This window comes from Neoarius graeffei, chromosome 8 (genome assembly GCF_027579695.1).
Source record: "Neoarius graeffei isolate fNeoGra1 chromosome 8, fNeoGra1.pri, whole genome shotgun sequence".
Lineage (NCBI taxonomy): Eukaryota > Metazoa > Chordata > Actinopteri > Siluriformes > Ariidae > Neoarius > Neoarius graeffei.
In genome coordinates this window covers 35,199,906-35,340,759 of record NC_083576.1, presented here as the reverse complement: position 1 = coordinate 35,340,759, position 140,854 = coordinate 35,199,906, and the positions used below count along the sequence as shown (strand labels likewise).

The 140,854-nt window shown below is 42.7% G+C and overlaps 1 protein-coding gene across 3 annotated transcripts; it reads right to left on the bottom strand.

Annotated features, from left to right (window-relative positions):
* Positions 1-39,865: 39,865 nt before the first annotated feature.
* si:ch211-153b23.7 (TNFAIP3-interacting protein 1) lies at positions 39,866-92,793 on the bottom strand. 3 transcript variants are annotated; one of them, XM_060926889.1, is made up of 8 exons: positions 92,682-92,793; positions 92,389-92,520; positions 73,236-73,386; positions 58,084-58,227; positions 48,326-48,460; positions 48,029-48,229; positions 47,054-47,179; positions 39,866-40,619 (listed from the first exon to the last, which is right to left on the bottom strand). In XM_060926889.1, the coding sequence occupies exons 2-8, from the start codon at positions 92,487-92,489 to the stop codon at positions 40,389-40,391; spliced, it is 1,089 nt and encodes a 362-aa protein (XP_060782872.1). In that variant the 5' UTR covers positions 92,490-92,520; positions 92,682-92,793; the 3' UTR covers positions 39,866-40,388. The 3 variants fall into 3 exon arrangements, with proteins under 3 accessions (XP_060782872.1, XP_060782874.1, XP_060782875.1); XM_060926891.1 differs by having other exon boundaries at positions 92,389-92,793; XM_060926892.1 differs by lacking the exon at positions 58,084-58,227.
* Between the last annotated feature and the right edge of the window lie 48,061 nt (positions 92,794-140,854).

Here is a 140,854-nt window from a genome sequence, read left to right as displayed (position 1 = left end):
CCGATACAGAAGAAGAAAATGGCCCACAAGTAGAGATTTTGACAGCTGAATGTCCTGGTGGTATCCAGCCTTACAGATTTGAACCTGAGCGCTCATCTTCAGAAGAAAATGAGGACAGTTCTGACGACGACAGAAACGAAGATGAGAATGAAGACCGGCGACTTGAAGACTTGTTTTGGTTGGTTTCTCTGACTAAATCACTACTTGTGTGTATTTTTAAAGACCATTTCACTTGAATTAGAATGCTGTGTGATTAATCTATGATTTATGTGTAATACTGATAGCTGTAGGGGGTGAAATATAGCTAGAAAGATTGAATTCTAGCAACTTGACAGCTTGCGATCTCGCGAAATGCAGTGGGCCTTCTGATACAGTAGACCCCTTGATATTCCAGTTTATCATTTTCCTTTTATTGCGGTTGATTTTAACTTGATATTCAGTATGTTATAGGCTGGGAGTATTGAGCTTTGTATTGTATTGTTTAGTAAACGTACAATCGTCAGTAATAAGTGATAATTATTAGTTAAAGGCAGCTCTGTGGCATAAATCTTTCAATTAATCTTCTGTCATCCATTTGCTAAAATTATGTGCCACATATGTTATCAAGACAACACTTCATGTGACAAAGAAAGATATGACAAATACATAAATGTATGAAAATCATTTTGTACAATTAATGATTGATACATAGAAACACTTAAAACATGTGTGTGGCAGCGGGGGCGTGGTCAAGCGCCGGTCTGTGACAGGAGGGCGGAGCCAGGGAAGGCGAGTGGCAGAAATCACTACACCTGATGGTAATTAACCTGTGTTTTGTGTGTTTTCCCAGTAACCGCGCCCTATTTAAGGAGGCAGAGCTCATCCCGGGACAAGAACAGTGTGTGTTTCGCTATCAGATTAAAACTGGCGGTTATACTGAAAAGTCTGGCAATAAAAAGTCTATTTGCATCTGAAGCGTTGTCCTGCCGTCCTCTGTGCTCCACCCACACTTCAGAGAGCTCTACAGTGGTGCCAAAACCCGGGACAAGGTGGAGCACCAACCTCGCAGCCCCATGGAATCCTCCCCGTTCGCGGACCTGGTCCACGCCCTCGCCACGGCTCAGCAAAGCCAGCACCAGGCGCTCGTCACGCTCCGAAAGGAGCAAGAGCGGCGCTTCGAAGCCCTGGTGCTGGCCCAGCAGGAAGATCGCGAGGCGCTCCGGCATCTCCTCGCGTCGGCGGGGTCCACCAGCGCCCCGGCCTCGGGCCCGTCTCCCCTCACCGTGACCAAGATGGGCCCGCAGGACGACCCCGAGGCGTTTCTCACATTGTTCGAGCAGGTCGCCGAAGCCTCGGGGTGGCCGATGGAGCAGCGCGCGGCGCGCCTCCTCCCCCTCCTGACGGGAGAGGCGCAGCTGGCCGCACTATAACTCCCCGCCAACCGCCGGCTGGCCTACGCGGACCTTCACCGGGCCGTCCTCCGCGGCGGTTGGCGGGGAGTTATAGCGCGGCCAGCTGCGCCTCTCCCGTCAGGAGGGGGAGGAGGCGCGCCGCGCGCTGCTCCATCGGCCACCCCGAGGCTTCGGCGACCTGCTCGAACAATGTGAGAAACGCCTCGGGGTCGTCCTGCGGGCCCATCTTGGTCACGGTGAGGGGAGACGGGCCCGTGGCCGGGGCGCTGGTGGACCCCGCCGACGCGAGGAGATGCCGGAGCGCCTCGCGATCTTCCTGCTGGGCCAGCACCAGGGCTTCGAAGCACCGCTCTTGCTCCTTTCGGAGCGTGACGAGCGCCTGGTGCTGGCTTTGCTGAGCCGTGGCGAGGGCGTGGACCAGGTCCGCGAACGGGGAGGATTCCATGGGGCTGCGAGGTTGGTGCTCCACCTTGTCCCGGGTTTTGGCACCACTGTAGAGCTCTCTGAAGTGTGGGTGGAGCACAGAGGACGGCAGGACAACGCTTCAGATGCAAATAGGCTTTTTATTGCCAGACTTTTCAGTATAACCGCCAGTTTTAATCTGATAGCGAAACACACACTGTTCTTGTCCCGGGATGAGCTCTGCCTCCTTAAATAGGGCGCGGTTACTGGGAAAACACACAAAACACAGGTTAATTACCGTCAGGTGTAGTGATTTCTGCCACTCGCCTTCCCTGGCTCCGCCCTCCTGTCACAGACCGGCGCTTGACCACGCCCCCGCTGCCACAATGTGTTTTAAAAAAAATAATTTTTTTTCTATCAGTACCTAGCCATGACCTTGAAATCAGATCCATTGATAACAAAAGTCACAAATAGTGTTCAGTGTTCGTTGTTACAGCCAAACACAATACACCGATTAGGCATTTTGTATCACAGAATATTAATACATCATTTCATAGTGTTTTGAGTGTTCAAAACTATCCACAAACTGAATAAATCCACAAAATCCGCAATGTAAACAACTCTGGTAAACGCACGCTATAGAGAAAACACGGTGACAGGCCAGCATCACCCAAGGGAGGTTACTGGTATGACGTCACACACAAGTTGACCTAGTTAAGGGCTGGCTGCCTAAATTTGGCTGTGCGCATCAACTTTAAATGCTTATAGCAGGCGCATCGTGTGACTGAGATCGCGGGAAACAGAGGGGCTTGAATAAACCACCAAACCCGACATTTTGACACATGATATAGCCTGATTGCTGAAATTACCGCACGATGCCTTTAAGACTTGTGTGAAAATCTGATGATGTTTTAGGTCATATTTATGCAGAAGTAGAGAAAATTCTAAAGGGTTCACAAACTTTCAAGCACCACTGTAGATAACGAGTAAATTTGCATGACTGAGGAGGATTGCTATTTTTTTCCCCCATTTTTCTCAATTCTCAAGAGATGCCTCATCTGTGCACAAAATAATCCCTCTAAAGCAGGCGCGGAACATGAGTGTTTACCCATACCTACATCTCCGTTCCTAGAATGGCAAATTGACTTCACACACATGCCTCCCTGCGGGATGTTTAAATATCTCCTGGTGATTGTGGACAAATTCTCTAAATGGGTAGAAGCCTTTCCCTGTTCTTGAGAAAACATGAAGGTAGTTACTTGTATTCTGGCAAAAGAAATACTCATTATGGGGTTCCAGACGCCATAGACTCAGACAAAGGTACCCCTTTTACCTCAAAAGTCACAAAACTTTTGTAAGTATCTCTCACCAAACTGGCGTTTTCACATTTTGTACCACCCTCAATCCTCTGGTATCATAGAACGTACTAATCGAACATTGAAAGACAAACTAACTAAGGCCATGCAGGCCACAGGTTCAAAAGATTGGGTAGACTTATTGCCAGCCACTCTGGCTGAAATTCGTATGACACCAAGACCTAGCCTAGGGGGATACTCCCCCTACTAAATTATTTTTGGAAGACCTTTCCCTCTCCCCTGGAAGAAGGGAACTCCATCTTTGGGTACCTCTGATTTGAAAACGCATATGAATGAGTATTCTGCAGCCCTTATAGATAAGTTGCATAAAATTTGTGCCAAGATCAATAGTACAATATCGTCTCCACCAGCAGCACCCACACACCCCTTTCACGTGGGAGACAAGGTGCTGGTGCAACTTTTTAAACGATTTGGACAACTGGGAGAACCTAGATATAGTGGGCCTGCAGAAATAGTCACCATTACTCGTACTGCTGTTCTAACTGATCTTTTTCCACAGTGGATCCATGCCACGCGATTGAAGAAGGCTCTATAACAAAGCCGTGTCAGAATGATATGTTTGCCACTAACGTTTTCTCTCTTTAGTCTCTCTTTAGCCGTGTCCCTCTTTAGTCTCTCCCTCCTCTCTAAACTCTGTACAGGGACTAAGTAGGAGCTGAGGATCTTCAGATCACTTCCTGCAAGAAGCCGTGAACAAAGAGGGGAAGAGATCTCGCGCCCCGTCTGGGACCAATCATCCTCACTACAACCATGAAAATCCTCATCACGAGTATCGTGACCACTCTACTGCTGCTCGGAGCAGGGTTACCTGCTCAAGCTGGACCTTGAGACAACTTCTATTGGCAATTCACTAACTGGACTGCACACGAATGAAATTTGCTATGTCTCTCATCTGATGCCGTCTTCTACTATTATTACACGTCCACCTTTGCCTCTATGCTCTGAAGATCTGTATTATGCAATGTTAAACCAGACTTCTTCAGTATCTAGCACGGAAACCCCTGCCATTGTCTTACAGGACTCTGTTCGCACTACTCTGCAGGTCGATATGCCCTCTAATTTCATTTTTCCTCACTGTTTTAGAACAAATTACTCTGAAGGAAGTAGCATGTATTTGGGACAAATTAAGAGGTTTTGAGTTTCTCTAAGCTCCGGTGAGGTGGGACGAGGGCTGATAGGGCATGCCCACCCTCTGAGCACCAATACACGTCAAGAAGAGCAAGGATTAACTCAAGCATACATCTAATCCTAATTCTCGATGTAATCACATATATGATCAGAATATGGGGGTGTAATACTAGTCTAATCTAGTATCAAAGTCTAATCTGATACTATAGTACTGATACAATAGTATCAAAGAGGGGGAATTGTTAAGAATTTATTATTTTAATATTTTAGCTTTTCATCCTTTAGCTTTTAGATCCTTTACTATTTTAAACTATTTCTGTTTAACTGGACCAAGAAGGCATTAATTCCTAATTCATGTGACCTTCTTTGCAGACTAGACATAGTATCTTTGTTTAAAAATTCCATTACTGTCATAAGAACATCTTGATCTGTGTTGTGCATAAATGTTGATATCTGTCAGAACATCTGCTGATATGAAATGTGTAAGAACATTATGCTCATGATTGATCCAAGGTTTCACTCACACACACACACACACACACACACACACACACACACACACATATTGATGTAATTAAGATGTGACCTGCTCAGACCAAGGTTTCACTACAGTCTCTGAAGCATACAATGATGTCACACTCACACAGACATCAAACAATGATGTCACACTCACTCACACACACACAGATATCAAACAATGATGTCACACTCACTCACCCCCCCCCCATATACACACACACAGACATATAAAAGATCTCTGTACCCTTTTGTCTTTGGGGACTTGTGAATAAAGATTGTGAACTTTATGGGGTTCCTGTCTTTCTTCGCGACTCACCCCCAGAGCTCTGGGTGACATGGGGGGACTGATCTTGAGATGGTAATCGCTCCAGCTGAGGCTGAGGGCAAGAGGTGAAGAAACCTAACACTGAATAAATATTTCTGAAATTATACATCCAGATCAAACTGGATTTATTCCAGGACACTACTCAGGGAATAATGTGTGCAGACTGCTAAATGTCATGTCCTGTGCAACCACCCAGACTTCTGAAGCCATGGTCTTATCCCTAGATGCAGAGAAAGCATTTGACTGTGTGTCATATATTTATTTCAAACCTTGGTGCGATTTGGATTTGGTAAGAAGTTTGTTACCTGGATCCGCATCCTCTATTCTAAACCTAGGGCTGCAGTTAGGATCAATGGACATTTATCAGAACCTTTCAATCTTGAAAGAGGTACGTGCCAAGGTTGCCCTCTCTCACCTGCGTTCTTTGCCCTTTGTATTGAGCCATTTGCCCAAATGATTAGAGAGAGATAGCAGAAATATAGCTGGATTAATGGCAGGAGAAGAAGAACACAACATCTCATTGTATGCTGATGTTCTTTTGTACCTATCAAACTTGGCATGTTCCAGACCTGCGTTGATGGATACTATTAGACTTTTTGGACATTACTCTGGCTATAAGATCAATGTTAACAAAACAGAGGCATTAGATATAAATAAATGTATTTCAAGACAAATTAAGGATAATAGTGATTTTTGTTGGCCTGCTGAAGGTATTAAATATCTTGGCATTGTAATTACACCAACGCAAGTTATACAGTGCCACACTTTTTAGAGACTTACCTCTGGTTCCAGCTCCACCCTCTCTGGAACATCTGTCATCAGAGCCACAGGAACCTCCTCTCTCCATGTTATCAGGAGATTGAGGTGGTAAATTTGATGTGTTGCCTCTGGACATTTGACCTCATAGTCAACTTCTGTTAGGGTTTTGCTGGGATTCGAACCCAGGTCACTGGTGTGATAATCCAGCAAACCCCCACTAGAGTCATCCCCCTGGTGGCCAAGTGCAGAGGTGTGAGGCGAAAGTAGAGTATCAAAAAACAGTTTATTTACACTATACATAATCCAATGGAAAAAACAAAAAGAAAATCCAAAAGCTCAGAAGATAAACCAAAATAAAAATATCCAAAGGTTAAATGTCCAAAAACAAAAGGAAAGGCAAAATGCTGAACACTCAGAAGATCAAAAAGGCACAAAGTCCAAAGAAAGCAAAAAAATATCAAAAACACAAGGGCACAGGCAAGATACGTGAGACAGAGGAAACTAGCACAAGACAGCATAGCATAAAGACTCTGACAAGGGAACAAACAGAGGGGTATTTATACACAAACTAATTAAGGAACAGGGCGGGGCAGGAAACAGGCAATCAAGACAAACACAAAACACAGTGGCGGCCTCTAGAGGCCAAAACAAACATAACAAGATAAACATAACAGCGGCCTCTAGAGGCCAAAACAGTCCCAGTCCTAACAACTTCCCTGATTTGCCATGTGACCTCAAAGGGCCCTTGCCACTTGGCGAGTAATTCTGAACTTGAAGTGGGCAGTAAAATGAGGGCTTTATCTCCTGGTGTAAATTCCCTTAGCTGTGTCCCTCTGTTATACAGGCAAGATTAATGTTCTTGAGCCTGTAGCAAATTCTCCTGGGTTATGTGACTCAGTGCATGGAGTTTTGCTCTCAACTCAAGAACATATTGAATTTTTTTTATTGCTTTGAGAAGGCTCCTTCTCCCAGTTTTCTCTAATGATGTCTAAAACACCATGGGGCTTGCGCCCATACAACAGTTCAAACAGGGAAAACCCATTGGAGGCTTGTGGGACCTCATGCACTGCAAATAATGGAGGGTCTAGTCACCTGTCCCAGGTTTTAGCATCCCCATGAACAAACTTACAAATCATGTTCTTAATAAACACTAGTACGAATCGATTTAATCCCCAATAATTCTTACAATTCATGCAGTGTGCATGACATAAAACTCGTGCTTTGATCAGTCAGGATTTCTTTTGGAATCCCAATTCAGAAGAAAATGTGGAAGAGTGTCTCCGCAACACTGCATGCTGAGATATTGTGGAGAGGCACTGCTTCCGGATATTGCACTGCATAATCCACTATGACTAACACAAAGCAGATCACGTGCAGATCAATCTAATGGCCTGATGAGATCCATGCCAATTCTGAAGGGGATTCAATTAATGGTAGTGTGCGCAATGACACTTTTGGTGTGGCCGTTGGGTTTACCAGCTGATATTCGTGACATGCTGCACACCACCTGTGGACATTGGCGCAAATCCTTGGCCAATAGAAATGGGCCATGAGACAATTTAGTGTTTTCTCCTGCCCCAAATCCCCAGCCATAAGATTATGATGAGCCACATGGAATACAAATTCTGATGGCTCTTCGGGACCAACAACTGTGTCATCTTTTCTTTAGTTTGAGTGTCCTGTGCCACTCGATATAGCCTATCCTTAATAATACAAAAGTATAGGAAGGAAGGCACAATGTTAGGCTCGAGGATTTGGCCATCAGTTACTTTCACTTGGTCAAAAGCATATCTCGGAGACTCATCACACACGTGCTCCAATGGGAAATCCCCTAAGGGATTCCCCAGAGATGGAGGAGGGCTCTCCCCAGTCTCTGTGTCATCATGATGTGGAGCTGACGCGGATGGCCATGGGACCACCTCCCCAGCCAAGATCACGGCAGGATTCCCCTGTGATGGTCTACTGCATGACCCACCCACCCACAACTATCTGTTTCATTACGGTTCCCAAGATCAGAAGGTGGATGAGGCTTGGACTAACCATTGCCTCCACATTATACTTTTCTCCCCAGAAATGAATAGTGACAGGCATTAGTATATATATATATATATATATATATATATATATATATATATATATATATATATATAAAATCTCACCATGCATACATTTAACCTTCATCAAACATGCATTTTCCCAGTGCCTCACATTGAATCAGGCTTTGATGTATGGAGGTTTGATTACAACCCAAATCCACTAAAGCCTGATGTGTACCCCCTTGAATACTCACCAGTATGCAGTATGTTCCAGCTCGATCAGGAACATCTTCTGGTGTGTCTGGGATCCGGATTATTACCCCCAACTTCATTGCCTGCTACTGGTCCTGGAAGTGCCCAGGCTCCCCGCAGTGTCAGCACACCAGCACAGGCCTCAGCTCTGCACTGCTGGGGCTAAGACCACTTGCCTGCAGGGAAGACACAGAAACATAAGGAGAAGAGGGGGATGGGGAACCATGGGCTCAGGCAGCTGGCTGCAGGGGAATCGGCCCCCGCTTCTGTGGTATGGGGCACTGATGGGAGGGAAGGGAGGAACAAGGGGGGGGAGGTCAGAATGAGAGAGAAGAAGAAGAAACTGGATGTCCACCTGCCACTGGAACTACTGCCAGATGGTCCTCTGCCAGCTCAATGGCCCGATCAAGCAATGCCAGGCAGTGGCACTGGACCCATTCCATTGTCCCCTCAGCAACTGCATGATGAATTTCTCCAGTGCCACAGTGTCTGACTCCCTCATTGTAGCAATCCTCATCCCTCAACCACTGCCGGCAGGTGTCCCGCAGCTGCTGGCCATAGGCAAAGGGCCAGCTGACCTCCTCCAGCATCAGTGCCTAGAAGCGCCACCGGTGTTGATCTGGGGAGCGGCTGACTTGATGGATAATTGTGTGCTTCAGGTTCACATTCACCAGCCAGTTCTCTGTGGGCAGTTGCTGTGCCACAAGTTGCGCTTTGCCAGCCAGGAGTGGTAACAGGCGGGCCACTCTTTGCTGGTCCAGCTATCCCCATGCCTCCGTGGTTCACTCGAAGAGTTCCAGGAATGTCTCCTGGTCATTGTCATGCAGCCCCATTTTTGTGAGGGTGACATGGGGGAATCCTGCAGACTCCGGGGCTGGTGTACCTGCTGGGGTGATGAGGCACAGGAGTACCTGGTGGTCATCTTGCTGGGCCTGCAGCAGAGCCTTGAAGCACCGCTCCTGCTCCATCCTCATCACTACCAGCACCTGGTGCTGGTTCTGTTGGATTGCGACAAGGGCATGGACCAGCTCTTTAAATGGGGAGGACTCCATGATGACAGTTCTCTTTCAGTGTCCCAGGATTCAGCACAAGTGTAATGTTTCCCTGATAGTGGTGGACACTAAAAAACAGGGAGGTGGGATCAGGTTCACTTTTTTGGTTTTATTTAACCACAACTCAAGCAAAACAAACATGCTTTTCAGTAGACTTTAAATAAAATATCATATGCCAATGTACAGGTGTGATTTCAGACAGGGAAGACCAACCACTCTCTGCTCCTCTCCTCCTTTTATCTTCTCCCTGTCACTGCACACAGACACAGCACAATAATTCACCACAGGTGCTTCCACTTTGCCACTCACCTTCCCTAGCGTCACTCTCCATTCACAAACTGGCCCTTGACCATGCCCCTGCTGCCACAGTGGTGTCAGTCCAGGGTGGTCTCAACCAGCATGTGGGGGTTGATCCATATGCTTAAATAATGTTACAACTTTTGATGGACAGCTTCTGTGTGCACATATATATTGTGGCAGCGGGGGCATGGTCAAGTGTCAGTTTGTGAATGGTGGGTGGGGCCAGGGAAGGTGAGAGGCAAAGTGAGTACACCTGTTATCAATTAATGTTGTGCCTGTGGGTGTTTTGTAGTGAGGATGGAAGGTAGAAAAGGAGGGAGAGAGCAATGAGAGAAAATCTCTCCTGACTGGAACACGTGTGTGTGTGTGTGTGTGTGTGTGTAAATAAGCAAAGTAGAGCTGAAAAGCTACAAAAAAATAAAGTTGTGTGTTAACATCATCTCCTGCCTGCCGCACTTCAGTATTCCACCCACATCAGGGACTTCCAGTGTCTTGCAGAAGTATTTTGTCACACGACAAGCTGGAATTAAAATGGGATTTTGGGGTGTAAACACCATTTTATTGACACAACATGCCGACCACTTTAAAGGGGAAAATTGTTGTTTTATTGTAACACAAACAATAATTAAGATGAAAAAACAGAAATCTGGAGTGTGCATAGGTATTCACTCCCTTTCGTATGAAACCCCTAAATAAGAACTGGTCCAACCAGTTCACTTCACAAGTCACATAATTAGTTGATTAAGATCCACCTGTGTGCAATCAAAGTGTCACATGATCTGTCACACAGTGTCTGTATAAATCAACCTGTTCGGGAAGAACCCTGACTCTGCAACACTACTAAGCAAAAAATATGAAAACCAAGCAGCACTCCAAACAGGTCAGAGACAAAGTTGTGTAGAAGTATAGCTCAGGGTTGGGTTATAAAAAAAAATCCCAAACTTTGAATATCCCAGGGAGCACCATTAAATCCATTATAGCAAAATGGAAAGAATATGTCACCACTACAAACCTGACAAGAGAAGGCCGCCTACCAAAACTCACAGACCAGACAAGGAGGGCATTAATCAGAGATGCAACAAAAACACCAAAAATAACTGCAAAAATCCACAGTGGAGATGGGAGTATCTGTTCATAGGACCACTTTAAGCTGTATACTCCACAGAGTGGGGCTTTATGGAAGGGTGGCAAGAAAAAAAGCCATTGCTTAAGAAAACACATTTGGAGTTTGCATGTGGCAGACTCCCCGAACACATGGAAGAAGATTTTCTGGTCAAATGAGACAGACTTTGGCCATCATGGGAAATGCCATGTGTAGTGTAAACCCAATACCCTGAGAACACCATTCCTACAGTGAAGTGTGGTGGTAGCAGCATCATGCTGTGGGGATATTTTCATCTGCAGGGACAGGAAAGCTGGTCAGGACTGAAGGAAAGATGGATGACACTAAATACAGGGCAATTCTGGAGGAAAACCTGTTTGAGCCGGCCAGATGTTTGAGACTGAGACAAAGGTTCACATTCCCAAAGGACAATGACCCTAAACATACTGCTAAAGCTACACTGGAGTGGTTTAAAGGGAAACATTTAAATGTCTTGGGATGGCCTAATCAAAGCCCAGACCTCAATCCAATTGAGAATCTATGGCTTAACTTGAAGATTGCTGTACACCAATGCAACCCATCTAACTTGAAAGAGTTGGAGCAGTTTTGCCTTGAGGAATGGGCAAAAATCCCAGTGGCTAGATGTGCTAAGTTAATCCTTGACTTGCAAGTGATGTCAAAGCAAAATAGAAACCACGTTGGTGGAAATACAAATGCGGGGTCAAGCGACAGTCCATACAAAACATAGTCATGTGTGTACAACTCTTTGTTTTTCCACTGCTTTAAGCATTCTTTTAGCTATGCCATATCTTTGTGCTTTATATGGTCGTGGTGACAACAGTACTCATGATTGTGGCATGTTCTGATTTTTTAGAATTCTGTCTGTGATTCGGAAAGTTAGCAAGGAAACTCTGAGGCTTAGTACAGAGAGGAGATGAGCACAGCTGAACAACATCAGCAGGGCTGATCTGACAGAGGCTAAAACCAAAACAGCTCATGTTTGCAGTAATCATTTTACCTCAGGTGAGATTCAAAAGCTTTCTCAATAATATCATGGAAGAATGTTATTTCGTGTTGCTAGAATTTTGTTATAAAATGAGCGTTCTCTTGTCATGGTTTACTCAGTCATTATTACAATTTTAACACGTGTATTACCATTTTGCTTCTAGGAGTGCCAGCAAAATTATATGATAGAAACAATTCAGACTGGGCACCCACTCAGAAAATGGGCTGTTTTGTCCAAGGTCGGATTTGATTCTTTGGCAGCCAAACCAGATAGAACGTGATATCTGGGTACTTGATGGTTGGTAGAAGTGTCTTATCTTCAGAAAAGTCTGACTTTTTAAAATAATATGGGTCAAAACCACACATATCTATCTTCTCTTTGTATTGAATCTTCACTCGACCATTCAAATCATGGTAATACTGAGAAAATTCAACATTGTTTACAGACACGCTTTCAGCGGCTGCCATCCTAGTTGCTTTGTATATCCACCATCATGGCGGACGCTCATGACATAGCACATTTTGATCACGTGGTTGTAAGTCATCTATAGAGACATACCCCAAGAGACTTACAGCTGTAATTGCAGCAAAAGGTGGCTCTACATAGTATTGTCTTTGGGGGGTGACTACCTATGCACACTCCAGATTTCTGTTTTTTCACCTTAATTACTGTTTGTGTCACAGTAAAACAACAGTTTATACCTTTAAAGTGGTAGGCATGTTGTGTAAATCAAATAATGCTCACTCCCCAAAATCCATTTTAATTCCAGCTTGTAATGCGACAAAACAGGACAAACACCAAGGGGGATGAATACTTTTGCAAGACATCATGCTACACATATATATGTGTAGTAAGTCTCTGATGTGGGTGGAATACTAAAGTACGGCAGGCAGGAGATGATATTAACACACAACTTTATTTTTACTTTTTTTGTAGCTTTCTAGCTCTACTTTGCTCCTAAAAAAGTCAGGGTTTCCTCTCAATAAACTGGAAATAAACCCTGAGCGTAGTGAGGTGCAAAGAGTACACCACCACTGTAAACTAGGGGGGTCCGGGGGCATGCCCCCCAGAAAATTTTGAAATATAAGGGTTCATTTCGTGGCTTCTGGTGACATCTAGAGCTGATTTTTACCAGTTCAACATGTTATGGAAAAGGCTATATTTTACTTATAATTTTACTGATTTCCCACCCTAAAAACATAAAAATAACCCGAAATCATTACAATACCCACCTGTATCTCACAAGCAGTGTACTCTTACAAAGGAGGCTGTGGTTTATTTCACACTAGACAAAGTGAATGGTGATGCAACATGACACAAGTTGTTCAAAATACTCATCTCATCTCATCTCATTATCTCTAGCTGCTTTATCCTTCTACAGGGTCGCAGGCAAGCTGGAGCCTATCCCAGCTGACTACGGGCGAAAGGCGGGGTACACCCTGGACAAGTCGCCAGGTCATCACAGGGCTGACACATAGACACAGACAACCATTCACACTCACATTCACACCTACGGTCAATTTAGAGTCACCAGTTAACCTAACCTGCATGTCTTTGGACTGTGGGGGAAACCGGAGCACCCGGAGGAAACCCACGTGGGCACGGGGAGAACATGCAAACTCCACACAGAAAGGCCCTCGCTGGCCCCAGGGCTCGAACCCAGGACCTTCTTGCTGTGAGGCGACAGCACTAACCACTACACCACCGTGCCGCCCTGTCATGATTGTACTTAAAAAAAAAAAAAACAGATAAATGAAGATGTCATAAAAAGCAGTTTTAGAACTGTGTTGGAATCTGTGAAAAAAAACATGACCTTACCCATTCTGTCAAACCATTTTGGTCACTTGAGGTGATTCTGTTCAGTCTGAGGAATGTGTCAAGCACAAAAACTTAAATCTGCTCCATTTATTTGGACAATTAACTGGCCATCAAAAAAAATTATGTCCTGTTATTTTGGGATAAAGGATTGGTAGTGGGAGGGGTATTCAATGAGAAGGGTAAAAAATTTCCATTCCATTCCAATGAGAAGAGGGAAAACCCCTCCCACTGCCATCTCTTAATTCCATCAGATTAACTCTTACTCCCATCAGGTCAAGTCACAATGGGTAAGGTAATGGTTTTTCACACATTCTAACACAGTTCTAACTTTTATATTTTTTTATTTTATTTTTTTAACAACAGCTTCATTTATCTCGTATTTGACTTTATTTAGGTATTTGACTCTATTCAGTGTGTCTTGAAATTAACTCTTGTACTATGTTATTCAGTTCAGAGCCACAACCAACTCTGTTACTCTGTTACACAATTACTCTGTAATTTTGCTCCCACTCCAACTCCAAATTTTACTCTCTAAACTTACAATCGAGCAAAATTAACTATTTTGAGGAAAATACTTTTTAACTCTGGAAAAAAATTGCTCAGTCATTTTTCCTGTATATGCACTACAGTGCAGGCATATCAACCGATCTGATCATAATAAAGAGAAGAAATATTTAGACTTATTCAAGTTGATCTTTGGCTGGATCGAGTTGAAGTAAAAAAAAGAAAAAAGGCACTGTTCATCAGTGTCACAGTTCTCAAGATTGAACTGAATCGCTGTCCTGAATCATGAACTGAATCATGAATTGATTCGCCGTCCTGAAATTGAATTGCTGTCCTCAATCATGAAATGAATCATCTGAAGTGCATAAAATCTGCATGCCATCTCGCAACAAGTTTTACCTCCAAATAGCCTGAGCTATGTCTGACAGATTTTATCCTGTTTATGGTGGGCATTCCCACCATGAAAAAGAAACTAATCGAAACCGAAAGGCTGAAAGTGATTATCATTCCATGACCATGTGAATAGTCTTTTATGAATGCGTAATTGCGTGCTCAGTGCTCCGACTCCAGTGTGACTGAATAAGGTGGCAAGTTTTATGTTTAATCTAATTTAGGGAATTTAAAATCTATAATATTGTTTGGCAGTGGGCACATCGTGTAAAATATAAAGTTTCTGTCAATATGTTTATCATGCTTGTATGACAAAAAACTCCCAAAGATATTTATCTCAATACATGACCTACTCATTCTAAACCTGCTGAGCTTTGCCGGCGAAGCTCTCAACCCCAAAGGATTAAGCTGCAACTCATCTGTGTTTTGCTCACTCTTACCTGGCTTGAAAGCACCACCATTATTGCATAAGTTACCTATGAATTTTAATTATGCACCGCTCATCCAATCAATGTGGGATACCTCACACGCTCAACCGATCAGCGCAGCATACCCTTCTCTGATATCAGCTGGAAACTTGGGTCAAGTTCAGGGTCATGGGCTTGCATGGACTGTATTGATTACCTGCTCCAAGGCTCCAAAACACATGCATACTTATTCTAGCTTTGTACTGTAGGCAGGGATGGTGCTAGGATCTTTCATTCTGGGTTCCACATGACTGGCCAAATTGGGGTCCCTGGCATTTTTCTGTGGGTCCCAAATAAGTAAGTAAGTAAGTAAGTAAGTAAGTAAGTAAGTAAGTAAGTAAGTAGAGAGAGAGAGAGAGAGAGAGAGAGAGAGAGACATACAGTTGCATTGTGTGACCATGATCTTGTCATTTTTTCCACTGACGATCCATGGAGTTAAAAGTTTTTTGGTCATTCTTTGCAAGTGTTTAACTTGGAATAGAATACAGAGGACTTTCAGTGACATCACAGACTTTTTGTTCATCATGCAGCATCTGTCATATTGCCGGGTAAACAAAGAACTAGCCACAACAGTTAAGTATGAAAATTGAAATGACTTCAGTCAGTACAATCTCTCTGAAATGATTAAAAGTTTATTTTATACCAGCAGATCTCATTACATTCAAAAGCTAAAACAGATCCATATAATTTACCCACAAATGTATTTATTTATTTATTCTGCCCTGTGTGTGTGCCTGTGTGTGTGTGTGTGTGTGTGTGTGTGTGTGTGTGTGTGCGCGTGCGTGCCTGTGTGTGCATGTATGCGTGCACCTGCACATTCACCGCTTCAGGTGGGTTAAATGCTGTGGTGGAAAAAAGAATTAACATGTTGAAACCCGAAGCCACAGAAGAAATAGTTTTTATTCAATCTTACAAGATAGCGCTCTCTCCTTCAGTAAAGAACACATCTCTTTTGTGCTTCCTTTATAGCCTAGATATGTGAAAACCTTGAAACTGGGTATGTGCAAACATTATCGCACCAGATATTGAAAGAATCCAAAACAATCATGCACACACACACACACACACACACACACACACACACACACACACACACACACAAGGACAAGAATCTTTCTGTTTCAGTGGTAGAAATTACATATTTAAACTTAGACATTTAAAATCTTATTAAACACTTAAAATTTTCCATTACACTTTCCCCCTTTTATCAATTCTTTGATAACATAATTTGATTTTGCATACCAAGCTAATCATGTCAACAACCAAGCTAACAACAAAACTTCTCTGAACCACATCTATCTCTACCCTTTCCTTTAGGTTTTAGATAGACATTTCACTTATAGGAGAATGAAAACTAAGTATATTGTAATTTAAGTGAGACATAGACGTCTTTAAAACATGGCATTCTTTAGATAGGAAAGCAATGCATGGTACTGCTAAACTTAAATATTATCCTACAATATTTCCTTCAGGTCCTCATCATCCTCATCCCTGAAAGGAGGATCATAGGTCCCGTGAGGTGATGAAGGCCAGTCTGGAAGCTCATCTGAGTCTATTTTAACCAGTTGGTAACCACGTAGATATGCTGACATTACTCTATTTATCAGAGCAGTGAGACATTGCATCAAACATGGTGCATAGAAACAAATCAATAATAATATCAGAACAACAGGAATAAGCATAGAAACATATGCTGTCCATTTCCCGAAAATTCCATACAACCATCCCTAGTTATTGTCTCCATGCTCGACCAAGCGCAACTGGTGCACTGTATCTCTCATTCGGCTGATGGCTTGAGTGATGTTGCCATGCTCCCCGTTGTTGGCCAGAATGTATGTGCAGCACTCATCTCCTATCATTGCACATACACCTCCCTCTTTGGCCAGGAGAATGTCCAGGGCTGGTCTGTTATGGACCAGCGGGTTCTTCATGCGGTGGTTGCCAGGGAGAGGTTCAGATTGGGTGAACGTTCATCCTTTTTGATGTTTATTGGTGCTCTGAGTGCAGACATGCCCTTTTGCACACTTCCCACCTCACCGAGACTCAGGGACATCCTATTCCATCACCAACTCCTTCCTTCACTCACTGTTTTCCTTGTCCTCTTCTTTCTCTTCAGGTTCAGACATCGGCGCTTGCTTACAGTGGCTGGCACATATCCACATGGCTCTCTCACTGACCTTAACAGCTGTCTGTGTCATCAGGAGAATCTGGTATGGACCAAGCCATCTGGGGTGTCTCCAGCTCTTCAATTGGAAGTTCTTCACCACTATCCAGTTGCCAGGCTTCAGATCGTGAAGTGTACCCATGGCAGGCTATGGAAGAGCATCTTTCACCTGCTTGTGGGTGGCACACAAAACAGAAGATAGTTCTGCACAATAACACACCATTTCATCTTCACACAAATTTGCTATTAGACATGGAACTGACTTTGGCCCTATTCCTGTGTTCGCTGGTCTGCCAAACAGTACCTCAAATGGGCTAAGTTTGTTTTTTGGTCTTACCCACATGCACATTTGGAAAAGAACTATAGGGATGGCTTTTACCCAATTTAGTCCTGTTTCTGCACAGCATTTAGCCAGTTTGTTTTTTAAAGTGCCATGCTGTCTTTCTACTGTGCCCCACTCACAGGATGGTATACACAGTGCTGTGGGTTTGAGACTTGGTGTGCAGCCTCAGGGGCTGCCTGCCCATGGCCTATTTTGTGTGTGGCACAGATAGAACATTTTTGGCAAAGTTTTTGAGAAAATACTGCAAAGCCTTTCATGAACCAGTGCTTAGCCATTGTACTCCTCATTCCCACTTTTGATACATGGGCTCACCCATGTATCAACTTAGCAAAATGTTGAAAGTACCCCTGCGACAGACACAGCTTACTGGAATCTGGACCATACCAAACACCATTGCACTTTTCACAGCTCGCTTTCTTCCACTGCCAAATTTCCTGCAGTGTAGCTCATTTTTGCAGGTCCTGCAAATCAAGTGTAGGTGCTAATGCTGTGGAAGAAACAGAGGTTAGCACATGTGCATGAGGAGAGCCCTTGGATGCTGCATGCTTTACAGCAGCATCTGCAGCAGCATTACCTAAGGAAACAGGGTCAGAGGCATTAATGTGGACATCACATTTACAAGTTGTTACTTGTAAGCAAGACAGCATCAAGAAGCTGTTGAAAAAGTATGTAATGTATAATAGGCTTCCCTGTGGAAGTAAAAAAGCCTCTATACTTCCACAGGGTGCCAAAGTTGTGGACAACATCAAAAGCATACCTACTGTCTGTAGAGATAGTTGCTGACTTACCTTCAGCTAATCTGCGTACTTCTGTGAGGGCCAAATGCTCTGCTGCCTGCATGGAATAATGCTTAGGGAGTGACCCTGCAGAGAGAACAGAGTGTTCTGAAACAACTGCAAAATCAATCTGACTTGTGCCTGACTCAGGGTCGTGCAAGGCAGACCCATCCACAAAAAGGATCAGGTCTGGATTGTTTACTGAGACCTCAGTGAGGTCTGGACATGGACTCCAGACCTGAGAAATTGTTGTGACACAGCAATGGGGCTCTCCATCTTCCTCTGTTGGAAGGAGACTCACAGGATTCAAGACTGTGTAACATTTTACTGTGATATTAAGCCTTTCCAAGAGAAATGCAGGACACCTGAGCCAGTGTGCTGCTGACAAATGAGACATCTTTTGTTCAAGTAAGAGCATTGAAATCACATGCGGGACTAAAAGTGTTAGGCCCGCATATCCCACAATATCCCTGGATGTGACCACTGCCTTTTCAGCTGCAGTGGTTATTCTAAGGCAGAGTGGAAGCCCTGTAGCCACAGGATCCATTTTGGCCAAATAATAAGTGACTGGTCATAACTTACCTCCATGCTCTTGCAGGAGTAGTGAAGTCATACACCTGTTTCCCTCATCTACTGTCTGAGTAAATGGACGTGTCAGCTCTGGAATACCCAGTGTGGGTGTACATTAAAGAGCTGTTTTTATTCAAACGAATGCCTCCTCCACCTCAGGGGTCCAGATAAGTGTCATGTTCCCAGAGTCCCTTTCCGTGGATCAGACAGCTGAGGGGAGACTCAAGAATACCATAATTAGGTATGAAAGAATGACAATCAGAGCAAATCCCTAGGAATGGCATCATTTGTTTCTTTGTAACGGGCTTGGGAATGTTTTGAATGGCAGCAACTCTGTCCTCACTAAGTGATCTACCCAAGTGAGAGATATTATGTCCTAAGAACTTAACAAGCATCTGGACAAACTGAAGCTTATGGAGATTTGCCTTATGTCCTTCTGCAGTAAGATACTTCAGAAGTTTTACGGTGTCTCTTCTACACTGCTCTTCAGAGGGCAAAGCTAGCAGAAGATCATCCACATATGGGAGAAGGACAGATCCTTCAGTCAGACAAAGAGAACTAAGGCTCTGCCTCAGGGCTTTGTTATAAATGTCTGTTATGCAATATCTGTTACAGGTGGTGAGATGTGGTGAGTAGGATCCAAGAGCAGAACACAGACCAGTATGTTTTTTCACATATTCCAACATAGTTCTTAAACTGATTTTTACAACAGCTTCATTTATCTGGTGTTTGACTTTATTTTGGTATTTGACTATATTCAGTGTGTCTTGAAATTAATTCTTGTACTATTTTATTCAGTTTAGAGCCACAACCAACTCTGTTACTCTGTTACACAATTACTCTGCAATTTTGCTCCCATTCCAACTCCAAATTTTACTCTCTAAACTCAAAATAGAGCAAAACTAACTATTTTTGATTAAAATACTTTTAACTCTGGAAAAATTACTCAGTGACCTTTCCTGTGCATGCACTACATTGCATGCATATCAACTGATATGCTCATCAGAAATTGAAGAAATACTTACACTTACTCGAGTTGATCTTTGGCTGGATTGAGTCGAAGCAAAAAAAAGGCACTGCTCATCATCAGTGTTGCAGTTCTCAATATTGAATTGAATCACTGTCCTGAATCATGAATTGATTTGCTGTCCTGAATCATCCAAAGCACAGAAAATCTGCGTGCCATCTCACAAGTTTTACCTCCAAATAGGCTAAAACTATGTCTGACTGATTTTCTCCTATTTATGGTGAATGTTCCCATGGCAAAAGAGAAACCAATCAAAACTGAAAGAGTGAAAGTGATTATCATGCTGTTACCATGTGAATAGTCTTTTATGAATGTGTAAGTGGGCGCTCAGAGTTGACTCTGGTGTGACTGAGTAAAGGCCAATTTATGCTGACAACCCAGTTGTCAGTCCTCACAGATAGCGTCGCAGATAGTGTCTGTGTAGCCCCTCCCACCTTCGCAGATGCTCTGCGCGCACCTCCCCAAAATTGTGACCACCGCAGAAGCCTCGCAGACAGTGCCGCAGATAAGAGGGCTCTGATTGGTCCACTCTACATCCGCTGTACATGCACTTCCACTTCCCTACTTTCCCGGTTTGGTTTGTTTTCACGACCGGCATTTTTAAAAACACGAGCGAAGATGGAGCAGCATGAAGAGCGGTTGATCGAGGAAGTGAGGAAGTACGTACATCTATACGACTCCAGTTCTAGTCATTATAATAAAAAAAAAGTTCTAGTCATTATAAGTAACCAGAGGATAAACACTCCACTAACCACACCCACCAACTACTCCTAGCGACTTCACGCCCCCTTGCATTGTGCCAGTGAATAACATCGCGCACGCCTATTAACTCCCCGCTCAACGATAAATTACAACTGTCTGCGAAAAGCTATCTGTGAAAGCCTTGTCGCAAGAGCATGCAGAGGCCTTAAGCTGACAAGTTTTATGTTTCATCTAATTTAGGTAATTGAAAAACTATAATATTATTTAGCAGTGGGTACATAGGAAAGTGTAAAGTATAAAATTTGTCAATATGTTTATCATGCTTGTATGATGAAAAACTCATGAAGGTATTTAACCAAAATACATTACCTACTCATTCTAAACCTGTCGAACTTTGCCAGTGAAGCTCTCAACCCCAGAGAGTTAACAGGATAGGAGTGTGCACAGGGGAGTTTGGACAATGTACAACGACTCCTGCTGCTTTTAGGGAGTTGAACACAGGCCTAATGCCTTCTATGGCCTTAGGTTTTAGTGGATATTAGCTTTTACATGGCCTGAAATCTGATTTTGGGGTCATCACCACTGGTTCTATGCCTTTTCTGAGGCCTACATTGTATTTACCTGTCGCCCAGAGAAGTTTAGGCATTTCTGCGAGACATGGAGAATCTTTTGGAAACTGCCCATCAGCTCATTTGCCCCCTGGTGTCTTTTCCTGCCAAAACAATTTCTCTCACTGTAGGAACAACACAATTTAGGCTCATCTGATAAGCAGTTAAGGTTTTGCTGTACAATACCATCAGATCTTTGCACCAGTCACACTCACTCACACATTCACACACCCACGGGCCCAAATCTTTCTAGTGATCCCACTTTTCTTTCACCAATGACACATGCGGAACTGTGCAAGAGTCAAACACAAAGCTCTGGCCTGACTCTCCCTAAGGAGGACCAACATACACTGCACATCTGTGCGTTGCCCAAAACATCTTTCTGAGAATAATCTTCTCATACTTCTTGTCATCTCTACACCATTCTTGCTCAAACTTTAATCTCTGCCATATCACGGCTCACCCGGGCTGTGCAATGGAGTTCAGTGGGCAACATATATTCTGTGTTGTGGGGAATAATATTTGTTTTTGCCATTTCAACCAGTTTGCAGTTCTTAGATAAGATATTTGAGAGCGCTGGTATCCATTTATACACACAGAACCAGCGAGTGGCCTAGTGGTTAGCATGTCCACCTCTCGATCAGGAGACCACTCTCCATTTATACACATAGAGAGGAGCTGTAGGGTCTAACCTTACCATAATCTAGCTAGGGTTATCCTCCATTGAGGGCCTTACCACTTTAATCCCTTCGGGGTGCTGATGAGACTTGTATTAAGTTTGTTCATTAGTTCTCTAACTAACAGGTTTACTGGACAGCAGTGGGACAGCAAAAATGAGAATTTGAAAGTTTCAGACTCACCCAGGCTGCATGAGAGGGGAACAGTGAATTTCTCCAAAACCTGTTGCCCTGAAGCACCCATAGTTATCTGGAACCATCCACTGATCTTAGGCAGAGTGGAAAAATCTGAATCCTTAATTACAGAATGCCCTGCTCCTAAGTCTTCTAGAAAGCTGAGAGATTTACCAGAGACAGATAGAGCAAGGATAGGCATTTTTTGGCACATCTCATTTGTATAAAGAGTGTATGTTCCTACATAGTGGACTCTTTCCCTATCTTCTAAATATGTGATATAGCAGCATGCAAAAGCAAAGCAGAGTCTTCATTGCATACAAGGTCTTTGTTATTAACAGGATCTGAGGGGAGTTGATCAAGCTCTCTGTCTGCATTCTCAGTGGTCGACCCTTGACTTTCCTTTTTTTTCCTTTTTTGGGCAGTCATGGGTCCAATGATCTTGTGCTCCCCAGATGAAACAACCTGTGTTTTCAGAATGGCCTCTTTTCCCATATCCATGGCCTCAACCTCAGCCTGCTCCCCTGGCTTTGTGTCCATCCCCCACTACTTGTACCATTGTGAGCATGGCTTTGTGCATGGTGTCATCTCTGGCTTTCTGTTTTCACCCTGCCTTTTCATTCAGCCTCTTCTCTGCATGTACAGCATGCCTCTTGAGGTTGGAGAGCTTGCAGACTTTCCATGTACCACATCCGCCTTTAACCATTTTTGCAATTTTGGGTTTCAGGCCATTCAGGAGGGCATTCTTCAGATGAGCCTCATAAGGCATGACCTGGTTACTGATGGCCATGCCATGTGGTCTTTCCAAGCCAGAATGTGTATCATGGACAATCATGAGGCATTGTAAATATTGCGAGATGGTTTCACCCTCCTTCTGTTTGCAGGTTGTGACTTGTGTGACATCCATGTGCACTGGGAATTGTTCAATCAGGTGGGTTTGCATCACTGTAATAAAGTCTCAGTATGCCATGCTAGCATTACAGTGCCTTGCAAACGTATTCATACCCCTTGAACTTTTTCACATTTTTTCACCTTACAACCACAAACTTAAAAGTTTTTTATTGAGATTTTATGTGATAGACCAACACAGAGTAGCACATAATTGTGAAGTGAAACGAAAATGATAAATGGTCTTCAAAATTTTAAACAAATAAAAATCTGAAAAATGTGGTGTGCATTAGTATTCAGCCCCCTGTACTCTGATACCTCTAAATACAATCCATTGCAATCAGTATCTCTGTGGTTTTGGTACTCTGTGATGGGGGTTAATTTAATTAGTTATAATGTAAACTCAGGGGCAGAGGGTAACTTCATCAGTCTCAAGATCGTCCAGAAGTACAACCTGCCCATGGAAGAACTCCAGCAACCAGTGAACCTTAAGGCCATTGATGGGGGCCCCATTGGTGATGGCCTTGTTACAACATGCATGTCATCTCTTGAAATCCAGGTTGGGGCTCTTCATGTAGAACTCATTACCTTATTGATCACTCACACAGCTCAGCGTGCTCTTGTCTTGGGGTTCTCATGGCTCCAGCTTCACAATCCCCTAATATTCTGGCCACACAGAGAAATTCTGCAGTGGTCCCCATCCTGCTTCCAGAACTGCTTGAAACTTCCACAAGTTACTCTTTCATCCAACTTTGTGGAGAGCCCACTGCCAGGTAACATTGACAATGTTCCTCCCTGTTATCATGACCTCAATGAAGTTTTCAGCAAGGGTAAGGCCTACCTCCTCACTGAACCTATGACTGTGCAGAGTCCTTCTCCCAGGTATGACTCCCCCTCGCAACTGCATATATTTTCTGTCTATTACCAAACAAGCTGCCATGGAGGAGTATGTACAGGAAGCACTACAACAGGGGTACATTTGACCATCCATGTCTCCAGCTTCAGCCAGTTTTTTCTTTGTGGAAAAGAAAGGAGGGGGCCTTCATCCATGCATCAACTACCAAGGTTTAAACCAGATCACAATTAAATATCCTTGTCCGTTTCCCCTGGTGCCATTGGCCTTGGAACAGCTAAGGTCAGATATTCACCAAGTTGGACCTTCAAAGCACTTACAACCTGGTCAGAATTCAGGAAAGTGATGAATGGAAGACCACCTGCAGCACAATGTCCAGGCACTTTGAATATTTGGTCATGCCTTATGGATTTTCTTGCACTCCGAGCAGTTTCCAATGCTTGATCAATGATGTCCTCAGAGACATGCTGGGATGCTTCATCATTGCTTACATAGGCGATATTCTAATCTACTCCCCCGAGGATGGCTCACTCCACAAACATGTAAGGTCAGTACTCGTCCAGTTTTTAGAGAATCACCTCTATGTTAAAGCTGAGAAGTGTGAGTTTCATGTTCACCAGATCTCATTCCTTGGGTACATTATCAATGCAGAAGGAATAAGCATGGACCATAGCAAAGTCTCAGCAGTCACCTCCTGGCCCACACCCACTACCGTGAAGGAACTGCAATGCTTCCTGGGGTTTTCACATTTTTATTGTTGCTTCATCCATAGGTTCAGCACAATCACTGCTCCTCTCACCACCCTACTAAAGAAGGGGCTGCGCCATCTCCAGTGGAACCCAGCCGCCAAGGAACACTTCAATCAGCTCAAGACCACTTTCATGTCCGTTTCCCTTCTTCAGCACCCGGACCCTACTAAACCTTTCACCATAGAGGTAGATGCCTCTGAGACAGGAGTGGGAGGAGCACTATCTCAGCATTTTGGGGATAAACCTTAGTTACATCCTGTGGCCTTCTACTCAAAGAAACTCATCCTAGCCAATCAGAATTATGACGCTGGCAATCAAGAACTCCTAGCAATTAAACTAGCCCTTGAAGAGTGGAGACACTAGCTGGCGGGCACCTTTCTCACTGATCACAAGAATCTCAAATATCTAAAAACAGCTAAACACCTAAACCCACACCAATCCAGATGGGCACTTTTCTTCACCCAGTTTTGATTCATGATCTCCTACCACCCAGGTCTCAGAAACATGAAAGTGGATGCTCTCTCTAGAATCCACATCACATCCAAGCATGCTTCTGAGCCCATGAAGGTGATAGGTGGTCCTATCACCTGAGTGCTTTTTGCATGCCATTTCATGGGATGTAGATAGGGAAATCGCACAAGCACAACTTCCAAATCCATCTGAGAACTGTCCTCCTGGACTCATGTATGTACCACCCCGATTTTGAGGTCAACTCATCACCTGGGCCCACTCTTCTCTGGCCACAGGGCACTCCAGCAGTCACAGAACTTATCAACTCCTCTGGAATAAGTATTGGTGGGAGAGGATGGTTTCTGAAATTAACCACTTTGTTTCATCCTGCTCCACCTGTGCCTAAGATCTGCTCCTCCTACTCAAGCGAGTAGGACGCTTCTTTGCTTTGCTCCTGCTTTGCTCCTGCTTGATCTTTATTTTACTTTACTTTCTCATTTAATTTCCACTACTTTTTCATTTTATTTTTCATCTTTATAAGCTTTTAATTTTAATTTAATTTCCACTATTTCTTCATTTTATTTTTTATTTTTAAAAGATAAGTTAGCTTTTAAAACAAAATGCCAGGGGACAAAAAATCCAGGAGATCCTGCAGAAAATGCACAGAACTAGAACAGAGGATTTCTATCCTGGAATCAAAGACTGATGCTCTGCCAAAGACTGACGAATTAAGAGCAATATCTCAGGAAAGGAGTACAGAAACAGTGGCTGAGAATGCAGAGAATGTACCCCGACAAGCCGATGACATTGCAGATCGAGTGGATGAATTCATCGATCTAACAGGGCAAAATGTGAGTACAGATGAAAATAAAAACAGAAGACTTATTACCTCAACACCAGCTTGTTCTGATACTGTGCGACCCATGCTCCACAGCCATGCTATCAGAAATAGAGCTAGGTCTACAAATTACAATAGGATTTACAATCCTATGGAAAATCCACAGCCCATAAGGCTTCAGAACAAATTTGAATGCCTCAGGGATGTGGAAGCGGAATTTTCAGGCGGACAAACACATCGAACACATCACAACCGAAGAGCTGTGGGAAGAGGCAAAAAGCAGCTCAAAACACCACCTGATCCCACAACCCTTGTTCTTGGTGATTCCACTGTAAGACATTTAAAAGGACATGGAATGATTATTTGCTGCCTTCCAAATGCATCCATCTCTGACACCAAAGACAGCATTTTGAAACTCATGTCCGAGCATAAAACTATCAAACGTATTGTTGTGCATGTGGGAGCAAATGATGTTTTCAGAGAACAGCTGTTTGTCCAAGAGGACTTCAAAAAACTCTTTTCTCATCTCTATAAGACCGGAATACAATCTTTTATCAGTGGCCCACTTCCTGCAAGGGGAAGTTTTGCATTTAGTCGACTTTTCAGTCTTAACACCTGGCTTGGAAAAACTTGTTTTTCATCTGGTATGAACTTTATAGACAATTTTAACCTTTTCTGGAATCACAGAGAATTTTTCAAGCCAAACAGCACTGAACTTAGCTGGATTGGGACCAAAGTTTTAGCAGATCATTATAGACTTGCAATTTTCTCTCAGTCAACACTGAAGAGAACAGCTGATAAGATGTCGCAGACTGACCTAGTTATAAACAAACAATTCCTCTGCAATGCCAAAACAATCATCTATGCAAGTCTTCACCAAGGACACACAGCCATCTGGAGCAGACTGCCAAGAACCATCTGGGGCAGACTGCCAAGGACAACAACAATCACACGGAGAATGTGAGCATGCGATTTTATCATGCGATTCCATCCAGATTAAGGACCTGACTAAAGATAACCATGTCAAGGTTGATTCGTCCACTTCTCGACCCCATGCAACTATCACAGAGACAATCAGTGAGACAGTCACCACAGAGACAGTCATGGAGACACTTACAAAGGCCTCACCAAAGTCTCGCTCTTCTGATTTTATCGTACCATCTCCGTCTCCCCCTTGCATGGATTTCCCAAATAGTATGCAAAGACTGATGCAAATGGCTACACTCTCTTTTTCCAGCCCAAATCTGTCGCGACAAGCTGTGTACCCAGTTCATCAAAAATCAACCAACAGACTGAACTGTGTTCGCCCAGGACTTTCAGCTGGCTACCAATCTTTTTCACCATCTAAAAGATGCATGACATCTCCAATCCTCTCAATCTCAAACAAAATGGAACATAAAGAAAGTCTAGTATGATGTGCTGGGGGTCCCTGCATTGGGTGTAGTTTTGAAAACAAGCTGGGACCCAGTATGCCTATGCCATTCTCTATTCCTGTGTTGATAAGAAATAGAAAACATAGAGCATATTTAACCCAGGGGGTAAACCAGTCTAGTCTCCTTCCTGTTTCAAAACAACATCAGAGTGCCCAAGCGGATATTACTTCTAGACTTTCTGTAAAGCTAGCTCTTCTGAATGTTAGATCACTTTCAAACAAGTCATTTTTAATTAATGATCTTATCTGCAAACATAATCTTGATTTTTTGCTTCTAACTGAAAATTGTCTGGATCAAGCAAATAGTGCTACCACCCTTATTGAAGCAACTCCCCCAAATTTTAATTTTATGAATGTTACCCGACAGGGGAAAGGTGGAGGGATCGCAAATATATTCAAATTCTCTTTTCAATGTAAACAATCCTCACTTGGTGATTTTACATCCTTTGAACACTTATGTGCAATTGTTACATGCTTTCCTAACATATTATTATTAACTATTTACAGGCCTCCGAGACATTCAGCCAAAGTTTTTCTGGAAGAGTTTGGTGAACTGTTGTCAGTCATTTACTTAGAGTTTGACTGTCTTATTATATCTGGGGATTTTAACTTGCATGTAGATAATCCTGAAAACACCTATGCCAATGAACTACTTGCACTTATTGACAACTTCAACCTTGTACAACATGTACAGGGGCCGACCCACTCTCGTGGTCATACCCTTGACCTCGTCATCACAAAGGGTCTTACTGTTTCTACTACTGTTGTTGACCTGGCCTTATCTGATCATTTTTGTGTTTTCTCTGATGTTTCTATGTCTCCTCACATTCAGAACAGCTCAATGACTATGGGTAGGAGAGTCATAAATGACAACACATGTGTTCTCTTTGAGCAAGCTCTCTCTCAGATCTCAACCAAAATGTCAGACTCTGTAGATGATTTACTGGAAATGTTTTATTTAAATATGACCCAAATTATGGATGATATTGCTCCATTCAAAATCAAAAGAGTCAATGATAAGCAGAAAGCACCATGGAAGCAATACCCAGCTGTTAAACTGTTAAAGAGAGAATGTAGAAAGACTGAAAGAAAATGGCACAAAACTAAACTTCACATCCATTATCAAATCCATAAAGAGATGCTTTGTAAATATAATTATGAAATTCGTAAAGCAAGACAGTCTTTCTTCTCCAACATCATCAACAGGAATATGAACAATACCCGTGTGCTATTTTCAACAGTAGAGAAGCTAACAAATCCCCCACCACAATTAGCACCTGAACTTCTCTCAGTTAATAAATGCAATGAGTTTGCATCCTTCTTTAAAGGTAAAATTGATAAAATACGACAAAATATTGCTCATAATATATCTCAGTTGCAAATAATTGAAAAACTGCAATCACCAGTGACACAGACAGATAACTTCAACACAATGTCAGAATTTTGTTTAATTGATTATGAGACTCTTGAAAAAACTGTACAAAATCTCATTTCCTCAACATCTGAATTGGACATTCTGCCCACCAACTTTTTTAAGTCTGTTCTACATCTTATAATTACAGATGTGCTTCAAATCATAAATACATCCCTAGAGACTGGCATTGTTCCTGTGTCCTTGAAAAAAGCTGTTGTAAAGCCCCTACTTAAAAAGAATAATCTGGATACTTCAGTATTAAATAACTACAGGCCAATATCAAATCTACCATTCATCAGGAAAATCCTTGAAAAAATTGTCTTCAATCAATTAACTGCCTTCTTGATATCAAACAGCTGTTTTGATAACTTTCAATCAGGATTTCGTGCCAATCATAGCACTGAAACAGTGCTGATTAAAGTTATAAATGACATAGGTCTTAATACTGATGCAGGCAAAACATTGGTCCTGGTATTACTGGACCTCAGTGCAGCTTTTGATGCTGTTGATCACAACATACTGCTATATTGACTTGAACATTGGGTTGGGTTGACTGGTAAAGTTATCAATTGGTTAAAATCATACTTAAAAGATAGAAGCTTCTTTGTTACCCTGGGAAATTGTACCTCAGCGTCAATGTCCTTGACCTGTGGTGTCCCCCAGGGGCCGATTCTTGGACCATTACTATTCAACCTTTATATGCTCCCACTTGGGCAAATTATCAAGAACAATTCAATTTTATATCACTGCTATGCAGATGATACCCAAATTTATCTTGCTCTATCACCCAATGATTATGCCCCCCTTGAATGTCTCTACCAGTGTATCGATCAAATCAACAACTGGATGTCACAAAATTTTCTTCAGCTGAACACAGATAAAACAGAAGTAATTCTATTTGGAAAAAAAGATGAAAGACTCAGGATTACCACTATTCTTGACACAAAGGGGATTAAAACAAAATAATTGGTTAAAAATCTTGGTGTTTTCATTGACAGCGAGCTAAACTTTGAGAGGCATATGAAAGCAATCACTAAAATGGCATTTTATCACCTAAAAAACATTTCCAAACTAAGAGGACTTGTGTCAAAAAATGATCTGGAAAAACTTATACATGCCTTCATCTCTAGTAGGGTTGATTACTGCAATGGCCTGCCAAAAAAAAAAAAACGTCAAACGACTTCAGCTGGTTCAAAATGCAGCAGCTAGGGTTCTCACACGAACAAAAAGAACAGAACACATTACTCCAATTCTAAGGTCCCTTCACTGGCTTCCAGTAAGCTACAGAATTGACTTTAAAGCATTGCTGCTGGTGTACAAATCTCTAAATGGTACAGGGCCGAATTACCTCTCTGATATGTTGCAGCGGCCTAACCCAATCAGATCTACCAGATCGCAGCAGAAAAATTTACTGTTAAAACCTGTTGTTAAAACAAAGTGTGGTGAAGCAGCTTTTAGCTACTATGCAGTACAGCTATGGAACCAACTGCCAGAGGACATCAAAAATGCTCCTGCTGTTGGCAGCTTCAAATCTAGGTTAAAGACCAAGCTGTTTTCAGATGCTTTCTGCTAAATTATTAATATTGCCATCTCTACATGTTTTAAACTCTTTACCTTTACAGTCTCTCCATGTTTTAAATTTTACTTAACTTTTATTCTATTTTATTCTGCTCTTTTTTTAATTGAACTTTTATCTCATTTTATTATTTTATTTCTACTATTGTTTAATTCTTATTAATTTTCTTCCCCATTTATTTTATGTAATTTTATTTTCTATTGTTTACTGTTTTGCTTTTACTTCTGTAAAGCACATTGAACTGCCACTGTGTATGAAATGTGCTATATAAATAAACTTGCCTTGCCTTGCCTTAAGAGAAAGTGCCACGGACCCCACCTGCTGGGAAGTTCTGTCCACCCCCAGTGCCTGAATGACCCTGGTCACAGATATCCATTGACTTCATTACTGACCTACCTCAATCCCAAAGTAACACAGTCATCCTAGTGGTCATAGATTACTCTTCCAAAGCCCTCAAGCTCATTCCTCTGTCCAGCCTACCCACTGTATTTGAAACCACAGAACTCCTGTTCAATCACGTTTTCTGATATTATGGTATCCCCAAAGACACCATCAGTGACCAGGGTCTCCAGTTCATCTCCAGGTTATGGACCAAGTTTATGGACATATTAGGGGTATCCATGAGCTTAACCTTAGGGTACCACCCACAATCCAATGGCCAGGTGGAGCATGCTAAACAGGAGGTCAGGTGCTTCCAAAGGATATTCTGTATGAGGAATCAGAAGGCTTGGGCACAGTTCCTTCCTTGGGCAGAGTACACCCAGAACTCTTTAAAACACTCTACCACACAGCTGATGCCATTTCAGTGCATCCTTGGGAACCAACCACCACTCTTCCCCTGGGATGATTCCACAACACAAATCCTGGCAGTGGACTCCTAGTTTAAGAGGAGTGAGCAGGTGTGGGAGGAGGTCCATGAGAGGCTGGAACAGGTCAACAGCAAGTAGAAACAATATGCAAACAAACATTGAGGAGAGACTCCTCAGTATGTTCCAGACGATTGAGTGTGGGTGTCCACTAGAGATCTATAATAGGCAAACATTTGCTGGAAGCTCCAAGCCCAATACATTAGTCCATATAAAGTAATCTGTAAAATTAATGAAGTCTTCTACAAGTTGGAACTCCCACCTCACTGCAGAATGGCTCCCACATTCCATGTGTAATGCCTGAAACCCACCAGCCAAGGCCCCCTAGCCACTAACACACTCATCCGAGAACCTGCCCCATCCCTGGAATGAGAAGGAGACCCAATATACCAGGGACACAAAATCCTCAATTCTCAGCACAGACAGGGCAACTAGAATACTTGGTGGACTGGGAAGGGTACAGCCCAGAGGAACACAGCTGGGTAAATGCTCCAGACATCTTGGACCCACTTCTCACTTAGGAATTCCATACTGAACACCCAGACAAGCCAGCACCAAGAAAAAGAGACCATCCCAGAAAGGAGATTGCTTCCAGAATGAGTGCCTCAGGGGGGTTCTGTCAGTAATAGCACTGAAAACCTGAGGTTGCAGCAGCCTATAAACATGGCCACTCCGGGCTACACTTCCCAAGCACCACAGCACCCCTCATCTCTGGAATTTTAGGAAGTACACTTGTTTCCCATTTCAAAGATTCAAAGATTCTTTATTGTCAATTCACTATATATCCAGGATATATAGGAGAATCTAAATGCTGTTTCTCTCTCACCTTATTTGTAAAAAACAGATAAAGATTACACACACAAAAAAACCCTATATATAAATATTTATAAATATAGATAATATTGATTAAAAAATAAGAAAAACAATATATATAAATATAGATAATATAGATAAAAAATACACTCAAATCAAACATTGTACAAAATAGCAGTAGTGCAATACAATGCAATAACAGAGAAGGTGCTAGAAGAGCAGCTTATGAGGTGTATATGAAAGTAGTGCAAATGAGCAATAGCAGCAGATACAGCAGTAATGCTAATGATTGTGGTGTGATGTGCAAATGGATGAGGTAGTTTTCTTGTGTGAATGAATGTGTTACAGACCAGGGGTAGGGGGTAGGTAGTGGACAGAGTTCAGCATCCTGACAGCCTGGTGAATGAAGCTGTTTAGCAGTCTTGTAGAGCGGGCCTGGAGACTCCAGTATCTTTTTCCCTGAGGGCAGGAGGCTGAAGAGTGAGTGTGAAGGGTGGGAGGTGTCACTAGTGATGCTGATGGCTCTGTGGGTGAGACGGGAGTGATAGATGTCCGTAAGGGAGGGCTGAGGGGTACTGATGATCTTGCTGGCTGTGTTCACTATGCGTTGCAGAGTCTTCTGGCAGGAGGCACGTGCGGGTCAGCAGTAACACCTCCAAGACCATCATGCTGAGCACAGGGGCCCAACAAGGGTGTGTGCTCAGCCTGCTGCTCTTCGCCCTGCTAACCCATGACTGTGTACCAATCTACAGCACCAACCACATCATCAAGTTTGTGGATGACACGACTGTGGTGGGCCTCATCACTAATAACGATGAAGCCAACAACAGGAATGAGGTGAGCCAACTGGTCGAGTGGAGTAAAGACAATAATCTCTTCCTGAATGTGGAGAAGACCAAAGAGATTGTAGTCAACTTCAGGAGAGGTCACTCACAGCATCCCCCTCTGACCATCGATGGTGCTGCAGTGGAGAGGGTGAGCAGCACCAAATTCCTAGGGGTGCACATTGCTGAGGACCTCTCCTGGTCCAACAACATTGCATCGCTGGCCAAGAAAGCTCAAACTCACCTCTACTTCCTCCGCAAACTGAGGAGTGCATGAATCCCACCCCCCATCATGTGCTCATTCTACAGGGGCACCATTGAAAGTGTCCTCACTGGCTGCATCACTGCTCTATGGCATCCCTGTAAGAAAGTCCAGCACCCAGTTACAAAGAGAGGTGTTGAGTCCCAAATGTCCGAGTTTTTGTATTAGCTGCTGGGGAATGATTGCGTTGAATGCCAAACTGTAATCCAAGAACAGCATCCGCACAGAGGTGTTCTTTGAGTCCAGGTGAGTGAGGGCTGGGTGGAGAGCAGCGGAGATAGCATCCTCAATGGACCTGTTTGACCTATATGCAAACTGGAATGGGTCATGAGAGGGAGGGAGAATGGACTTGATGTTCTGCATGACCAGTCGCTCAAAGCACTTCATGATGATGGAAGTCAGTGCTATGGGCCCATAGTCATTATAGTTAGATGTCCCATCTTTGGCACTGGTATTATGGTTGTAGCTTTGAAACACGTGGGGACAACAGCATGGTTCAGGGAGATGTTAAAGATGTCAGTGAGGACATCCCTGAGCTTCATGGCACAGTCCTTCAGAATACGACCAGGTATGTTGTCTGGTCCAGCTGCCTTACATGGGTTGATCCTGGAGAGGGTCCTCTCCATGCTGGCTGAATCCAGACATACAGCCTGTTCATCCGGGGGAGGAGTGGTCTTCTGTGCTGGTGTGTTGTTTTGTGTTTCAAAGTGTCCAAAGAAGTCATTTAGGCAGTTTAGCAATGTGATGTCACTCTCACAGGTTTGTGGTGGAGGCTTGTAGTTTGTGAGGGTTTGAATGCCATGCCAGAGAGACTGTGCATCTCTGGTGTTGCTGAAGTATCCAGATATTTTATTGCTGTACTGATGTTTTGCCTCCCTGATGCCATGGGTCAGGCTGGCTCTGGCTGTTGTTAGACCTGCAGTGCCACCGGCCCTAAAGGCTGCATCTCGAGCCCACAGGAGCCTGTTAACCTCTCCTGTCAGCCAAGGCTTCTGGTTAGCATGAACAGTGATGGTTTTGCAGTGAGTGACATCATCAGTGCATTTATGGATGTATGATGTAATGGCCTCAGTGTATTCCTCTAAGTCTATGTGGTCATTGTAAGTGGCTGCTTCTTTGAAAATGTCCCAGTGTGTAGTGCTAAAACAGTCTTTCAGAGCATAGGAGGCCCCCTCTGGCCACACATGTACCACCTTTTGTGTTGCTCTGATGGCTCTCACTCTGGGTCTCAGCATGATGGTGATGTGATCAGAGAGACTCAGGTGGGGGAGGAGGGAGGCCTTGTAAGCTCCTTTGTGAGTTGTTTACACCAAGTCCAGTAAGTTGTCACCTCTTGTTGGAAAGTCCACATGCTGATGTAATTTGGGCAGTAAAAGCTTTAAATCTGCATGATTGAAGTCACCTGCTGTGATGAGGAATCCGTCTGGGTACGCTGTCTGTTGTTTACTAATGGCCTGGTAAAGTTCATTGAGTGCCTCGCTCCTAACGGTGTTAGAAGTGGGAGGGATGTAAACAGCAATGAGCAGAATCGATGTAAACTGCCTCGGTAGGTAGAAGGGTCAGCACTTGATGATGATAAACTCCGCCAGTGGAGAACAGTGTTTGTGCACAACAGTAGCATTCCAGCACCAAGCATCACTGATGTAAAAACACACTCCCCCGCCGCGAGTCTTCCTTCCTTCCATAAAGGCTCGGTCAGTGCGATAGCATGTTAGCCCAGCTAGCTGGATAGCAGAGTCCGGGATATTGTTATTCAGCCAGGATTCCGTAAAGATAAAAACACAGCAATCCCTCACATCACGTAGCGCAGATCACATGAGTTCTATGTGATCTATTTTGTTGTCTAGTGAGCGCACATTGGCCAGAATGAAGGATGGTATTGCGGGTCTGTGCGGGCTAGTGGCTAGCCTAGCGCGGACACCTCCGTGCTTGCCACACTTCTGTTTCCTCTCACACCGCTTCCAGCGCCTCCTCTCTGGGTGAGACACAGCAGGCGAGTCCGGTGATGATGTAGTCCAGCGGAGAAGACCCAGGCCTTGAAGTTCCTCAATGACTTTCTGGTCCAAGATGAGATGTTTGGTCATATTTCCTATACCTAGAAGGCAGTGGCAACAATATCTTGTGACCGACATTGTCAGTGCACTACTCGCACATGTATGTAGACATAAAGCACACAGACATACACTAGAACACGCACTTTTAGACACTAAACGTGGAGAGAGAGGGGCAACTGCGTCCGTACGTGCCGCCATCTTGAACTAACTTTCCCCATAATTACTTCCCTATATAAGCCCAGCATTCACACACGCTCACACACACACACACACACACACACACACACACACACAATATATATATATATATATATATATATATATATATATATATAATGGTGCCTCGCAAAAGTATTCATCCCCCTTCGTATTTGTCCTGTTTTGTTGCATTACAAGCTGGAATTAAAATGGATTTTTGGGGGGTTAGCACCATTTGATTTACACAACATGCCTTGCCTACCACTTTAAAGGTGCACATTGTTTTTTTATTGTGACCAAAACAATAATTAAGATGAAAAAACAGAAACCTGGAGTGTGCATAAGTATTCACCCCATTTCATATGAAACCCCTAAATAAGAGCTGGTTCAACCAAGACACTTCATAAATTACATAATTAGTTGATTAAGATCCACCTGTGATCAATCAAAGTGTCACATGATCTGTCCCATGATATCTGTATAAATCAACCTGTTCTGGAAGGACCCTGACTCTGCAACACTACTAAGCAAGCAACATGAAAACCAAGGAGCACTCCAAACAGGTCAGAGACAAAGTTGTGAAGAAGTATAGATCAGGGTTGGGTCATAAAAAATATCCCAAACTTTGAATATCCCAGGGAGCACCATTAAATCCATTCTAGCAAAATGGAAAGAATATGGCACCCCTTCAAACCTGAAAAGAGAAGGCCACCCACCAAAACTCACAGACTGGGCAAGGAGGACATCAATCAGAAATGCAACAAAGACACCAATGATAGCACTGAGGGAGCTGCAAAGATCCACAGTGGAGATGGGAGTATCTGCTCATAGGACCACTTTAAGCTGTACACTCCACAGAGTGGGGCTTTATGGAAGGGTGGCCAGAAAAAAGCCATTGCTTAAGAAAACACATTTGGAGTTTGCATGTGGCAGACTCCCCAAACATATGGAAGAAGATTATCTGGTCAAATGAGACAAAAATTGAACATTTTGGCCATCATGGGAAATGCCATGTGTGGCGCAAACCCAACACCCTGAGAACATGAAGCATGGTGGTGGCAGCATCATGTTGTGGGAATGTTTTTCATCTGCAGGGACAGGAAAGCTGGTCAGGACTGAAGGAAAGATGGATGGCACCAAATACAGGGCAATTCTGGAGGAAAACCTGCTTGAGTCGGCCAGAAGTTTGAGACTGGGACCAAGGTTCATGGTCTAGCAGGACAATGACCCTAAACATACTGCTAAAGCTACACTGGAGTGGATTAAAGGGAAACATTTAAATGTCTTGGAATGACCTAGTCAAAGCCCAGACCTCAATCCAATTAAGAATCTATGGAATAACTTGAAGATTGCTGTACACCAACGCAACCCATCTAACTTGAAGGAGTTGGAGTAGTTTTGCCTTGAGGAATGGGCAAAAATTCCAGTGGCTAGATGTGCTAAGCTAATAGAGACATATCCCAAGAGACTTGCAGCTGTAACTGTAGCAAAAGGTAGCTCTATAAAATATTGATTTTTGAGGTGGGTCCAGATTTCTGTTTTTTCATCTTAATTATTGTGTCACAATAAAAAAAGTGCACCTTTAAAGTAGTAGGCATGTTATGTAAATCAAATGGTGCGACCCCCCCCCCCCCCCCCCAAAAAAAAAAAAAAAATCCATTTTAATTCCAGCTTGTAATGTGACAAAACAGGACAAACACCAAGGGAGATGAATACTTTTGCAAGGCACTCTGTGTGTGTATACACACAGAGTGCTCAGTGTAAATGAGTACACCCCCTTTGAAAAGTAACATTTTAAACAATATTTCAATGAACACAAACAATTTCCAAAATGTTGACAAGACAAAGTTTAAAATAACATCTGTTTAACTTATAACATGAAAGTAAGGTTAATAATATAACTTAGATTACACATTTTTTCAGTCTTACTCAAATTAGGGTGGTGCAAAAATGAGTACAGCCCACAACAAAAACTACTGCATCTAGTACTTTGTATGGCCTTCATGATTTTTAATGACAGCGCCAAGTCTTCTAGGCATGGAATGAAAAAGTTGGCGACATTTTGCAGCATCAATCTTTTTCCATTCTTCAACAATGATCTCTTTTAGTGACTGGATGCTGGATGGAGAGTGATGCTCAACTTGTCTCTTGAGAATTCCCCAAAGAAAATAATTTCTTTACACCACAAATGTGAAGGCTACAAGAAGATCAGCAAAACTTTACTTATCAGTCAGAATACTGTAGCAAAAGTGGTACAAAAATTTAAGAAAGATGGAACTGCAACCATCTCACAGAGATGTCCAGGTCGTCCAAGGAAGTTAACACCTCGACAGGAGCATCTTCTGATGAGAAGGGTTGAAGAAAATCAGCATGCAAGTTCACTGCAGTTATCTAAAGAAGTAGAAAGCCAAACTGAGGTGATTATTTCCCGTGACACAATATGGTGTACACTGCAGAGGAATGGCATGCATGGAAGAAGCCATCCATGAAAGAAGCCTCTCCTAAAGCACAGGCACAAAAAAGCCCGCCTAGAGTTTGCCAGGGCCCATGCTGACAAAGATGAAGACTACTGGGACTCTATACTCTGGAGTGATGAGTCCAAGATAAATGTTTTTGGAACTGATGGCTTCAAAACTGCATGGCGTCGCAAAGGTGAGGAATACAAAGAAAAATGCATGGTGCCTACAGTGAAACATGGTGGTGGCAGTGTCCTTATGTGGGACTGCATGAGTGCTGCTGGTGTCAGGGAGCTGCATTTCATTGATGGCATCATGAATTCACAGATGTATTGCTCTATACTGAAAGAGAAGATGCTACAATCACTCTGTGCCCTTGGTCACTGTGCACTTTTCCAACATGATAATGAATCTAAACACACATCTAAGGGCACTGTTGGATTTCTGAAGAAGAACAGGGTGAAAGTGATTCAGTGGCCAAGTATGTCTCCTGATCTGAACCCAATCGAACACCTATAGGGAATTCTGAAGAGACAAGTTGAGCATCACTCTCCATCCAGCATCCAGTCACTAAAAGAGGTCATTGTTGAATGAAAAAAGATGGATGTTGCAAAATGTCGCCAACTTGTTCATTCCATGCCTAGAAGACTTGGTGCTGTCATTAAAAATCATGGAGGCCATACAAAGTACTAGATGTAGTAGTTTTTGTTGTGGGGTGTACTCATTTTTGCATCACCCTAATTTGAGTAAAACTGAAAAATGTGTAATCCAAGTTTATTAACCTTACTTTCATGTTATAAGTTAAACAGATGTTATATTAAACTTTGTCTTTTCAACATTTTGGAAATTGTGTTCATTGAGAGATTGTTTAAAATGTTACTTTTCAAAGGGGGTGTACTCATTTACGCTGAACACTATTTTATATATATATATATATATATATATATATATATATATATATATATATATAATCTCTCTCATTATCTGTAGCCGCTTTATCCTGTTCTACAGGGTCGCAGGCAAGCTGGAGCCTATCCCAGCTGACTACGGACGAAAGGTGGGGTACACCCTGGACAAGTCGCCAGGTCATCACAGGGCTGACACATCGACACAGACAACCATTCACACCTACGGTCAATTTAGAGTCACCAGTTAACCTAACCTGCATGTCTTTGGAGTGTGGGGGAAACCGGAGCACCCGGAGGAAACCCACGCGGACACGGGGAGAACATGCAAACTCCGCACAGAAAGGCCCTCGAACCCAGGACCTTCTTGCTGTGAGGCGACAGCGCTAACCACTACACCACCGTGCCGCCATATATATATATAAAATCAAATATATAAAGTATTTATTTATTATTCACATTTTTAATGAATGAGACAGTGATATTTACTAAATCAGGGGTTTTCAAAGTGTGGGAGAGTCAGCCCCCCCTCAGAGAGCAAATAAACAACAGCGGCCCCCCACCACAAATTTTCTTGTTGCTATACTTAATGTTCCATTCGTATTTAAAAAAAAATGGTTGTTGTACACATTAATTTTTTTTTCTTTTACACATTTTAAACATCTGTGCTTTTTGAAAACCTTTTTTACACATTTTAAACATCTGTGCTTTTTGAAACCTCTTTTTTTTTACACATTTTAAACATCTGGGCTTTTTTTTTTAAACATCTTGTTTTACACATTTTAAACATCTCATAGCATCGCTGCTTTTTTAAAACCTTTATTACACATTTTAAACATCTGTGCTTTTTAAAACCTCTTTTTTTTTTACACATTTTAAACATCTGTGCTTTTTTTTTTTAAACATCTTGTTTTACACATTTTAAACATCTCATAGCATCGTTAGCTAGCACCTCTTGGCAGACAACACACTGTGGCAGTGAAGCATCTTCAGATCCAGTCCATGAAAATCCAAACTTTAAATAATCGTTGTCATACTTCCTTCTTTTTTTGCTTGGCCCAGACTTTGTCTCCTCACTCACTGTAGCTTTCGGTACTAAAAATCGATCCATTTTGTCTTTGGCAAAGGCTAGCTGAAGTTCGCTAAATGTCCGCAATAGTAACTTATTCTGGTTTATTTTTCCTCACATTGCGCCCCCCCTGAAGAACTCTGGTGTCCCCTAGGGGAGGCGCGCCCCACACTTTGAAAAGCCCTGTACTAAATTATTATTTTTAGGAACATACACAATTATTTATAGACTTAATCAATGCCACAGTTAAATTGATGAATACTGAAATAGTGGTAATATATTAAATGTAAATGAAACTTAATATGCTTGTTCAAAAAAGAGCACCTGTTTTGAAAAACACATTGCACATATAGCAAGAAATGTACCACATTTAATGCAGTATTAAAATATCGTGTCATCATTTCAGATTTTCTCATCATGGTATATACTGCAGCACTTGTGTGTGGCAATCTCCATATTGATAACCAGTATTGCATTCTTTGGCAAGTTAAAAAAAAAAAAGCATTTAAACTCTGCAATATTTTTATACAGAAATGATATTCAATAGCATCCCTCTTATAATAAAGAAAAGAGAGAAATTGAAATTTCATGCATAGCAAAAGTCACACAAAACTAAATGTAAACTTCAGATAAATACATTTTCAAATCTAAATATTATTGCTCAAAATGTTGTGTGTACTGTAACTTTAGATACAAACAATACTTCTTTGCTGAAGCTGGCAACATATTTACTTGTGCATATGTGTGCATATTTTCGTTTCAAGAAAAAAGTTAAAGACTCTAATAAATACATAATAACAATTTAAAAAATAGTAACAATTTTAGCATTGAGCCTTAGAAACAACCACATTTAGAGCTGAACCTGTGTGTGTCTCAGGGGCACTCTAAGTGCCCGCGGTTCTCACAGTGTCTTGGACACATGAAAGCTGTTCCACTATGTTCCTCTCTTATCCTTCTTCTCTCTCCTCTTGGTTTCTCCTGGTCATTATTACAGCGGTGGATTAGTGCCGCCTCCTGCCCCACTGGAGCTTTCTTCATCAGAAGCCGCTGCAGGAGCTGCTTATCTGAGCGCTCCTTCTGGAAGTCATCCTCATACACTTTTAGCTGGATAGAAGCAAAACATAAGGATCCTGTTCAGATCATCATTTATGATGTATTTTTTCACAAGCAATGCAGTATACGCATGATTCAATGATTGGGGTGCCATTTGTGTCCTAGTGAAATTCCATTTAAAATAATGTGCATAAAGAAAGGTTAAAAAATAATTAATTCTAGGAAATATGTCCTTCACAGATAACCTATCTGTATGATTCAGATAAGTAACAAACCTCTCTACAGCACTTAGAAAACATTATTGCCGGTCCCAGGCCACCACAACTACACTTTACCTTGAAATGAAAACTAATATGATATTTAAAATTAATAATTTGTTAATTAGTAGTTACTATCTAGTTATTTAATGAACCTTAAAGGGTTTGTTTATATTATTTCACTTTGTATGGTTCAAAATGAATTAGATGTGAATATTACTATTTCTCTCAGTAAATATAAAAACATACCATTTGATTTGTTGACAAAAAGAAGTCAACAAAATTGTATTAGTTTTTCATATGAATAAATTCATAGTAGTGGAATCATGAGTCATATTGGTCTTTATGACTGGACTTTTAAAGTTATTGCCATGCTCAGGGTAGACTGGACAATTGCATGTGCTTTATGAACTTGAATTATTATTATTTTTTTAAATCATAGACTGAAATTGGTAGACTGGAAGTTTAGATTTCATGACTGGCAATAAGAATGGACCTTCTCTTGGGGGAATAAAGACACGTTGAAGTGCTTATCAATTTACCACCAACTATGCGCTCCCTTTTATTTTCACTGGGGCAAAATTCCAAGATGTAATAGAACTTCTTTTGTCTTTAAAGATAGAGTTTGTGGAGATTGGGTATGAAACAGTTCTCTACCACAAAAAACATCATGTTAAAGTTGTATACACAGACAACAAAACTGCAGTGTACTTCAGTAATAAATCCTGTAACTCAGTACATAATATATAGTAGGTACACTTGCCTTTAGCTGCCATATACAGTAGTGCTTGAAAGTTTGTGAACCCTTTAGAATTTTCTATATTTCTGCATAAATATGACCTAAAACATCATCGGATTTTCACACAAGTCCTAAAGGTAGATAAAGAGAACCCAGTTAAACAAATGAGACAAAAATATTATACTTGCTCATTTATTTATTGAGGAAAATGATCCAATATTACATATCTGTGAGTGGCAAAAGTATGTGAACCTCTAGGATTAGCAGTTAATTTGAAGGTGAAATTAGAGTCAGGTGTTTTCAATCAATGGGATGACAATCAGGTGAGAGTGGGCACCCTGTTTTATTTAAAGAACAAGGATCTATCAAAGTCTGATCTTCACAACACATGTTTGTGGAAGTGTATCATGCCACGAACAAAGGAGATTTCTGAGGACCTCAGAAAAAGTGTTGCTGATGCTCATCAGGCTGGAAAACATTACAAAACCATCTCTAAAGAGTTTGGACTCCACCAATCCACAGACAGACAGACTGTGTACAAATGGAGGAAACTCAAGACCATTGTTACCCTCCCCAGGAGTGGTCGACCAACAAAGATCACTCCAAGAGCAAGGCATGTAATAGTCGGCGAGGTCACAAAGGACCCCAGGGTAACTTCTAAGCAACTGAAGGCCTCTCTCACATTGTCTAATGTTAATGTTCATGAGTCCACCATCAGGAGAACACTGAACAACAATGGTGTGCATGGCAGGGTTGCAAGGAGAAAGCCACTGCTCTCCAAAAAGAACATTGCTGCTTGTCTACAGTCTGCTAAAGATCATGTGGACAAGCCAGAAGGCTATTGGACAAATGTTTTGTGGACAGATGAGACCAAAATAGAACATTTTGGTTTAAATGAGAAGTGTTATGTTTGGAGAAAGGAAAACCCTGCATTGCAGCATAAGAACCTTATCTCATCTGTGAAACATGGTGGTGGTAGTATCATGGTTTGGGCCTGTTTTGCTGCATCTGGGCCAGGATGGCTTGCCATCATTGATGGAACAATGAATTCTGAATTATACCAGCAAATTCTAAAGGAAAATGTCAGGGCATCTGTCCATGAACTGAATCTCAAGAGAAGGTGGGCCATGCAGCAAGACAACGGCCCTAAGCACACAAGTCGTTCTACCAAAGAATGGTTAAAGAAGAATAAAGTGAATGTTTTGGAATGGCCAAGTCAAAGTCCTGACTTTAATCCAATCAAAATGTTGTGGAAGGACCTGAAGTGAGTAGTTCATGTGAGGAAACCCACCAACATCCCAGGGTTGAAGCTGTTCTGTATGGAGGAATGGGCTAAAATTCCTCCAAGCCGGTGTGCAGAACTGATCAACAGTTACCGCAAACATTTAGTTGCAGTTATCGCTGCACAAGGGGGTCACACCAGATACTGAAAGCAAAGGTTCACATACTTTTGCCACTCACAGATATGTAATATTGAATCATTTTCTTCAATAAATAAATGAGCAAGTATAATATTTCTGTCTCATTTGTTTAACTGGGTTCTCTTTCTCTACTTTTAGGACTTGTGTGAAAATCCGATGATGTTTTAGGTCATATTTATGCAGAAATATAGAAAATTCTAAAGGGTTCACAAACTTTCAAGCACCACTGTAGATGCACTTTTTAGCTATATACTTACAGACTGTTGCCCATCTATTGTTCAGTGGGAACCCTATCAATGCTATTGCTCGCTCATACCAGTGTGGCATGCTGACATAGCACTATCATGCCAGTAACACTGCTGTGGTAAGAATATTCTTCTACTCTTAATAATATCTGGTCAGTGTTGGTACTATGGATGTATGTTGTTGGAACAGACCGGTTACAGTACGTAACTATGCACCTATAGAATGTATACATTAACCTGATAAATAGGCTACAGTGTGGATATTTTGACATGCTGTTCAGTGCGCTGATTTAATATGCTGCTTTGGATAGAAGATAGTGTTGCACTACCCCCTACTGTCAGAACGCTGTTACTGGAACAGCTTAAAGCACACAAAAAAGTTTATTTATAAGGGTTTTAACTAAATCAAAATACCAGCATAGCAGCACCAGTCATAATGGCCAGGGGTTCGCCCCCAACAGCTCATGGGTTCTACATACTCGGAGATGCATTCTAGTGCATTTCTTGGCACTTGCAGGCCTCCCTGAAAGTCACTCTTTTTTGGTAATATTAATGAGTTTTTTTCCCAAAAGTTGCTGTGATTGTTTTTGACTGAAGACTTATTATAATTTATATTCAACTATATTGGTGGCATATTTATGGAATAAGAATAAAATAACCAGTTGATGTTCACCAAGGGCGGCATGGTGGTGTAGTGGTTAGTGCTGTCGCCTCACAGCAAGAAGGTCCGGGTTCGAGCCCTGTGGCCGGTGAGGGTCTTTCTGTGCGGAATTTTCATGTTCTCCCCGTGTCCGTGTGGGTTTCCTCCAGGTGCTCCGGTTTCCCCCCCAGTCCAAAGACATGCAGGTTAGGTTAACTGGTGACTCTAAATTGACCGTAAATGTGAGTGTGAATGGTTGTCTGTGTCTGTGTCAGCCCTGTGATGACCTGGCGACTTGTCTAGGGTGTACCCCGCCTCTCGCCCGTAGTCAGCTGGGATAGGGTCCAGCTTGCCTGTGACCCTGTAGAACAGGATAAAGCGGCTAGAGATAATGAAATGAGATGTTCACCAAGTGTCAGCTTTATTTTCAGCTTCAGCCATTCAATTACAATAGATGACTATCCAGATCTAACTTGGGGACCGGCATGTATTACGTGCATGGCGCGTAAGCACCTCTTAACATGGATGGCACTTTACCACGAACACAACATAAGGAAGGAGGTAAACCAGACTAGCATGATCAGTGACAATCTCCACATGTAACTACTCAGGCAGCTATGCACTGGGTGCTTACGTGGGCGGGGAGTGGAGTATGTCCAAATGTAGAACATTTGCATGGTGGCGCCCTGTCACCTCCACGTGGGGCGATAAGAGAAAATTAAACAAAATACCACATTTTCAAGATTGATAAGTTTTTTTATTAGATGTATTAGGTAAAAATTTAAATTTAGTCCAAATTGCTTGAAACTAGTCTCATTGAATTCAGAATTGAATGCTAAACAACACTTTTGACAGATTTAAAATATGTTTATCCATTCTTGAGATATTACAAATCAAAGATTGAAGGAACAGCTTCATTTTTAGAAAGCTGATGTAATATTAGTAACAGGATAACATGGTCAAAAATAGGCCTAATTAACAAATGAAATCAAATGTTTTTTCTTAATAACTTTTTTAAAAATTATTTTTCAAGATATTTACATGGAAATTGGCAGGCACATAGATGATTGTATACTAAATACAAAATTTGAAAAATTGATAAAGACCAATTATGCAAAGTAGTATTTAGCATTAATTATGCAAATTAGGTAAAACGTTAAATCAGTACACTCAATAAAAAAAGTAATAAAAGATTTATAATACCCTCTTTGTGCTCTGTAGGGCTTTGTATTTGTAAAAAGTAGGGCCTACTAGTGTTTATTAGAGTTGAGCTGGATACTTGGCTGAAACGAGTATCCGGTAAGGATAAAGCACTTTTGCTGAGTACAAGTATTATACGAGCAATATGAGTCAATATCTGTGCTTGGACTGAATGAAAATCCTCACACAGCGTCACAGCGCCCCTCCCCTACACACACCGCTCTGCTCACTCACACAGAGAACAGCTCTCTGTCTCTCCCTCAGTCACTCAGGTTCGTGGGTCTTTTCCGTTAACGTTTTGGGTTTCTTCAGCTTCAAGTTTGTTTTTATTTCAGTTTGTACTAACTTATAACCAGTAGAGTTCTGGTAAATGTGGGTTCGTTCAGACGTGGTGCTTGGTAGAAAGCAACTCGCGTTGCGTCTCTGCCGGTCAGATTTTTTTTCTTTTTTTAACCGTCCATTAAAAACAGGTTTTTTTTACTTCACGCATTGAGTGACACTTTCTTGCTGTAATTCGTGTAAAAATAAAGGTAGTAGTGGTATAAGTATTACAAATTAAGCTACACACACACACACACACACTCTGCCAGTCATCTTTTAAACCGTCAGTTGGCTTTAACCAGTTTTATTTTACTTCACGCACTGAGTGTCTGACGCTTTATAGGTAGTAGTGGTATAAATAATATTACAAATTAAGGTACACACAGAGTTTGGAAATAAAAAAAATAAAGAACCAAAAAAAAAAAACCCACACTGATCATAAAAAAAGTAAAAAAAAAGAAAGTTATGTTGAGTATAAAAACTCTTGTTCATTACATTTCATTAAATAATTGCAACCGCATGTGTTGTAATCATTGTTGCAAAACTTGTTCTGTAAATAGTTCGTTTGCTATCGTGATCAAAACCATTGATCTGAAGCTCAATGCTGATGCTGTCCTGTAAATAGTTTTCTAATCAGCAATAAATATAACAATTTCTGATCAACCCATATCAATTGCATGCTTAAAATAACATACTGGTTAAAGCCCCACCCATTTCAAGACAACCAGACCCACTTCCGGGTTAAATCCCGCCCACTTCCGGGTTAGGCACCGCCTACTCCGTGTACGGATACGGATACAGATAATTCATACGGTTAACAGATACAGCTGTATTTGCTCATCCCTAGTTTAGAAATTAATAGCTTTTTAATGCTAGTATTCACGATAGAAAAATATTCAAGAGTTAAGCAATAACAGATTTGGAAACTTAGATGAACGTCTGCATGCACAGTTTTCATAGCATGGTCAGTGAGCGTCTGATATGCCTATTTTTTATTTGTGTAGTGGCAACTTTTACAGGCATTTTGGCAATATTGTGAGTGTAGTGGTAAGGAAACACATTGCATATTGATCCAATACGCCAAAAAGTCCTAGTTAGAACCCTGATATATGTGTGTAATATATTATGCGCAGGGCGGCACGGTGGTATGTGGTTAGCGCTGTCATCTCACAGCAAGAAGGTCCGGGTTCGAGCCCCGTGGCCGGCGAGGGCCTGTCTGTGCGGAGTTTGCATGTTCTCCCCGTGTCCGCGTGGGTTTCCTCCGGGTGCTCCGGTTTCCCCCACAGTCCAAAGACATGCAGGTTAGGTTAACTGGTGAGTCTAAATTGACCGTAGGTGTGAATGTGAGTGTGAATGGTTGTCTGTGTCTATGTGTCAGCCCTGTGATGACCTGGCGACTTGTCTAGGGTGTACCCCGCCTCTCGCCCATAGTCAACTGGGATAGGCTCCAGCTTGCCTGCGACCCTATAGAACAGGATAAAACAGCTAGAGATAATGAGATGAGATATTATGCGCATGCTCGACTATTGAAAATTAATAGCCATGAAATGCTAAGGAAACAATGACTGCAGAACATCTCATTACCTTGAGAAAGTGCATTACAAGCCAAAACACAGCTGAAACTCTCTAAAGTCACAGTTAAGTATCTGCTTTTCAACTCACCTGTTCTTGCAACAGTACCATCTGCTGCCGCATCTCTCCTTCACGACGCCGGAGCCTCTTGTTCTCTTGGAGCATGCGTTCATGGTCCTTGTGCTCAATTTTATAGTCTGCTTCATAGATTTTAGTCTGAAAAACAAAAACCAACAAACAAATAAAAAACAAGAATAAAACACCTTTTTAGTGAGTTCTGCAACAAAGTGTGCTTCAAGTAAATCAGGAATGTAGCCCTAATGTAGCTCTCCATGTGCAGATATATGAATGTATTACATATAAACTACAAAATACAACAGCTGAGTAAAATAATGTCAAAGTAAAACAATACTTTTCTAAACATTTTTTTAATATAATGTGGTGATAATGGTATTGCTGAAGTTTTGGTGCATAATAAATAATATCAGTAAGTGTACTTCAGAAATCACACTGGGGTTCTTCACTACAGAAACTTTGGCATCTCTGTGGTTTTTTAACATTACCATCTCTCAGATCTTAACTTCATATTATTTTTATCTCCTGTGCACTGGCAAAAACAAACAAACAAAAAAACCTTAAAATAGCAACCCCTAGATTTTAGTAAATTTACTGCCTGCATTTAAGGCTAAAATGCTATGAATTAGTTTCAGAAAAAAAGGCTCCTAGAAGAATAGAATAGGAGAAAATGAGAATTTTAAGAAGAAACCAGTTTAGAAGAAACTCTTGAAAATGGCCATGTTAATCTTAAAATTAAGACTCCATTTTTGTCATTCATAAGGGAGCACTAAAAGCAAGTTTGGATACTGTGAATACAGACCCTGATGATCAAATCCATTGGGTGGTGCTGTTTGTCCACTCAAATTAGAACTGAGACTTGCAGGGTGGTTTGCAGTTTCATTTGGGAACAGGCTTCCATCTGATCTTTTAGATACTTATCCTTCAGACAGCCCTATCTGTCCATAAACTTATCTCCAAATTGCACTCTGGTGAAAGACATTCGCTCACCTGGCACCTCAAGGCTTCCAGTTGATCTTTAAGGTCCTGAACTTCTTTAATGGCATCATTCTGCTTCTTGTGACTCTCTGAATGTGCTTGGATGGATCTAGTCCTGTGATGGAGCTCCAAAGATGGAGCAGTGGAAGTGGTAGATTTGGGACTTCGCTCCAAGATATGCACCTCTGGTGGACTGATAACAGCTGACATGTTCTAGAAAGGGAGAAAATAGCAAAGATGTGAAAATGATGAGCCATGCTCACAAATGTAAACATGCATGATTACACAACCACCAAAACAACTACTGACCTGGGTCCCTAAAGCCCAGTCTTTCAGGGTATCAGTGTGCTGAAGACGGCTCTCCAGGAGGCAGATGTACTCTTGAAGATGCTGATTTTTCTTTAGCTCTTGCATCAGTGTGTGTTCAAAGTAGTTACTTTTATTCTGCACACAAACACAGGTTTTAATAACAGAAAATACATGCAACCAGTGTTGGGCACGTTACTTTCAAAAAGTAATTAGTTATAGTTACTAGTTACTTTTCCCAAAAAGTAACTGAGTTAGTAACGGAGTTACTTTGTCATAAAAGTAACTAATTACCAGGGAAAGTAATTATTCCGTTACATTTTGTTCCCCCTCAAAAAAAAAAAAAAAAATCAAATTCAGTTAGTGTAATCATAATAAAAGTGAATGTTAAATGTGTTTAATGACTGAAATGGACACTTAACAGAACCAATTAGTAACGTTATCTACACTATATTAATATTTTGTGGGACAATGTGAGATAAGACATCTATCAAATGTAATATATTTTTGTAGTTATTAAAATTATGTTACTAATTACTGGCCACTGACGAGGACAAACGCTTTGTCCCTCGACATAGTGTGCATTGCACGTAAACACTCTTGCCTTTTATTTCAAGTAATGAAAAGTCCTGGCTGTATTTCCAGTGTGAAAGCGCAGTGCTGGGCTGACCGCTCGCCGCTGTCTTCCGATTGAAAGAGCGCGCAGTAGTGCAGTAGGCGTGGCCTACCTACGTATGTTGTCCAAATCTACTCTGATTGGCTTACTGTGCCATTGTCTCGTGTCTCCCCGCCCCACACGAAAGCAGAGTAAAGAAAGGCTGAACGAGCAGCGTGCCAGATGAGAACAGCTTTAATAAAGTAACGCATAGTATTTTATTGTAAGTAACGGGAACGGCGTTATAACGATGTAAAAAGTAATTAGTTAGATTACTCGTTACTAAAAAAAGTAACGCCGTTTATTTCTAACGCCGTTATTCCCATCACTGCATGCAACAGTAGAATAGTCTAATAGTGTCAGCATTTACAAACTGCAAGGGAATATGGAATCTGATGATATTCAACAGCAGGGGCATTTATTTTTCCTGAGCATCTGGTGATTTCCATTTAATTATGTAAACAAATCTGAAGCTGCAGCACCTATATCATGTAATGCTTACTGCAAGTGCTCAGTCTTGCAAGCAATATTTATAAGTATTTCTTTCAAACTTTTTACAGCACATGATTTCACCAATGGCTCCACTCCATAATGCAAAGACGAAACTTCATTAGTGAAATCAAAATGTTGGTGTGCCTGACTGAAGGGAAACCTGTACACAAGGACTGAGTGCAATACCACTGGTCAACTGACTGCACTTCATAAGCCCTGACACTCTGCAAAAACCCATAATACTTGGCACTTATATTTATAGCAATTTACCTTTTCTCAGTCAAGGAAATTTAAAATGCTGGAATGGTGGGTCAACAACCTTTGAAATACAACAACTCTACATAATTCCTTAAATTCCTTTATACTAAAATTACTCACTGCAGTTGGCCAAGGTGGGCATGTATCTATATGGTTAAAGACATGCAGTTAGGTTAACATGGGATGGCCTTGGGCTGAAATGCCCAAGAGTGGTGGCGCGCACGTATGCAGCGGCTTTGCTCTCCTATGATTAACTACATTTCGTTGTACATTTGTGCAATGGGGCAGCACGGTGGTGTAGTGGTTAGCACTGTCACCTCACAGCAAGAAGTTCCTGGGTTCGAGCCCAGCGGCCAACAAGGGCCTTTCTGTGTGGAGTTTGTATGTTCTCCCCGTGCCTGCGCGGGTTTCCTCCAGGTGCTCCGGTTTCCCCCACAGTCCAAAGATATGCAGGTTAGGCTCTAAATTAGGTGTGAATGCGAGTGTGAATGGTTGTTTGTCTCTATGTGTTAGCCCTGTGATGACCTAGTGACTTGTCCAGGGTGTACCCTGCCTCTCGCCCATAGTCAGCTGGGGTAGGCTCCAGCTTGCCTGCGACCCTGTACAGGATAAGCAGCCACAGATAATGGATGGATGGATGGATGGATGGATTTGTGCAATTACAATAAAGGCATTCTATTCTAAAAATATCTTTACAGTCACTCAAGATGCCCACTAAAATAGGTATCCAAATGCAGAGAGGTGATGGCCATGTATCCTTACTTGCATTCTGATATAGTCTGGATATACTAAATGCTAAACAGGAAAGCTATTTCTCATATAAACACAACTGTTTGGTATTTGATAATTTAGCATCTTAATGTATGAAATTTAATACAAACTCTACCTACTTGTGACTACTTAGAAATACATTATGGACTAGAGAAAACATAATTCATATTTTTTTCATATTTGCATAACATTTGATTTTTAAAATATCTTTTAGTTTTAAGTTTTTTTTTTTTTTTGGGGGGGGGGGTCTTAGGGAAGGGGCCACAGAATTAACAGTCTGAGGAAATGTGTTTCCCCCCGTAAAGTCACATTGAGATTTGTGATATCAGCTATGGTCAGTGACAAATAGACCAGAGGCTCTCAGAGCATGATAATATCATGAACCAAAAGTGAGATGCTTAGGCAGTAATCATAGGCTGATGTAATTCTTAATTTATGAATGGATTCAAATCTGTAATGTCACTTTAGGGAAATGGCTGTCAAAATAGGATTTGGGGAACCCTAGGATTTTGTGACAAAGCCAGGTGCCCATGATTATTTACAGTTTATTACAATAGTGGAAATCACAACAAACAGTACCAAAGTTAGTATATTTATTATTGAGTTCTTATAAATATTAGGCTGTTTGACTGGTCATTCAATTGGTTTAACCCAAGCCTCATTAACTCAAAAATAGTTTAACAATATAAACACTGCCAACTCTGACCTAACGTGCTTTGTCTATGGAAAGTTGAGGGATTAAAACAAACAAACAAACAAACAAAACTAACTAACTAACATTTGAGCAGTTGGATTAGGGAATAGCTTTCATATACAGTGTTTAGCAATGAGGAAACTGGACAATGTAGTTTAAAAACTGACTGCTGATACAGTTAGGTCCATAAATATTTGGACAGAGATAACATTTTTCTAATTTTGGTTCTGTACATAACCACAATGAATTTTGAACAAAACAATTCAGATGCAGTTGAAGTTCAGACTTTCAGCTTTAATTCAGTGGGTTGAACAAAATGATTGCAAAAAAATGTGAGGAACTAAAGCATTTTTGAAACACAATCCCTTCATTTCAGGGGCTCAAAAGTAATTGGACAAATTAAATAATTGTAAATAAAATGTTCATTTTTAATACTTGGTTGAAAACCCTCTGTTGGCAATGACTGCCTGAAGTCTTGAACTCATGGACATCACCAGACGCTGTGTTTCCTCCTTTTTAATGCTGTGCCAGGCCTTTACTGCAGTGGTTTTCAGTTGCTGTCTGTTTGTGGGCCTTTCTGTCTGAAGTTTAGTCTTTAACAAGTGAAATGCATGCTCAATTGGGTTGAGATCAGGTGACTGACTTGGCCATTCAAGAATATTCCACTTCTTTGCTTTTATAAACTCCTGGGTTGCTTTGGCTTTATGTTTTGAAATGCCGACCAATCAGTTTGGCTGGATTTGAGCACACAGTATGTCTCTGAATACCTCAGAATTCATCCAGCTGCTTCTGTCCTGTGTCACATCATCAATAAACACCAGTGACCCAGTGCCACTGGCAGCCATGCATGCCCAAGCCATCACACTGCCTCTGCCGTGTTTTACAGATGATGTGGTATGCTTTGGGTCATGAGCTGTACCACGCCTTCACCATACTTTTTTCTTTCCATCATTCTGGTAGAGGTTGATCTTGGTTTCATCTGTCCAAAGAATGTTCTTCCAGAACTGTGCTGGCTTTTTTTAGATGTTTTTTAGCAAAGTCCAATCTAGCCTTTTTATTCTTGAGGCTTATGAGTGTCTTGCACTGTGCAGTGAACCCTCTGTATTTACTTTTATACAGTCTTCTCTTGATGGTAGATTTGGATATTGATAGGCCTACCTCCTGGAGAGTGTTGTTCACTTGGTTGGCTGTTGTGAAGGGGTTTCTTTTTACCATGGAAATTATTCTGCGATCATCCACCACTGTTGTCTTCTGTGGGCGTCCAGGTCTTTTTGCATTGATGAGTTCACCAGTGCTTTCTTTCTTTCTCAGGATGTACCACACTGTAGATTTTGCCACTCCTAATATTGTAGCAATTTCTTGGATGGGTTTTTTCTGTTTTCACAGCTTAAGGATGGCTTGTTTCACCTGCATGGAGAGCTCCTTGGACCGCATGTTTTCTTCACAGCAAAATCTTCCAAATGTAAGCACCACACCTCAAATCAACTCCAGGCCTTTTATCTGCTTAATTGAGTGACATAACAAAGGAATTGCCCACACCTGCCCATGAAATAGCCTTTGAATCAATTGTCCAATTACTTTTGGTCCCTTTAAAAACAGGGTGGCACATGTTAAGGAGCTGAAACTCCTAAACCCTTCATCCAATTTTAATGTGGATACCCTCAAATGAAAGCTGAAAGTCTGGACTTTATGTCCATGTCTATTATATAACTATAACCTGAATATGTTTCAGTAAACAGGTAAAAAAACAATTTGTCAGTGTCCAAATATATATGGACCTAATTGTATTTCTCATTTAGCCAAATATAAATACATAATTCCTTAAATTCCTTTACACTAAAATTACTCAATGCAGTTGGCCAAGGTGGGCATGTACAGTGGCATGCAAAGGTTTCGGCACCCTTATTGAAAATGTCTGTTACTGTGAATAGTTAAGTGAGCAGAAGATGAACTGATCACCAAAAGGCATAAAGGTAAAGACGACATTTCTTTTCAGCGTTTTTTGCAAGATTTGTGTATTACTTTTATTTTGTACAATTGGAGTGAAAAAAGAAAAGGAATACCATGCAAAAGTTTGGACACCCCAATACATTTGAGTTCTCAGGTAACTTTTACCAAGGTTCTAGACCTTAATTAGCTTATTGAGCTGTGGCTTGTTCAAATTCTTCATTAGGAAAGGTCAGATGATACAGCTTTGAAATCTGTATAAATTCTCTGACTCCTCAAACTTGTCCCTAAAATCAACAGCCATGGGCTCCTCTAAGCAACTCCCTCGCATTCTGAATAATAAAATAATTGATGCTCACAAAGCAGGAGAAGGCTACAAGAACGTAGCAAAGTGTTTTCAGGTACTGTAGCAGTTTCCTCAAATTATAATGTTAAGAAATGGCATTTAACAGAAACAGTGGAGATCAAGGTGAGGTCTGGAAGATGAAGAAAACTTTCTGAAAGAACTGCTCATTGGATTGCTAGAAAGGCAAATAAAAAACCCTGTTTGACTGCAAAAGACCTTCAGAAAGATTTAGCAGACCCTGGAGTGGTGGTGCACTGTTCTACTATGCAGCGGCACCTGAACAAATATGACCTTCATGGGAGAGTCATCAGAAGAAAACTTTTCCTGCACCCTAGCCACAAAATTCAGCGTCTGAAGTTTGCAAATGAACATTTAAATAAGCCTGATGCATTTTGGAAACAAGTCCTGTGGACTGATGAAATCAAAATAGAACTTTTTGGCCACAATGTGCAAAGGTATGTTTGGAGAAAAAAGGGTGCCAAATTCCAGGAAAAGAACACCTCTCCAACTCTGAAGCATGGGTGTGGATCGATCATGCTTTGGGGTTGTGTTGCAGCCAGTGGCACAGGGCACATTTCATTGGTCGAGGGAAGCATGGATTCGAATAAATACCAGCAAATTCTGGAAGCAAACATCACACCATCTGTAAAAAAGTTGAAGTTAAAAAGAGGATGGGTCCTACAATAAGACGATGATCCAAAACACACCTCAAAATCTACAATGGAATACCTCAGGAGACACAAGCTGAAGGTTTTGCCATGGCCCTGACAGTCCCCTGACCTAAACATCATTGAAAATGTGTGGATAAATCTCAAAAGAGCAGTGCATGCAAGACAGCCCAAGAAACTTGTAGAACTGGAAGCCTTTTGCAAGGACGAGTGTGTGAAAATCCCCCAGGTAAGAACTGAAAGATTATTAGCTGGCTACAAAAAGTGTTTACAAGCTGTGATACTTGCCAAAGGGGGTGTTACTAGGTACTAACCATGCAGGGTGCCCAAACTTTTGCTTTGGGCCCTTTTCCTTTTTTGTTATTTTGAAAATGTAAAAGATGAAAATAAAAAAATATATATTTTTGCTTAAAATATAAAGGGAATGAGTCGTCTTTAACTTTATGCCTTTTGGAGATCATTTCATCTTCAACTTGCTTAACTGTTCACAGTAACAGCAATTTTGACTGGGATGCCCAAACTTTTGCATACCACTGCAGCTATAGGTTGTTTCTGTGTTTAAAATATGTTTGAGTTTTTAGTCTACCATAAATAGACCCATATTATTCAGAATGCATCACTGAAGACTATTAAAATAAGTCAATGATTTTATGCCACCCTTTTACTTCTTAGAAAAAATAATTTACTATAAACCAGTTGTTTTTGGCAGCCATTTTTGATTTAGTTTTAGTCTTAGTCTTTTGGATGAAATGCTTATTAGTTTTAGTCACATTTTAGTCAATTCCATCCTTGATAGTTTTGGTCTAGTTTTAGTCGACGAAAACTAAAAAGGGTTTTAGTCCAGTTTCAGTCATTCATTTTAGTTGAAAAAATAATTTAATCAAGGTTGACAGGTTGTGCAGAACATACTCTCAAAACAGTGTCTCAAAACAAACTTGTTGTTTCACTTGAATGTAAAAAGTATGTCAAACATTTGGGTTTAATAATCGATGACAATCTTTCTTGGAAGCCTCATATTGATTTTATTTGCAACAAAATAAGCAAGGTTGTCAGCCTTTTGGCCAAGCTTAGACATTTTATTCCACTACATACCCTTATGGCATTATATCGCTCTCTGATTCAACCTTATTTAACATATGGTCTTAGTTCTTGGGGACAGGCTTGTAAAACTCATAAATAAAAGTATTAATCCTACAAAAACGAGCTTTAAGATTAATCTATTTTGTTGATAATAAAGTGCCCTTCCATTGTTTTCCAAAACCAATATTTTACTAGTAAATCTTTTCTATGAATGTATTTCTAAATTAATGTATGACGATGTTAATCAAAGTGCACCCTCAAACATTTGTAAATTATTTTCTTCCATTTCTAGTATCCATTCTTATAACACTAGGTCATCTTACTCCAAGAACTTATATACGGTACTCAGTATTCTCGTACAAATTTACAAAAGAACTAATTTTCCCGTATTGGTGTTAGGGTATGGAACCAGATTCCAACTTCTATAAGATCTTCATCTAAATTGTCATTCAAGAAGAAAGTCAGACACCACCTTTTTTCCTGATTTAAGTAGATATGGATATGATGTTGACATCTCCAAACTCTTTTTCTACATAACTTCATTTCTATATATAATTAAGAGCTATATATCATCTTAGTTTTAACTTGAAATATTATTTAATACCATGCATGAATTATTATCAGTATGACAAGTATACTGTACCTCCTTCTCTCATATTATATATAAAAAAAAATTCTCAATGTTATTAAATGATATATTACTGTACCTTTATATCAAACAACAAGTATTGTCTCCTCTTTTTCTTTTTGTTACTAAATAGTTGTTAATTTGTCAAGTATGTTTTATCTTTTTCATACATATTTAAGTATTATATTAATTCACCTAAAATTTTTTCTTTGTAAACACGAGTCTGCTTTGATTAGCAGTGCACTATTTGCAGACACGTGTAGTCTATTATATGTAATTGAAATAAAAGATTGATTGAAGTGTGTATGCGCTCTACATAAACTCTGAGTGCAGACATCAAGTCTCCCGGAAGTTCCGGGAGTCTCCCGTATATTGATAGTGGTTCCCTGAGGCCTGCAAATTGGATAATATCTCCCGGAATCTAGAGCAAAAGCGTGCACGCGAAACAATGTCTGCATCGCGCATATGACGGAGTGCGCGAGGGAGAGTGAGAGAGAGTCTGCGTGTGCCTGTTCATGTAGTGCATGCTAGACAAAGAGCATCCTGATTGGTTTACAGACATCCAAACTCATTTCAGGGAGGTGTCGTGACACCCCTCCACTGATGGGGAAAAAAGTCATGCGTCACAACACCTTCCTGAAATGAGTTTGGATGTCTGTAAACCAATCAGGATGCTCTTTGTCTAGCATGCACTACATGAACAGGCACACACGCAGACTCACGCTCTCCCTCACGCACTCTGTCATATGCGCGATGCAGACATTAATGTTTCGCGTGCACGCTCTTGCTTGCGCATGCGCTGTTGCAGGAAACGGCATGCATTTTGATAGTCCTATAGCCAACCCACTAACATTTTCACCTCGTCAATGAAAACAGATACGTCTCGTCATATTTTTGTGATCAAAGAGTTATGTTTAGCTCGTCACTGTCTCGTTTTAGTCATGAAAAAAGGTGCGTTGACAATCATTTCGTCATTGTTAATGAAAACAACACTGCTATAAACCATGCGAAATGTAATGCATAACTTTAAAGAATAGTATAGTGTTAATTCCATGTTTTAGACACTAATAAAGTAAAGGTAATCATTAGAGTTGAGCCGGATACTCGGCTGAAACGAGTATCCGGTACGGATAAAGCACTTTTGCCGAGTACGAGTATTATACGAGTAATACGAGTCAATATCTGTGCTTGGACTGAATGAAAATCCTCACACAGCATCACAGCACCCCTCCCCTAAACACACCGCTCTGCTCACTCACACAGAGAACAGCTCTCTGTCTCTCCCTCAGTCACTCAGTTTCGCGGGTCTTTTCCGTTAACGTTTCGGGTTTCTTCAGCTTCAAGTTTGTTTTTATTTCAGCTTGTACTTACTTATAACCAATAGAGTTCTGGTAAACATGGGGTCGTTCAGACATGGTGCTTGGTAGAAAGTGATTTGCATTGTGTCTCTGCCTGTTGGAGATTTTTTTTTCTTTTTTAACCATCGGTTAAAAACAGTTTTTTTGACTTCACACATTGAGTGTGACACTTTCTTGCTGTAATTCATGTAAAAAAATAAAGGTAGTAGTGGTATAAGTATTGCAAATTAAGCCACACACACACACACACACACACACACACACACACACACACACACACACACACTCTCTGCCGGTCATCGGAGTTTGTTTTTTTTTTTAAACCGTCAGTTGGCTCTAACCAGTTTTATTTTACTTCGCGCACTGAGTGTCTGACACTTTCTAGGTAGTAGTGGTATAATATTACAAATTAAGGTACACACACACACACACACACACACACACAGAGTGTGGAAAAAAAAAACAAAAAAACACCACACTGATCATAAAAAAAAGAAAATTATGTTGAGTATGAAGACTCTTGTTCATTACATTTCATAATTGCAACCGCATGTGTTGTATTCATTGTTGCAAAACTTGTTCTGTAAATAGTTCGTTTGCTATCGTGATCAAAACCATTGATCTGAAGCTCAATGCTGATGCTGTCCTGTAAATAGTTTTCTAATCAGCAATAAATAATTTCTGATCAACCCATATCAATTGCATGCTTAAAATAACATACTAGTTAAAGCCCCGCCCATTTCAAGACAACCAGACCCACTTCCGGGTTAAATCCTGCCCACTTCTGGGTTAGGCACCGTCCGCTCCGAGTATGGATACAGATAATTCATAGTTGATGCTGGACACTGTGCTGTTAATGTGTACCTGTACATGTTCCACTTTGATCAGGAGTCTGCTGTTGAGTTGCTTGAGGGCCGAACTTTCTTGCTCTAGAATTGCCACCTGCTGCTGCAGGCTTGCACTCGTGCTGCGGTAGATGTGGTCCCAGTCCTCATTTAGCTTCATAAGCTGTGATGTCACACACACACACACAAGAGAATCAATGTAATTCAGAAGGTCATATATCACAATCTCATTCAGACCTCCTGCTCAACTCTTTTCTGTATCTCCTCAGGCCAAACTGTATTCATTTGTGATGCCATAAAATGGAAGAAAAATTGGAGGCAGACAACACAATATATTATATATGTGATATCACGAGAGGCTGGCCGGCTCTCGGCAGGACCCTTCAATCAGTGCAAGGACACAAAGGTTAAAATAAATCAAGGTTTTTAATGTTATGCCAGGAAATTAAACAGAAAAGGTAACTCAAAGTCCAATGTTCAAACGAAGATGGATTCCCAAAAGTCAAACTCAAACAATGTCTCTGGCTTTAGAACAACAAAATTATAGGCAGGTTTCCTTCAGTCCAATACCCCATTCTCAGAACAAACAAAATCTTCTGCCTTACTTTGAGTCCAGTCAACAATCCCTGTAGTCTTTAGCCTGGTGGCAGCCCAGTAGCAGGCATTCATAACACAGGTAAGTCCTTCAGTGAAAAATCCTTCAGGTAAGAATCCCAGATGAGCTTTTCAACAAATACTCCGCCCAGCAGGTTCCACTCAGCAACAGGAGTCCATGAACCTCTCTCCTCCCCCTCCACACTGGGAGTTTTGAGCCCTCACAAAGCCCTCTTACTCATTAGGCCCTCATTGGCCACAGGTGTGTTGTCATGTTGGGTGCTGAGGGTGAAGTTCCCAACTCCACCACCAGATGGAGTTATAGCTGCCAGAAGTTGGATCCATCTGTGTGTGACATAGCGCCCCTCGATGACGCAGCCTCTTGGGATATCACACATCCCCCCCCTCGGGACCGACGTCCTCGTCAGGCTGAAGGTTGCAAAGAGGGCATCTCGCTGGGACAAGGCATCCGCATTGCCATGGCGCCTGCCAGCCCTGTGAACAACAGAGAAGTTAAACACTTGCAAGCTTAAAAACCATCTGGTAACCCTACTGTTTGTCTCCTTGTTCTTGGCCATCCACTGCAGAGGGGCATGGTCAGAGATCACCATGAAACGCTGGCCCAGGAGGTAATATCGCAGGGATTCCAGGGCCCAGGTAATGGCGAGACACTCTTTATCAACCGTTGAATAGTTCTTCTCTCTAGGGAGTAGTTTTCTGCTTAGATATAGGATGGGATGTTCTTCACCTTCATGTACTTGTGCGAGTACAGCCCCCAGCCCCACCTCTGAAGCGTCTGTCTGCACCATGAACTCCCACTTGAAGTCTGGTGCCACCAGAACCGGACTGGAACAGAGGGCCTGCTTCAGGTTGATGAAGGCTGCCTCCGCCGCGGGATTCCACTTCACCATCCTTGAGTGCTGTTTAGTTGTCAGATCTGTCAGGAGTGCAGCAATGGAGGCAAAATCGGCAATAAACCGCTGGTAGTAGCCGGCTAGGCCCAAGAACAACCTCACCTGCTTCTTGGTGAGGGGTTTCAGCCAGTCCTGTATGGCCTGCAGCTTCACCTCCTGGGGCTTGACTAGTCCCCGGCCAACAGTGTACCCCAGGTAATTGGTTTCACTGAAGGCCAGTCTGCATTTTTTCGGATTTGCCGTCAGACCTGCATCCCTGAGGGAATCAAGCACAGCTTGTACATGGGGTAAATGACTGTCCCAATCCGGACTTTGAATGACCACATCATCTAAAAATGCAGCTGCATACCTCTTGTGGGGAGCCAGGACCCGTTCCATTAAGCACTGGAACGTGGCCGGCGCTCCATGCAGACCAAATGGGAGCTGTGTGTACTGGTAGAGACCCTCTGGTGTGGCAAAGGCCATCTTCTCCTTTGACGCCTGGGTCAGGGGCACCTGCCAGTATCCTTTTGTCAGGTCCAGAGTGGTGAGGAACCGTGCATGTCCTAAGGAGTCTACTAAGTCGTCAACACGGGGCATAGGGTATGAATCAAACCCTGACGCCTCATTCAATTTGCGATAATCGTTGCAGAATCTCACCGACCCATCTGGTTTGGGAACCAGGACGATGGGGCTTGCCCAGGCACTTTTGGACTATTCGATGACTCCCAGCTCTAGCATCTTTCTCACCTCCTCCTGGATGGCCACCTTGTGAGCCTCCGGCACCTGATAGGGACGCTGGGTCACTGTTCGGTCCAGGACGGTGCAGATCTCGTGTTGGACCACCTCTGTGTGCCCGGGGAGTGAGGAGAAGACATCTCAGTTGCGGTCCACCAGCTCTAGGGTCATCTGCCGCTGGTGTGGGGATAGGCCTGGCCCCACCTGAACCTCCTCTTGGGCGGGTTCTTTGGACTCTGTCGGGGGTAAACAACTGAACAACGCCTCCCTGGCGTGCCATTTTTTCAAGAGGTTAACGTGATATATTTGCTCAGGTTTTCTTTTATCAGGCTGTTTCACCTTATAATTCACTTCTTCTACCTGCTCTGACCTCATACGGTCCTTGCCAGGTTGCCAGGAACTTACACTCCATGGTCGGCACCAGGACCAGCACTCTGTCCCCCGGCTTAAACTCTCTCGGCTGGGCAGGTTGGTTGTAGGAGGCCTGCTGTTGCCATTGAGCAGTCTCCATGTGTTCACGCACTATTGGATAGATGGCCCTCATTCTCTCCTTTATGGCCCTGACATGCTCGATCAGGGTCCGCTGTCTGCAGGGTTGCTCCTCCCAAGCCTCCTTGGCAATGTCCAGCAGCCCTCGGGGTCTGTAAGAAAGCAACAGTTCAAAAGGTGAAAAGCCAGTAGAAGATTGGGGTACCTCTCGTACTGCAACAGCAGGTATGGCAGCAGCTGGTCCCAATTCCACCCATCCTCTTCAGTCGCCTTCCTCAGCATGGACTTCAGAGTCCTGTTGAACCATTTGACCAACCCGTCTGTCTGGGGGTGGTAGACAGATGTTCACAACTGTTTGATTGTCAACAGGACACAGTTCTTTCATCACCTGGGACATGAATGGAGTGCCTTGGTCCATCAATATTTCCTTTGGAATCCCCAGACTGGTGGAAAGGAGGAACAGCTCCTTGGCTATCTGTTTGGAGGTAGCCTTCCTCAGGGGGATGGCCTCAGGGTACCGGGTCGCATAGTCCAGGATTACCAGAATGTACTGATGCCCCCTGGAGCTTTTTGGCAAAGGCCCAACTATATCCAGTCCAATCCTCTCAAAAGGAGTGTCGATAATTGGCAAGGGGATGAGCAGGTTATGGTATGGGGGTTTAGGCGCCACCTTCTGGCATTCCGGGCAACTACGACAGCAATTCTCCATTTCCTTCTGCACTCCCGACCAGAAGAAACGCTGCAAGATCCTTTCTTTTGTCTTCTCTACACCTAGGTGGGCCCCCAGCGGATGTGTGTGTGTGCCAGATTGAGCACAGTTGCCCGGTGGGGCTGTGGTACAAGGAGCTGTTCATGCACTTTGTCATCTTTCTTCACCACCTGATACAGTAGGCCCCATATAATTGCAAAATGGGGGTATGTAGAGCTTGCTCTACCCCCTAACAGCACACCCTCTAGCACCTGCACATTTCTTAAGGCATTTGCAAGGGTGGGATCCTGCAACTGGGCAGTACCATACTGGCCTGTGAGAGGGGGAAGCTCCTCAATGCCTGGGGCGGCTTCCTTGTCGGAGCTCGGAGAGCTTTTTGGGGCCACATTCTCTTCTCCAGTCTCCGGGCCAGTCTCTGTGTCAGCCTGGGTGCCTGTCATCCCTGTGAGGGCAAAAGTGGGGATGCGGGGTTGTGTGCGTTGCCCTGGTGTGGTTGCAGGATGAGTCTTACCTCTCTGACTGCGGGATACCCAGGCTGGCCTCTGCTGGGTCTCTCTCCACAGCAGGTGGAAGGTTGGGCAATCTCACCCAATCAGAACAGGAACAGGGAGGGAATCAACCACTCCCACCCTCATGTGTATAGTCCCCCTGGTGGTGGTCATTTTTAGTTCCGTGGTGGGGTACTCTTTGGTGTCCCCATGGACGCAGGAAACTGGGAGAACTTTGTCCGTGGTCAAACACGATGGATCCACCAGGTCCTTATGCACCAAGGTGACCCGACTACCCGAATCTAACAATGCCTCGACATCATGGCAATTCACCGTCACTGGGCAGGTGGTGGTGGTGGTGGGGGGGTCGATCCAGGGGCCCATCTGCAGCCCCGATGAGTGATGCAAACAGCTGGGCGGATGGTGAGCTGGAGGACCCTGAAATGGGCATAGGCTCGTCCACTGGTTTCCCACACTGCCAAGACATGTGTCCCTTGCCCCCACACCGGAAGCATTGTTGGGTGTCCCCATCACAGGGAATCCTAACCGGACGTGGCTGGCTTCTGGCTCCCTCTGGAGCATAGCCAGGTCCTGCTGTGGCTGGGCCGGACCCCTTGGGGTTTTTGGGGTGGCCTCCCCCTGACAGCAGTGGGGGCACAGTCCTGGGGTCCCTCCTGGAAGCACGGAGCATTTCTGTCATGGCCTGGTACTTTTCCACAGCTTCAACAGTCAGTTCAGCTGTGGTTAGGGCTTGTTGGCTGATGAAGCGCTTCGCCTCATATGGCAGGGCTCGGATGTAGTGATCCATGACAATGGCCTCCACTACTGCAGACGCCATGGTTTTCTCAGGTTCCAGCCATCTCCTCGCGATTCTGGAAAGTTCGTGCATCTGCGCATAGGGAGCCTGGTCTGCTTGAAATGTCCAGCTGTGGAAGCGTTGAGCCATCCCGAACTTGGTGAGCCCATGTCTGCTGAGGATCTCAGTCTTCAGAGCATCATAGTTTGTAGTCTTGTCAGGGGGAAGGTCTCGGACAGCGTTCAATGATTCTCCCGTTAAAAATGGCGCTAACAGTCCAACCCATTGTGCCTTGGGCCATCCTTCCCTAGTGGCTGTGGCTTCAAAGATGTGCAAGTATGCCTCAACATCATCTGTAACCTCCATTTTGGAGATAAAATAACTTGCCTTTATTGGGCCAACGCTCCAAACAGCCATCTTCTATAGCTGCAACTCCTCTGCCTTCAGTTGGTTGGCTTTCCTTTGTTCCTCCAGGAGGGCCGCGCTCACCTGCATTTGGGCCTGCTGGCCTGCGACAAGGGCCTTCAAGATTTCCTCCATCTTGTTATGCAGGGGGCCTACGGTTAACTGGGAAAATTGAGCAATCAAATGTTCAGTGTCCTCCTCATACATGCACTATTATCGATGATTGAAATGCCTGCATTCTCCACCATATGTGATATTATGAGAGGCTGGCCAGCTCTTAGCAGGACCCTTCAATCAGTGCAAGGAAACAAAGGTTAAAATAAATCAAGGTTTTTAATGTTATGCCAGGAAATTAAACAGAAAAGGTAACTCAAAGTCCAATGTTCAAACGAAGATGGATTCCCAAAAGTCAAACTCAAACAATGTCTCTGGCTTTAGAACAACAAAATTATAGGCAGGTTTCCTTCAGTCCAATATCTCGTTCTCAGAACAAGCAAAATCTTCTGCCTTACTTTGAGTCCAGTCAACAATCCCTGTAGTCTTTAGCCCGGTGGCAGCCCAGTAGCAGGCATTCATAACACAGGTAAGTCCTTCAGTGAAAAATCCTTCAGGTAAGAATTCCAGATGAGCTTTTCAACAAATACTCCACCCAGCAGGTTCCACTCAGCAACAGGAGTCCATGAACCTCTCTCCTCCCCCTCCACCTTCACACTGGGAGTTTTGAGCTCTCACAAAGCCCTCTTACTCATTAGGCCCTCATTGGCCACAGGTGTGTTGTCATGTTGGGTGCTGAGGGTGAAGTTCCCAACTCCACCACCAGATGGAGTTATAGCTGCCAGAAGTTGGAGCCATCTGCATGTGACATAGCGCCCCTCAATGACGCAGCCTCTTGGGATATCACAATATATAAAAGAATAATTTTAGCAGAACTAAACCCTGCTGCAGCATATATACACACACACAGCAAATCCTTTGCTCTTTCACCCTTTTTTTTATCATTTCACAGGGAATCCAGAATAAACTTTTTATCAGTTTCATGGTTTGTTTGATTCGGGCAGCCCAAAACAACGCAAGTGTAGGGTATTTTAATGACTAGTGAGGCACCCCAGCGATAGTAATGCTTTGTGAACAGTGAGCTTAGCTGACCACCACTTCATGCCTTGTATATCTAATGAGGTGGATGTGACATTGGCTACAACCCACCTATATGCATACAATGAGCATTACAGCTGGCTTTGCAGGATGCCTCAATAAATCAAAGAATGCTTTTAAAATTGGAATGAAGAAAAGCTGTCCTTTTTGCACTACTGTCCATTTATTAGATTGAAGCTTAAAGCTCACATTCCTTTGAGACTCCTTGTTTACTCTGAGTGTCAGCAAACATTTGTGTAATGCATTTTGCTTATTGTAATTATTAATGTTAATCTATTGTACATGCGTTAACCAAAACAATGATAAATAATTGTTTACTGGTAAACAACAATAATAATGGTTAATGATGAAAAAAATGGAATAAATATACACTTCCAAGCCAAAAAAAGTTGCCATTTGGATTTAAATAAGCAAACAAGTAAGAGCCTTTGTTTGAGTAATTACTGCAATGCTTAATATGTTTCAGCTGACAAAAAAAAAAAAAACCTTTTAACCCTAATTGATGCAGTGAGTAGCTTCCCATTTCTTAAACAACCATGTTGGGAAATGTATCCTGTGGTCATGTTACTGTGTTTCAGAATGATCAAATAATTGGCCTGCATGACGCAAAGAAAACAACTGAAGAGGATACTGAAATTACTGGAATTGGGTTAAGAACTGTCCAGCACATTATTAAAATCTGCAAGAATAGTGGTGAACCATTAACCTTTCTGAAGAAATCCATCCATCCATCCATCCATCCATCCATCCATCCATCCATCCATCCATCCATTTTCTGCCGCTTATCCAGGTCCAGGTCATGGGGGCAGCAGTTCTAGCAGAGATTCCCTGGTCAGTACCTCCAACTCTTCTGGGGGGATATTGAGGTGTTCCCAAGCCAGCTGAGAGATACAGTGCTCAGAGTAAATGAGTACACCCCCTTTGAAAAGTAACATTTTTTACAATATCTCAATGAACACAAACAATTTCCAAAATGTTGACAAGACAAAGTTTCATATAACATCTGTTTAACTTATAATGTGAAAGTAAGGTTAATAATATAACTTAGATTACGCATTTTTCAGTTTTACTCAAATTAGGGTGGTGTAAAAATGAGTACACCCCACAACAAAAACTACTACATCTAGTACTTTGTATGGCTTCCATGATTTTTAATGACAGCGCCAAGTCTTCTAGGCATGGAATTAACAAGTTGGTGACATTTTGCAACATCAATCTTTTTCCATTCTTCAACAATGACCTCTTTAAGTGACTCGATGAAGCCTTCACGTTTGTGGTGTAAATAAATTATTTTCTTTGGGGAATTCTCAAGAGACAAGTTGAGCATCACTCTCCATCCAGCATCCAGTCACTAAAAGAGATCATTGTTGAAGAATGGAAAAAGATTGATGTTGCAAAATGTTGCCAACTTGTTCATTCCATGCCTAAAAGACTTGGCGCTGTCATTAAAAATCATGGAGGCCATACAAAGTACTAGATGTAGTAGTTTTTGTTGTGGGGTGTACTCATTTTTGCACCACCTTAATTTGAGTAAAACTGAAAAATGCATAATCTAAGTTATATTATTAACCTTACTTTCACGTTATAAGTTAAACAGATGTTATATTAAACTTTGTCTTGTCAACATTTTGGAAATTGTGCTCATTGAGAGATTGTTTAAAATGTTACTTTTCAAAGGGGGTGTACTCATTTAAGCTGACCACTGTATAATCTCTTCAGTGTTCCCTGCCCCAGGGCAGCCTGTGGTCTCCTCCCTGTTGGGCATGCCCAGAACACATCACCTAGGGGGCATTCTGGAGGCATCCTAGATAGATGCCTGAACCCACCTCAGCTGGCTTCTTTCAATGTGGAGGAGCAGTAGTTCTACAATGAACCCCCCCTCCTAAACGTCTGAGTTCCTCACCCTGTCTCGAAGGTTGAGCCCAGACACCCTTTGGAGAAAGCTAATTTCCACTGCTTGTATCCATGATGTTGATCTTTTGGTCACTACCCACAGCTTGTGGCCATAGGTGAATGTAGATTGACCAGTAAATCAATAGTTTCACCCTTTGTCTCAGCTCTCATTTCACCCTTACCGACCAGTACAGCTTCCACATCAGAAGCAGAAGTTGCACTGATCTGTCTGTCAATCTCTTTCTTCATTATTCTTTCACTTGTCAACAAGACCCTGAGATACTTGAACTATTCCACTTGAGGCAAGGACTCATCTCCAACTCGGTGCAGGCAATTCACTAGCTTCACCTCCACCCATTGGCTACACCTACAGTTAGGTCCATAAATATTTGGACAGAGACAACATTTTTCTAATTTTGGTTCTGTACATTACCACAATGAATTTTGAACAAAACAATTCAGATGCATTTGAAGTTCAGACTTTCAGCTTTAATTCAGTGGGTTGAACAAAATGATTGCATAAAAATGTGAGGAACTAAAGCATTTTTGAAACACAATCCCTTCATTTCAGGGGTTCAAAAATCTCATCTCATCTCATTATCTCTAGCCGCTTTATCCTTCTACAGGGTCGCAGGCAAGCTGGAGCCTATCCCAGCTGACTACGGGCGAAAGGCAGGGTACACCCTGGACAAATCACCAGGTCATCACAGGGCTGACACATAGACACAGACAACCATTCACACTCACATTCACACCTACGGTCAATTTAGAGTCACCAGTTAACCTAACCTGCATGTCTTTGGACTGTGGGGGAAACCGGAGCACCCAGAGGAAACCCACGCGGACACGGGGAGAACATGCAAACTCCACACAGAAAGGCCCTCGCTGGCCACGGGGCTCGAACCCGGACCTTCTTGCTGTGAGGCAACAGCGCTAACCACTACACCACCGTGCCGCCGGGTTCAAAAGTAATTGGACAAATTAAATAACTGTAAATAAAATGTTCATTTCTAATACTTGGTTGAAAACCCTTTGTTGGCAATGACTGCCTGAAGTCTTGAACTCACGGACATCACCAGACGCTGTGTTTCCTCCTTTTTAATGCTCTGCCAGGCCTTTACTGCAGTGGTTTTCAGTTGCTATTTGTTTGTGGGCCTTTCTGTCTGAAGTTTAGTCTTTAACAAGTGAAATGCATGCTCAATTGGGTTGAGATCAGGTGACTGACTTGGCCATTCAAGAATATTCCACTTCTTTGCTTTTATAAACTCCTGGGTTGCTTTGGCTTTATGTTTTGGGTCATTGTCCATCTGTATTATGAAATGCCGACCAATCAGTTTGGCTGGATTTGAGCACACAGTATGTCTCTGAATACCTCAGAATTCATCCAGCTGCTTCTGTCCTGTGTCACATCATCAATAAACACTAGTGACCCAGTGCCACTGGCAGCCATGCATGCCCAAGCCATCACACTGCCTCCGCCGTGTTTTACAGATGATGTGGTATGCTTTGGATCATGAGCTGTACCACGCCTTTGCCATACTTTTTTCTTTCCATCATTCTGGTAGAGGTTGATCTTGGTTTCATCTGTCCAAAGAATGTTCTTCCAGAACTGTGCTGGCTTTTTTAGATGTTTTTTAGCAAAGTCCAATCTAGCCTTTTTATTCTTGAGGCTTATGAGTGGCTTGCACCGTGCAGTGAACCCTCTGTATTTACTTTCATGCAGTCTTCTCTTTATGGTAGATTTGGATATTGATACACCTACCTCCTGGAGAGTGTTGTTCACTTGGTTGGCTGTTGTGAAGGGGTTTCTTTTTACCATGGAAATTATTCTGCGATCATCCACCACTGTTGTCTTCTGTGGGCGTCCAGGTCTTTTTGCATTGATGAGTTCACCAGTGCTTTCTTTCTTTCTCAGGATGTACCAAACTGTAGATTTTGCCACTCCTAATATTGTAGCAATTTCTCGGATGGGTTTTTTCTGTTTTCGCAGCTTAAGGATGGCTTGTTTCACCTGCATGGAGAGCTCCTTTGACCGCATGTTTTCTTCACAGCAAAATCTTCCAAATGCAAGCACCACACCTCAAATCAACTCCAGGCCTTTTATCTGCTTAATTGAGAATGACGTAATGAAGGAATTGCCCACACCTGCCCATGAAATAGCCTTTGAGTCAATTGTCCAATTACTTTTGGTCCCTTTAAAAACAGGGTGGCACATGTTAAGGAGCTGAAACTCCTAAACCCTTCATCCAATTTTAATGTGGATACCCTCAAATGAAAGTTGAAAGTCTGGACTTTATGTCCATGTCCATTATATAACTATAACTTTAATAGGTTTCAGTAAACAGGTAAAAAACCAAAATTTGTGTCAGTGTCCAAATATATATGGACCTAACTGTATAAATTCTGTCCATAAAAGTTATGAACAGAATCAGAATCATATGAACAAAAAGGGTAGCCCTGGCAGAGACTAACACTCACCAGCATTGAATTTGACTTATTGTCAGCAATGCAAACCATGCTCTTGTTCCAGTTATACAAGGCCCATAGAAGCGGCCTTGGTACCCCGTACTCCCATAGCACCCCTACAAGACACATCAAGCAGGGATGAGAATTTTCCACGGATCCGCGGAATTCCGAGTTTTTCCCGCTGAAAATGTCATTTTTGTGAAACGTGTAAATCCGTTGAGAAAAATTTTTTTGGGGGGGGTCGGCGCGAGGCGAGGCCAGGGTTCCCGCGGATCCTTAAAAAGTCTTAAATACAACTTTCGGTTTTCAAGGCCTAAAAACGTCTTAAATTGTTTGGAATGACTGGAATTTTTGAAAGGGGGGTATTAAATTTAATATTGGACCGAACGAGTGAAATGTCTCCATCCAGTTTGGGGTATTTTTTTAACTGTAATTTTAAAAGTGACCAGAGTACCTTTTGGGGGCAGCATTGGTTCTGTGCGTTCCGTAGATCAAGAGCTAACGTTAGGAGGCTACTGGAGGAAGTGTGGTGTGGTGGTTGTGAAGAGATGCGCAGGTAGCTTACGCGGGCGCTAGAAAGCGTTGATAATTATGGGAAGCTGTTTGTTTAATGACAAGTGGTTGGGGGATGACAAATACCCCCAAAATAAGGAGAAGAATCGTTTGCGATAAAAAGCGCTGGATCGCACAAATGTGTTTAAAGACGGTAACACAGCGCTGGGGACATGGCGGACTGGGAAACTGGCTTTTCATGGACACGAGGCGCGCACGCGCGTGTGTGTGTTAGAGGTCAAGCACTCCGGAGTGAAACGCAGGGGGGTTCGCACATGCTCACAAGAGTCAGGTGGAAAATGGGGCTTATAGGAAATAATAATAATGATTAGCATCATTTTTTTACATAATTAACATTTGTTTATTGTACCAAGTTTAATATAAATATATAAACAACCTTTATTTCAAAACTCAATTAAAAAGAACTCCAGAAAATACAATAATTCTAAATATAGTATAGTATAAATAATTTGTACAAAAAGTTTAGTTTTATTACTTATCGTCTACAACAGTGTTTTTAATATAATAAGAATAATATTAACAACCACTAATAATAATTAGTAGTAATGGTAATTATTATTGATTATTAATCATTACTACTTATGAATTAGTGATTAATAAGTACTAGGGATTATTAAATGTTATAAAAGTAAGTTTATAAACGTTTTAAACCACCATTGAATTTGAAAACATTCATATATATATGTGTGTGGGAAAGTTGGCAGACATTTCAGAGTTTTTTTTTTAAATGTCCCATTCTCATCCCTGATCAAGGAACATGATTGTATGCCTTTTCCAAGTCCACAAAACACCTGTAGATTGGTTGGGCAAACTCAGTACCCTTGTAGCACTGGCGGCTCGTTAATAGGGGCGATTTGGGCGACGCACTCCCAAACAGGGAGGGAGATTTTTTTTTTATCTACTCCTACTACCACGGCAACAGTAATGTCATTGTCCAATCAGGCTAAGGTCGCGCCTGGTGTAGCCACGTCCTTTTGGGGCGATTTCTGTCAGGTTCAGATTTGCCCCCAAATCTCCCATTGACACTAATGGTACGTACGTTTTTTTCGAAAATCCTGCTCCCAATGCATTTTCTATTAAGTTTTATGTGCTCGCACAAGCAGCGTGCTTATGTCATACGCCTGTTGCGCCGCGCAAGTGTTGCCAGATTGGTTTTAAGTGCATTTTGGTGGGTTTTGAACATAATTTTGGGCTGGAAAACGCAACTTGCGCGGGAAATGTGTGAACATTCTATGAAGATGGCGGCAAGTGTTGAGTGCAACAATACGATAGCGTCTCTGAAAGAAGTTCCCTTTAGTCGTCGTACCAATGAGGAGAAAACGGCAATCAAACAGCTAGGACCTCCTAGACCGAATTTAAACATCAAGCAAGTGTCTACGAAGGGAGAGAAGACCTACTCAGGAGGTTTTAACAAGAACTGGTACCACCGGAAAACTTGGCGAGCTGGCTGTGATGTAGTCAATGCTCTTTTTTGCTACCCTTGGATTCTCTTCCACCCTGGAAGTAGCACAGCAGACGGTACAGTGATATCTGATATTTGAATTTACTAGGCAAAAGTTGTTTTTGTGTGTGTGTTTTACCAATGGCAGTTTAACATTGCCATGCTTGGAATATTTCAGTAGCCTCAAGTTCTCTCTGACTTGGTGTAAATTAAGCATATTTTCAGTTTTTATATATTGTACAGTATATCTGTGTTCATTGGAGCCAGCAGCACCTTACCTTTTTTCCAACTTGTTAAGCCAAGTTGCACTGACTACAAAACCTTGTGTAACCTTGTGTGTATATAGCTAAATAACTAAAGCCTTTTGTGTTCATTGACATGCTTGTAATACTTTAAATTTCCTTTTAAGGCATGGCTTTCTGGAGGAATTCTTGGGGAAAAAACTGCAGAATTTATTTAGAATTATTTGTTGTTAAAATGGTGCAATTCCATATTAAAAAAACACATAATTAAGCTGCACATGTTTGTTTGATGGTTATGCTTTTCTTCATCTTTTTCAAAACTTAAACACTTGTTTTGGATTTATATCCTGCCACTTTAATTGCATTCTTTAGAATTGAAGAAATTAGAATATGTTTATAATTAAGAATTTGTGTCTACTTATTATAGAATACTGGAATAATATGAGAAAATAAATGAGTAATGTAATATTAATTGATTGTGATGCCAAATGTTTTGCTTTGAAGGCTTCACAATGAATCTTCCTTAGTTTTAGCCTGGCAAGCCAGACTAAATGTGAATATTTGCCACTCGTAGGCAAAAATATTTTTGGCCGCTAGGCGGGTGGGTCTAGTTTACTAGGCTACCTTAGTTTGCCACCTTTAACTTTGTTTAGTGTTGCCACCTAGTGGAGAGAAGAGATATTGTCTATATTGATATCTGAATTTACCAGGCAAAAACAAGTTCAGCCAATTCATTTGCTACCTAGGTCAATTTACTTCAGTCCTGTGGACATTTACGGTCCGTCGACATAACGGGGGAAAATTGCCCCCCCTGAAAAAAATTCAGGAGCCGCCACTGCCTTGTAGGCTTGTGAGTGTAAAAAGTTTGTCCAATATACCATGACCAGCATGAAAACCGCATTGTTTTCAATGTTTTCTGCATTAAATCCAATGCTTTATGGATGGACTCCTCTCCACCCTGGCATAGACCTTCCCAGGGATACTGAGGAGTATGATCCCCCTAAGGTTGGAACACACCCTTTGGTGTCCCTTCTTACAAAGTGGGACCACCAGTCTGCCAAGCTAGATGCAGTGAGTGCTTTTACATGCACATAGAGAAAATCGAATTTCTGCCGTTGCTCGACTGAAATCGAAGTTCTAAATGGCATGGAAACACCTTAGCTCGGCTGAAATTGAACCAAACTTGATTTCTTGTAATCGAGCTACACGACCTAGATTATGCGATTTTTGCCGAGCTACTTAGTGCATGTATACCCTATCGAGCTACGTAGTCGAGCTACTTACTTCAGCACTGCCCCTTCCGGAAGTGACGAGTGATGAGACCACAAGCGGGAAACACAACAGCTTCGGTCGAAAAAAAAAAAAAAACAGCCTCAGTCGGCATGACACTTCACCTTAGCCGCCACTTTATTAGGAACACTTGTGTCTGGGCATGTACGCACCCATTTCCAATTAGTTGGTAAGTTATTAGCATGTTAGCAGGCTAACAGTTAATATGTTCACCATTACAGATCAACTTCAACTTAGTGGCCATTTTATTAGGAACACTTCTGTTCGTACATACAAACTATAAACACTCTTCTTGTGAACACGTAACTGATGACTTTGTTTATACTCTCGAATAGCTCTTCTTCATGATGACAACCGGAAGTGTACCAACACGATGGGGCGCGTAGCGCCACCTGTGGCTCGGGTGCACAATGTACCTCACACAATAGCTCGATTTCCTTGTGTGCATGTAGGATTGGACTTCTCTGGCACCCCTGCTGGGACCCTTTGCTCGATTACCGACAGCAGCTCGATTTGGATGTGCATGTAAACCTACTGACTGTTCCTGACCTCCATACAATGTTGAAAAATTGTGTCAACCAAAACAGCCCTACAACATCCAGAGCCTGAAGGAATTCAGGGTGGAGCTCATCCACTCCTGGGGCCCTGCCACTGAAGAGTTTAACCATCTCAATGACCTCAGCTTTAGCGATGGAAGAATCCCTCTCTGAGTCCTCATACTCTGCTTCCTCCTTAACCTTAGATCTTAAACCCCTTTGAAAGTTTTATGGTTGTGCTGAAGAAGACAGAGTGGCTTGAATCTCCCATCATCAATGCAAGATCTTGGCAAAACATTAATACAATTCTGGGCAGAAATAAATGTTGTGATGTTGCAGAAAGTTGCCACAGTGAATGTGTGCTTTAATCAAAGCTTAAGGTGGTCGAACGAAATGTTAGTGTGTGATTATTATTATTTTTTGACCAGACAGTGTATGTGATTGTTTTAATGACATTTTGTTCTACCTCTTTGTTGAGTCTGCGAAGCTCTGTGTTCTTGTTAAGGAGTTGAAGTTTCTCCTGGTCTCCAGATGTGATGGACATACTTTCTGTGATTAATGTAAACTGTTCCTCTCCAGAGATGTGTCCCTGTGTTTGGGCCAAATCCTCCACTTGTCTACAAACAAACATATCAACCCTAAGCATCATCAACCCTTCATACCACAGCAATGTTGAATTCTTGATTATGAATGGTCAGAAGCTGCTCAATGCGCTCCATCTAACACATTTAACACATTGCTTCTAGAGTAAAAACTTGGACAGCAACATGTATAGCAGACACTCCATATATACATGTTTAATAGTTGATAGTTTTTTTTTTCAAAAACATAATTATTTAACATTTTTGGGAAAATCTTGGAGTCTCCAGTGTAGGTACTTTGTAACAATCAACAGTAATGCTGTAACATTAAGTTTTTGGGTTTTTTGACAGAGGAAATTCTACAGGTTAGAGGCCTCTGCAGTTCCTCCATTACAGTATATTTTTTTGTCTGATTATCTTCAGCTGAGAGAATGTTTATAGCTGCCATAATGTAAATGATGACAGGAAGTAACTTGTTCCAAGGATATTTACCAACTGTAAAATGCATTCTAAAATACATTCAGAGATATACTTGTCAGGATAAACAGACGAGGACCCAAGAGCGCAAGTTAAATGTTGAGTTTTATTGATAGCAAGGGAAAGGGAGTTGGGAGGATGTGCATGTGTGAAGTTCAGTGGCCAGAGGGGCAGGGATGGCTGGTGGGAGCATGGTGGTGATGTCTGCTGACTCCCATCCAAGTACTAACCAGGCTCAACCCTGCTTAGCTTCTGAGATCAGACGGGATCAGGCGTTGTCAGAGTAATGTGGCTGTAAGCTGACAGCACTTGGGTTTCAGGCAGTCTCCCAGCAAGCAGTCCCTCAGCAGACAGACAGGACAGCACAACAGGCAGGAGTTAGGGAACAGGCTGGAACACAGAGTCACAGATCAGGTAGCAAGATTAGGGACAGAAATGCAGGGTCAGGTTACCAGGACAGAAGAGTTGACGGAGTCGATGCCTTGAAGACGATCTGACACTGAAGCTTGGGAGGACTGCAGTTTAAATACCCACAGAGGAAGAGCAGGTGATAGGCAACAGCCAATGACAGCTACTGAAAGTTAATAAGAGGAGGAGTATGCGGGCGTGGCAGGTAATACTGAGTGGAGAGGAGTGGAATTGTTACCTGAAGAGAGGAAAACCACAGGTAGGACCATGACAGAACCCCCCCCCCCCCCCAAGGGACGGCTCCAGAAGTCCCTAGGCGCAGACCCACCAAGACGGGCGGGAGGAGGGGGAATACCGGTGGAGGGTCAGAATTCCTCTGATCGGTCAGTGTCCATAGCCTCCACACCATCTTCACTGTCGGAAGACTCGGACGCTGGAGCAGGGGTGGCGGCAGGGTCCGGAAGTGGCTCCGTATGGTGAGAACCCCTACGTCGACCCCGTCGGATGGAGGGCTGGTCAGGGTGTAGGCGATGGAAGTCGGCGATGAGGGCCGGATCCAAAATCCTTCCAGCGGGGACCCATGCCCTCTCCTCAGCACCATAGCCCTCCCAGTCCACTAGATATTGAAGGCCCCCGCGGACCCGGCGGGAGTCCATCAGGCGGCACACGGTGAAAACAGTCTGACCCTGGAAGATGCGGGGGGGCGGGGGATTACTAGTGGCGGGCGTAGGCGAGAGCAGACAGGCAGGTGGCTTCTCCCTCCTGGCTGGCAAACAGAGGTGGTTGATAGCCATACACATGCTGGAAGGGGGAGAGTCCAATGGCAGAGCTGGTGAGGGAGTTGTGGGCATATTCCACCCAGAGCAGATGTTGAGCCCAGGCGTGGGGGTTGCGTGAAGCCACACACCTAAGTGCCTTCTCCAGTTCCTGATTCATGCGCTCTGTTTGGCCATTTGACTGTGGGTGAAACCCGGACGACAGACTGGCAGTGGCCCCGAGGAGGTGGCAGAATTCCCTCCAGAAACTGGCGGAGAACTGTGGTCCTCGGTCAGAAACGATATCCTGGGCAGGCCGTGGACCCGAAAGACGTGTTCTAAGACGACCTGGGCAGTCTCCTTTGCAGTTGGCAGTTTTGGGAGAGGCACAAAGTGGGTCATCTTACTGAAGCGGTCCACAATAGTGAGGATGACCGTATTACCTTCCGATGGAGGAAGACCAGTAACAAAGTCCAGGGAGACATGGGACCAGGGACGCATGGGTACTGGCAGGGGCTAGAGTAACCCGGCTGGGGGCTGACTGGGGGACTTGTGCTGGTTGCAAGTGGGGCAGGCTCTCACAAAGTCCTGGATGTCCTTCCTCAACGACGGCCACCAGAATCGCTGAGACAGCAGATGGAGAGAGCGTGTGACCCCGGGGTGACAGGCCAGGTGGGAGTCATGTCCCCATTGAATCACCTGAGACCTCAGGTCGGCTGGGACATAGAGACGGTTGGAGGGGCAAGCGCTGGGGCCTGGCTGGTCCCTGATGGCCTCTCGAACCTACTCGTCGATGTCCCAGGTCAGGGCAGCAACAACACAGGGGCTTGGGAGGATGGGTGTTAATTCCTCCTTGGATGCCTCATCCCTCTGAAACATCCGGGAGAGTGCATCGGGCTTGATGTTGTGGGAGCCAGGACAGTAGGAAAGGACAAAGTTGAATTGGGTGAAGAATAGTGGCCACCGGCGCTGGCGGGAGTTTAGCCTCCTGGCTGTCTGGATATATTCCAGGTTTTTGTGGTCTGTCCAGACCACAAACGGAACCTTGGACCCCTCCAACCAGTGGCGCCACTCCTCGAGGGCGAGCTTGACCGCCAGTAGCTCGCGATTGCCGATGTCGTAGTTGCTTTCTGCTGGGGACAGTCTTCGGGAGTAGAAGGCACAGGGGTGCATTTTTCCATCCTCTGCTGCTCGCTGGGAAAGCACTGCCCCGACTCCCACATCTGAAGCATCTACCTCCACCACAAACTGCCACTCGGCGTCAGGCATCCAAAGGATGGGAGCTGAAGTGAAATGGGCCTTGAGGGTTTCGAAGGCTTTGTCAGCTGCTGCAGTCCATTGGAAGGGCTGTTTGATGCTGGTCAGTGCGGTGAGTGGGGCTGCCACAGTGCTGTAGCCCCGGATGAACCTCCTATAGAAGTTGGCGAACCCCAGGAACTGCTGCAGTTTCTTACGGCTCTCTGGAACCGGCCACGACGTCACTGCCGACACCTTCGCAGGGTCCATTTGAATGCTGCCCTCGGTCACCACATATCCCAGGAATGAGACAGACTGAGCGTGGAACTCGCACTTCTCTGCTTTCACAAACAACGAATTTTCAAGCAGGCGGCGCAGGACCAACTGGACGCGGTGGGTGTGTTCAGACAGGGTTTTTGAGAAGATCAAAATATCGTCCAAGTAAACGAAAATGAACTTATTGAGTGTGTCTCTAAGGATGTCGTTTACCAGTGCCTGGAACACTGCTGGGGCATTGGTGAGACCGAATGGCATGACCAGATATTCATAATGTCCCATCGGGGTGTTGAACGCAGTCTTCCACTCGTCGCTTTCTCTCACTCGCACCAGATGGTAAGCATTCCGGAGATCTAGCTTGGTGAACACTGTGGCCCCTTGCAGCAGTTCAAAGGCGGAGGAGAGTAGTGGCAGAGGGTAGCGGTTCTTAACCGTAATGTCGTTCAAGCCCCGGTAATCTATGCATGGGTGAAGAGAACCATCCTTCTTTCCCACAAAGAAAAATCCAGCTCCGGCAGGAGAGGACGATGGATGGATTAGGCCAGCGGCCAGAGAGTCGTTTATGTAGTCCTCCATGGCCTTTCTTTCCGGGGTTGACAGGGAGTAGAGATGGCCCTTAGGGGGTGCGGTGCCTGGCAGGAGGTCGATGGCACAGTCGTATGGTCGGTGTGGGGGCAACGATGTGGCCTTGGACTTGTTGAACACCTCCCTCAGGTGGTGATAGCAGATAGGAACCTTGGATATGTCGGGGGTGGAGCTGGTGGTCTCCTGGTTGGCTGGCAGGACGGCTCCCTTCAAGCAGGTCTGATGGCAGCCCCTTCCCCACTCTCGTATGGTGCCAGTCTCCCAGTCAAGTTGGGGGTTGTGTAGACAGAGCCACGGGTACCCTAGGATGAGTGGTTGGCCGGGTGAATGTAGGAGGTGGAACTGGATGGACTCCTGGTGGTTTCCTGACAGCAGCATGGTCACGGGGGTTGTGATGTGTGTAACTGTGCCGAGACGATATCCACCCAGCGCTCGTACAGGAACGGGTGGAGTGAGGTGGTGGCGACCCACACCCAGCTGCCGTGCGAACTCTGTATCCATGATGTTGGCTTTGGCTCCAGAGTCCACCAGGGCAGTCAAGGCACAAGTGGTGTCGGGAAGCTGAAGGCGGAGCTGAAGCAGGGGTTTACGGATGGAGGTTAGGCAGCGGTGTCATTCCTCAGGGGAGAGGGAGGCATGGACGATCTCCGTGGGCTCAGACTGATTATGTCGTCTTTGGGGCGTGACAGGCGGGAACTTGGCGGTGGAAGACTCCCCCCGAGTGCAGGTGGCAGGTTGACTAGGATGCCCCTTCTCTCGTCTACGGATCTGGATACGATGATCAATGCGCACGGCAAGGGCAATGGCCTCATCGAGTGTCAGGGGTTGCTCATGGGAAATGAGCTCGTCCTTGACGTAGTCCGCCAAACTGTGGAGGAAGGCGTCCACTAGCACCGTCATGTTCCATGAACTGCGCCTCGCCAGGGTACGAAAGTCGATGGAGTAGTCCGCCACTGTCCGGTTGCCCTGACAGATACTCATCAGTGCTCGTGACGCCTCTGTTTTTGACGAGCCCAGGTCAAACACCTTTAACATCTCCTCGGCGAAGGCACAGGCTGGGGTCTACCGGTCGAATTCTGCTGTCCCCCACAGCCGAGCCCGGACGGTCAGGTGAGTGATGACGTACCCCACATTGGCTCCCTCCGTCGAGAAGGTCCTGGGCTGCAGAGAGAACTGGATACGGCAGCTGGTCAGGAATGGCTGGACCTGGTTTGGGTCACCATTGAAACGTTCCGGATTACCGATCTTCGGTTCCAGGTCACCGGGAGCCAGAGCAGGAGGAACATGAGCAGATGGTGTGGTGAGGTTGGTGAGTACTTGCAGGACCTGGGTAAGCTGCTGCTGGTTGAACTGCTGTCATTGTTGATGGTCAAGCTGGAGCAGAGATGCAATGTCGCCGGACATCCGGTTTATGTCTCCCTCTGTACGTTCCAGTCGCTGCAGGGCAGTCATTTCAGGCTCAATCACCATGATGCTGGTCGGGGAGGGTGCTGGGTCCATGATGGTCAGATCGTTCTGTCAGGATAAACAGATGAGGACCCAAGAGCGCAAGTTAAATGTTGAGTTTTATTGATAGCAGGGGAAAGGGAGTTGGGAGGATGTGCCTGTGTGAAGTTCAGTGGCCAGAGGACTGAGAGGCAGGGATGGCTGGTGGGAGCATGGTGGTGATGTCTGCTGACTCCCATCCAAGTACTAACCAGGCTCAACCCTGCTTAGCTTCTGAGATCAGACGGGATCAGGCGTTGTCAGAGTAATGTGGCTGTAAGCTGACAGCACTTGGGTTTCAGGCAGTCTCCCAGCAAGCAGTCCCTCAGCAGACAGACAGGACAGCACAACAGGCAGGAGTTAGGGAACAGGTTGGAACACAGAGTCACAGATCAGGTAGCAAGATTAGGGACAGACATGCAGGGTCAGGTTACCAGGACTGAAGAGTTGACGGAATTGATGCCTTGAAGACGATCTGACACTGAAGCTTGGGAGGACTGCAGTTTAAATACCCACAGAGGAGGAGCAGGTGATAGGCAACAGCCAATGACAGCTCCTGAAAGTTAATAAGAGGAGGAGTATGCGGGTGTGGCAGGTAATACTGAGTGGAGAGGAGTGGAATTGTTACCTGAAGAGAGGAAAACCACAGGTAGGACCATGACAATACTGCAAAAAATATTTCAGGAAATACATAATTGCAAAATACGCAGAGATTACACCTTAGTTTATGCTGTCATTGGAAAACAATCAACTGTTCATGCTGCTTCCATGAGGGAGATGCTACAGGAGCATTGCAGCCAAAACAACTAGGCTGAAAGACAGTTTTCCCCCCATGCCATCAGGCTAATGAACAAAACCCAGCCACTGCCTATACCCACAGTCCTGTAGAGTTTGCACTGAACTACCTATTTATTTGCACTGACACTTTACACACTTTGCTGCACCTTTTTTCTATTTACTGTATGTCCTTGTTTTTAATTACTTGATATCTCTTTAATTTCTTCATTTTAATTACTTTATTATTTAGCTTTAATTACTTTCTTTTTTAATGTATTTATTAATATATATATTTATTATTGTTTGAAAATAATAGCAATAAACTGTGGATGGAAAGTATTTGATGGTAAGAACGTATTGTTTTTATTTTTCAAGAATTATTATTATACCATTTTCCATAAATTGCTACTGTCATTTTGCTGATTTGTTTACATTCTCAGCGGAAATTATTTTGTCGGACATTTTGTATAAAGTTTTTATTGTTCGAATTTGCAAAAAATAAAATTAAAAATGGTCTGTTTCTCAAAATACAGTGAATGTGGATAGAATAAAACAATTATTTCACTCACTCATATCGTACATGGCTTAAATGCCAACTTGGCGCTATGTGCCTTGTCAGCTATCAGCTCATGAACGACTCAATTTCGTGGAATAACTGTTAAATATGTAAGGAAGAGCACTGCCAACTTGGCATTGTGGATAACAGTTGAAATAATCCTGACTGCATGACTGCAACAGTGAAATGAGCAGGCACTGGGAAAACATTTGCTGAATTAATTAGCTTAATATTTGTTAATTCTTTCATGTGAACATTTGCTCATTTAATTAAAAAAACATACTTGGAATAAAAAATATTATTGTTCAAAAATGTAAAATAGTTTCAATTATTAATTCCTACATTATACAGTGGTGCTTGAAAGTTTGTGAACCCTTTAGAATTTCCTATATTTCTGCATAAATATGACCTAAAACATCATCAGATTTTCACACAAGTCCTAAAAGTAGATAAAAAGAACCCAATTAAACATTTAAATGAGACAAAAATATTATACTTGGTCATTTATTTATTGAGGAAAATTATCCAATATTACATATTTGTGAGTGGCAAAAGTATGTGAACTTTTGCTTTCAGGATCTGGTGTGACCCCCTTGTGCAGCAATAACTGCAAATAAATGTTTCTGGTAACTGTTGATCAGTCCTGCACACCAGTTTGGAGGAATTTTAGCCTATTCCTTCTTACAGAACAGCTTCAACTCTGGGATGTTGGTGGGTTTCCTCACATGAACTGCTCACTTCAGGTCCTTCCACAATATTTCGATTGGATTAGGGTCAGGACTTTGACTTGGTCATTCCAAAACATTAACCTTATTCTTCTTTAACCATTCTTTGGTAGAACGACTTGTGTGCTTAGGGTCGTTGTCTTGCTGCATGACCCACCTTCTCTTGAGATTCAGTTCATGGACAGATGACCTGACATTTTCCTTTAGAATTTGCTGGTGTAATTCAGAATTCATTGTTCCATCAATGATGGCAAGCCGTCCTGGCCCAGATGCAGCAAAACAGGCTCAAACTATGATACTACCACCACCATGTTTCACAGATGGGATAAGGTTCTTATGCTGGAATGCAGTGTTTTCCTTTCTCCAAACATACCGCTTCTCATTTAAAACAAAAAGTTCAATTTTAGTCTCATCTATCCACAAAACTTTTTTTTCCAATAGCTTTCTGGCTTGTCCACGTGATCTTTAGCAAACTGCAGATGAGCAGCAATGTTCTTTTTGAAGAACAGTGGCTTTCTCCTTGCAACCTTCCCATGCACACCATTGTTGTTCAGTGTTCTCCTGATGGTGGACTCATGAACATTAACATTAGCCAATGTGAGAGAGGCCTTCAGTTGCTTAGAAGTTACACTGGGTTCCTTTGTGACCTCGCCAACTACTACACGCCTTGCTTTTGGAGTAATCTTTGTTGGTCAACCACTCCTGGGGAGGGTAATAATGGTCTTGAATTTCCTCCATTTGTACACAGTCTATCTGACTGTGGATTGGTGGAGTCCAAACTCTTTAGAGATGGTTTTGTAACTTTTACCAGCCTGATGAGCATCAACAAGACTTTTTCTGAGGTCCCCAGAAATCTCCTTTGTTTCTGCCATGATACACTTCCACAAACGTGTTGTGAAGATCAGACTTTGATAGATCCCTGTTCTTTAAATAAAACAGGGTGCCCACTCACACCTGATTGTCATCCCATTGATTGAAAACACCTGACTCTAATTTCACCTTCAAATTAACTGCCAACACTAGAGGTTCACATACTTTTGCCACTCATAGATATGTAATATTGGATCATTTTCCTCAATAAATAAATGACCAAGTATAATATTTTTCTCTCATTTGTTTAATTGTGTTCTATTTATCTACTTTTAGGAATTGTGTGAAAATCTGATGATGTTTTAGGTCATATTTATGCAGAAATATAGAAAATTCTAAAGGGTTCACAAACTTTTATACACCACTGTATATGTAATGCTTAATGATGATATATTAACATATTTTGATGCTTTATATTATTCCCTGCCCAAACAAAGTTTGGCGGGGGATATAGAAATGGATTCTGTCCGTCCGGCTGTCCGGCCGTCCAGTCACGTTTTTGTTTCCGGGCCATATCTTTAAATATACAGAAGATATCTTCAGAAAACTTTGTATAGTACATATCAAGCAACATGTGAACTGGTGCCTTTTGCTATTTTGGATTTTTGAAAAAATGTTTTTTTTTTTATTTTTACCTTAAAAAAATAGATTTTGACTTAGTTTCTAAGAGCAATGCTTGTTTCCGGAGCATATATTCAAAACTATTCATGATACAGATTTGAAACTTGGTATACATGCTAACAAGGTGATGTACCTTTTCATACTAAGAAATTCAAGAAATTTTAATTTTTCATGTTTCCATGGAAAGAATTTCAGACTTAGTCTCTCAGGTTAGTCTTAGGGGTAGGTTTTGTTTCCAGAGCAGAACTTGAAAACTATGAGTGGTATGGTCTTGAAAGTTGGTATATGTATTGATTAATGTACAGTATATGTGCCTTTTGATACTAAGAAATGTGAGAAATTTTAATTTTTAGCTCACCTGGACCAAAGGTCCGGTAGGCTTATGCCATGGGCTGCTGCGGTCAGTGTAAAGAGGTAGAGTTGGTTTCCTGTTGCAGAACTTGAAAAATGTGATAAATAATATCTTGAAACTTGGTATATAGCTGGTATATAGGGTGGGGGATATAGATGACTCTGTCTTCTTGTTACAACTGAAAAAGGAAATGGCCTGATATTTGGAGATCCTTGAATTTTAACTTTTTTAACTTTTAAGTTGAATAATGACATACTGTTGAGCTTCATAACTTACAGTGGTGCTTGAAAGTTTGTGAACCCTTCAGAATTTTCTATATTTCTGCATAAATATGACCTAAAACATCAGATTTTCACACAAGTCCTAAAAGTAGATAAAGAGAACCCAGTTAAACAAATGAGAGAAAAATATTATACTTGGTCATTTATTTATTGAGGAAAATGATCCAATATTACATATCTGTGAGTGGGAAAAGTATGTGAACCTCTAGGATTAGCAGTTAATTTGAAGGTGAAATTAGAGTCAGGTATTTTCAATCAATGGGATGACAATCAGGTGTGAGTGGGCACCCTGTTTTATTTAAAGAACAGGGATCTATCAAAGTCTGATCTTCACAACACAAGTTTGTGGAAGTGTATCATGGCACGAACAAAGGAGATTTCTGAGGACCTCAGAAAAAGTGTTGTTGATGCTCATCAGGCTGGAAAAGGTTACAAAACCATCTCTAAAGAGTTTGGACTCCACCAATCCACAGTCAGACAGACTGTGTACAAATGGAGGAAAATCAAGACCATCATTATCCTCCCCAGGAGTGGTCGACCAACAAAGATCACTCCAAGAGCAAGGCGTGTAATAATGGACAAGGTCACAAAGGACCCCAGGGTAACTTCTAAGCAACTGAAGGCCTCTCTCACATTGGCTAATATTAATGTTCATGAGTCCACCATCAGAAGAACACTGAACAACAGTGGTGTGCATGGCAGGGTTGCAAGGAGAAAGCCACTGCTCTCCAAAAAGAACATTGCTGCTCATCTGCAGTTTGCTAAAGATCATGTGGACAAGCCAGAAGGCTATTGGAAAAATGTTTTGTGGATGGATGAGACCAAAATAGAACTTTTTGGTTTAAATGAGAAGCGTTGTTTGGAGCAAGAACAACACTGCATTCCAGCATAAGAACCTTATCCCATCTGTGAAACATGGTGGTGGTAGTATCATGGTTTGGGCCTGTTTTGCTGCATCTGGGCCAGGATGGCTTGCCATCATTGATGGAACAATGAATTCTGAATTATACCAGCAAATTCTAAAGGAAAATGTCAGGACATCTGTCCATGAACTGAATCTCAAGAGAAGGTGGGTCATGCAGCAAGACAACGACCCTAAGCACACAAGTCGTTCTACCAAAGAATGGTTAAAGAAGAATAAGGTTAATGTTTTGGAATGGCCAAGTCAAAGCCCTGACCTTAATCCAATCGAAATGTTGTGGAAGGACCTGAAGCGAGCAGTTCATGTGAGGAAACCCACCAACATCCCAGAGTTGAAGCTGTTCTGTATGGATGAATGGGCTAAAATTCCTTCAAGCCGGTGTGCAGGACTGATCAACAGTTACCGGAAACGTTTAGTTGCAGTTATTGCTGCACAAGGGGGGGTGGTCACACCAGATACTGAAAGCAAAGGTTCACATACTTTTGCCACTCACAGATATGTAATATTGGATCATTTTCCTCAATAAATAAATGACCAAGTATAATAGTTTTGCCTCATTTGTTTAACTGGGTTCTCTTTATCTACTTTTAGGACTTGTGTGAAAATCTGATGATGTTTTAGGTCATATTTATGCAGAAATATAGAAAATTCTAAAGGGTTCACAAACTTTCAAGCACCACTGTATGATTAAATTCCAAATTGATGTTGATTTATGTCATTTCCCATTTAGTAAACAGCAATATTTTCAGATTTACCCTCTGAGGTGAATGGCACTTTTACTTTGAACACCAACATTGAACTGTATCATACCAGGTTGTGCAGAAATCTGTCTTGCAGAAAGTTAAAGAACATTGAACATAAAGAGGTGGGAACACAACACATGTAAGAAAACTTATCCTCCATGAGTACCGTACTTCAGCCATTGCACATATTACATTTTTCCAGAAGGTTTTGCGTCTATCAGAAGAGATCAGCAACTCCAGCGCTACCAGAATAAAACATAGTATATATGTGCCATAAATTCTGACTTATAAAATTTTCACTGTAATAAATTCTTCATGAATTTCTGACATTCTACTATTAGTGATAATATCGAAATAATGTGCTTTTCAGCAAAGTCCCTTGCAGTACATATGCGTAATAGTCATACCAGGCAATGTGAGTTAAAGTTCAAAATGAAAGATTTCATTAGTCTGTGCTAATGTAGAGGCATACAAGTTACAGTAATGTGTAATATTTTGCTATACAAAGACACCTAACTCCCACAACACACAAGGTTAACTGTTATTTCAGAGGGGATTTCAGATTTAGGTGGGTGCTGGAACCCACGGTCATAGATCAATGGGGACTAAAAGGAAGGACCAGTCTTCTCCTGTCAATAGTTTCCTCCTCTTATATTTCTTTTTCCCCCTCACCTTTCCAAGCTAAATTGCACATGGAGGCAGAAAAATGATAAATAAGATAAGGAATGATAAATATTTTATTTGAGTCACACAATGCTTTATCCAAATTAGTAAAATATTTAGGCTGAAGTTTTATATATATACACGAGGGCAAGTCAAAAAGTTCTAAAACAGATCTTATAATTTCAAAAGGAATTTAAAAGAATTCAAAAAAGGAATACAAAGAAGGAATTCTCCAATGGAAACATCGCTTGCACAAGTGTTTAGATTTAAATGGAGGATATGTAGAAAAATAGCTTTGTTATTTTCATAAATAAAGTTTTTTTTCCTTTGTCTTAGAACTTCTTGACTTGCCCTCTGTGGCAGCGGGGGCGTGGTCAAGCGTCAGTCTGTGAATGGAGGGTGGAGTTAGGGAAGGTACAGTAAGTGGCAGAATCACTACACCTGATGGGAATTAACCTGTGTTTGTGTGCAGAGCCGGCCCGTGGCATAGGCAATATAGGCAAATGCTAAGGGCGCTGCGTCCATCCAGGGGCGCAGAAACGGGGGGGGGGGGGGGGGGGGGGGGGGGAGAAAAATTATGACTTCCACTATTCTGAAAATGAGTCAGCATTATAATGTCTTAGTCTAATTTAATTGTACAGCAAAGCATGTAGACAGGGTGCGATTTGTCAAAAAAAGCCGGGTGGGGTGTGGTGGTGGTTGTTAATCATGAAACAATAAGTGCTCAAGTGCGCATCCGCGGCTATTCTCTGTTTTGGCCATGTAATAGCCTAAGTGTTGTTGGCTAAAGAGTGTTTTTGCATAACGTAGATAACTGACATAGATCTGTTGCTTGTTTTGAATATGGCTGCACTTGGAGCAGTCTGTCGGTGTCGTTGAGCAGTCTGGGCTGAAGTAAAGGTCTTTTATGCACCGAACACGTTTCGCAGTGAGATATTCCAATGGTGCCTGGCATGTTTTTTTTTTTAATAAAACAAAGTTGCTTTGTTGATCTGTGTTCTCATTAAAATGACAGTTTAGCAGCTCATTCAAGCAACCATGTTGCGAAGAGCTTCCTGGAGGAAAATATAATAAACGCGTTGAAAACAAGAAACAATCTCAGTGCGTCAAGACTGCAGGGAAACGAAACAAGCACTCAGATGTGTTCTCTTTACCAGCGCCGGCGATTGCCTAGAGCGCAAAGTGTGCCCAGGGGCGCCAAGGGCGACCAAAACCCCACCAAAAAGGAGGGATGGAGTTATTGAATGGAGATGTTACCAAGTGCATCAGTGGTGTACAGTGTTTTCAACCACTGTGCTGCCGAACTCTAGTACCGCGGAACACTAGTGTGCCGTGAGAGATCACCAAGTGTACCGTGGAAAATTATAGAATGACTGACTGTATATTGTAAATATTGGCAACAGCGTTTTAGTTTCAGTCAACATTTTCTATTGGTGATGTGCCTTGAGATTTTTTCATTGAAAAAAGTGCGCCCTGGCTCATGAAAGGTTGAAAACCTTTTTTACAACACCTCTGATGCGGCTGGGGATGTAGAAATACGCGCTCCTTACCTCTGCTGTTACACTACCTGTGACAGTAGCTTCTGCTGAAAGAAGCTTTTCAAAATTAAAACTGCTGAAGACATACTTAAGGTCAACAATGAGTCAAGAACGTCTGAATGGGCTTGCTCTGATGAGCATCAACCAAGAGATCTCAAGAGAAATATCATTTGATGATATTATCAAGGAATTTGCCATTAGGAAGACCAGACGAGTCCCATTGTAATGTTACTTCAGTAACAAAGTACCCATAATAGCACTTTTGTTTGAAAATACAGCCCATTGATGTCCTAACAGGGTGCTTAAGTTTGCACAATTTAGAATTGTAGAATTTTTTATTCATTTAATTTGTTAATTCTTCAGAGATGACAACTTTTAATAGCAAAAAAGAAACTAAAAATTATTTCTTGTTTATTGTCCATGCACTACACTTTGAACAGGGTGCGGAAGAGTTTTTGGCCATTATATGGAGATATGTATTGAATTTGTGTGGTCATTTTACTTTGTGACACTTTATGTGAATAATGATAACAATAATAACAATAATGAAAAAGATAAAAATGACTTCTTGTTTATTGTCCATGCACCGTACATTGTTTAATAGTAATAGAATAGAGTGATTAGATTAAAGTGTTATTTAGATGTTATTAGAGGGTTTTTTTTCTGGGGGGGGCGCCAAAACTCAATCTCGCCTAGGGCAGCCAAAGACCTAGAGCCGGCCCTGTTTGTGTGTCTTCCCCAGTGACCGTGCCCTATAAAGAGGAGAAGGAGAGCAGAGGAAGGGAGCTCTCCCCAACCTGGATGCTTGCGTGCGTGCGTGTGTGTATGCATGTGAGAAAGTGAGTATAAAAGCTGAAAAGCTAAAATAAAAAAGAGTTTTTGAGAACTCAGTTCTGGCCTGCCGTGCTTCTGTGCTCCACCCACCTAGAAATCTTGCTACAGTGGTGCTGAAACCCGGGGCTCGGAGTACGGAAGAGAACAGCCCCATGGAGTCCTCCCCCTTCAAGGACCTGGTCCATGCCCTCGTCATGGCCCAACAGAGCCAGCACCAGGTGCTGGTCGCCCTCCGGAAGGAGCAAGAACAACAGTTCGAAGCCCTGGTGCTGGCGCAGCAGGAAGATAGCCAGGCGTTCCGGCACCTGCTCACGTTGGCGGGGTCCGCCATCACCACCACCAGCGTGGACCCTCCCCACCTCACCCTAACGAAGATGGGTCCGCAGGACGACCCCGAAGCCTTCCTTGCTCTTTTTGAGCAGGCAGCAGAGGCGTGGGGTTGGCCGGTGGGGCAGCGTGCAGCACGCCTCCTCCCCCTGCTAACAGGTGAGGCACAGCTGGCCACACTACAGCTTCCCGCCAACAGCTGGCTGGTCTACGCTGACTTCCGCAGGGCTGTCCTCCAACATGTGGGGCACACACCGGAACAGCAGCGGCAGCGCTTCCACACGCTGCATTTGGAGGAGGTTGGCCGGCCGTTTCTCGTTTGGCCAGCAGCTCCGGGACGCCTGTCGGCGGTGGCTGAGGGCCGACAACCATGATGCTGAGGGAATCATTGACCTGGTGGCACTGGAACAATTTGTCGCCTGACTTCCAGAAGGAACCGCGGAGTGGATCCAGTGCCATCGCCCGGCGTCGCTGGACCGGGCCATCGAGCTGGCGGAGGACCATATGGCGGCTGTTCCGACGGCAGGACGGCGTGTCCCCTCTTCTTCCCTCTCTTCTCTCTCTTCCTCTCCCTCTGTTCCTAGTCCTTGCCCCATTCCCCCACCGCGGAGGCGGGGCCTGGCTCCACCCCAGCCGGCCTGCCGCACCCGTGGTGCCCTACTGTTTCCTACTTCCGTATCTGTGTCTTCCCCCCCTCAGGTAAGTGAACTCCAGAACACTCAGAGGGAGAGCCTGGGCCAGTATGCTGGCGCTGCGGGGAGCCGGGGCACCTCCAGCATCAGTGCTCGGCAATGGAGGTGGGCACAGTGGTCCGGATCCCCGATGCGCCAGAGACCGCCCTCGATCGGGCTGGAGCATATCGCATACCAGTGAGTATCCAAGGGGATACGTATCAGGCTTTGGTGGACTCTGGCTGTAATCAGACCTCAACCCACCAAAGCCTGGTGCAAGAAGAGGCATTGGGGAGAGCACAATTGGTGAAGGTGTTGTGTGTGCACGGGGATGTTCACAACTACCCATTAGTGCTGGTCCACATTCTATTTCGAGGGGAGAAATTTAGAGTAAAGGCGGTGGTTAATCCTCGCCTTACCCACTCGATAATTTTGGGGACTGATTGGCCGGGATTTGAGGAATTAATGACCCATTTAGTGAAGAGTGGGGCCTGCCATAGTTTAGTGGGGGGAGATCCCGGTGTGGCATTGGCGGGAGCAGCTGTCACAGAGCCATCTACGTCATCACCGCATCAGAGTGAGGAGCAGCCTGCTCCTCCTCCCTCTCTCGGGGAATCCCTCGTGGATTTCCCATTAGAGCAGTCACAGGACTGGACTCTGCGGCATGCGTTTGACCAAGTGAGAGTAATCGATGGTCAAACACTCCAGCCAAATGCCACACCATCCTTCCCCTATTTCTCCATTATGAATACTAGGTTATACCGAGTGACGCAGGACACTCAGACTAAAGAACCGATACCTCAGCTTTTAATCCCAAAGAGCTGCCGGGAACTTGTATTCCAGGCAGCTCACTTTAATTCCATGGCCGGACACTTGGGGCAGGATAAGATACTAGCCTGAATAATGGCCCAGTTCTATTGGCCAGGGATTTGCGGCGATGTCCATAGGTGGTGTACGGTGTGCCGCAAATGCCAGTTAGTAAATCCCGTGGCCATTCCAAAAGTGCCTTTGCGCGCTCTGCCATTAATCAAGACCCCATTCGAAAGAATTGGGATGGATCTCGTCCGGCCATTAGATCGGTCAACATGAGGATATCGCTTTATTTTAGTTCTGGTGGACTATGCAATGCGATATCCGGAAGCAGTGCCTCTTCGCAATATCTCAGCATGCAGTATTGCAGAAGCACTCTTCTGCATCATCTCCCGAGTCGGAATCCCCAAAGAGATTCTGACTGATCAAGGCACTATGTTTATGTCACGCACACTGTGCGAACTGTATGGGTTACTGGGAATTAAGCCTATTCGCACCAGCATTTATCACCCACAAACGGATGGCTTAGTTGAATGGTTCAATCGCACCCTCAAAAACATAATTAAAAAATTCATAAGTGAGGACACATGCAACTGGGATAAATGGCTCGAGCCCCTGTTATTCGCAGTGCAAGAGGTCCCACAAGTCTCCACGGGGTTCTCCCCGTTCGAATTATTATACGGGCGTAAGCCGCGTGGCATTCTAGATGTGCTGCGTGAAAATTGGGAGGAGGGACCTTCAACAAGTAAAAATGAAATTCAGTACGTTATCGACCTGTGCGCCAAACTCCACACCCTCATGCACTTAAACCAGGAGAATTTGCGGCAGACCCAAGAATGTCAAGTCCGTCTGTACGACAGGGGCACACGCCTTAGGGAGTTCACACCGGGAGATAAAGTACTCGTGCTGTTGCCCACGTCGAGCTCCAACTTAATCGCCAGCTGGCAAGGACCCTTTGAGGTCACACGGCAAGTCGGGGACATCGACTATGAGGTGAGGCGAACGGACAGGGGCGGGGCATTACAGATTTACCACCTCAATCTGTTAAAACTCTGGAGTGAGGAGGTCCCCATGGAGTTGGTGTCGGTGGTTCCAGAGAAGGCGGAGCTGGGGCCGGGGGTTCAAAAGGGAAAATTGACCTTGCCCACTGCTCTGGTCCCCTGTGGAGATGACCTCTCCCCGACCCAACTCGCGGAGGTCGCCCAGTTGCAACCAGAATTTTCTGATGTGTTCTCACCCCTGCCCAGCCGCACCCACCTCACAGAACACCACATTGAGATGCCCCCAGGGGTAGTAGTGCACAGCCGCCCTTACCGACTGCCCAAACACACAAAAAAAGGTGGTTCGGGAAGAACTTGAGGCCATGCTCGAAATGGGCATCATCGAGGAGTCCCACAGTGACTGGAGCAACCCGGTGGTCTTGGTGCCCAAGGCCGACAGGTCGGTCCAGTTCTGTGTGGACTATAGAAAAGTCAACGCGGTGTCTAAATTCGATGCATACCCAATGCCTCGTATTGACGAGTTGCTTGATCAACTAGGCATGGCTTGTTTTTATTCGACAATGGATTTGACAAAGGGATATTGGCAGATCCCCAAGACAGCAGTAATTGTGGCCTGCCCGAGGCCCAAGACCAAAAAGGGGGTGAGACAGTTCCTGGGGCTGGCTGGCTACTATCGTAGGTTTATACCTAATTATTCAGACGTCACCAGCCCGCTGACTGATCTCATTAAAAAGGGGGCACCAGATCCGGTCCAGTGGACGGAACAATGCCAGCGGGCTTTCTTGGATGTAAAGGCTGTACTGTGTGGGAGGCCACTATTACACTCCCCTGACTTTGCTCTCCCCTTTGTTTTGCAGACGGACATGTCGGACAGGGGGCTGGGGGCTGTTCTGTCCCAGGAGGTGGAGGGGGAGGACCGTCCAGTGCTGTACATCAGCCGGAAGCTGTCAGTGTGCGAGGGCCACTACAGCACAATAGGAAAGGATTGCCTCGCCATCAAGTGGGCAGTCCTCGCCCTCCACTACTACCTGCTGGGGCGCCCTTTCACCCTCTGTTCGGACCACGCGCCCCTGCAGTGGCTCCACCGCATGAAGGATGCCAACATGTGGATCACCCGTTGGTATCTGGCACTCCAGCCATTTAAGTTCAAGGTGGTCCACAGGCCGGGGGCACAGATGGTTGTGGCGGACTTCCTCTCCCGTCAAGGGTGGGGGGAGTCGGCTTCAGGCCGGACGGCTCCCCGGCCTGAGTCGGGTGGTGGAGGTATGTGGCAGCGGGGGCGTGGGCAAGCGTCAGTCTGTGAATGGAGGGCGGAGTTAGGGAAGGTAAGTGGCAGAATCACTACACCTGATGGGAATTAACCTGTGTTTGTGTGTCTTCCCCAGTGACCGTGCCCTATAAAGAGGAGAGGGAGAGCAGAGGAAGGGAGCTCTCCCCAACCTGGACGCTTGTGTGCGTGCGTGTGTGTATGTATGTGAGAGAGTGAGTATAAAAGCTGAAAAGCTGAAATAAAAGAGTTTTTGAGAACTCAGTTCTGGCCTGCCGTGTTTCTGTGCTCCACCCACCTAGAAATCTTGCTACACCCTCATTTTATATATATGATCTTTCATAAGTTGTGGCTGAATTCTGATGGCATAAGATTGGATTTTGGCCAAAATTGCATTTTTTTTTTGTAAAAACTTTGACTTGTCAACTTTAATAAACTATAAGCACATTTCTGCCAAATGGTGTGGAAATGTTTTTATTTACTTTCTAATTTTGCCCTGGCTATATTTCTGCAAGCTTCATGTTTTGGAATGGAGCTAATTTAACATACATGGTAATAAAACAAACAGTCTCATGCCAGTGTCACATTATCAGTGAGGAAATGCCTAATTTCCTTATCTTGAAATTACACTTACCATGTCATAAGTGTAATAATTTAAAACTACTTTTGCAAAGAAAGTTAAATCATAATAAATATAGATGGGAAAATACAATTATCCTTAAGTTCGACTGATTCTTCATAATCATTTAAAGGCTGGAAATTGATTCCTCTGAATATGAAATATTATTATGGAATTTAAAACAAACAAACCAACAAACAAACAAACAAAACTTATTGCAAAGCAAAATCTCGACTTACCCTGAACAGAGTGATGTTCTTTCTTCCTTGGTCTCTTTTGGGAGAGAAAGCGGTTTTGAAGAGTCCTCCTCTGACAGTGATGATAATGAGTTTCCATCCATTTGGTACAACTTTTATTCTTATACTTAAAACCTATACACACAGAAACGATCAAACAGATTTTATTTTATTTTTTTCTGAAACCACTTTCCACTTTAGCAGGAAGTCTAAATATAAAGCCCCAACACTTCAATGCAAAACATTACAAAAAGGAAGTACAACTACTAAATGTGGTGTTTAACAGTGTACTAGACCTTGATAAAAAGCTTGATGAGAAAAGAAAATGTCCTAGCAATGATTTTATTTCTGTAGACTGATCACTAATATGCGGTGATGATTTAACAACCTGCAGTTATATGACACTGTTTTGTTGATATGGTTATTAAAGTGAGATGAGAATAAGGAAGTGTGACGCCATGCACTGGGGGAATTTCCTCACAAGCATGTGCTTTCAGAGGACTTTCTGTCTACAAACCCTAACCGTATAATAAAACCACAGACTTCTCACTCTTTCTACAGTACTTGGTACGTATATGTCACTGTTTAACCCTGAAGTACATGGAAAATGCGATCATGTGAAACTTTTAGATATAATCTTTGACCCATTCAGAGCAGAAGGTAGTGGATAGAGTAAAGAAATCAGGAGTAAGAGGATAATATTTTGGTGTTGGGTCCTTTTAAATCTGGTTTTGTGACAAGTACAGTATAGCTGTGAAGCAGCTTGTAACTGTAGCAATAATGAATCCTAATTACAGTAGCTGAGATGCAGTGATTAAATGGACAGTGGAATTTTTCAGGGTTGATGAAAAAGTAATCTCAGATTATGCCAGTTTTGTCATTACATAAGTGTATTAGTAAATTTTGCATTGATATCGTACATAGCATTGACTTTTTATCACCATGCCATCTGTAGCTACTTCTACATTTTAGTAAGAATTTTCTGAATAAACTGATATGTAAAGAATGAAACGAGTGATAGACTCGTTTCATTCTTTCTCAGACTTGGTTATTTTCCAATAATAGCATATCCTGAAATATTTTATTCCTCTTATAGAACAGAAATGTTCCAATTATAATGATGAGTTTATTTATTTGTGTGACATCATACGTCTTTTTATAGTACTGTTTAACATTGTGGAACATCCATGAAACAATTTTGCTCCTGTTATCCCTTATAACAACAGCCATTCCCACACTAGCCTCTCTTTTTTGCTCTCTGTTGAAGTTAATAAGACAAAGAAAATGTAGTTTGTCATGTTAAAAGTCATACAAAGTGTCCATCTGTGATGTCATCTCATACTATATCATCTTAATGCTAGCAGGCCGGGGTGGTTTGTATTATTGGATTAGAAGGGCTAAGCTCCCCCTGTCTTTTTGAAATTAAAATAATTCAGGGGCGTAGTTAGGATTTTTCAAAGGGGGGGGGGGGTCACACACTGACTGGCAGCCTGAGTACATTATGTAACAAAAAATAATTACCATTTCTAGTTTTAGGTAGCGTAGAGACCGGCTCTTCCATTATTGCTGTTTCTTCCATGTTTTCTTGATGTTGTGTTCTAGAAACGGCATACTAAAACTTATCTTTGAAGCCACAAAATGCAACTTTGATGGAAAAAAATATATAAAAATTGCTTACCTCTCTTCACATCGAAAGAAGGAGGAAAGTTTCACTTGTTTTGACATGGCAAATTATTAACACAAGGAAATACTCGTAATTCACAACTAAAAAGACTGCAGCTACACTGGCAGCTTGACCACGCTTTCTAGTGCGATTGTGTTGCGCTTGCACAGAACTGTCAGTCCTGCGCGCCTTGGCTCGTGCACCTGAAGGCGCGCCTCCTGCGCACGCGCCTAACGAGCTCTGGCACATACGTCATTAACGAAAAACACCTGTCTTTAATCAATGAACTATGTTTAGGCTATTTAAGGACTGCGCCTATGCAAGGATGATGCGAAGTATTACGCCACGTCTAGTGTGCCTTACAGAGCCTTGTTTCCTGTCCTTGTTGGCCTCCTGGTTTTTCAACTCCTGTTTCTCATCCCTTGATCTTGTATAGTTTTGCCTCTGATATTCTGTCCGCGCCTCGATTGACCTCCTGCCTGTTTCCTTGATTACGACTTTGCCTGCTGTTTCGGACTGTTTGCTTGTTGTGTGTGTTTCACACACTTTATGCTCATATCACACTGTGTATTATTTAACATATCTGCATTTACATCCGCCTCTCCCACACACACGCTGACAAACTGGGTTTTTGCGTCCAAACCACAGGAAATCCATACAAGGTTATAGAAACCCTAATGAGGCTGAGGTGACAATCTAGTTTAAAAAAAAATGTTAGAAAAATTACAGTGGGCGCTTTTCTAATATTCTTATGCGGTTATTGAAAAAATGTATGGTCCGACAAAGGGCACCCCAGAACCCCCCAGCTACACCCCTGTAATTTCAATATAAGTTTTCATTTTTGGCATCCATGTTGTCTAATATATAGTTAACAAATGTTTTAAAGAGGACTTTTTTTTTTTAAATGAGTGAAACAGCACCACATCCATCTAGTATCTGTGGCCGCTTATCCTGGATAGGGTCAGGCAAGAGCCTATCCCAGCTGACTATGGGCGAGAGGTGGGGTACACCCTGGACAAGTCACCAGGTCATTGCAAGGCAGCACCACATATTCATAACAAAAACACACAGAATGATACCAGAGGCTAAGTGTAAGAAGCCAACAGCTGTTGATTCATGCAGTTAATTACTGATAGCCTTATCAGAGCGATCTGCCTGTCACGATCCAGCCCGGAACTTCCAGATCCTAAACTATGCCTTTGCGCTCCACTCTGCATTTTTCCCTATTCTCCCCACACTGCATCAGCACACCTGCTACGTGTTTGTCATCAGCCACTTTATGTAAACACACCAAGGATATTTACTCAGCATGGATAAATACTCACTGTAAGTTTTATCTAATTCACGTTCTGTTCCTCAGCTTTGTTTACGTTTCTTGGATTATGATTTTGCCTGCTGTTTGTGGGCTCTCTCACTGTGACTTTAGCTCGGGACTTTGTTTATGTTTGCCTGCCACTTTTTTGGGACTTGTCGCCATCTTCCTGGATTTCACTAAGTGGGTTTTGGACTGTGCTGCTGCGCCTGTCACTTGCCTGCCCTCCTCAATGAGCCAACTCCTCAGGTACGCTTCTGCTCATTTTCTGTAGTTACACATTGGGTCCTATCCGTTTCTGTGGCCTTTGGATTGTGACACTGCCTTCTTCATATAAGCTTAATTTCTAGCCTGTTTCAGTGAGGTTTCTGTAATATGCCATCAGTAGCCACGTTACAGACAGTCATCGGTGTAATGAACAAGATGGATTATTTAATCTAGCATGGTTTCTCCCCCAATGCATTTGGAGTAGAAACTACGTGTTGAAAGATTGAGCATGCATTGTCTAATCAAAAGTACAAATTACAAAAAACAAACATGCATTTAGTGTTTTTGATTTGAGCAAAATGGTTTCAGCTTTTCGATTTACAGATTCTCTATTTTCTGGGCGGCACGGTAGTGTAGTGGTTAGCGCTGTCGCCTCACAGCAAGAAGGTCCGGGTTCAAGCCCCGTGGCCGGCAAGGGCCTTTCTGTGTGGAGTTTGCATGTTCTCCCCGTGTCCGTGTGGGTTTCCTCCGGGTGCTCCGGTTTCCCCCACAGTCCAAAGACATGCAGGTTAGGTTAACTGGTGACTCTAAATTGACCGTAGGTGTGAGTGTGAATGGTTGTCTGTGTCTATGTGTCAGCCCTGTGATGACCTGGCGACTTGTCCAGGGTGTACCCCACCTTTCGCCCGTAGGCAGCAAGTGTATATAGTAAATATTGGTTATTGACAGGATATTTTACTTCTGATTATCTCATTCATCTCATCTCATTATCTCTAGCCGCTTTATCCTTCTACAGGGTCGCAGGCAAGCTGGAGCCTATCCCAGCTGACTACGGGCGAAAGGCGGGGTACACCCTGGACAAGTCGCCAGGTCATCACAGGGCTGACACATAGACACAGACAACCATTCACCTACGGTCAATTTAGAGTCACCAGTTAACCTAACCTGCATGTCTTTGGACTGTGGGGGAAACCGGAGCACTCGGAGGAAACCCACGCGGACACGGGGAGAACATGCAAACTCCACACAGAAAGGCCCTCGCCGACCCCGGGGCTCGAACCCAGGACCTTCTTGCTGTGAGGCAACAGCGCTAACCACTACACCACCGTGCCGCCCACTTCTGATTATATCATTGGCAAACTATATAGTGTTTGTCATGTTTTTGACCAGCAAACCTACAGAATTTTTTTTTTTTTTTTGGACAAAACTTTTCTTACTCCATCACATTTGTGCCTAGCATGTTTCAAACTTTTATTTGCGCTCTGAGCAGCATGCACCTTGAAGACAAATTACATGCACCTGTCCCGGATTAGAGGGCAATCAGTGCACACTTATAAAGACATTGCTAACCAGTGTTGTTTTTGGCAGCCATTTTTGATTTAGTTTTAGTCTTAGTCTTTTGGACGAAATGCTTATTAGTTTTAGTCACATTTTAGTCAATTCCATCCTTGATAGTTTTGGTCTAGTTTCAGTCGACGAAAACTAAAAGGGTTTTAGTACAGTTTTAGTCATTCATTTTAGTTGAAAAAAAATTACTTTAAAACATTAAATTGGGCCAATACAGAGATAGGAAATTGTAATTGAGGTTGACAGGTTGTGCATAACATACACTCAAAACAGTGTCTCAAAACAAACTTGTTTCACTTGAACGTAAAAAGTATGTCAAATATTTGGGTTTAATAATCGATGACAATCTTTCTTGGAAGCCTCATATTGATTTTATTTGCAACAAAATAAGCAAGGTTGTCGGCCTTTTGGCCAAGCTTAGACATTTTATTCCACTACATACCCTTATGGCATTATATCGCTCTCTGATTCAACCTTATTTAACATATGGTCTTAGTTCTTGGGGACAGGCTTGTAAAACTCATAAATAAAGTATTAATCCTACAAAAACGAGCTTTAAGATTTAATCTATTTTGTTGATAATAGAGAAAGTGCCCTTCCATTGTTTTCCAAAACCAATATTTTACTAGTAAATCTTTTCTATGAATGTATTTCTAAATTAATGTATGATGTAGCCCTGTGATGACCTGGCGACTTGTCCAGGGTGTACCCCGCCTTTCGCCCGTAGTCAGCTGGGATAGGCTCCAGCTTGCCTGTGACGCTGTAGAACAGGATAAAGTGGCTAGAGATAATGAGATGAGATGTATGATGTTGTTAATCAAAGTGCAACCTCAAACATTTGTAAATTATTTTCTTCTATTTCTAGTATCCATTCTTATAACACTAGGTCATCTTACTCCAAGAACTTGTATACGGTACGCCAGTATTCTCATACAAATCTACAAAAGAACTCATTTTGCCATGTTGGTGTTAGGGTATGGAACCAGATTCCAACTTCTATAAGATCTTCATCTAAATTGTCATTCAAGAAGAAAGTCATACACCACCTTTTTTCTGATTTAAGTAGATATGGATATGATGTTGACATCTCCAAACTCTTTCTTTCTACATAACTTTTATTTATATATATATATATATATATATATATATATATATATATATATATATATATATATATGTATATATATGTATATAAAACCCCAATTCCAAAAAAGTTGGGACAAAGTACAAATTGTAAATAAAAACGGAATGCAATAATTTACAAAAACTCAAAAACTGATATTGTATTCACAATAGAACATAGACAACATATCAGATGTCGAAAGTGAGACATTTTGAAATTTCATGCCAAATATTGGCTCATTTGAAATTTCATGAAAGCAACACATCTCAAAAAAGTTGGGACAGGGGCAATAAGAGGCTGGAAAAGTTAAAGGTACAAAAAAGGAACAGCTGGAGGACCAAATTGCAACTCATTAGGTCAATTGGCAATAGGTCATTAACATGACTGGGTATAAAAAGAGCATCTTGGAGTGGCAGCGGCTCTCAGAAGTAAAGATGGGAAGAGGATCACCAATCCCCCTAATTCTGCACCAACAAATAGTGGAGCAATATCAGAAAGGAGTTCGACAGTGTAAAATTGCAAAGAGTTTGAACATATCATCATCTACAGTGCATAATATCATCAAAAGATTCAGAGAATCTGGAAGAATCTCTGTGCGTAAGGGTCAAGGCCGGGAAACCATACTGGGTGCCCGTGATCTTCGGGCCCTTAGACGGCACTGCATCACATACAGGCATGCTTCTGTATTGGAAATCACAAAATGGGCTCAGGAATATTTCCAGAGAACATTATCTGTGAACACAATTCACCGTGCCATCCGCCGTTGCCAGCTAAAACTCTGTAGTTCAAAGAAGAAGCCGTATCTAAACATGATCCAGAAGCGCAGACGTGTTCTCTGGGCCAAAGCTCATTTAAAATGGACTGTGGCAAAGTGGAAAACTGTTCTGTGGTCAGACGAATCAAAATTTGAAGTTCTTTATGGAAATCAGGGACGCCATGTCATTTGGACTAAAGAGGAGAAGGACGACCCAAGTTGTTATCAACGCTCAGTTCAGAAGTCTGCATCTCTGATGGTACACAGTAAAAAATGGAGTGTCAATATTGCAGTGTAAACCTATTTTCCTCTGGATAGAGTAGTTATAACACTATGCAGAGTAAAATCGTCTAAATGGTAGTGTCAAAAGTGAGAGTTAATTCCCACTTGCAGACAACGACAAAATCTACTCTGCAGGGTGATGATTCCCCGCGAAAATACAATATAGAGTCAGATTAACTCTGAAAATCTTACACTATCTATAGTGTTAAATATTTTTACACACCTCATTGTTAATTTTGACACAAAATAGAGTAAAATTAACTCTAAAAATCTTACACTGGCTATAGAGTAAATTTTACACTGATTTTGAGTGGGACCAAATGTTATCTGACAGAGAGTTAAATTCAACTCTTAAAGAGTAAAATTGACACTATGATTTTTACTGTGTATGGGGTTGCATTAGTGCGTGTGGCATGGGCAGCTTACACATCTGGAAAGACACCATCAATGCTGAAAGGTATATCCAGGTTCTAGAGCAACATATGCTCCCATCCAGACGACGTCTCTTTCAGGGAAGACCTTGCATTTTCCAACATGACAATGCCAAACCACATACTGCATCAATTACAGCATCATGGCTGCATAGAAGAAGGGTCCGGGTACTGAACTGGCCAGCCTGCAGTCCAGATCTTTCACCCATAGAAAACATTTGGCGCATCATAAAACAGAAGATATGACAAAAAAGCCCTAAGACAGTTGAGCAACTAGAATCCTACATTAGACAAGAATGGGTTAACATTCCTATCCCTAAACTTGAGCAACTTGTCTCCTCAGTCCCCAGACGTTTAGAGACTGTTGTAAAGAGAAAAGGGGATGTCTCACAGTGGTAAACATGGCCTTGTCCCAACGTTTTTGAGATGTGTTGTTGTCATGAAATTTAAAATCACCTAATTTTTCTCTTTAAATGATACATTTTCTCAGTTTAAACATTTGATATGTCATCTATGTTCTATTCTGAATAAAATATGGAATTTTGAAACTTCCACATCATTGCATTCCGTTTTTATTTACAATTTGTACTTTGTCCCAACATTTTTGGAATCAGGGTTGTGTGTGTGTGTGTGTGTGTGTGTGTGTGTGTGTGTGTGTATATATATATATATATATATATATATATATATATATATATATATATATATATCTTAAATTGATTTATCTTAGTTTTAACTTGATTAATACCATGCATGAATTATCAGTATGACAAGTATACCTCTCTCTCTATTTTTTTCAATGTTATTGAATGATATATTACTGTACCTTTATATCAAATAACAAGTATTGTCTCCTCTTTTTCTTTTTGTTACCAAATAGTTAATTTATCAAGTATGTTTTATCTTTTTCATACATATTTAAGTATTATATTAATTCACATCATTTTTTTCTTTGTAAACATGAGTCTGCTTTGATTAGCAGTGTGCTATTTGCAGACTCGTGTAGTCCATTATGTTTATATGCAATTGAAATAAAAGATTGATTGAAGTGTGTATGCGCTCTACATAAACGCTGTCCAGCGCGCATGCGCTCTACATAAACACTGTCGAGTGCAGACATCCCAAGTCTCCCGGAAGTTCCGGGAGTCTCCCGCATATTGATAGTGGCTCCCTGAGGCCTGCAAATTGGATAATATCTCCCAGAATCTAGAGCAAAAGCGTGCACGCGAAACATTAATGTTTGCATCGCGCATATGACGGAGTGCGCGAGGGAAAGCGAGAGAGAGTCTGTGTGCGCCTGTTCATGTAGTGTATGCTAGACAAAGAGCATCCTGATTGGTTTACAGACATCCAAATTCATTTCAGGGAGGTGTCGTGACACCCCCCCGCTGATGGGGAAAAAAGTCATGCGTCACAACACCTTCCTGAAATGAGTTTGGATGTCTGTAAACCAATCAGGATGCTCTTTGTCTAGCATGCGCTACATGAACAGGCACACACGCAGACTCTCGCTCTCCCTCGCGCACTCCGTCATATGCGCGATGCAGACATTAATGTTTTGCGTGCACGCTCTTGCTCGCGCACGCACTGTTGCACGCGCCATTGCACACGCCATTGGAGGAAACGCCATGCATTTTGATAGTCCTATAGCCAACCCACTAACATTTTCGTCTCGTCAACGAAAACAACAGATACGTCTCGTCATATTTTCGTGATCAAAGAGTTATGTTTAGCTCGTCACTGTCTCGTTTTAGTCATGAAAAAAGGTGCATTAACAATCATTTCGTCATCATTAACAAAAACAACACTGCTGCTAACAGACTTTCTGAAGTATTGCATTCTCTGTGACCCTTACCAAGCCATAGGTTATATTGTCTTCCTGGGTTTTCAACTCTGGTGTGTGGTTTTTTTAAATTATTTTTTTATTTAATTGGATTATTGCCTTTTGTCTGTTCCTCTGATAGTCTGTTTGTGCTTCGCTCGACCTTTGCCTGTCCTCCATTTTTGATTCTGCCTCACAATTTGGATTATATGCCTGTTTTTTACAGTAAACACTCTTCTGCGATTAGATCTGCACCCACCATTTTTGACAAAAGCTGCATAGTTGCTTTAAAATAAATCATATTTTAAGTTTCACTAATTATTTTTTTCATATTCATACGTTCATCTTAAGTAACTGCCTCATAGTGGTCAGGGTCACAGTGGATTCAAAGCCAACACTGGCCTGGAGGATCCAAAGGACACCTACACAAACACAGGGAGAACATTTGAATCTCTACACAGACAGCAACAATATGACTGCCCCATTCTATTCACCATTCTGTCCACCACTTTGTCTAAAGGTGACGATACATGGGGCAGATTTTTGGGCAGTGTTGCTGGGCAATTGCGCTTTGACACTTTTCCATTGAGATTTGGCAACATAATTTCTGTCTGAATGATTTTAATCATTTTTGGCAACTTTTTAAAGCCTCGGTCACAACCGGCCGTACGTGCTCCTACGGCCGGTCTACGTGCAAGAAATGCACGGAGGGCGCGCGTGTGACGTGCTGATTTTCGAGCCGTAGACCGGCCACAGAGGTTCTTTGTCATGTCAAACAAACTCTACGGGCGCTTATGTTTTTTTTCAGGTTGCAAGACAAACTTACGGCCAACGTGCGTCTTTCTCCACGAACAAAAAAAATGCAGCGATTTGGGAAACGCCAAAAATCACACGGCCAGAAAATCGTACATCCGGTTGTGACCTAGGCTTAAGATCATCCAATCAGAATGCTAGCAGCAAATCACATGACCACCTGAGAGCTTCTGAAATTTTCAACAAAGATGGTAGCATCTTAATGGCAGTGGAGCAAAGAGACAGTTCATGTCTTATGCTGGTAAAATGTGTAAACCCAAAGCGGTGAATTTACCTCACCAAATGCTTAGAAAACCAACAGACATCTATTTTTATGTGCTCAGGTTGTAATTAAGACTCCCCCCTCCCCCAGCTAAATGTAAACTGCTGTTAGCTAACCACCGCTCCATAGAGATTAACTGGGATTTAGCTAACTACTGGTGTTTTTTTGCTAACATGGTTAGCTGAAAGTTATTGTGAGCTATGTAGGGATAATGTTGGCTCTCTTGCGTCAAGTTAAAAGTGATGGGCAGCTCTTTTGTAATACAGAGAAAATCCTAGTGGCTAGATGTGTTAAGCTAATAGAGACATACACCAAGATACTTTGGGGGGTGAAAAACCTATGCACACTCCAGATTTGTTTTTTTTTTCATCCCAATTATTGTTTGTATCACAAACAATTTGCACCTTTTAAGGTGGTAGGCATGTTGTGTAAATCAAATGGTGCCTTACCCCCCCCCCCCAAAAAAAAAAAAGGAAAAATAAAGAAAAAACAAAAAACACTATTTTAATTCCAGCTTGTAATGTGACAAACTAGGACAAACACCAAGGGGGATGGATACTATTGCAAGACACTGTCATCACCTTACATGTGACAAATGTGCATTTGTGGTTTGTGTTCTGTAAATAGTTGTACTTATTGTATCTCTCAACTGTGCTAGCTATAAGAGCACTGAATGTTAATCTGCAGTGTTTGCTGATGGTTCTTGCTACAGTGACATTTTCTTCTGCACAACCAAATTAGCCTTCATGTGAATATGTATTTTTCATAGTGTCTGACATTAGAGAGCATACCATGCAAGTGCATATCATTGCCAGGAGGAGCCATCAGAGACGAAGGAGAAAGATAACAGTGAGTAGGTGAGGCTAGCGAGGTGTCACGGAGTTTCGGTGAGGTGGGAAGAGTGTGAAAGGGCATGCCTGCAATCGGAGCACCAAAATACATCAAGAATAGCGTAGTGTCATGCCATAACAGCACCTGTCAGTGTTTCCCTGTCTGATGCCGTAATATTGATCGCCCGTCACCTGGCCGTAGAGACTGCAAAGAACTTATCAATTAGTGACTCATGCTGGATATGCCACTCATTGCATTCAAACTGGGCCAATGTGCTGCTAAATAATGAGACTGCTGGGGAGCTCAACAAGGATGGCACTAAGTGCTGGGTGGGTGAAAGTATGCAATTGGTCTTCTTTATAAGACAACTACTTCGCAATACAAATGTGTCTAAGGGTATACATCAAGTCACAGATGGCCTAATCTCCAGCTGTTCTAGACCTCCTGAACCAGTGCAGCACATGGGTCTGTATCTAGTTTTATGTCCCCAAGGAGACGCATGTATGTTTTGATGACTCAGCACCTCTTGGGATGTCTGAATGTAAAGCATGCAGTGCTCCCAGAATGACAGAAGGTGCTGTATTGGCTCTGCTAATTCCAGCATCAGTATAAACAAGGCAAAGGTGAACATGGCTTCCTACCCACTGATTGCATGCAAACCACAAACCCACATATTCAAGAATTCCAACAGATTGGAACTGGAATGGGTGTTGTTACCCATCCATGGCGTTACCTGGCCTAATGATTGCTCAAGATAACCCATTTCAGAAGAAAGTTTACCATATGATGGTGCATGCTGTCATGAAAAGTTACCAGATGGTGATGTATCCAGAGGAGCTTATGGACTGGTCTCCAAGGCCATGAGAGTTATGATTCCCCTGTCTTGAATGTGGACAATTATGAACTATATATATAAAATAATTTTTGCTTTGATTTATATAATGTGAATCTGCATATTTTCTGGTCTGTTCATTTGCCATTTGTGTTGAGATGCCGATGTCTCTCAAACAGCAGTATAATGGTTTCCATTTCCCTGTTAATGTAGTGCCTGTATAGGAGGGACAGGAAACATAAAAGATGTATTAGGGGAAAGTCTTTTGCTTTATTATAGTTATCAAAGAATTGATACAAGGCGGAATGTGTAGAGGAAAAATAAAATTGTTAGAGAATTTGTGCCACTCAGCTCCTTAGAAAAGGTCACATTGTGTGTCCTGTTTATATAAGCTGAAGACTGTTTTGTGTCACACCTGTTCTATCTTATAGGTTATTGTAAGCATGTATACATGTCCGGATAGTGAGGTAGTGATGGAGAGGATGCCAAGGCTGAACATCCTGAGATTAAGATATCTGATATGCTATTATTTTGGCAAGTATAAAATGGTGTGAAAATGGAGAACACTTCTCTGCGTGAAATTATTTTGTGATTCTTTCCAGTCAGAGAAGTCCTCTTGCAAGAAGTACTACAATAAACTTATTTTCTGCTGGTTTCTTCCTCACAGCCTTGGGTTTTATGTTTTTCCACCACAGAGGCCATAAAGAACACATACAGGCCATTCAGTTACATGAAACCTGCAACGGATAACATACTAGGCGCCCAAATTAAAGTCAAGCACCCAAAATATGCTACCAAAAGTAAAAAACAAACAAACAAAAAACCCGAAATGTTGATTAAATAAACTTTGCTGCATAAAACCCATTGTCTTGACTTTCTTCTTTAAAAACACAAGTTAGAGAGAATTAGCATATTTTCCTCATTATAATTGATGCGAAATCTGCACCATTCCCATATTGTTCCGGGTTCGTTGAACCAGCTGTAAGGGTAGTATCTCATGCCCCTTTTCCACCAAAGCAGTTCCAGGGCTGGTTCGGGGCCAGTGCTTAGTTTGGAACCGGGTTTTCTGTTTCCACTGACAAAGAACTGGCTCTGGGGCCAGAAAAACCGGTTCCAGGCTAGCACCAACTCTTTTGCTGGGCCAGAGGAAAGAACCGCTTACGTCAGCGGGGGGGGCGGAGTTGTTAAGACCAACAACAATAACAAGACCGCGAAAGATCACCATTTTTAAGTGACGAGAAGCAGCAGCTGTACAAACGCGAAGTCATTTATTATTGTTGTTGCTGCTGCTGCTGCTTCTTCCGTGTTGTTTTTGCTTCGATATTCGCGCCAAGGTTTATACAAACGTAGCGATGTAACTGACGTATACAGCAATGTAATGACGTATACAACGACGTAATGACGTGGCTTCCCTTAGCACCGCGAGCTATGGAAAAGCAAACTGGTTCTCAGCTGGCTCGCAAGTTGAACGAGTTGTGAACCAGCCCTGGAACTGATTTGGTGGAAAAGGGGTATCACTGGGCTGCGACAGCCCGCGACTAGTTGGAAACACAACAATTGCGATTTAAAATATGCGAATTAGTGACAATTTTCACTTGGAATCACACTGAATTGATATTCGCATATTTTATCGCAATTGTTGTCTCCAACTAATCGCAGGCTGTCGCAGTCCGGCTTTCCCTCAGCAGGCAGGGAAGTAGAGGAAGCCTCACGGAAACTGACTTGAGAAGGGTTCGCGATGGCTTTGCGACACCAGTGACACATTTGCAGCTATTTTGAGAGAAATTTTGTCACACGAATTTTTTGAACATGTTCAAAATTTCAGCGACAAAGGAGCGACGCTTTGTGACTCATGCGAGGAAATTGAGAAGCCCTGCGAATGTTTCAAGACACTTTTGAAACTCTCTCGTGAATGACGTTCGCAATTTGTCGCAAGCTGTCGCAGCCCAGTGAGATACTGGCTTAAGACTCATGCAGAGTATGAATTCTTAATCAATGGCGATCGTCATGCCATGATTTCATGGAGGAGCAAGACTCGCATACCAATGACCAGAGTGGGATTTCCACATTAGGTAAATCTCCTTTTATTTTGTTTTATGGCAGTTGGCAAACAGCTTTTAGATGCATTACCGCCACCTTCTGGACTGGAGTGTGAACCAGAATATTTACTACCCTATTGTGCTAAATTCTTCTAATAATTCCTGTATCATTAAAAAACCTAGCCCTGTCGACTTGTCCAGGGTGTACCCCGCCTTTTGCCTGTAGTCAGCTGGGATAGGCTCCAGCTTGCCTGCGACCCTGTAGAACAGGATAAAGCAGCTAGAGATAATGAGATGAGATTTAAAAAACCTAAAAATAGCCCTATATCCCACATTATCTGACCTCAACTGCAAGAGCTCTCTGATACCTAGCGTCCTATGATTTAAATCTGGTAAAAGACTGAATAAAAGAGAGCTATTCAGGACACAACTGTGTGTATTTAAGATGCAGCTTGCATATTAAATACACACAGTTTTGTAAGTGCGGGTGGAATCAGTGACTTGGAGCTTGGTCCTCTTGTTGATAGGCCTCAGTGTCCTAAGACTTTCATTTAAACTAGGATCTTTTACCTGACTACATACTGTGAATTGCACTGACAATTCTTGTAATGTGACTGAAAAACCTTTTGTGTCACAGGTCTGCTACAGGTATGTCTCTTTGATGGCAACAGTGCAGAACTTGCTTTTTCATTCACAGGCTCTTTTCCTCCAGGTTCTCCTCAGGCCCCAACACATCTTTTAAATACTAACTATTCTAATTATTTTTTTGACATGCACATCAAGAGGGATTAATGCTGTAGACACTTTGCAATAAAGGTAAAAATAATATTCATAGATTTATGAATAAATAAAGAACTTTGTAGCTAAAAAAGCAGCAGCAGGTTTAAACACAGAGCACTGGGAAAACGGCACTTTGCGTGTGCAGAAAAGCCCAAATTACCCTGTATCATAATGGAAAAAGCTCAATTCAGAAATACAGGGTGTAGCCCAAATTGTGTAATTGAAAGGCCTAACCTGTATACAGTGCTTTTGCAAAAGTATTCATCCCCCTTGGTGTTCTGTTTTATTGCATTACAAGCTGGAATTAAAATGGATTTTTTTTTGGGGGGGGGTAGCACCATTTGATTTGCACAACATGCTTACAGTACCACTTTAAAGGTGCACGTTGTGGTGAGGTTTTTTTTGTGACAATAAGATGAGAAAACAAATCTGCAGTGTGCATAAGTATTCACCCCCTTTCATATGAAATCCCTAAATAAGAGCTGGTCCAACCAATTAACTCCATAAGTCACATAATTATTTAAGATCCACCTGTGTGCAATCAGGGTCACATGATCTGTCACATGATGTCAATATAAATCAGCCTGTTCTGGAAGGACCCTGACTCTGGACAATGTGATTGCCTTAGACTATGAGATCAAAAGAGCATTTGCTAATAAGGAGTCTCTTATCAGTGTCTTTCTGGACATAGAGAAGGCGTACGACATGCTGTGGAGGGAGGGCCTTCTTGTGAAGCTTTCTAGATATGGTGTAAGTGGTAGGATGTTTGGGTGGATTAGAAATTTCCTGGAGGAGCGAACAATTCAGGTGAGGGTAGGGCAAGTCTTGTCAGATGTAGTCTCTATTGACAATGGAACTCCGCAGGGGAGCGTGATTAGCCCTGTTTTGTTCAATGTAATGATTAACGATATGTTTTTAGATCTAAACCAAGGTACTGGGAAGAGTTTGTATGCGGATGATGGGGCTCTCTGGGTCAAGGGTAGAAACATTCCCTTCATTACAAATAAGATGCAGGAAGAGCTGAATACTGTGGTTAAGTGGGCTAGGAAATGGGGGTTTAAAATATCTGTGGCCAAATCTAAATTTGTAGTTTTCAGCCGTAGCAAGAAAAAGTGGAACATTTCTTTGTCCCTTTATGATTCTTCTATAGAGAAAGTGGATAGTTTTAAATATTTGGGAGTATGGTTGGATAGTAAATTGACCTGGAACGTTCATGTTTCTAAAGTGATTACAAAAACTAGCAAAGTGTTAAATGTTATGAGGTGTTTGTCTGGATTTTCATGGGGGGCTGAAAAGGGCACTTTACTAACTATTTATCAGGCTATGATAAGATCTATCTTTGACTATGGGTGCCAGGTATATGGTGCGGCTGCAATTTCTGTCTTAAAGAGGCTAGATGTCATTCAATTTAAGGCCCTTAGAGTCTGTTGTGGGGCATTTGCCTCCACATCGACCTCTGCTCTTCTGGTTGAAACAGGTGAGAAGCCTTTGATGGTGAGAAGAGTTCAGCTTTCTCTGCACTATTGGAATAGGCTCAGGGAGAAGTTTGCTATCTGCCCCACAAGCCACATACTCATGGATTGTTATGAATTTGCCTCTGACCAGATGAGAAGCCATCCATTCCTTAGACAATGTATGACATGGGCCAAAGATTATAACTTATTGGATATGGTCCCAGTTAAGAGTTCCTATTGGGGATCAGTACCTGTGTGGCTCCTTCCCTCCTTCCAAATTGATTTTAAGTTGCACAAGGATAAACATGATGAGGAGATTGAATTTTCTAAGGACTCTGTTCAGGAGCATATTCAACATAACTGGAATCTGCATTTGCAGATTTATACTGATGGATCTAAAGATCCCGAGTCAGGGAGAGTGAGTTGTGCGTTTTATGTTCCACAGCTAGATTTAAAATGCGGGTATAGAATAAGTGATAATATGTCTGTGTTTACAGCGGAGGCTTTGGGTATTTTAAAAGCCCTTCAATGGGTATTGGAGGCACGGCCTAAAAACGTGATTATTTGCTCTGACTCTTCATCAGTCTTACACTGTATTGAAACATACTCTTCAAATGCTCGCCCTGATCTAATCTCAGACATTCTATTGTTGCTGAATAATCTCCATAAGAGTGGCTGTGTTGTTTCTTTCCTGTGGGTCCCCGCCCATATGGGTATTAAGGGGAATGAACTAGTCGATCAGTGTGCAAAAGACAGTTTGAAAGAGGACACAATTTCTGTGTCGGTTAGCCCAGGTCGAACTGAACTAAGGAGTAAACTCATGGAGGAAGTGTTCCAGACATGGCAGCTCCAGTGGGACAGAGATGTGAAAGGGAGACACTTGTATGCAATTCAGCCTTCTGTAAGCTCCCAGTGTACTTTAACTGGAGTTAGGTCTCAGCAAGTAGTGCTGACACATCTTAGATTAGGGCATTGTGCCCTAAACTCCAATCTATATCTGATTAATAAACACAGAGATGGATTGTGCGACAAATGCAGAGTTCCTGAGACAATTTCTCATGTTTTGTTAGAATGTGTGCAATACAGTGTGCATAGACGTACGTTTTTTAACAACCTCTCCGGCCTTGGTGTTACCACTGTCTCTCTCCCTGTTTTGCTTCAGTTGAAGGATTATAAAGTTACCTCCATCCTGATTGGGTTTTTAAAAGCCTCTGGGCTTTATTCCAGAATCTAAGAGTCTGACATGGTAGTGGACTTGATTATCCTGTAGGTGGCGGTAATACACCAGTTGGTGTCTAATCTGCCATATTAAACTCCGAAGAAGAAGAAGAAGAAGAAGAAGAAGGACCCTGACTCTGATACACTACTAAGCAAGCAACATGAGAACCAAGGAGCACTCCAAACAGGTCAGAGACAAAATTGTGGAGAAGTATAGATCAGGGTTGGGTTATTAAAAAAAATCCCAAACTTTGAATATCCCAGGGAGCACCATTAAATCCATTATAGTAAAATGGAAAGAACATGTCACCACCACAAACCTGACAACAGAAGGCAACCCTCCAAAACTCACAGACTGGGCAAGGAGGGTATTAATCAGAGATGCAACAAAGACACCAAAGATCCACAGCAGAGCTGGGAGTATCTGTCCATAGGACCACTTTAAGCCATACATTCCACAGAGCTTTATGGAAGAGTGGCCAGAAGAAAGTTATTTCTTAAACTCATGTTTAGAGTTTGCCCAACAGCATGTGGCAGACTCTCCAAACACATGGAAGAAGATTCTCTGGTCAAATCAGACAAAAGTTGAGCTTTTTGGCCATCATGGGAAATGCCATGTGTGGCACAAACCCATCACCCTGAGAACACCATTCCTATAATGAAGCATGGTGGTGGAAGCATAATGTTGTGGGGGTATTTTTCATCTACAGGGAAAGGAAAGCTGGTCAAGACTGAAGGAAAGATGGATGGCACTAAATGCAGGGTAATTCTGGAGGAAAACCTGTTTGAGTCAGCCAGAAGTTTCAGATTGGGATGAAGGTTCACAGTCCAGCAGGACAATGACCCTAAATATACAACTAAAGTGACACTGGAGTAGTTTAAAAGGAAACATTTAAATGTCTTGGAATGGCCTAGTCAAAGCCCAGACCTCAATCCAATTGAGAATCTGTGGCATAACTTGAAGATTGCTGTACACCAATGCAACCCATCTAACTTGAAGGAGTTGGAGCAGTATTGCCTTGAGGAATGGGCAAAAACCCCAGTGGCTAGATGTGCTAAGCTAATAGAGACATACCCCAAGAGACTTGCAGCTGTAATTGTAGCAAAATGTGGCTCTACAAAGTATTGACTTTGAGGGGCTGAATACCTATGCACACTCCAGATTTTTTTTCATCTTTATTGTTTGTATCACAATACAAAAACAATATGCACCTTAAAGTGGTAAGCATGTGTAAGTCAAATGGTGCTAACCCCCCAAAAATCCATTTTAATACCAGCTTCTGATGTGACAAAACAGGACAAACAGTAAGGAGGATGTCTACTTTTGCAAGGCACTGTAGACAGCTATCAACATCTTGGGCTACAAAGAGTTGCTAACACCTGGACTGTGGCAAAATATTGAGGAAAGGAAACACCTGAAGGCCAAGATGCTGAGCACCAAGTCACCCAGATAAAGGTCAGGAGGTAAAGAAAAGTGCCAGAGGAGACAAGGAGTTCTTTTTTGAGGAACTGGCAAGAGATGTTGAACATGCTGCTGCCAGAGGGGAGAGGAGTACTGTTTACAAGATCACTAATCAATTAGTTGGCAAGAACAGCCAGTCTGCCCCAGTGAAACACAAGAATGGTAATGACCTAACAGAGCGTGAAAAAGCTGCCCAATGGGTCAAGTACTTCTGCAAAGTTCTCAACAGACCAGAGCCAGATGAGCCTGTAAATTCTCCAGCAGCAGAAGATATCCTGGACATTGACATTCTTCCTCCTAAGGAAGATGAAGTTAGGCCATCAAAGTCTTGAAAAGTGGAAAAGCCTGTGGGATTGACATCATGCAGAAATGCTGAAGGTTGACCTACAGACATGAACCAACATCCTCACAGGCCTCTTCCAAACAATACGGGACAAGGATATTATACCTGAGGTCTGGTCCAAAGGACTAATTGTGAAGCTTCCAAAGAAAGACAGCCTCCAGGTCTGCAATGATTGGCAAGGCATCACACTGCTGTTTATACTATCAAAGGTCTTCTGTGGAGTTCTCTTGGCCAGAATTGACTTCTATTGAAGTTGAGGCAAGAGCAAGCGGGGTTCAGGAAAGGAAGAAGGTGCATAGACCAGATATTTGCTCTTAAACATCATTGCTCAGATGTCTAGAATGGAACAGCCCACTCTCGATCAATTTTATCAACTTTCAGAAAGCTTTTGACTGCCTGCATCGAGATGCCCTATGGAGTCCCTCCAAAGATGGTTACCTTGATGGGGTTATTCTACCAGCACTTTGAATGCAGCATTAGCCTTGATGGAAATTTGTCAGTGGTTCCTTGTGGAGTCAGGTGTAAGACAAGGTTGGGGTGGGTTCCCCCCATCCTCTTTCTAATTTCCATTGACTGGATCATGCAAAAAAAAAAAAAAAACTACTGCTGATAAACCAAGAGGCATCCAGTGAACTGTTTTCCCAACTTGAAGATCTGGACTTCACTGATGACCTTGCTGTTCTTGCCTCTAAAACAAGTCATCTTCAGGAGTAGACAGTGTAGGTACAATACACAGTCCATCTAAAAACTACATTTCCCATCAGCCAACTTCCGCGTTGACCTACGTCACGCGTGGGCGGGATCATCTGCCCAATGGGTCATGTACTTCTGCAAAGTTCTCAACAGACCAGAGCCAGATGAGCCTGTAAATTCTCCAGCAGCAGAAGATATCCTGGACATTGACATTCTTCCCCCTAAGGAAGATGAAGTTAGGCCATCAAAGTCTTGAAAGCATAAGTGACCCCGAAATCCGCCATACTTCCTCTTTTCCGTCCCGGGACCGGCGGTCTATGGACACAAAGAGGCTCGCTCTACCCGAGCAAACCCAAAAAGACCACTTTCTTGCAAGATCCACGATTTAGCGCGATTTCTTTCTTACCCTTGGCCAAGGTAGACTCCAGAGTCGCGTGATTTTTAAACTCCGCTTGAGTTACAACCGGTTTATTCGTATTAGAAGTGACGTCACAACTGCCGCCCAAAAGCAGTTTAATTCAAAGTTAAGAGAGCGGCTGGACCCTTTTTTAACTGAAGCTCTGTGCACATTGTTCTACAAAGATTTTCTTCCCACACACTACGACGCGTCGGACCAAGAATTCTTTGTTTTTCTACAGAAGTCTCTATGGGCTCCTGTGAACTCAGCCTCTCCCAAGAAATTCCCTGTGCTTCACGGAGATCTCCACAACGGTGAAAGCTCCAAAAGTCTCGGGACATCTTCTCATAATCTTGCATAAGACTAGCATTTTTGGGCATAATCAAATACCTAGTCTTAGGAATTAGCTTTTATTGAAGTAGTGTGAATTTAACCTCAGGAACGGTTCGTTACACTGTAAACACACAGCGTGTTGAATTGATTTATTGTTTTGTTTTAATCTCTCAGTTGTTTTAATAGATAGGCTGTGCATGCTTCTCTTTATTCCTGACTAACACTTTAATTTCCTTATCACACATTTTGACCTTATCAAGGTTTCAGTTGATTCAGTACTGTTATAAGCTAGTGAAATCAGCCTACGGCTAATTTCTTTTGTCCCATTAGCATCTAAAGCTAAGTGTATTGTCTTAGAAACATGTGGCGGTCCTCCCCCACTCACAAACACACCTTAACTAGCATCCCTTTGTCTTAGCTTAGCCACACAAGGTTAATCTAGGCCTACATGAACACGTGGTCACCAGGCCTGACACACTCACAAACACGTGGTCACAGGCCTCACCTGGCCTCACAAATACACCTCAGTTAGCATCCCACACTAGCTTCTTTCTTTTGCTAGGCCATAGGCCTATAGGCCTTACCACGTGGTCAACTCCTCCCCCACAAACACACGTGGAGTTAGCTACCAGAGCTAATCCTTTTTGTAGGCCACACACAAGGCCTCTCTCTCCCCCCACACACAAACACACCTTAGCTAGCATTCCTTTGTCTTAGCTAAACACAAGGCTAATCTAGGCCTCCACACGTGGCCACATGTCTCACAAACCCACCTTAGCTAGCTTCCCTTTGTCTTAGCTTAGCCACACAAGGCTAATTCCTTTGTTCTCCTCAAATCCCACGTGGTGATCCCTACACCACGTGGACACACACGAACATACCTAGCTAGCATCTCACGCTAGCCTTCTGCTCAGGCCATAGGGCCTTTCTCTCACTCACTCACTCACTCACTCACACACACACACACACACATCTCACTGTTTGTATATATTTCAACTGCCATTATCCATTTTTATCTTTGTTATAATAAATTCATTTATTATTGAAACTGTGTGTTTATTTGTGTTCCAATATCTTTGAAGTCCCCAATCTCCAAAGAATTCTAAAAGGTGCATATGATTTATGTAATATGGTAAGTGATCATAATAATTTGGAATATACCATAATTTAGCTGTTTGGTAATTTATTATTAAGCACCAAAATTAATGGTATTAATTAATGATACTGATTAATGAGACTGATTCCATGAGTAATTTAATGATATGAGACTGATTCAATGAAAATGATTCACTGAAAACAATTCAAATGAGACTGATTCAATTTTAATTATTAACCTTCAGATTTAATGAGATTGATCACTCAATTACCCAAATGCACCTACAACAGATTGTACAGCTTTGCAAAGCAGACTGGCCTGAACATCAGCACCACCAAGACTCAAGTCATGTGCATTTAATCCAACAACAAATGCACCAGTCACAGTAGATAGCAAACCACTTAAGACTGTTCAGGAATTCACCTATCTAGGTAGTCTTGTGAGCACGGGTAATGCAGGCAACAAAAACATCAATGCACATTCTTGGGAAGGCTCAAAACTCCTTTGCTAGACTTCAACCCATCTGGAAGTCCAAACAGTACAGCCTGTGAACCAAGATGAGACTACATAACAGCAACTTGAAGTCCATCTTGGATGGTTCAGAGTGCTGGAGGGTGATGCGGAGCAGCATGAAGAAATGAGATGTCTTCCAGAACAGTTGTTTCAGAAGAATATGTAGTATCTTCTGGCCAGAGAAAATCGCAAAATATCACAGTATGAGCATTGAGATCAAGTGCCATCACTTAAGATGGCTGGGGCACATATTGAAAATGGACCAGCAGTGTATCCTGAAGGTAGCTTTAAGATGGACACCACCTGGCAAGAGGAAGCAAGGAAGGCCTAAAACAACATGGAGGATGGAAACAACTGAGCTGAAAGAGATGTGACCTGACATGTGGTGAGGCATAACAGGTGGCCAGTGACCGGCACAGATGATGGCGGCCTTATGTTCCAGTGAGGCCCAAAAGGGTTAAATTATGTGGGCCAACTTTAACAATATGACTACTTCAAAAATCAAGTCACACAAGGCGATGTAGAAGCATGCATACCAATCTTAACCTGTAGTACATAAAACTAGTGAATCATTTCAAGCCCACTGCTCAAAGTAGCTGCAAATGTCATCATTTTCATCTTGAATCAGAACCAACTGGGGATTTAGTAAAGGTCAGAATTATTTATTGGACTATGCTAGACTACTAGCCTGCCTGCTCAGTTTTACAAGTGAGTTAAGAAAAAAACAAAACACACAACTTCAATTGGCTCAAGTCAAATGCAGTTCACTTCAGTAGGTACTGTATCCTATGCTATTTTCAGCATGTCAGTGTGGAAGGTCTTGTTCATTTTCATGCATATGCTGGATGGATAAATCTGTGCCTGCACTAGATAAATGCATTATAATGCAAAATGCTCTGCTGAAGGCCTTCTTAAATACACACAATTTCAGACCTCATCTCATTATCTGTAGCCGCTTTATCCTGTTCTACAGGGTCGCAGGCAAGCTGGAGCCTATCCTAGCTGACTACGGGCGAAAGGCGGGGTACACCCTGGACAAGTCGCCAGGTCATCACAGGGCTGACACATAGACACAGACAACCATTCACATTCACGGTCAATTTAGAGTTGCCAGTTAACCGAACCTGCATGTCTTTGAACTGTGGGGGAAACCGGAGCACCCGGAGGAAACCCACGCGGACACGGGGAGGACATGCAAACTCCGCACAGAAAGGCCCTCGCCAGCCACGGGGCTCGAACCCAGACCTTCTTGCTCTGAGGCGACAGCGCTAACCATTACACCACTGTGCCGCCCCCAATTTCAGACCTAAAATGGCTTTTTAAATTAAAAGTTTGGCATGTCTCCAAAAACCCATTTAGGTGAAGGGGGCATATAGGGCCAGGATTGTGACAGGCCTGTGACTTAAGAACACCATCCAGCTCATTATGTGTGAGTAAAATAAAAAGGATTCATGGATGTGTTGTGGTTATTTTTAATATTAGGACTCTAGAAAAAGCAACATTAATTTAGGCCTTATGTTTGACAGGAGAACATTTTCTGAAATACAGTATAGCATGATATTGCAAAAACTAATTTGTCCTTATGTAATTGTAGGAAAATACACTTTTAATCCTGGGGTAGTTCTTCAACATAAATGATCATGTTCCATTGCTCTTACACCTTGGCATTCAAGCTGACCTGCATCACACTCAAGAGTGTGTGTGTGATATATATATATATATATATATATATATATATATATATATATATATATATATGGTGTGTCCCCGAATACTGAAGACCTGTGCTGCTGAACTGGGTAAACCACTCCAAACGCATCTTCAACTTCAGCTGGGGAGAGTGCCCACCCTCTGGAAGACATCATGTATCATTCCAGTTCCCAAAAAGAATCGGCCCAGCAAGCTGAACGACTTCCGACTGGTGGCACTCACTTCACATCTGATGAAGATGTTGGAGTGGCTCTTCATGTTGTACCCCAGGTACAACATGCCCAGGACTGTCTGCAGTTTGCATACCGGGCAGGTGTTGGTGTGAAAGACGCCATCCTCTACCTACTACACCGAGCCTACTTGCATCTGGATAAGGGAAATGGCACAGTGAGGATCCTGTTCTTGGACTTCTCAAGTGCCTTCAACACCTTCCAGTCCCTTTTGCTTCAGGACAAACTGAACAGGATGCGAGTGGACCCCTGCCTGGTCACCTGGATCTCCAGCTACCTCACTGACAGGCCTCAGTACATCAGGCTGAAGGACATCACTTCTGACACTGTGATTAGTAGCACTGGAGCACCCCAGGGCACAGTGCTGGCCCCTCTTCTCTTCACCCTGTACACCGCGGACTTCTGCTACAACTTGGAGCTGTGTCACATTCAGAAGTTTGCCGATGACACAGCCATTGTTGGGTGTATCAGTGACGACAGAGAGGAGGAGTATAGGAGCCTGGTGAGGAACTTTGTTGTGTGGTGCAACAGGAACCATCTGCAGCTCAACACCTCGAAGACCAAGGAGCTGGTCATTGACTTTGGGAGGTCCAGACCAAGGTCACAACCAGTTCTGATTGAGGGAGTCGAGGTGGAGGCTGTGGATTCCTACAAGTACCTTGGGCTGTGGCTGGACAGCAAGCTGGACTGGACTTGCAACACCAATCACTTATACAGGAAGGGACAGAGCAGGCTATACTTCCTTAGGAGGCTGCGGTCCTTTAACATTTGCAGGAAACTCCTGTGGATGTTCTATCAGTCTGTGGTTGCCAGTGTCCTGTTTTACACCGTGGTGTGCTGGGGGGGAGGCAGCACATCCAAGAAGGAAACATCCAGGCTGGACAAACTGATCAGGCGAACCGGCTCTATGGTTGGCATGAAGCTGGACTCTTTGGTGATTGGTGGCAGAGAAGAGGTCTATGGACAAACTATTGAACATCATGGACGATGCCAGTCACCCTCTACACACAGTCATCAGCAACCAGAGGAGCCTGTTCTGTGACAGAATGCTCCTTCCCAAGTGCAGGATGAACAGACTCAAAAACTCCTTTGTCCCTCATGCCATCAGACTACAGCTCCTCTCTGGGGGGGAGGAGGGGTAACAGGAGGACAGAGGATGGGAAGGAGCAGTAGCCTAGCCTAACAATAAGCAATACCGGACAATGTGCAATATCACTCCTGCTGCTCTCTCTCTCCCCCCTTCCTCTCTTCCCCATATCTTATTCTTTTTATATTTGTATATGTAAATACTTAATTTTATTTTAATTTATCTAGAAGTTTTTTTTTCTTTCTTTTTTCTGTTTATCTGTAATGATGCTGCTGGAATCTTAATTTCCCTGAAGGAACCCTCCCAAAGGGATCAATAAAGTTTTATCTAATCTAACTTGTAACCATAAAGAGTGAATGAGAATTTTTTTTAAAAAATATGTCGCTAACTGTTTCAGTTCCCCACAGAAATGATAATCTCACAGTTAGCGGAGAAGAATTGATATTGTGAGCAACTGTGGAATTAACGATTTTATCTTACATGTGTAACCGGGAGAGCGCGGATGGGGACGGAAACATGGTGAGTGGTGAAGCGTTCTCCCGGTCCTATTTAAGCACCGGACTTATGGCGTCTCCAGGGCTGTAGCCGGTGGTTGTGGATCTGGAGAGCTGTGAATAGTTGGCTGTGCCTTCATGCTGTCCGTTTAAGCTCATTGTGAGTTGCGCTGCTCCGTTACGGTTGCCGTGGTGGACTTCATGCGCTTACAACAGACTCGGGCGTTGCGTAAGTCCCGCTGATCATTGTGAATGTGGAGGCAGTGCTGTCGTTTCACTTGCCGTGTGTGCAGCTATTTACTCCTGCCATGCCATTGTCTTGTGGAAACTCGGAAACGTGGTGTGTAGCCATGCAAGAGATTGTGAAATGCGGTGCATCCAATATTTAATTGGCAAGCAGCACGACCAGCTCCAACCAGGTAAGTTTGTATACCATGTTCACATTATCAAGTGTCTTTGATACATGCCATTAACACGTCGTGTTTGTTTTCAGAGGTCTAACTCCAACAACCACTGCCGTTTTGCCTGGAGTGAGTGATTGCAGTTACTGTTTGTTTGCCGTGGTCCCTTGTCATTTCTTGTTCGTCACAGCTCCCAGTTTGGTGTGAGAGACCTGTGCTACCGTGGAGCTGAAACCTGTGTGAATGTGTGTGTACGTGTAACCGTTGTTTTGTGTTGTCTTGAGTTTGTGTTTTTGTTTGCTTTAGTCCTATGTGCCTGTTGCATAGTGCTGTCTTATTTCGCATTGCTTGAATGTTGTTTTGTTTTTTTGTTTTGTGTGTTTCACTTTGCATCTTTACCATTGTCCATGTAAGTTTATTTTGTCCTGTATGTTCATGCTTATTTTGGGTTCTTTTCAGCAAGCAATCTAGCTACTTTAGTAGTGTAATGTGGGACTGCCCTTCCCCTTCCTCTAGCTCTCCTTCACCTGGCTCCCATGTGGAGTGATTAGGCTTATAGAGTGCAGATGTAAACCTTTCTTTTCCCCTTCTGTGTGTATTTGATTTTCTTTATTGTAGTGTGTAGAATCCTAAATTTGTAGTGTTATTGTCTTTAACGTGCTTTCCCTTTTCTATTTGCAGTGTAGATTGTGGTGAATTTCAGTGTGGTGTGCACTGGTGGCGGTTTCCTGTCTAGTCTGCCTATATAGCTTCTTCTCTAGGTTTATAGTAAGGGTGGTGGGTGAGTGTGAGGGACGTAAGGGACGTCCCCCTTTTTAATCAAATTGCCATTTGGTGCCTGATTTTAATGAATTCATGGTTAATTATTTATAGTTTTTTCAGTTTGTGCGTTTGCCTTGTGCCTCCATTTATAATTACTCTGTGAATAAAGATATTTTGTATTGGTATTTTCCTGTTTATGTCTTTTATTATTCTAGAGTATTCCTGCACATACGAATCTGTGAAGTTCTTGGGTTAGTGTTCTAGTCTTGGGGTAGCGTCCCCAAGTGGCGTAGTCGAAAAACTATTGTATCTGCCACTGGTTACACATGCGTAACATGGAAGTGGTCGGCTGCCTGTGCCTCCTTGTATTTAGAGCCCTTATTTCACAGATTATAGGTGAAATTGATTGAAATTTCATATCAAGGAAAAATCACATTTATTCTATATCTCAGTAGTTCTTTGTATATAATTGCTCAGGATGAGAAAATGGATTGTTTTGATGGTATTGTAGCACTTCTCTCACTTGGACCTGTATTGTGCTATTTACCACTTATTTAGACTACTAGATTCCTGAGTTGTGAAATGAGGTAATGACTAGAAATATATAAAAAACTGTAAAACTTTATTTTGTACAGATTCCTGGTATGAAGAAGAGAAGAGCGGTTAAAAGAAGAGTATTAGAGATTAGAGTTATTAGAGAAGAGAAAACAGGCAGAGTTGCAAAAGCGATACGTATATATCCAATACAAAATTAAACAAAATAGTAATAGAATGTAATTCACATCTGTGCTCTGGGAGTAGTGAATAAATAAAAAAAAAACCACTATCGCTAATAATAGTGCACTTCACATTCACTTCCCAGGTGTTCAACTACAAATCAGATATCAGAGTGATAACAATAATAGTGAGCCGTTCAGCTCACTATTAAATTGAGGGAAAAGACCTTACAACTTGTAAACCAGAATAAAATAAAAGCCGTATGGCAATTGTTGGGTATTCACCCAAATACACAACTTTGTACATACAAACAAAAATAAGTGCAAGTAATACTGATACGGTAGCAGTGCAATCCCACTCAAAAGTCGTTCACAAAGCATTCATTCACACACAAGTCTATTAAAGAAAGTCAAGTCAAGTTAGAGTATATAAAGTAGGGTCTTCTTTTTTCCAGGAAAGAGAAAAGTATCTTAAATGTCTTATCTGTACTCCTTGAGACAGGAACAGTTGGTGAAGGCGACCTGCAGCAGTTGGCCAGACTGCTACAGGCGCATCAGAGAACGGGGGGTTTCAAGGGACAGGCTCGCCATCTTCAGGTTTTCTCTGGAGCTCGCGGTGAATCAATCCGTATCAAAAAAACCAATCTACACGAAATATCATGACAGTTACTCATCAACTTCCAATCCAAATTTTTATGTGATATTTTCTATAGCATCAGTATCTCCATCAGTATCAACATGTAAACAATCAGTCAGTACCGCTATAGTGCCCTGAAACATAGCAATGTCTCAGCTGTAGCTAGCTGACGGCTAGTGCAAGCTAACAGTAAACCAACACTAGCTTAAGCGGACCGTATACAGTACATATGAATTACAAGGCAAACAAATGTGAATCATTAAGGAAAACTACATGTATAATGAAAGGAAGTGTATACCAATACACACTATACACTGAAATGTCGATCAGAAGTCAAACAAATTACTATTTCCCTCACAATATTAGCAGGCTAATATTAATTTATTGGTGGGCTAATACCATTACATATTCCATAAACACATTTGCTACGGACATTCACGTCAAGTAAATTCAATGTTAAGATTGAATAACAAAAGTAAACGTGGGAATACCACTCATATTCAACAGGTAAGGGTCTATACTACAGAGTAAATACTTCGATTGGTTTTTGTATAACCTTTATGGCTTCTAAATCACTATTATATTCACTATGGAAATTCTGATTCACGAAGCGTTTGAATAACTCACCGAAGTTCTTCAGGTGTATTACAAAAGAGAAAAGGTGTTCAAGTAGAAAACGGGAAAAAGAGAAGTTCAACGGTGGAAAGAAGTATAAGATGTTAAAGAAGAAGTTGTAAAAAGTTATATCAAGACAAGTTCAAAGTGACGTTCTAGGGTTCGTGAGGTTCGAGCTAAAGTCTTGACGTTCAATCTCCAGATGCGCGCGACAGAGTCTATGCGCATGCGCGTGCGGTGCATTAAAATCTAGCAGGGCTACACACTCCCCTCCTGAATCTGCATGAGTCCCTTCATGCGTTACATTCGATTACACATTCAGTATTAACGAAGAATTATCACTAGTGGATATCGAACTGAGTGCAGTGTTAAAGCTTTCTAGGATGGTTTGTGCAAATGAAATTAGGGGTTGACCTAGTTGGGGGTAATGAAAACGACCTGGGGGTTGTCGGGTCCGAGTTGACCTACGCACTAGGGTTTCACCTGCTGTATCTGTAACAGTGTCTGTGGGGGTATTTTGGGGTTGTGAAGCTACAGGTTCTGTGGGTGTAAGAGTGTCTGCATGTTTCTCAGCTTGCTGACGTTCACTACTGGGACCAGGTAAGTTTGGCTCTGCTTCAGTCTCCTCTTCCGAGGAGATTACAGTAGGGATATCCTCAGGACCGTGGGACACCTCACCTTCTGTCACAGGAATTGGTTCATCATTGTGTTCTGATGTATTCACCACAGGCATGTCAGTGACACCTGTCTGAGGGCGGTTCAGAGCTGAGATGGCCTGTTGTGGCATCACTGAAGGGGAATGTCTGTCAAGTGGACGGCAATCAGAGGTTGCAGCAAGGGGCAATGTCTTTGTGACGTCACAGGTTCGGGTGAACCGTCTTTCAATGAAAGGTGATGGGCTGGCTGGACCCTCATCATCATCCGATGAATCATCAGGCTCCTCCTGAGCATTTAGGGATGGATTTGCTCTGGTCTGAGTTCGGCGAACAGGTTCTTGGGTAGCTGACTCATCTCCCTTGTCAGTTGCTCTGGTACGTGGTCGACAGACGGGTTCTGGGGCAGCTGGCTCATCATCTCCATCAGATAGTTGTCCACATGGCAACAGGAGGTCTCGGTGGAGAGTTCTTGTTGGTCCATCTTCACTCACTGGCTGGACCTTGTACACAGGTAAATCTCCCATTTTCTGCAGAACACGATAGGCCACAGGCTCCCATTTATCAGCCAACTTGTGCTTGCATCTTAGACGGAGATTCCTGACCAGAACCTGATCTCCCACTTCCAGTTTGGTTTCTCGCACCCGTTGGTCAAAGTTGTGTTTGTTTCGCTGCGCTAGCTTCTCAGCATTGGCTGTGGCAGTCTTGTAGCTCTCCTGAAGACGAGACTTGAGTTTTTGAACGTACTGGGAATGAGACTGGGGTGTTGCTTCTCTGACTGGCAGGTTAAACGCAATGTCGACTGGTAATCTTGGGTGTCGGCCGAACATCAACTCATATGGACTGTAACCAGTAGCTTCATTCCTGGTACAGTTGTACGCATGAGTGAGCGGCTTCACAAAGTCACACCAGTGACTCTTCTCTTTGTCCTTCAGAGTGCCAAGCATATCCAGGAGCGTACGATTGAAACGCTCAACTGGGTTGCCTCTCGGATGGTAAGGGCTCGTTCGGACTTTTCGTATTCCTGTAACAGCACAAAGTTCTTTGATGATGTTGGACTCAAAGTCTCGTCCCTGGTCACTGTGAAGACGTTCTGGGAAACCATAGTGCACCAGGAACTGCTCCCAGAGACATTTTGCCACTGTCCGTGCTTTTTGGTCTCTTGTTGGGATGGCAACAGCGTAGCGAGTGAAGTGGTCTGTGATGACTAGAACGTCTTTGATGTTTCGACTGTCTGGCTCAATGGAAAGGAAGTCCATGCACACAAGTTCCATCGGCCTGGATGTCTTGATGTTGACCAAGGGAGCGGCACGTTCGGGCTGTGCTTTCCTCCTGACACATCGTCCACAGGTCTTGATTTTGTGCTGAACATCAAATGACATTCTGGGCCAATAGAAGCGCGACCGCACCAAGTCGACAGTGCGGTCGATCCCCATGTGGCCCATATCATCATGAAGGCACTTCAGCACGGAGGCCCTCAACGGTTCAGGAAGCACAAGCTGGTAAGCTAGGTGGTCGTCGCATTGCCGTTTTCGGTACAGGAGGCCATCTCTCATGACAAAACGTTTCCACTCTCTGATCATCAGCTTGGGGTCTTGGGAATGAGTGGCCGGATCTCCCGGTACACTGTTTCCTGCTTCCAGAGCTTTGATCACACATGCAATGGTGGGGTCGTCTCTTTGGTGCTGGATCAACTCATCATTGGTGTACGTGGGTATGAGCACACATCTCTCAAGGTCTGGCTCATCGCCATAGACGTCAGGGACAGCATCGACGTCCATGGCGAGAGACTCAACGAGGGTCATGTCAGGCAGGTCACAGCCACCCCGGTCAGACAGGTGACGGGTACAGACGGCGTCGATAACATTGCAGGAGAGGCTCTTTAACTCTGTTGAAGAGTCCAGGTGCTGTACTGCAAACTCAAGGATTCTCTCTCTCTCTTCCACAGACGATGGGTCATCCCATGATGCACGGGGAATTCGGGAGAGCGCATCAGCATCTTGATTTCTGGCCCCAGCCCTGTACTTGATCTCAAAGTTAAACGTTGACAAGGCCGCTAGCCAACGATAACCCACAGCATCGAGCTTTGCAGACGTCAGTACGTAGGTCAACGGATTGTTATCAGTCACCACTGTAAAGTTGTTTCCATACAAGTAATCCTGAAACTTTTCTACGATGGCCCACTTCAACGCCAGGAATTCAAGTTTATGGGCTGGATATCGGGCTTCACTCTTCGACAGACCCCTGCTTGCATAGGCGATGACCCTCTGCTGACCTTCCTGCACCTGATAGAGTACAGCTCCCAGGCCAACGGCACTGGCATCAGTGTGGAGTTCGTAGGGCAACTTTGGGTCAGCAAACCCAAGTACAGGAGCTGTGGTCAGTCTGTCGATGATGCACTCAAACGCTTGCTGACATGCGTCTGTCCAGCGCTCAGAGAATGGTTCTTTGGGGTTAAAGTAGGTGACAGTTTTGGCAGGCTTCTTGCCATTCTTTCGAGATGGAGGGTACCCAGCAGTGAGGTTTGTTAAGGGCTTGACTATTTTTGAGTAGTCCTGCACAAAACGACGGTAATAGCCTGAGAATCCTAAAAATGACCTCAGGTCTTTGAGGGTCTGGGGTCTGGGCCAAGTCTTCAGTGCACAGACCTTTTCAGGGTCGGTCTCAACACCTTCCCGAGACACGATGTGGCCAAGGTAACGAACACGTGACTGGAAGAACTTGCACTTTTCTGGGGAAAGCTTTAGGCCATTCTCTCTGAGACACTGCAGCACATTCAACAGCCTTGCTTCATGTTCCTCTAAGGAGGTGGAAAACACAATCAGGTCATCCAAAAACACCAGCACTTCCTTCAGATTAATGTCCTTCATGCACTTCTCCATTAATCTTTGGAACGTACTTGGTGCATTGGTGATACCCTGGGGCATTTTGTTGAACTCCCAGAATCCTAGCGGGCACACAAATGCCGTCTTGTGCTTGTCCTCTTCCTCCATCTCTATCTGATAATATCCAGACTTTAAATCCATCACGGAGAACCATTTGGAACCGGTAAGTGCAGAAAACGCCTCCTCAACGTTGGGTAATGCATAAGCGTCCTTGATGGTTTGAGAGTTCAGCTTCCTGTAATCAACACAGAGCCGGACATCGCCATTCTTCTTCCTCACCACAACGATTGGAGAAGAGTATGGGGATTCTGACTCGCGGATTACACCAGCTTCAAGGAGGGACTTCAGATGCTTTCTCACTGCCTCTAGGTCACGTGGATGGATAAGTCTGGCTCGTTGCTTGAAAGGGGTGTCATCTTTCAGCTTTATGCGATGCTTTACAGAAGTGGCATGGCCAAAGTCAAGGTCGTGTTTGGAAAAGACATCAGCATAACTCTTCAGTTTCTCAGAGACTCTCCTCTTCCACTCCTCTGGGAGAGGAGAGTCTCCGAAATCGAAGTTCAAGTTGGAACCGCTTGCTGGAGGGCAGACTTGTGTGGATACTGTGCACTGCATACTGTCAGACTTCTCAATGTTTGGGCAGGCAAGAACTTTATCGGCAACACTAAGCTGTGCAACAACACATCTGAGAGGGAGTTTTATGTCATGGTCTGTCTGGTTTCTGACCCACACAGAGAACTTGTTGGGTGTCTGGCTGGGCAAGGTGATGAGGCATTGCTCAATGCAGATTCCACCAGGCAGAGAGGACAGTGTGGGGGGCTCTACCAGTGCACAGGACTCAGTGAGGGTGGTATTAACTTTCATAGCGCACTCCAGTGCAACTCTCTGACCAGCAGGGATGATTTCTTGCTTTCTTCCTCTCAGTGTCATGAGTCCAATTCGTCCATTGGTGTTCTGGACTTCCCTTAACTTGAGGGTTTTGAGGATCTGAGCATAGGCATTAGTTGGAGAATGCTTAGCTTTGGGGCGGTTCCCATGATGTTCACTGTACACTGTGTCAAGCAAATTAGTTCCTATCAGGACGGGCACTTCACTGTTTGAGCTGGTATCAGGGACAACGAGGGCTAAAGTGGCTACTGCTTTTTCATTGTTCATGAGTTCTTTTGGGAGGATAACACTAATTTGTACATATCCTAGATATGGCACTAACTGTCCATTCGCACCTTTTACTTCTAGGAGGTGTTCTAAGGGTTGGATAGGCTGTGAGGTCAAGTGTTCATTGTAGAAGGACGAAGAGACTGTGGTGACCTGGGAACCAGTGTCTAGTAACCCACTACATTCAATCCCGGAAATATTTACAATAGCAGTGCACTTCTCACCAACTAACTTTGGCTTGGGGTTAGGTGTATGTTTAACAGTGTGTGACAGGATGGCAGTTCGGTGTTCAGGTTTAGGCTTAGGGCTAGTGGTACTCAGGGCTGCTCCTGTTTGCCCCTCAACTGGAGCAGGGGTTAGTTTAAAGATGCATCAGTGGAGTCTGAATTTAACTCGTCCCAGGCTCTTTGTTTCTGCCTAAGCTCTTTTTGTTTAGCCTCAACAACTGCAGGGTTAGGGGCATTTTCACAGAATGGTGAGATGTGTCCATCGTCACCGCAGTTGAAACAGTACCATGGTCTGGGTCTTTTGTTGAGTTTTCCCGTAGCTCTCTGGGGTGTACTTGAGTTTGTCTCTTGTGATTTTTTAGATGTCTTTAGTTTGGGCCTAGCCCCTAAATGTTCTTTTGTCTGTGACACTTTTAGATTAGCTAACTGGGACTGAAGGTCAGCTATTTGTTTTTTCATGGTCTGGGTCTCAGTGACTAGCTCAGATGGGGGTTGATGGTATGTCATGGGCATGTCAGACTCACTGGCAAAGGGATCAAACACAGTATACAAGTTGGATTGAGCTTTTGTTTTTGTAAAGCCAAGGTGCTGTTTCATGCGGTTGGATTTCGCTGCTTGTTTTTCTTCCTCTGTTCTTAACATGAGCATTAATTCTGACAGTAGTGGTGGGTTATGAGTCCTTTGCTCTAGCTGAAGGGTTGCTATCAGGCTGTTGTTCCAACATCCTCGACAGAATTGCTTGAGCAGCTGACGGTCCATCTGTCTTGGATCTAGCCCACCCCGGTTCACTACAGCACTGAGTGCGACCTGGAGCCGTTGAAGGTAGACTGAGGGCTTCTCACCGGCATTCTGATTTGTGTGGAGGAACTTTGCAAAGAGTTCGTCGGCATCTCCAACATCGGCATATGCAGAATCTAACAGACTGAGGTATGAACTGGAACTGGCTAGGGGGCCTAGGTGCTTTACAATAGTTGCTGCTGGAGTCAGGAGGCTTTCAACAATCTTTTGTACAACTTGCATGTCAGAAAAGGTGGAGTCTCTGAGATAGAAGTCGATGTGGCTTCGCCAGGTCTCATAGTCAACTTCCATGGGAGGAACAGGGCTTTTCCCTGAGAACGATCTCAGTTTGAGGGCACGGTGATGCTGAGGAGAGGTCTCGCTGCCCTTGACAATGTGCTCAACCACTAGCCTTTGGACTTCGGGGGTGTTAAGCTGATGAACAGGAAAGTGTGTTGCAGCACTTGGAGGAGTGGTGTATTGCTGGTCAAAAGGCAAGTGCTTGGGGGATGAAGTGTCAACTATAACTCTGGGTAAAGAGAGGGGGCTATTGATGTTTTCTTTGAGGAATGAACAGGGTTTTACTTTGTCAATATCATCCTCTATTTGTATGGATACATCAGTCATGTTACAGTGTTGGGGTTTCATGCGAGAGACTACATGGGGAGATTCACGTTTAGTAGAGCCTTGAATTCGGGCCAACTTTGACTTAAGTAAAGATTCAAAATCTATGCCACCTAGTCTAGCAACATTTTCAAGTTCTGCTATGTAGCTGCTGGTTATGCAAGAACCTAGAGAAGCGGACAGTACAGTAGAGAGGAGTTGAAGGTGGTGTGTTACACTAGAGTCAGAAGGGGATGTTCTAGAGCAAGGCAGCTCATATTTTAAACTTTCAGTGGCAGCGCCACTCTCGTATTCTACAATGGCAGTATTTTGGAAAGGTGGGTTGGGGCTCTCTATTTTAAGAACTCTACCTATCTTGCCATGCATGCCAAGTAATTCAAAGACATACTCATCTGCCTCAGAGTGAGACAGTCCACTTACTAACACCGCATTCGGTACTTTGACATTCTCGTTTCTAATGACATCCATTTTCAGAAGTTAAAAAGTCAGCGTACAAGACGAATATAAATTCACAATATATCAAAGAGGAGACTGTACAAATTAAAGCCACAACTCTCCTGGCTGGCTCGCCAAATTTGTGTAGCACTTCTCTCACTTGGACCTGTATTGTGCTATTTACCACTTATTTAGACTACTAGATTCCTGAGTTGTGAAATGAGGTAATGACTAGAAATATATAAAAAACTGTAAAACTTTATTTTGTACAGATTCCTGGTATGAAGAAGAGAAGAGCGGTTAAAAGAAGAGTATTAGAGATTAGAGTTATTAGAGAAGAGAAAACAGGCAGAGTTGCAAAAGCGATACGTATATATCCAATACAAAATTAAACAAAATAGTAATAGAATGTAATTCACATCTGTGCTCTGGGAGTAGTGAATAAATAAAAAAAAAACCACTATCGCTAATAATAGTGCACTTCACATTCACTTCCCAGGTGTTCAACTACAAATCAGATATCAGAGTGATAACAATAATAGTGAGCCGTTCAGCTCACTATTAAATTGAGGGAAAAGACCTTACAACTTGTAAACCAGAATAAAATAAAAGCCGTATGGCAATTGTTGGGTATTCACCCAAATACACAACTTTGTACATACAAACAAAAATAAGTGCAAGTAATACTGATACGGTAACAGTGCAATCCCACTCAAAAGTCGTTCACAAAGCATTCATTCACACACAAGTCTATTAAAGAAAGTCAAGTCAAGTTAGAGTATATAAAGTAGGGTCTTCTTTTTTCCAGGAAAGAGAAAAGTATCTTAAATGTCTTATCTGTACTCCTTGAGACAGGAACAGTTGGTGAAGGCGACCTGCAGCAGTTGGCCAGACTGCTACAGGCGCATCAGAGAACGGGGGGTTTCAAGGGACAGGCTCGCCATCTTCAGGTTTTCTCTGGAGCTCGCGGTGAATCAATCCGTATCAAAAAAACCAATCTACACGAAATATCATGACAGTTACTCATCAACTTCCAATCCAAATTTTTATGTGATATTTTCTATAGCATCAGTATCTCCATCAGTATCAACATGTAAACAATCAGTCAGTACCGCTATAGTGCCCTGAAACATAGCAATGTCTCAGCTGTAGCTAGCTGACGGCTAGTGCAAGCTAACAGTAAACCAACACTAGCTTAAGCGGACCGTATACAGTACATATGAATTACAAGGCAAACAAATGTGAATCATTAAGGAAAACTACATGTATAATGAAAGGAAGTGTATACCAATACACACTATACACTGAAATGTCGATCAGAAGTCAAACAAATTACTATTTCCCTCACAATATTAGCAGGCTAATATTAATTTATTGGTGGGCTAATACCATTACATATTCCATAAACACATTTGCTACGGACATTCACGTCAAGTAAATTCAATGTTAAGATTGAATAACAAAAGTAAACGTGGGAATACCACTCATATTCAACAGGTAAGGGTCTATACTACAGAGTAAATACTTCGATTGGTTTTTGTAATACCTTTATGGCTTCTAAATCACTATTATATTCACTATGGAAATTCTGATTCACGAAGCGTTTGAATAACTCACCGAAGTTCTTCAGGTGTATTACAAAAGAGAAAAGGTGTTCAAGTAGAAAACGGGAAAAAGAGAAGTTCAACGATGGAAAGAAGTATAAGATGTTAAAGAAGAAGTTGTAAAAAGTTATATCAAGACAAGTTCAAAGTGACGTTCTAGGGTTCGTGAGGTTCGAGCTAAAGTCTTGACGTTCAATCTCCAGATGCGCGCGACAGAGTCTATGCGCATGCGCGTGCGGTGCATTAAAATCTAGCAGGGCTACAGTATGCATTACTGAAAGGGTCATTTTTAACAGTATCACTGATACTGCTTATATTTCAGTCATTTTGCAAACAGTCCTATTTCGCCATATCAAATATCCAAAGTGTATCATATTATTCATATTTAAGTGAATAATCAATTCAGTCATCATAACTTGGCATTTTTAACCCAAGCAATCAAAAAGAGAATTTATTCAATATTTTCACTCATCTGTGAAGGAGGGGCTTTAATTCTTCATGATGTAGTTTATATGTAAATCAATTTTACAAAAACATTTGAATTGTAATCAAAATATAATTTAACTTTAAGTTGTGAGAAAGATTACATTTTAATGCAGTGTGTAAATCTGCACATTATTCAGATGTAATATAAGTAATGATATCTTCACTGTAAAAAGAAACTAATAAAGAAAAAACGTTTCCATGTTAACGATGAAAAAAGCAAATAATTGAATAAATCAATGGGATATTGTGTGACAGTTTCAAACTTTTGTCTGTGTATTACTATTATGCTAATTGATTAGTACAAAATAAGGGGTGTATCTACATGACATCCTGCAGGCACAACAAAGTAAAGTTTAATAAAATGTATGATAACTAATGAACATTAGAAACTAAGGAGTAAAATTTAAAAATAATGATTGTTTTTGTTTTTCTGTCCAATAATTGCATTTAAAGAAAAAAATGTACAGAAAGATATTCATTGGTTATTAAAGAGGGTTTTTAAATGCATATGTGTTTCCATGTTACACGAGTGAACTTCAGAACATCGTTAAAATTTTCCACAGTGGAGGCCAGATAAAGCAAGATGCTATTTTATTCTTATTAAACATGACTGAAGAAACATTGAGTGCTAAGTAAATGCAAAAAAAAAAGTAAAATTAGAAAATTTATTTTTTGACCATAATGTCCCAAATGAGAGACCAGTTTCTGAGACGGACCCATATGTGTAATATCCCAATGCAGTGTGGTGATAGCTTACAATAGGTTATGGTCACTGAACTGTTGGTTGTCCAGGTGGTGCTCTGAAAACAATGTGGGCTTTATAGATAATTGGACTAATTTTGAGGGCACTGCTGGCCTGTTAGGGCGGGATGGTATCCATCCCACTCGGAAAGTTGCTGCTCTCATTTTTTGCAGCATAGCTCATAGTCTCAGAACAGGCCTAGTTAACTTCTGGCAATCCTGAGCCAAGGCCAGGGAGCAGACGAACAGGCTAAACCGACTGTCTGCTAGCTGCACAGTCATCACTCAGGGTTCACTACATCGAGACTGGTGTCTGTTCCCTGAGCTAAACAAAAAAGTAGAAATACTCAATTTGTTCCAGTAACCTAATCAATATTAAAATTAGATCATACTGACTGTACAGCCGCTGCCAGCACCTTTGATCTAAAGGTGGGGCTAGTAAATATTAGATCTCTTACACCTAAAGCAGGAATGGTTAATGAACTTACTACTGATCAGGAGTTCAATGTACTATGTTTTAACAGAAACATGGATTGAGCCAAATGAATATATAGCATTAAATGAAGCTAGTCCTCCTGTATACAGTTATATACACCAGCCTCGTCTAACTGGCAGAGGAGGAGGCATTGTGGTTATTTATAATGATTGTCTAGGTGCAACACAAAAACCTGGTTATAAATTTAATACATTTAAAGTTCTTCATACTAATATAATGCATGTAGCCTCAAAATAAGTCTACCCAGTTAATTCTGTTACTTATTATTTACAGGCCCCCAGGGCCATATTCTGACTTTCTTTCTGAATTTGCAGATTTTCTCAGACCTGGTTATTTCCTTAGACAAAACTTTGTCGTAGATTTTATTCACTTTGATAACCCAGAAGACCCTTTGAAAACAGCATTTGTCCATTTTAGATTCAGTAGGGGTTGGTGTCCTAGAACCGACCCATAATGGTGGTCTCACTCTCAATCTAATATTAACATTTGGGTTAAACATAGAAAATTATAGTCCCTCTTCCACAGTCTGAAGTTCTCGGATCCTTATCTCATTTCATTCAAAATATGTCTGAGTAATAATATATGCACCTCACCATGCTACTGTATTAAATGTACATTCACATGAACTACTGCACAGAGCTTTATAAATGATCTACCAGAGTTATCAACTTTGATTGGGTCACCGTCAGCCCCTGCAGAACTTGATCAGGCAACTGAATGCTTTGTCAAAGTTCTGCTATACTTTAGATAATGTAGCTCCATTTAAAAGGAAAATGATCAGGAAAAAAAATTGGCACCCTGGTATAATGATTACACTTGCACTTTAAAACAGACCACTCAAAAATTGGAACATAAATGGCGTCAAACAAAATTGGTAGTGTTCAAATTAGCTTGGAAGGAGAGCTTCCTGAAGTATAGAAAAGCTCTTCGTGCTGCTAGATCAACATATCTCTCCTCCCTAATAGTAGATACCAAAAATAATCCTAGATTCCTATTAATACTGTAGCAAAATTAACCAGGAATAAGACCACTATAGATACATGCACACCTGCAGTATGTACGCGTAATAGCAATTACTTCATTAATTCCCCAAGTAGTGTCAAAATTGAAAATATCTAACAAATTCAAACTATTAATTTAAGGTCAGACAATTTTAAGTGACCCTGTAGTTAACAATATAACTGTATTAGATCAGCAAATAGAATGTTTTACTCCCCTTAGAGAAATCGAATTACTTTCATTAACCTCGGCATCAAAAGCCTCAACTTGTGTACTAGATCCCTTACCTACATGTCTATTCAAACAGATAATACCTGAAGTAATTGAACCACTTCGAAAAATAATAAATTCTTCTCTTAGGATTGGCTATGTACCCATATACTTTAAACTAGCAGTTATCAAACCCCTGACTTAAAAACCTGACCTCGACCCCTGTCAGCTGTCCAATTATTGGCCAATATCAAACCTCCCCTTTTTCTCCAAGATCCTTGAAAAAGCTGTGGCACAGCAGTTATGCTCATATTTACATAGGAATAACATCCATGAAATGTATCAGTCAGGATTTAGACCTCATCATAGCACTGCGACAGCACTGGTTAAAGTTGTAATTGACCTACTGTTGGCGTCTGATCAGGGCTTTGTCTCACTGCTTGTGTTGCTTGATCTTAGTGCAACATTTGATACCATTGCTCATACCATTCTCCTGGATAGACTAGAAAAATGTTATGGGAGTTAAGGGAACGGCCCTCAGCTCTTATTTAACTGATCACTATCAGTATGTTGAACTAAATGGTGGTGGGTTCCCCCCCTTATGCATGTTATCTCTTGGTGGTGATATTTGTAAGCATGTTATTAGTTTCCACTGTTATGCTGATGACACACAGTTGTAGGTTTCTGCAAAACCAGATGAGACACCAGCTTAATAGAATTGAGGAATGTGTAAAGGACATTAGACACTGGATGCTTATTAACTTCCTTCTGCTTAACTCTGGCAAGACAGAAGTACTTTGTACTAGGACCACATGCAGCTAGAAGTAGGTTTTCTGATTACACAGTAACTCTGGATGGCCTTTCTGTTTCTTCATGTGCAGCAGTAAAAGACCTTGGGGTGATTGACCCCAGTCTTTCATTTGAAACATATCTATCACATTACCCAGATAGCTTTCTTTAATCTCAGAAATATTGCTAAGATAAGCAATGTAATGTCACTAGATGATGCAGAAAAATTAGTTCATGCTTTTGTTACCTCCAGGTTGGATTATTGTAATGCCTTACTGTGTGGATGTTCCAATAAGTGCATAAACAAGCTCCAGTTAGTCCAAAATGCAGCAGCAAGAGTCCTTACTAGAATTAGAAAATATGACCACATCACCCCCATCATATCCACACTGCATTGGCTCCCTATCAAATTTCATATTGTTTATAAAATACTACTATTGACCTTCAAAGCACTGAATGGTCTCGTGCCACAGTACCTGAGCAAACTTCTGGTCCTTTATGACCCACCACGTCTACTTGGATCAAAAGGTGCAGGCTATCTGCTGGTACCTCATATTGTGAAGGCTGCATCAGGGGGCAGAGCCTTTTCTTCCAAAGCCCCACAGTTATGGAACAGCCTTCCAAGTAGTGTTCAGGAATCAGACGGTCTCAGCATTTAAGGCTAGGCTGAAAACATCTGTTTAGTCAAGACTTTTGGAGTGTCCTCAGACAGTGTTTTGGTAAACTGGGATGTATGGATGCTGTCAGTCCCCCACTCGCTTGCTTACTCGAGTTTGATGGTGTAGTGGCTGGCTGCCTTATGTCCCAGGATGCCCTCATGCCTGTGTTACCTTCTGGCTCTCCTTTTTTTTTTAGTTATACTGTCATAGATGGTTCTGCCAGAGTCCCTGCTTGCACTCAGCCAAAATCTATACTGTTCCTACTCACCAGGTGGCATTGGGCATACCTAACAACCAGTGTTTTTTCTCTCCCTTTAGAAACGTTTAGAATTTTCTATATTTCTGCATGAACATGACCTAAAACATCAAATTTTCACACAAGTCCTAAAAGTAGATTAAGAGAACCCAATTAAACAAATGAGACAAAAATATTATACTTGGTCATTTATTTATTGAGGAAAATGAGCCAATATTACATATCTGTGAGTGGCAAAAGTATGTCAACCTCTAGGATTAGCAGTTAATTTGAAGGTGAAATTAGTCAGGTGTTTTCAGTCAATTAGATGACAATCAGGTGTGAGTAGGCACCCTGTTTTATTTAAAGAATAGGGATCTATCAAAGTCTGATCTTCACAACACATGTTTGTGGAAGTGTATCATGGCACGAACAAAGGAGATTTCTGAGGAACTCAGAAAGTGTTGTTGATGCTCATCAGGCTGGAAAAGGACCTGAAGTGAGCAATTCATATGAGGAAACCCACCAACATCCCAGAGTTGAAGCTGTTTACTCTACAGTCAGACAGATTGTGTACAAATGGAGGAAATTCAAGACCACTGTTACCTTCCCCAGGAGTGGTCGACCAACAAAGATCACTCCAAGAGCAAGGCGTGTACGGTAATAGTCGGCGAGGTCACAAAGGACCCCAGGGTAACTTCTAAGCAACTGAAGGCCTCTCTCACATTGGCTAATATTCATGAGAACACTGAACAACAATGGTGCGCATGGCAGGGTTGCAAGGAGAAAGCCACTGCTTTCCAAAAAACATTGCTGCTTGTCTGCAGTTTGCTAAAGATCACGTGGACAAGCCAGAAGGCTATTGGAAAAATGTTTTGTGAATGGATGAGACCAAAATAGAACTTTTTGGTTTAAATGAGAAGCGTTATGTTTGGAGAAAGGAAAACACTGCATTCCAGCATAAGAACCTTAACCTGTCTATGAAACTTGGTGGTGGTAGTATCATGGTTTGGGCCTGTTTTGCTGCATCTGGGCCAAGAAGTCTTGCCATCAATGATGGAACAATTAATTCTGAATTATACCAGCAAATTCAAAAGGAAAATATCAGGACATCTGTCCATGAACTGAATCTCAAGAGAAGGTGGGTCATGCAGCAAGACAATGACCCTAAGCACACAAGTTGTTCTAATAAAGAATGGTTAAAGAAGAACAAAGTTAATGTTTTAAAATGGCCAAGTCAAAGTCCTGACCTTAATCCAATTGAAATGTTGTGGAAGGACCTGAAGTGAGCAATTTATATGAGGAAACCCACCAACATCCCAGAGTTGAAGCTGTTCTGTACAGAGGAATAGGCTAAAATTCCTCCAAGCCGGTGTGTAGGACTGATCAACAGTTACCGGAAACGTTTAGTTGCAGTTATTGCTGCACAAATGGATCACACTAGATACTGAAAGCAAAGGTTCATTTACTTTTGTCACTCACAGATATGTAATACTGGATCATTGTCATCAATAAATAAATCTCATCTCATCTCATTATCTCTAGCTGCTTTATCCTGTTCTACAGGGTCGCAGGCAAGCTGGAGCCCATCCCAGCTGACTATGGGCGAAAGGCGGGGTACACCCTGGACAAGTCGCCAGGTCGTGCCCAATAAATAAATGACCAAGTATAATATGTGTCTCATTTGTTTAACTGGGTTCTCTTTATCTACTTTTAGGACTTGTGTGAAAATCTGATGTTGTTTTAGGTCATATTTATGCAGAAATATAGGAAATTCTAAAGGGTTCACAAACTTTCAAGTGTGTGTATATATATCATCTCATCTCATTATCTCTAGCCGCTTTATCCTTCTACAGGGTCGCAGGCAAGCTGGAGCCCATCCCAGCTGACTATGGGCGAAAGGCGGGGTACACCCTGGACAAGTCACCAGGTCATCACAGGGCCGACACACAGACACAGACAACCATTCACACTCACATTCACACCTACGGTCAATTTAGAATCACCAGTTAACCTAACCTGCATGTCTTTGGACTGTGGGGGAAACCGGAGCACCCGGAGGAAACCCACGCGGACACAGGGAGAACATGCAAACTCCGCACAGAAAGGCCCTCGCCGGCCATGGGGCTCGAACCCGGACCTTCTTGCTGTGAGGCGACAGTGCTAACCACTACACCACCGTGCCGCCCTGTATGTATATATATATATATATAAAATCTCATTATCTCTAGCCGCTTTATCCTGTTCTACAGGGTCGCAGGCAAGCTGGAGCCTATCCCAGCTGACTATGGGCGAAAGGTGGGGTACACCCTGGACAAGTCGCCAGGTCATCACACGGCTGACACATAGACACAGACAACCATTCACACTCACATTCACACCTACGGTCAATTTAGAATCACCAGTTAACCTAACCTGCATGTCTTTGGACTGTGGGGGAAACCGGAGCACCCAGAGGAAACCCACGCGGACACGGGGAGAACATGCAAACTCCGCACAGAAAGGTCCTCGCCGGCCACGGGGCTCGAACCCGGACCTTCTTGCTGTGAGGCGACAGCGCTAACCACTACACCACCGTGCCGCCCCTATATATATATATATATATATATATATATGTGTGTGTGTGTGTGTATATGTATATATATATATGTGTGTGTGTGTGTGTGTATATATATATATATATATATGTGTGTGTGTGTGTGTGTTATATAATATATATACTCGTGTGTGTGTGTTATATATATATATATATCTCATCTCATTATCTCTAGCCGCTTTATCCTTCTACAGGGTCGCAGGCAAGCTGGAGCCTATCCCAGCTGACTACGGGCGAAAGGCGGGGTACACCCTGGACAAGTCGCCAGGTCATCACAGGGCTGACACATAGACACAGACAACCATTCACACCTACGGTCAATTTAGAGTCACCAGTTAACCTAACCTGCATGTCTTTGGACTGTGGGGGAAACTGGAGCACCCGGAGGAAACCCACGTGGACACGGGGAGAACATGAAAACTCCACACAGACAGGCCCTCGCCAGCCCCGGGGCTCGAACCCGGACCTTCTTGCTGTGAGGCGACAGCGCTAACCACTACACCACCGTGCCGCCCCATATATATATATATATATATATATATATATATATATATACACACACACACACACTCGTGTGTGTGTGTGTTACATAATATATATATACTTGTGTGTGTGTGTTGTTTGGTAGTTTTCTTTTTTTTTAACATTTTCACACCAGAAATGTTGACCCAGTTTTGTGTGATAATTGAACATGCACACATATTATTACCATTTGTGAGGACATTCCATTGACTATTATGAATGCAGGTCCTATATCTAAATCTAACCATAATTGTAAATCCACAAACAAAAAATTATTGCAATATGATTGACAGAGGAAATTATGGGCTTCTTACCATTAGTGTTTAACATCTAAATGCTCAGCAAATGAAGATAGTTAAAGGACGAAAATGACCATCTATGAATTTAGAGAAAAGATCTGAGCAATTGAATCCTCCATGGCTGGAATTAGGAAAACCAATCAGATTGTTCAATGAGGTTGTACAGTGGTGCTTGAAAGTTTGTGAACCCTTTAGAATTTTCTATATTTCTGCATAAATATGACCTAAAACATCATTAGATTTTCACACAAGGCCTAAAAGTAGATAAAGAGAACCCAGTTAAACAAATGAGACAAAAATATTATACTTGGTCATTTATTTATTGAGGAAAATGATCCAATATTACATATCTGTGAGTGGCAAAAGTATGTGAACCTTTGCTTTCAATATCTGGTGTGACCCCCTTGTACAGCAATAATTGCAACTACACATTTCTGGTAACTGTTGATCAGTCCTGCACACCGGCTTGGAGGAATTTTAGCCCATTCCTCCGTACAGAACAGCTTCAACTCTGGGATGTTGGTGGGTTTCCTCACATGAACTGCTCGCTTCAGGTCTTTCTACAACATTTCCATTGGATTAAGGTCAGGACTTTGACTTGGCCATTCCAAAACATTACCTTTATTCTTCTTTAACCATTTTTGGTAGAATGACTTGTGTGCTTAGGGTCATTGTCTTGCTGCATGACCCACCTTTTCTTGAGATTCAGTTCATGGACAGATGTCCTGACATTTTCCTTTAGAATTTGCTGGTATAATTCAGAATTCATTGTTCCATCAATGATGGCAAGCCGCCCTGGCCCAGATGCAGCAAAACAGGCCCAAACCATGATACTCCCACCACCATGTTTCACAGATGGGATAAGGTTCTTATGCTGGAATGCAGTGTTTTCCTTTCTCCAAACATAACACTCCTCATTTAAACCAAAAAGTTCTAGTTTGGTCTCATCCATCCACAAAACATTTTTTCTAATAGCCTTCTGGCTTGTCCATGTGATCTTTAGCAAACCAGATGAGCAGCAATGTTCTTTTTGGAAAGCACTGGATTTCTCCTTGCAACCCTGCCATGCACACCATTGTTGTTCAGTGTCCTCCTGATGGTGGACTCATGAACATTAACATTAGCCAATGTGAGAGAGGCCTTCAGTTGCTTAGAAGTTACCGTGCGGTCCTTTGTGACCTTGCCAACTATTACACGCCTTGCTCTTGGAGTGATCTTTGTTGGTCAACCACTCCTGGGGAGGGTAACAATGGTCTTGAATTTCCTCCATTTGTACACAATCTGTCTGATTGTGGATTGGTGGAGTCCAAACTCTTTAGAGATGGTTTTGTAACCTTTTCCTGCCTGATGAGCAGCAACAACTCTTTTTCTGAGGTCCTCAGAAATCTCTTTTGTTCGTGCCATGATACACTTCCCCAAACATGTGTTGTGAAGATCAGACTTTGACAGATCTCTGTTCTTTAAATAAAACAAGGATGCCCACTCACACCTGATTGTCATCCCATTGATTGAAAACACCTGACTCGAATTTCACCTTCAAATTAACTGCTAATCCTAGAGGTTCACATACTTTTGCCACTCACAGATATGTAATATTGGATCATTTTTCTCAATAAATAAATGACCAAGTATAATATTTTTGTCTCATTTGTTTAACTGGGTTCTCTTTATCTACTTTTAGGACTTGTGTGAAAATCTGATGATGTTTTAGGTCATATTTATGCAGAAATATAGAAAATTCTAAAGGGTTCACAAACTTTCAAGCGCCACTGTAAAACCAAGTGGACTGTGAGATAATGAAATGGCTCCTTGAGGAACAGCGCTGTAATCTGAATGCTCAAAAAATACTTTGCTTAATGCCTGACTTAACCAGCATAGAGGTCAATTTTACATATTGGACAAACTGTGTCCTGGATTTAAGGAATCGGCAAATTTATTTACAGTAGGTACAAACAACCATGCTTTTTTCTTTGTTTTTTGTGTTTTTTTAATGGTTTAAATAAAACATTCCTCCCTGCCCTCATCTGTGTGCAACATCTCAATCAGCCTAGTGCTAATGCAACGGTATTTCTCTATTTGTTTTGGAAATATATTGTAAAGTGTTCACAACTGGACACTAATTTGCCTTATTAATATTTCCTTACATCAAGATTATTAAGAGTGTTAATGATGAATAAAAGTGTTAGAAAAATTGCTGTGGGCATATAAGTCGTTCATCACTGCAGAGCATTTAAATATCTCATCTCATTATCTGTAGCCACTTTATCCTGTTCTACAGGGTCGCAGGCAAGCTGGAGCCTATCCCAGCTGACTACGGGCGAAAGGCGGGGTACACCCTGGACAAATCGCCAGGTCATCACAGGGCTGACACATAGACACAGACAACCATTCACACTCACATTCACACCTACGGTCAATTTAGAGTCACCAGTTAACCTAACCTGCATGTCTTTGGACTGTGGGGGAAACCGGAGCACCCAGAGGAAACCCACATGGATACGGGGAGAACATGCAAACTCCGCACAGAAAGGCCCTCGCTGGCCACGGGGCTCGAACCCGGACCTTCTTGCTGTGAGGTGACAGCGCTAACCACTACACCACCGTGCCGCCCACATTTAAATATATATTCTTTAAAAGCCTTTCTAATAAATAAAACAGAATTTGCACTTCTGAGGAACTCAGTTTGTAGCTTTTTCTGTTTTGTTTTTGCAATTACTGACACTTTGTGAACCTACAGTGATGTATAGTTCTTGTCATGCCTTCACGTTCTAGCCTGGTGCAGTGTGACTGGCCACCCTCATTCATGTGCACGAAGCATGTTGCACGTGCCGTAAAGACCACTCCTTATTGGAAATACCTGTTGCTGATATGACCATGCTGATTGCGCTCAAAAGTATGCTCGTAACACAAGGACTTCGTAAAGTATAGTAAAGTCCCCCCTCCCCCCCAAAAAAAAAGTTTCCTAGCATTGTTCATATTACTCTGGTTTTATGACTTGGATCGACATCCAGGAGGCGGACAGGGCAGCCTCCACTCCACTGCTGGCTCTGAAGAGTTCAAGAAACAAGTCACTTTACAACTTGCTATCTATATTTACTCATTTCTCCAGTATCTGTACTTTTATAATGTATTAAATTAGCATTTATGTCGGCCACCCCTCCCTTGTGGTATTGCCTTGCCATAGTAGAGGGGCTTGTGTACCTTGGTGATCCTGGAAGCTGTGCTGGCTGGGACCCTGGAATGCAAAATCTGACTCCAGGTCCCTGGCAGGTTAACTATGCCGGATTGGTTTCAGGTGAAGGGCCGGACAAAAGGACAGCATCTGGTGGTTGGGTGTGGGGTCAACTCCCCCCATTCTGTAAAAACATCAAGTTACTGAGGAACTCTTCACTCCTCAACCTGGCTTTGAAGAGGCCGT

Bases quoted from the DNA above. Each gene is read 5' to 3' on its own strand.
- si:ch211-153b23.7 (XM_060926891.1), bottom strand. From the start codon at position 92,489: ATGGATGGAAACTCATTATCATCACTGTCAGAGGAGGACTCTTCAAAA. The intron at 48,461-58,083 runs GTACACATTAAC...GTTTGTGTGCAG, and splicing joins TCAAAGTGGAACATGTACAG to AATAAAAGTAACTACTTTGA. The intron at 40,620-47,053 runs GTGAGTTGAAAA...GCTTCTATCCAG, and splicing joins TGGTACTGTTGCAAGAACAG to CTAAAAGTGTATGAGGATGA.